Source organism: Aphis gossypii, unplaced genomic scaffold, assembly GCF_020184175.1.
Source record: "Aphis gossypii isolate Hap1 unplaced genomic scaffold, ASM2018417v2 Contig00322, whole genome shotgun sequence".
Taxonomy (NCBI): domain Eukaryota; kingdom Metazoa; phylum Arthropoda; class Insecta; order Hemiptera; family Aphididae; genus Aphis; species Aphis gossypii.
The window spans coordinates 97,434-227,760 of NW_026083065.1; the positions used below are offsets into that span (position 1 = coordinate 97,434).

At 32.1% G+C, this 130,327-nt stretch overlaps 15 protein-coding genes, 1 long non-coding RNA gene and 1 pseudogene across 16 annotated transcripts; 11 read left to right on the forward strand and 6 right to left on the reverse strand.

Moving 5' to 3' along the window:
- Positions 1-3,022: 3,022 nt before the first annotated feature.
- Positions 3,023-3,535, reverse strand: LOC126553746 (TBC1 domain family member 5 homolog A). Its single transcript, XM_050208866.1, has one exon. The coding sequence runs from the start codon at positions 3,533-3,535 to the stop codon at positions 3,023-3,025; it is 513 nt and encodes a 170-aa protein (XP_050064823.1).
- Positions 3,536-5,103: 1,568 nt separating this feature from the next.
- Positions 5,104-7,338, forward strand: LOC126553747 (zinc finger MYM-type protein 1-like). Its single transcript, XM_050208867.1, has 6 exons — positions 5,104-5,112; positions 5,250-5,283; positions 5,401-5,472; positions 5,623-5,694; positions 5,952-7,207; positions 7,333-7,338. Exons 1-6 carry the CDS (start codon positions 5,104-5,106, stop codon positions 7,336-7,338), a joined length of 1,449 nt encoding a protein of 482 aa, XP_050064824.1.
- Positions 7,175-8,206, forward strand: LOC126553766 (zinc finger MYM-type protein 1-like). The gene has a single exon (XM_050208883.1). It carries the CDS (start codon positions 7,355-7,357, stop codon positions 8,204-8,206), a length of 852 nt encoding a protein of 283 aa, XP_050064840.1. The 5' UTR covers positions 7,175-7,354.
- Positions 8,207-11,538: 3,332 nt separating this feature from the next.
- LOC126553748 (52 kDa repressor of the inhibitor of the protein kinase-like) lies at positions 11,539-12,613 on the reverse strand (annotated as a pseudogene).
- Positions 12,614-17,839: 5,226 nt separating this feature from the next.
- Positions 17,840-18,741, reverse strand: LOC126553749 (uncharacterized). The gene is made up of 2 exons (XM_050208868.1): positions 18,429-18,741; positions 17,840-18,366 (listed from the first exon to the last, which is right to left on the reverse strand). The coding sequence occupies exons 1-2, from the start codon at positions 18,667-18,669 to the stop codon at positions 17,840-17,842; spliced, it is 768 nt and encodes a 255-aa protein (XP_050064825.1). The 5' UTR covers positions 18,670-18,741.
- Positions 18,742-32,861: 14,120 nt separating this feature from the next.
- LOC126553750 (uncharacterized) lies at positions 32,862-34,514 on the forward strand. Its single transcript, XM_050208869.1, has 2 exons — positions 32,862-34,393; positions 34,449-34,514. The coding sequence occupies exons 1-2, from the start codon at positions 33,251-33,253 to the stop codon at positions 34,512-34,514; spliced, it is 1,209 nt and encodes a 402-aa protein (XP_050064826.1). The 5' UTR covers positions 32,862-33,250.
- LOC126553740 (uncharacterized) lies at positions 34,467-36,732 on the forward strand. Its single transcript, XM_050208858.1, is given in 8 exon segments — positions 34,467-35,006; positions 35,064-35,174; positions 35,233-35,351; positions 35,353-35,544; positions 35,601-35,910; positions 35,976-36,080; positions 36,156-36,630; positions 36,691-36,732. Coding segments are annotated over 8 exon segments (1,830 nt in total). The 5' UTR covers positions 34,467-34,519; the 3' UTR covers positions 36,722-36,732.
- Positions 36,733-43,039: 6,307 nt separating this feature from the next.
- LOC126553751 (uncharacterized) lies at positions 43,040-44,287 on the forward strand. Its single transcript, XM_050208870.1, has one exon. It carries the CDS (start codon positions 43,040-43,042, stop codon positions 44,285-44,287), a length of 1,248 nt encoding a protein of 415 aa, XP_050064827.1.
- A 230-nt stretch (positions 44,288-44,517) lies between these two features.
- LOC126553767 (uncharacterized) lies at positions 44,518-45,612 on the reverse strand. Its single transcript, XM_050208884.1, has 2 exons — positions 44,835-45,612; positions 44,518-44,772 (listed from the first exon to the last, which is right to left on the reverse strand). The coding sequence occupies exons 1-2, from the start codon at positions 45,531-45,533 to the stop codon at positions 44,713-44,715; spliced, it is 759 nt and encodes a 252-aa protein (XP_050064841.1). The 5' UTR covers positions 45,534-45,612; the 3' UTR covers positions 44,518-44,712.
- A 9,147-nt stretch (positions 45,613-54,759) lies between these two features.
- On the forward strand, positions 54,760-56,046 carry LOC126553768 (uncharacterized). The gene is made up of 3 exons (XM_050208885.1): positions 54,760-54,996; positions 55,085-55,459; positions 55,531-56,046. Exons 1-3 carry the CDS (start codon positions 54,771-54,773, stop codon positions 55,725-55,727), a joined length of 798 nt encoding a protein of 265 aa, XP_050064842.1. The 5' UTR covers positions 54,760-54,770; the 3' UTR covers positions 55,728-56,046.
- Positions 56,047-56,992: 946 nt separating this feature from the next.
- LOC126553770 (uncharacterized) lies at positions 56,993-58,949 on the forward strand. The gene is made up of 3 exons (XM_050208886.1): positions 56,993-57,908; positions 57,967-58,083; positions 58,148-58,949. The coding sequence occupies exons 1-3, from the start codon at positions 57,189-57,191 to the stop codon at positions 58,268-58,270; spliced, it is 960 nt and encodes a 319-aa protein (XP_050064843.1). The 5' UTR covers positions 56,993-57,188; the 3' UTR covers positions 58,271-58,949.
- Positions 58,950-66,632: 7,683 nt separating this feature from the next.
- LOC126553752 (uncharacterized) lies at positions 66,633-67,851 on the reverse strand. The gene is made up of 3 exons (XM_050208871.1): positions 67,809-67,851; positions 67,421-67,702; positions 66,633-67,342 (listed from the first exon to the last, which is right to left on the reverse strand). Exons 2-3 carry the CDS (start codon positions 67,692-67,694, stop codon positions 66,633-66,635), a joined length of 984 nt encoding a protein of 327 aa, XP_050064828.1. The 5' UTR covers positions 67,695-67,702; positions 67,809-67,851.
- Positions 67,852-70,080: 2,229 nt separating this feature from the next.
- Positions 70,081-72,128, forward strand: LOC126553753 (uncharacterized). Its single transcript, XM_050208872.1, is given in 2 exon segments — positions 70,081-71,251; positions 71,254-72,128. Coding segments are annotated over 2 exon segments (1,947 nt in total). The 5' UTR covers positions 70,081-70,179.
- Positions 72,129-72,143: 15 nt separating this feature from the next.
- Positions 72,144-79,731, forward strand: LOC126553763 (uncharacterized). The gene is made up of 5 exons (XM_050208882.1): positions 72,144-72,660; positions 78,138-78,460; positions 78,525-78,657; positions 78,724-79,005; positions 79,065-79,731. The coding sequence occupies exons 1-5, from the start codon at positions 72,156-72,158 to the stop codon at positions 79,691-79,693; spliced, it is 1,872 nt and encodes a 623-aa protein (XP_050064839.1). The 5' UTR covers positions 72,144-72,155; the 3' UTR covers positions 79,694-79,731.
- Positions 79,732-80,933: 1,202 nt separating this feature from the next.
- Positions 80,934-83,049, reverse strand: LOC126553741 (uncharacterized). Its single transcript, XM_050208859.1, has 3 exons — positions 81,957-83,049; positions 81,736-81,835; positions 80,934-81,414 (listed from the first exon to the last, which is right to left on the reverse strand). Exons 1-3 carry the CDS (start codon positions 82,097-82,099, stop codon positions 81,109-81,111), a joined length of 549 nt encoding a protein of 182 aa, XP_050064816.1. The 5' UTR covers positions 82,100-83,049; the 3' UTR covers positions 80,934-81,108.
- Positions 83,050-93,338: 10,289 nt separating this feature from the next.
- LOC126553771 (uncharacterized) lies at positions 93,339-94,442 on the forward strand. Its single transcript, XM_050208887.1, has 2 exons — positions 93,339-93,702; positions 94,153-94,442. Exons 1-2 carry the CDS (start codon positions 93,381-93,383, stop codon positions 94,440-94,442), a joined length of 612 nt encoding a protein of 203 aa, XP_050064844.1. The 5' UTR covers positions 93,339-93,380.
- Positions 94,443-104,789: 10,347 nt separating this feature from the next.
- LOC126553765 (uncharacterized) lies at positions 104,790-105,700 on the forward strand. Its single transcript, XR_007606580.1, has 3 exons — positions 104,790-105,205; positions 105,344-105,525; positions 105,607-105,700. It is a non-coding gene; the product is annotated as an uncharacterized LOC126553765 (long non-coding RNA).
- Positions 105,701-130,327: the final 24,627 nt, after the last annotated feature.

Sequence of the window (130,327 nt, forward strand, 5' to 3'; positions counted from 1 at the left end):
TCTTGTATAGGCCGGTTCCGATATTCTCTTACGTAGTTTCCGCATATTTCACAAAACATAATGTTTCCTCCTTCACTCCAAAACTGTTCCTTGTTATCATGGTCATCTCGTATATCCTGAGACGTGGACAAATATTCGCAGTTCTGGCAAAACTATGAGTACCATATAGTTGACGTGTCGTTTTTTAAATTGTTGTCACTATTGTTTTTTGTAATGGGATTTTGTTGTGATAATTTTAAGTGATCGTAACATTCGTGTAAGAAATTATCTACAATTTTTCCTATGGTATTAAAATCCGGAAAGACCGTATTTATTATTGTGTTATTGAATTGACGCGGGTTATATGTTTCTGTAATTATTCCTGGTGTCCAATGACAATTTTTATTGAATATCCCTATGTTTTAGATTCTGAACGAAGTGAAGAATGTATTGATTTTACAATGGTGTGTGTTTTTTTTTTGTTTTTGTGTCTGTGTACAGCATAACTAGTCGAAATAATGCTCCAATTTCAAACAATGGGGGTGGTTTCCGATGTAAAAGTGAATATCCTTGGTGCATTATAGAGGTAAAAAGTTAACATTTTCCAACAGTTTTCAAAAAAATCGAGAAAAACAAAAAAAAAATGACGGAAAAACGGCAATTTTTACGCAAAACCAGTTTTCGACCAAATCGATTTTTTTTTATGGTAGTAATTCAAAAACTAATTACTGAAAATACTTGAAATTTTCACCAAATGTTAATGTCAGTGGTATCTGTATATAGTTAAATTTTCAAAAAATTTTGACTGTTTTTGAGTTATTTATAGACCACTGAAATTTTCGATTTTTTTGAGAAATTTTTTTTAAAGTGTCAATAAAAATTTTTTGGATGACCAAAAAGTTTTGAAAATTTAATACAAGGTTCCTTCTGAGTTGTTTTTATTGTAGCTAAAAAAAATTAAAAATCGTTAGTCACAATTTTTTTTTATAAGCGTTTTTAGTTCAAATTTTTACGAAATCTGTCGAAAACGCGAAAATTTGCAAGTAATTTTGAAGTTGAAAAATCATAAAATTTTTTTCTTTTATAACTAAGTTTTGAAAATTTGGTACAAGGTTCTCCATAAATTTTTCTTCAAATATCTGTAAAAAAAACTCTACCGGATTCAGACAAAAAATTTTTATGAGTGTTTGAAATTTAAATTTTTACAAAAACCGCGTTAAATAACAGTTTAGCCTCAAACGATTTTTGATATTTGTTATTATTCAAAAAGTATAAGTCGTAGATACTTGAAAATTTTACCAGTTATTAAGATTCGCGTTTTCTTTACGTGATTTAAATTTCAAAATATTTTGACTTTTTTTGAGCTATTTATAGACAACTGAAATTTTCAATTTTTCTGAAAAAATATTTTTGAAGTGTCGATAAAATTTTTTTGGCCAAATCAAAATACTTGAAAATTTAATGCAAAGTTCCTCATAAGTTATTATTATAGTGATTAAAAAATTATAAGAATACATAGGCACAATTTTTTTTTATTAGCATTTGAAGTTCAAATATTGACAAAAATTCATCAAAACTATGAATACTTGCAAATTATTTTGTAGGTATATTTCATAAAATTTTTTGTATAAGTAGCTAAGAGTTGAAAATTTAATACAAGGTTTTTCATAAGTTTAGCTTACAATTATTATAAAAGAACTTAAATGTTGTTGTATTCAGGCCATTAAAACATAAACCACCTTTTTCACCAACCACTAGAAATTATATCCTAGGCTGACAAATCATCTTCGTTCAGAATCGTTTTTCGTATACAATGATAACTATCATTGGATTCAAATTTAACACTCCTATAATATATAATAATGATCCATACGGCACCTAATGTACATCAGAGCGGTACTCACTAGCCCGCTTTTTTTTCTATTTAATTTCCAGTAAATTATAGCATTTGTGTATTCGGAATTTTCATGTATTATATATAGGTTGAAATTAAATTGATCACATATAAACGCTAGATCGTCATCTTTGAGGTAGTAACCCGATTTGCAATTAGGAATTCCGAGCATGTTTAGTATTTCTACCGTCTTTCTATATATGCCATGTTGTTTTAAGCATATACGTAGTGCATGTGCACTGTGCAGTGTGCACCACAGTCACCGTCTGCGGGTAAGTTTTCAGATTTTATAAATGAACCTGCAATTTGTTCGATTTCAGCCTTTAATTTATTGTTGATTATGTTATTGAAGTTTTTCCCTAACGTGAAGTCATTGGTTTGTGGGTCATTGTTCTGTAAGTATTTATTTTGTTTTTTGTCGTAATTCCCTGGTAATAGGCATATTAAAATTTTTATTTGTGAGTCTTGAAAAATAAATTTTATCATGGTAGAAATAATCTTCCAATCTTTTTTATCTTGTCTAGTGCAAATTTTTGGTAGTGCTTAAGTAGTAATATTATTTTCTATGCAAAATTCTCTAGTATTAATTAGTGTGTTAAAAATGTTAGAATACGCTGATAGCTGATTTATCGTAATACTTATTTTTTGTTATGAGGTATAGAATCCATTGTCTTCCGTTTTTCAAGTAAGCAATTTCGGTAGTCTTTTTCTGTTGGGCTATTAAATTTTTCACGTTATTGAATTTATTTCTAAATTGTAATGCGATTCCTTTTGACATGGTAAGGCATTGGCTTATGCAATGACCGATTGCGATATGATTAGGTAATGAAAAAATATGTACTATCTGTTCACTATAATCGCATAGGAAGTTGGTTCTATTATTATTGCTGAGTAGGAATTTTTGAAATTCATTTAGTGGGTTCAAACTACTTATTCTTACGATGTTTTCTATAATTTTTTCGTCTTTGTTGTATACTTCTTTATTTATTAATTTATTTGAATTTAATGATTTGTACCAATTTTCTACATATTGTATATAATTATTTTTTTCAGTTTGCTTATCTTTATTAAATTTTGAGGTGTCGGTATTAGTATTAATATTATTTGTTTCCCGAGTTAGATATTCCGATTTTTCATTTAACTCGGGTACTATTCGTTTTTTGAAAAATGGCAATCATTTGCATAGTGTCCTTTTTTGTTGCATTTGTAACATGTTGATCTCGAGTATTTTTCTCTACTGTTTTCCCTACTGTATTGTTTGGTATTTGAATTATTTCCACGATCTTTGCTTCTATTTTTAGACCTGTCGTATGAGTTTTTCCTCTCTCTTGAATAAGACCTATCCCTTTCTCTACTGTTCTCTCTGTATCCTTTATTATCGTATGTATCTCTGTATTTATTATTGTTATACCTATCAGGGTAAGGACTATTTTCTCTATAATTGTTCCAACCTTTATAATTTGATTTGCCTGAATATGGACTTTTATCTCTGTTGCTAGATCTATCTTCAAAATTTACTATCTTGTCATATTTTTTAAAATTACTCATTTCGGTGCATAATTTATCAATTTTATTCTTATAATAACTGTCTATTTCTTCTAATTTTGTATTTAGACGTTTAATTTCTTGATTACTGTCTCTAGTTTCGGTATTTAATTGCATAACTTGTTTGTTTAATATTGCCGTATATTCGTTAAGTCCTGAGGTTCTTGAATTAATTCTAAATTGCATTAGTTCGTATTTTTTCAAATTTTCTTTTAACTTTTTTAAATTACTGTTGTCGTGAAGCGAAATTGCGTGTAATACCTATAGGTTCTCTTATGCCTTTAAGTATATAAACACAAATATCTTCCTCTTTCATATCTTTGTCTACTTGATTACATAAGTATTCTATTTCTGTAACAAAACTAGAAGTTGACTCTAAATCGTTTTGTTTCCTATTTTCTAATTTGTCCTTTAAAATTATGGAGTATCCTATAGGTTGAAATTCGTTAATAAATTCACTTTTTAAATTTTCCCATGACCAGTTCCGTCCTTTGTTTTCCAAGTTTTGTAGAAATTTATTAGCTGTGTCTTTTAAAAATATTGATAAAAATTTTATTTTTTCATTGTCGTCCCAATTGTTTATTTGTGCTGCTTTTTCATATTGTAAAATAAATGTTTTAATGTCCCCGTGTCCGGAAAAGCTGTCTGGTTTAATTATTATTTTTTCCATTTTGTGTTTTGAATTTTTATTTGCTATATGTAGTTTTTCGGGTTTGTTTTCTATTACAGATTTCGAGTTACTAAAAAAGGTAGTATTTAAATTTGATTCTGTTTTATTTGCACTTTCAATATCTTCGTATATATATGTTCTCTTTTTGTTGTTTCGGTATGATCTAAGTTGATTAAGTTATTATATTTGTTATCAGGGCCTTGTTCTAAATTATTTTGATATAAATTATTACTAGTATTTAAACATTTATCTGCCTGAGTTATTAATTTATTTGCGTTATTTCCTAATATGTTAGATATTTTAGAAGGTCGTTAGCAGTTGTTTTAGGTTTATTATTAGCGCTATTACTTGTTTCCGGACGTGAACAGTGCCGCAACAATAGGGGACGCAAGGTATGCGTTGCATTCCCTAGCCAGGTTTTTATGTTTAAATGGGGGGCCCATCATCAAAAGAAAAAATTAAGTCCTCGATTATTAAAAAAGAAGATGAAAAATTTACAATATTCTATATTTCTATAATAAATTGTTATTATTTTACAATCAAATGCCAAATGATGTTAATATAAATTATAAATAAGTATCCGATAAAATTGAGACCACCGATAAGCTTGTTTACATTTACGATGGTAATTCACATTTGAAAATTAAAAATAGATTTATTTATAACTCTCAACATTGTACACACGCTAACACACGCATGGACATACAATCACATATCAGTATTCAGTAACCAGTATTCAGTATACCTGCTTGTATATGGCAGAACGCACTAAATAGTGAATTCGCTTATATTTATGGTTATAATTATTTTAAAAATATTTTAATTCTTTGCTGAGCGTTGAGCTTTGATTTTATTGTTTTACTATCGTTTTTACTACCTAACTTAAAAATTCTTTGAAAAATGATGAAATCCAAAGTACTTAGTGGTTCAGCTAAAAGGAAAAAAAAAGAAGAGGAAAAGCAAATTATTTTAAAAACTAATAAAAAAATTAAAAGTTTTTTTAAAGTGGATCAACATGAACAAAGTAAGTTTTATTTGAAATATTTCATTTTTGTAGTTAAATTATTTTTGAAAACTTTACAAATTGCTAAGTATACTCGTAACTTGACATATAGTATACCAATACAATTATACAATAAATTACTGTGTGTATTATTGTAGTCAGTAGCTACTAGTAGCATATCTAACTACCTAGGTATTAAAAAAAAATATATTTGATTACCAATATTTAAGTATTGTACAATACTATATTTTATATTATGTTAATTTATAAAAAAATGTGACGAAAATGTTTTTCAAACATTTATTTTAGATGAAAATGCTCATCTAGAACATAATGAGGTCGAATCAGTTATATTGAACACAGAATCAACTGCAATAAATGGTACTTAATAATTAATTTTATTATTATTGTATATATATTTTTTCCTAAATAGTTCAAATTTTTAACTAAACATTATAATATTATTATTTACATAAAAATTTTAATAAATAACAGTAAATAATAAATAATGTTTTCTAAAATGTATTTTAGATGAAAGTGCTCATCTAGAACATAATGAGGTCGAATCAGTTATATTGAACACAGAATCAACTGCAATAAATGGTACTTAATAATTAATTTTATTATTATTGTGTATATATTTTTTCCTAAATAGTTTACATTCTTTAACTAAACAAACATTAACAAACAAAGATTTACTTTTACTCAATTTTAAACATAATAGAAATTTCCTGAGTATTTTATGTAATAACTAAGAAATTCATTATATAACAAACCTAATTATTTTTATTTTACTGACTTATTACTTATATAACTTATTTATTATCTTTTATTTTAATCAGTTGTTTTTTGTTTTTTAGTGGAAAATATTACACTTGATTTGAATTCAGAATACCCTACTGATAGAGGCAAGTTCACTGACAACATAACTGATTTTAACTTAAAAAAACAAATTATTGCATATGGTCCATGTAAGCCAACAAACCAATATTTTTTGAAAAATGTCAGTTTGAAAGAATCAGGTCGTTCTTTTTCAATTGATTATTATCATTTGACTACTAAAACTGGAATGAAAATTCCAAGGCAATGGTTATGTTTTTCAGTTATAATGAATAAGGTATACTGTGAAACTTGTTGGCTCTTTGCTAACAGATTGAACGGAAATTTCAAGTATAATTGGATTCATGGTATATGTGACTGGCAAAATTTGAGTACAAAAATAATGAAACATGAAAAATCCCATCAACACTTAGAAGCTGTTCAAATACGATTACTCTGGGTTAAAAATGAAACAATCGAAAAAAATTTAGAGAAACAAATTTCGATTGAAGCTCAATTTTGGAAAGATGTTTTGACTAGATTAATAAAAATTATTTTATGTCTTACTGCTGGAAACTGTGCATTAAGAGGAAATGAAGGGAAAAAAAATACTGTTTCAGAAGGGAATTTTCTACGCACCGTTAAACTTCTTGCCGAATATGATCCTGTATTGAACAGATTACTTTACACTGAAGAAATGAAAATAAAATATCTTAGTTGGAAAATACAGAATGAGCTCATCGAACTATTGGCGTTTAATGTTAAAAAATTAATCTGTGACGAGATTCGAAATGCTCAATGCTTTACTATAATAATGGACTCTACTCAAGATATCACAAAAGTAGACCAGGTTAGTTTAATTATAAGATATGTTGTAGTTGATTATGATGAAAAATCTTTCAAAATAATGGAATCTTTTTTGGGATTTTATCCATTAATTAATCATGGAGCTGAAGATCATGTTAATTTAATTTATGAAATATTGAACAATTGTAACTTGGACATAAAAAGATGTAGAGGTCAAGGGTATGATGGGGCATCAGTTATGAGTGGTGCATATACTGGTGTCCAAAAAAGGATTTCAGATGTTGTACCAAGTGCTTCCTACATTCATTGCACAGCTCATAACCTCAATTTGGTTATTTCTGATATTGCTAAAAGCTCTCAAAAAGTAGCTTTATTCTTTGATGTTGTACAAGATATATTTCTGTTTTTTAGCAAGAGTGCACCTAGATGGACATCATTGGCTTTTGGCGAAAAGATTGCAGATCAAATAAGAAATAAAGTATTAAAAAAAGTGTGTGCCACTCGATGGGAAGCAAGACACAGCGCTGTGTATTCCCTTAAATTTAATTTTATAAACGTTTTAAAATCTTTAACTAATATATTATTAACAAGTGATAAAACTGATGAAAAAAATAGAGCTAAATCACTGAAAAAAAAAATGGAATCATTTGAATTTGTTATGTTAATGACCATTTGGGAAAATATTTTAAAACCTTTATCGGTTGTATCAAAGGTACTACAATCACCACAAACCAATCTTCACAAGGCATGTGACTTATTGCAAGGAACAATTTTATCAATTGAAAAAATGAGAGGAGATTATGATGAACTCGTTGCATCAGCAACTGGATTATGTCATAAATGGGGTATATCTATTACAAAACCTACAACCCGTAAAATATATTCAAAACAATACTTTGGAGAAATTCAAGGAGATAGACGATTTGATGTGCCCGAAGAAAAATTTCGTGTAGCAATTTTTTATCCTCTCATTGATACAGCTTTATTTCAGTTGCGAGATCGATTTAAAGGACTTCATTCTGTTTCAAGAAATTTTGAATTTTTACTTCCACAAAATATAGTTGCCATGAAAGAGTCAGAAATAGTTAAATCTTGTTATGATTTCATATCATTTTACAATAATGATGTCACAACAGATTTGATAAGACAACTAATTTCATTAAAAGAATTTATTATAAATACAAAAATTCAAACTATTCAAGAATTGACATATTTTGTAATTGAAAATGATCTTTCATCACTGTACAGTGAAATTCTGACTGCTTCTATTATATACTTAAGTCTTCCAGTTACCGTCGCTACAGCCGAAAGGTCATTTTCAAAATTAAAATTATTGAAAAACTATCTTCGGAATTCAATTTCACAAGACAGATTAACTGGCATCAGTATACTTAACATAGAAAAATCAAAAACTAAAGAACTTGATCTTGACAAATTGATAAATGACTTTGCTAACATTAAATCTAGAAAGAAAAACTTTTTAAAATAAAATCACTGTTAAATTTGAATGTAATATTGTTTAATAAATTAATTGCTTTTTATTAATTTCACTACTTGAATGCTAATAACTGATGTATTATTAAAGTTGTGTTTAAGAATATGATAAACTTAATATAACTAACATGAATTGAAAAATTTTAAAAATTGGTAGCTATGTATTTTGTCTTGTATTAGGGGTAGGTATATCAAAGGTTAGTTGCAACACTAACTTTTTTTTATTATACTGTAATACGAGTATAAGGGGTGGGGCATAACATTTTTCGCATTAGGGCCCCACAAAACCTAATTGCGGCACTGGACGTGAATCACTTAAATTGCTTGTATAAGTAATTCCTTAATATCAATTCTATCTGTTATTGAATTTTTTTGAACTTGGTGTTTTTGTGGATCGCTTAAGGTTTCTTCTATGTCGTCTAATTCTAATATCCCCTTATAATATTTAGATAATCTAGCCCTTAGGTTATCTACGGTTCCTACACTTTTTAATTGTTTAGATTTGCATGCTTCAATAAGATTTGGTTTCTTTTGTAAATAGATATCTGTTAATTTTGTAATTTTTTCCCCAAAAGCTATAAGATGTTCGTCATTCATATCATAATAAAATTAGTTTACTTAACTTATACTTAAAACTAACTTTTTAATTTAATTTAAATTTAAATTTTAATTTTTGCGGTCATCTATTATGAAAAAAAAAATCCTGTACAAAAAAAAAAAATCCTAGTCTACAATCCTAATATTAATATCTATGTATATTACAAATCGCTGCTCACCTTGACGTATACGTCGTATTGACTGTAGACGATTCGCAAAATTGTACTCACGTGGCACAAGCGTTGTCTTGTCGGCAAGACAAAAATCGAGCGTGTATTTGTTACCCACACGGTATACAAACACACAAAATCGCGTTCTGGGTTTCTACCGAAACGTACACAATTGTCGTACTTCACTTGTACCAAAAAAAATTAGGTGTGAATCCAGACCACACGTAAAATTTTTGTACTTCTCGTACATATACACTTCGAAAAAATAAACGTGCCAAGGTTGAGGTACCAGGGCAAACGCACAAAAAAAAAAAAATGTCTCCGACCGTGGATAAAAACCCCGTTGGGCGCAACTTTGTGGTATACCCGTATTTCAGTATACACGGTATAACCAACTAAGTACGTCTTACCCTAGTATTCGCTAGTTAATGACACTCTCTAAAATAAATTAGAATGGCACTGTTAACTAGTAAGGTACGATGGTGTGCGCTTGTCGATTTCACACGTACGATCGTCGTACCTACACTCTCGCCGACTCACTCAGCGACAGCGGGATTCCCCCTGCCCGTGTGTACGGCGGTCTTATATACGAAATTTTCTTGTTGCCTTAGCACATTTTGCTTCACCTTCCTTTCCCGTATTTTATTTAAAAATATTCTTTTATACATATTAAGTAATAATTTTGGACGACTGTCTACAATATACGACACTTACGAAGGGTTTTTATCGTGATTAGTATTATATACCATCATACTATTATTTTATTACAACACTATACTTATATTTAAGCACTTTAAAGTTATAATATTTTTCGTAACCACGGATAATTTAATTTATTTATAATTCATTATTATTTACTAATAAGAGTTTATTCATTATAAATAAAGAATTTATTTTATAGAATAATGATATATTATTATTAATTGGTACTTAATTAAAAGATTATAATTCGATTTTTTATTATTATTATTAACTAAACATTATAATATATATGTTATATTGTTTTTACATATAAATAATTTGTACGTATACAATTTTCAGATTAAAATGAATTGTCCAGCGAGGCGTTACTATTTTTACTTATAAATTATAAATTAATAAATTGATTTTGCTTATATTCTTGGTTTTTTTTTTAAATTGTATCAATAAGTCGCCCCCCCCTTGAAAATAGGGCCAGAGACGCCCTTGGGGGAAACGATAGTGACTTAATCGATTTAAATCAAACTTTTCGTACTACTGAATTACCAGAAGAAATCGAAATGGCATCATAATCCAATTATCTAATTATCTATTATTAAATATAATATATTAATATACAGTATTCTAAATCTAAACAACTAATATCAGCTCAGGGTAACAGGAATGATGTAATTAAATAATAGTGTAATATGCCGGATTACTACAGATTCGTGAATAGTGTGAGCACTCAATTGTAGCTCTCGCACAGGTTTATCAATTTTGAGAAATGAAAATTACAAATTTACAGAACATTTTGTTTTTATCACTGAAAATTCTTATAGGTTCATATGATTATACGTACATTATTATTCCCAGCTCGAATTTCCTCAATAGATCTGTTTTCGTTATTTTCATTATTTCCCCCTTCTAATCTTTTTTTATCTTTTAGCTTTCGACATTCGCTAATATCATGATTCGGTTTTTTACAGTACTTGCAAAATTTGCTAGAATATTCTCGTTTTATCTCAGTACTTGTACTTTGACCGCTGTTTGGATTCCTAAAATTAGGTATTTATTTTCGCTCGTCCTACATTCGTTTGCGTAATGACCTAATCGTTCACAACGGTGGCATTTTATCGAACTTTTATCTTTTATACTCTTTTTATCAAATTTATTTTTATTATTTTGGGACTTATTATACCCGTGTGCACTTCTAAAATACTCGGTCGATTTCTCTTCCTCCATTGCGTGTAAAACCGCCTCCTCAAATATTTTAATGTTACGCGCTTTTAATATTATACCGATGGATTGCGATATGCCTGTTATGAATACGCTTAGTGCGTGCGTTAGTAATTCCTCCCAGGTATTGATTTCTTTATATCGGACCACCTCAAAAGCGTTACCCTTTAATTGAGCTATTATCGGAAATATTTTTAAAAATGAATTCGCATTTAGTTTCAAAAGACGCTAAATCTGATTCTGATCATCCCGAGAAAGAAGGTACTAACTTGAGTGCCCCCTCAAAATCTAACGTTTCTGTGTTTACCACTTTGATTTTTAGTGTTTCTGGGTTATAAGCTACAACTTGCCAATTTGTATTTATACTTTTAGACCTACAAAATATTATTCAAATGACTTACATAAATTGCATGTTTTTGAAAACTGTTTTGCTCTTGGAAATGATATAGAAATTCCGCCCTTCCTGAACTGCCCTGGGCAGTGGCGTATTTTCAATATTTTTGTGGCGGGGAGGTCTTAATATTAAGTGTAAGTTTATAACATTATAATAAAATACATACGAGTTTTAAGTTAATAATTATATTATTTATATTATATTATATTTCACTATTATTATGAATTTATAAATATCAATTAATAGTTTTTATAATAAAAAAGGTAGACGTCTTTTTTTTTCGCCAGTTCTTCAATAAGTTCTTCAGGTTTTATTGAGTAATTTTTATTTATTGATAGCACAGCTAAACCGTTCAATCTTCCCTATAAACAAAAAAATAAACAAAGTATTTTATTTATTGTAAATTAAAAGAAGTTTTAAGTTTATAATAATAGTTTACCTCTGACATGGAATTCCTTAGATATGTTTTTATTCGTTTTAAGTTTGAAAATGATCTTTCATTTGTTGCAGAGGATACAGGAAGCGTGACTAAAATTTGGAGAAGTTTAAATATATTCGGATAAATTGACCGGTCACACATAGTCATAGCCTCTAAAGCATTATTAAAATTTTCCGTTGTTTGCATGAGTTTTCTCTGCCATAATTTGTACTCTGCTTCAATAATTTCATTTTGAGTCCCATAATTCTGTAAATCTTCAATGTATTTATTTGAAAGAATTATAATATCTTCAATGGAACCATTTTCCCTAAACAGAGAATCGAAACTTGATAAAATCGATCGATGAACAGTGAACCTTTCTTCTAACTCTGTAATAAATTTGTCAAGATAAGGAATTAAAATTGATGCTCGATAATATTGTTCCGGAGTATTTAATGGTATATTGCTTCTATTAGTTTGTTTTTTTGTTAATCTCGGAATTTTAATTTAAATATCGAATTTTTTGGCTACTACTTTTACTTCTTCAAATATTTTTTTAAAAACATCATCGGCGTGTGTTCGAAGTTCTTGTAATTCTTTTTTTGTATCATTTGCTAAATGTACAGCCAATTTAAGATCGATATTTGATTTTTGTAGGAACTTTGAAAGTGGTAAACCTATACTAAAACCTTTGTTCAATACGAATAATGATATCACAAACTCTATATCTAAAATAGAACTTCTAAGACGCCTTGCTTTATTCGAAGTATCATTATCGTCCCATTCTGAAATTGTATCCAATGCTTCAATGACATACTCATAAAGTTCCATAAAATCGTTTATTGCGTAAAATCGTTCTATCCATCTAGTTTCGCAATTTCTTTTCAATGATTTTTTAGTGGACATTTCTGATAAATTTTCAATATGAAATCGAAGAATTGATTTTCTTTTCGGAAAAATAAAGAAATCGCGAACTTTCCCCAAAGTTGCTAAACAATCTCTTATTTGTGTCGCGCTACATGATTTAGATACTACCAGGTTTAACACATGTGCTGAACAGTGTACATAAATTGCTAATGGGTGTATGTCTTTAATATGTGCTTGAACGCCATTTAATTTACCCGACATAGAGGCTAACCCATCATACCCCTGACCACGTAAATATGTCGTATCTATGCCAAATTGTTGCAGATTATCAATTATTAATTTTGCCAATCCCTCCCTTTCCTGTCATGTCAACAGCAGGAACGAATTGCAAAAAATCTTCATGAAGTTCAAGGGTGTTTAATTCGACATATCTGACACACAAAGATACCTGTTCTATACTCGACACATCGGCCGTTTCGTCAGCGAGAACAGAAAAACATTTTGCTTCGTTTACTCTTGAAATTATTTTATTTAATAATACTTTGTTACAGGAATCGATTATTTCGTTATTATTATTATTATTATTATTTATTATTTTTATTATTTTTTGACTAGCAGAACTTGTACACTTAATGGTACCAGAACTTTCAAGATATGATCTCATATCTCTATCACCTTGGGCCCTATATCGAAGAATTGACCTAAAATTACTGTCATTACTTTGTTTGTCATCTGAGAATGTTTTGAAAATGTTTCCAGTCACGATGACCTCTTAGTGCCATATTTTGCCGACCACACAAAATAATTGCCTCAATATCAAGAATGATATTTTTACGATTTTCTATTATTTATTTTTTCCTTCCAATATCTGCGGAACTTAAAAATAATTTAAAGCAAGTTTCCTCTCTAATCACTGAGATTAAGGCAGAAAACTCAAAAAAAAAAAAAGATGAATTGGAAGATCTTAAGGGAAAATGGTTATTCTTGATATTACTACTTCCTCGATTCAGTCGCATGAAGTTGTTTCACAAGTTATGCATGAGCAATTTGAACGTGAGCATTGCTCGACAAACCTGATTGCGTATGGCATTGTAGAATCTTCTTCTTCGTCAATCCCCGAGAGTGTTACTCATGACAAGTCAAAATTTAAAGAAATTCTCGGATCTTTAGGGGCTTCAATAACATCTTCTTCCAAGTTTATTACTTGGTAAAAATCGTACTGATTCTGCTCGCCCTCTAAAAATAATCTTCGACACTAAAGAGTTGGCCTTGTGCCTGTTCAGCGAATATATAAAGGCTAAACGTTCTGGCACGCTTTTCCCTCAAAGATTTAAATTAACAAAAGACAAAACCGCCTTGGAACGGAGACTTTTGCGCTCTTGTCATGAGAGCTTTGATAGCAAGACAAAAACGGTGAGGTTGGACTGAGAATTCTATTTCACAACGGGCTTCCAAAGGTTGGCTTCAACGCTTCAAAAAACTTAGATATCCAACATCAGTCAGCATCCAAGTAAAACCAAAAACTCCTGTCTACCAAGGCCCACTAACTGGTTTCTATCAAAACTGCCGCAGGATCAGGTCTAAACTTACTAACTTTAAATGTAATGTGTCTGCTATTAATTATGGTTTTATTGTTCTTACCAAAACTAGGTTAAATGGTTGTATTTCTGATTGTGAATTAGGCTTTGTTAATTTTATTATTTATAGATGTGACAGAAGTAACTTTACTAATACTTCTCTAAAGGGTGGTGGTATTCTCATTGGCGTACGTAAAGACTTAACTTCATATCCAATTTCTATTTTAGAATCAAATGTTGAACAACTTTTTGTGCGTATCTCTACTGGTTCATTGAAAATTATTGTTAGTGGAGTTTATATTCCTCCTTCTTCTTCTCCATTCATCTACGAGTCACACATTAAATCCGTTGAATCAATTATCCGTCAATTCCCGAATCATATTTATATTTTTTTGTGGTGACTACAACTTGCCGGTGATCATTTGGGAAAATGAAGTGAATGGGTTAGTTTACTCTTATTCAACGCCAGTAAGTGCTCACTGTATTCCAGAAACTTTTGCATCTCACTCTTTTTTCCAGAGTAATAATATTATTAACAAAACCAGTTCTCTCCTAAATTTAGTTTTTAGTAACATATTTTCTTTGGTAGTTGAGAAGTCTGATGAACCGATTGTACCTATTGATTTGTATCACCCAGCATTATATCTCTTTGTTCCTTTTAACACACCTATAACCTACTGTGAACGTGATCACTCATTTTTTAACTTTCGTAAAGCTAACTACACTAATATCAGATCTTTTATTGCATCATTTGATTGGCTTCTACAATTATACCTCTCGGTCTTGACTCCGTGGTACACGCCTTTTACGATGCATTGCATAAATCAGTCATTCAATTTGTACCTAATTGCCACTTTAAAACCTCCTCTTTCCCACAATGGTATACAAATGGTCTAAGAAAAACTTTATCACTCAAGAAATTAGCACATAAAAAGTTTACATTACTAACATAAGCAGTGGCGGTTCTGGCATAAAATTTTTGAGGAGGCAACAATTTTGCACCCTTCTAAACATTTATTTTATTTAAAAACAGTAGGTAGGTATTCTTTCTTTAAAAACCTGTTAGAGGACTGTTTCCTTTTTATTATTTCTCATACTTAAAATTATTTACTGGTATATAATGTATAATAATATACAATATACTATATATCTTTAATTTGAATAAAACTTAGACACATACACCTATAAAGAGTTCTTCTAGTTTTGAGTTACTACTTTAGTAGTTCTAGTATACAATTATCAATTATTATTGATAATAAGTAATAACTTATTTAGTGATAACGTACAATAATCAGTGATAGGGATTAACTCTTATATCATAAACAATCTAGTTGTACAGTGTACACATGCTTAATACCTAAACTCTATTTGTTCCCAAAGAATGATTAGTAATTAGCCGCCGAGGCGCAGTGACGTTTTCAAACGGAGGCAACGGTAATGTGCAGTCTCCACAGAGAATCACGCATGCGCTACTTGCATATTTTATACGCGTCTGTGTGTGTAAATTAGTGTACACATGTAACGTATCGATAACGTCAGCGGCGGTTGCCTCCTGAGAAAGTGGGAGGCCGCCGCACGCCGTCGACTTGCCGGGATGTATGGAGGGGCAGCCGTAGTATATTGTACATAGTAATTTACAGTATATTATTATTTATTAGTATATTCTATAAACAATATTAATAATATAGGTATTCCCTTGTCGCGCACGGTCACTGGGCAGTCTTTTATATATAGGCACCACGGTCTTATTTAAAGACTGTGACTGGGCACGGACTCTCCATAGTTCCTTCAATACATAATTTAAATATATATTTTATTCATTTCCCTTTTATAATAGTGTATATATTTGAAAATATAAGAAAAGAATGTTTTATAATTTAAATAATATTAACCATATATTTCTCTTATTCTTGCCTCCCCAGGAAAACCGCCACTGAACATAAGTAACGTTATCAACAGAAAGTTCAGAATATAGTAAATTGACTGAGTCTAGGTTTATTTAAAGTATTTTTAACATATTATTTAATAGTTTGATACTATAATAATATATCAATAATATTGTTGGTATTCAATGTAGCATGTTCCGTTTCGTTTCATTTAGTTATATGTTATCGTTTTCATGTGTACCTACGTAACGGTGCGTTCCAAAGTTGCAGCCTTCGTCGGCTGACGCTTATCAGGCGTTAGTGTGCGACCGGCCAGCTGTGGAATCATTATCAATGTTTTCTTATTATTCGGTTATGTTCAAAACTTTAAGTTTTTCATTTAGTCATGCTTTCAGTGTCACAAAGTTTCTAGTTTTTCCATTGTTTATTTTTTAGTGTGGTGACACTGAAATACCGTTCTTTTGAGTTTTTTCGTTTTCTCTCGTCCGTTACATGTAAATTCATTCACTTCACTTTTGTCCGCTGTCCACTGTCCAGCCAGCCTTACCATACTGTTTTTTTGTTCCTGCTGCAGCTGTCAAACCACGTTTTTCTTGTGCTTGTGATTTCTTCTGTCTGATAAATATCGTTCGCGCTCTTATTGCCAATCATTTAATTGTTTTTCCCCTAGTTTAGGGCGGTCATTGACTACCAGCAGAAGACTGTGTTTTTCGTGGTTTGTTGAGTTGTGTGTCCGCTGTAGCAGTGTGTATTGTGATTGTTCTTCATGTTAAGGTTAGCGGCGTTCTTGAGTGTGTGCGGGATCAATCCTGTACTTTTTATTGTATTTAAATTGATTATTATACGGATCCCGGCACCTCAAGAAGTCATAACCACAAGGGTATGTGGTGCACCAGCTATTATTAAATTGTCATCTGACCGACGGGTCACTTATTATTATTATTATTTGATATATTATTTTTGTATAATTTAATATTGTTCAACTTGACTGATGTTAACTACTCTGTGATATAATATATTGTTAACTATAAATTTATAAATTTATTGGACCAAGTGGTCAAGTAATATATTATACAATTTCTAAGTCACTTTAATTACAACAATTGCCTTTTTATTATTATTGTTCATGGGACGGTAGTGCTATAAGTTGCCTATCCTCCCGGCCGCTAAGGCCCATTAGTTTGTTATTATTAAAGCCGAAGACGAGCCAACAAATATTATATTATATTATATTATATATTAGAAACGAAACTTAATGTATAATAGTCTCGCTATCGGTTGTCGGTGTGCTGTTTCTTATCGGTGTTACTTATGCACAGAAAGGAGTTTCTAGTGAGACTCTTCAATTATTATTATTATATTATATATATGGCTGAAATAAAACTGTTATCAATCATTGCTATTAGTAATAATTAACGACTATTTTCATTATAAATAATTATTTGTTTGTGTTAATAACAATTTTATTAATATTTTAGGCCATTAATAAAAAATGGATCTTAAAAAATTAATTGTATGCTCAGCCGTGGAGACGGTAACGAAAGAAATTACGAAACGCACATTCGTATGTATAATAATTTAAAAATTTATAAATAATATATTATTTATAATGATAATTTATTTATTATTAGGATAAAATTTTGGAAATATTAGATGAGAAGCTGTCGCCGCCGCCGTCGCCGCCGCCGTCGCCGCCGCTGTCGCCGCCGCCGTCGCCGCCGCAAACTTGTGAGGAAGAACTTATTGAATTTTTCAAAATTTTTAACACTTAGATAGTTTTTCAAAAGAAATTTGGCATTTGCTTAAATCATTAGAATTCGCTTTCGCGCATCAACGCATCCGTCCAAAAACGGATATTCGACCGGTATTTGATTCAACGAAGTTGTTACCACGTGCAATCCTTTTACTGTAGTAGATAAGTCCAACATTTTCCAAGCCAATCCGTATGATATAAATGAATGACATTTTTTGAATACCATAGTATAGCCTGCTGTAATGTGATTGGGTCTAGGTAATACAGCATTTTCAGGACTGGGATTTCCCGTATCGCTGTCAGAAGCAGTGGCGCTAGCAGTACCAGGTAAAACCATATTGGATTTCTTGCTAAAGGAAGCACCCGCTGGGGAATCAGCAGCCCTCTTGGACGACGATGTAGGAGTTTCCATATTATTACCGCTAGTTGAAAAATTATTATCGAAGTTATCGACGTGCTGGTGATCAGTACGCAATTGTCCGTTTGAGTCAGTGTTATTTGTTGATTTTGTTGTGGTATCAGGTGGTTCTTCATTACCCTTGGACTCTGCTCCTTGTGCGGCGTTGTCCTTTTGTTCTACGAAAAAATGTGTTAGATTATATTGGATAAATGTATAATGGAGTATAACGCATGCTTACCCGGTTCTACACGACCGCACTGTGGATATATTGCACTATTACTGCCGGTTATGGCTTCGTGTGTACGTTCTGCAATGGTTTTGAGTCCGAGGCCAACAATGGTGGCAACGTTACCATAGTATTTATCGGTAGTGTTCATTGCTGCCAATATTGATTTTTTATCCGCCTCCCATACCTGATCTTTTGTCGGGTTGGTCATATTGTTATAATCGACATCGTGTTGGAACGTGACTTTATCCATTTCTGTCCTAGGCAACGAACATCCGATAAACTTATTGTTCGCGTCATATAACTTATTACCCGGTCCTGTATATGAACTCACGACGACGACATACGCGGGTCCCCTCCTCTCTGCACCATTACATTTGCCGCAGTGTACAGCGGCCGCCCCTTTGGGGCTATTCGGCCGAGGCTTAGTACGTAAATGCGGCAAATGTAATGGTGCAGAGAGGAGGGGACCCGCGTATGTCGTCGTCGTCGTCGTCGAAATTATAGAATAATTTGAGCAAGCACCCAGTTCTTTTCCTCGCGCGATGACGTCATAATTGGGCAGCCATGGAAGGTGATAATAAAATAATAAACATGTGATGCGAACAATCAGTCTGTGGTTCGCAATGGCATCGGCCGGTTTAACTATGTGCACTGGTCTGTTGGGCCAGGCACCCGTGGTTGGAAGCAAAAATGCAGAAACCTATGAAAAAATTCATAATCAAGAGGCAGCATGTGATAATGGTGGTATCACGTGGTTTGGAAGTTCATATACAGGACCGGGTAATAAGTTATATGACGCGAACAATAAGTTTATCGGATGTTCGTTGCCTAGGACAGAAATGGATAAAGTCACGTTCCAACACGATGTCGATTATAACAATATGACCAACCCGACAAAAGATCAGGTATGGGAGGCGGATAAAAAATCAATATTGGCAGCAATGAACACTACCGATAAATACTATGGTAACGTTGCCACCATTGTTGGCCTCGGACTCAAAACCATTGCAGAACGTACACACGAAGCCATAACCGGCAGTAATAGTGCAATATATCCACAGTGCGGTCGTGTAGAACCGGGTAAGCATGCGTTATACTCCATTATACATTTATCCAATATAATCTAACACATTTTTTCGTAGAACAAAAGGACAACGCCGCACAAGGAGCAGAGTCCAAGGGTAATGAAGAACCACCTGATACCACAACAAAATCAACAAATAACACTGACTCAAACGGACAATTGCGTACTGATCACCAGCACGTCGATAACTTCGATAATAATTTTTCAACTAGCGGTAATAATATGGAAACTCCTACATCGTCGTCCAAGAGGGCTGCTGATTCCCCAGCGGGTGCTTCCTTTAGCAAGAAATCCAATATGGTTTTACCTGGTACTGCTAGCGCCACTGCTTCTGACAGCGATACGGGAAATCCCAGTCCTGAAAATGCTGTATTACCTAGACCCAATCACATTACAGCAGGCTATACTATGGTATTCAAAAAATGTCATTCATTTATATCATACGGATTGGCTTGGAAAATGTTGGACTTATCTACTACAGTAAAAGGATTGCACGTGGTAACAACTTCGTTGAATCAAATACCGGTCGAATATCCGTTTTTGGACGGATGCGTTGATGCGCGAAAGCGAATTCTAATGATTTAAGCAAATGCCAAATTTCTTTTGAAAAACTATCTAAGTGTTATGATCAATAAACTAATAACCGTAATTATTAATTTATCGTTTTTGATAATAACACTCTGCTAATTTTTCAAAAGAAATTTGCCATTTGCTTATATCGTTAGAATTTGCTTTCGCGCATTCAACAAATTTTTTAAGCTCTTTAATTTTTTCCAAAACTACCCCATTTTTTAGAAATTAATTTGAAAACATTTGAAAACAAGTTTTCAGAATTTGAAAACTTTTATTTTAGCAACAAATTTTTTTTTTGATTTGGGGGGGCGAAAATCACGCAGCCCCCCATGTTGTCCAATCAACTCCAAACCTACGTCATTTTTTTGAAAATAATTTGAAAACATTTGAAAACAAGTTTTCAGAATTTGAAAACTTTTATTTTAGCAACAAATTTTTTTTTTGATTTGGGGGGGCGAAAATCACGCAGCCCCCCCATGTTGTCCAATCAACTCCAAACCTACGTCATTTTTTTGAAAATAATTCGAAAACATTTGAAAACAAGTTTTCAGAATTTGAAAACTTTTATTTTAGCTATAAAAATTTTTTTTATTTGAGGGGGGGAATTCACGCAGCCCCCAGCGTCTATGAAGTTAACCCTCTCACCCATCTTAATATGGTCCGTATGGCACATTTAAAAAATATATCGCACACCCCCCTCCTCCCAAACAGAATTAATCATTTTTTTTTAGTCATTTTTATTATTTTTTTTTGATTGCTTTTATAATTTATTAGATATTTTTATTAAGTATTTTTTTATTATTATTTATATAATGAAACATCAACTACTATAAATTCTATTTACTAATTATCTTCATTAGTTTATTTTACTTTACCAATTTCGCCGTAAGAACCTTTTTTAGATAAAATAAATAAATACATAGCTTAATATCTGAAAAGATACTGTTTAATATGAATGAAAATAAAAAATTAAAAAAATACTTTTTAAGTCTTACTTCCTAAATAATACTTACGTAATACTCATTAAATACAATATAAAATAATTAAAGAAAATTGAAAACAGATTCTATAAAATGTGAATTAAAAATAAAACATATTGATATATTATTACTGCTTTGTGTACAAAACTAAATGTGGCTTGATTTTAGTATAATATTATATCAAAAATATTATAATCATTTATATACATAATACAACACAATAAACATCTTGCATTATAATCCTTAAATAGAACATTAATCAAAACTAAAAACCTTATTATTGTATTTTTCTTGGGTTTTTCTAATTTGTACATCACGGCGTCTCGCGTCGTCTATATTATTATAATATGATATTATCGATTGGTTTTATGACAATGCGATTATTGGCTGCGCTCTAAAATACTATGCTTAAAAATAATTTATTTACTATTATTAAATTAAAACCAAAGTGATTTTGTTCTCATTTGTAATCTAATGCAGTTACATGCTCACGTAGTTCTGGGTTTAATTTATATTGTCTTCGTGTTTTAAATTTTTGATAGCTCGTGTGAAGTAGTTTTTTTTAATCACATCGTGCCATCGACGCATCGTAGTTAAAATGGTAAGTTAAGCATTTTTTTGAACTATTATAAATTTATAATTATATCATTAAAATTAATTTATTATAAGATTCAAATGATCTCTTCAAATCAATTTTATATTATTATTAGTTGAGTTATATTTATTGGAATGCCAAATTCACCAAAGTCTATTAATGGTCCTCATTTTTCAACACAATTATTAATAGTTTTAAAAGGATTAATGAATGTATTGTCGTATTGATTCTATAATAATGTGTTTTTTTTTTGTGTCAATGTACACCAAAACTCAGTGTCGGTCTGACTTATAAATGGGCCCCCGGCATAGTAATTTACAATTAACAATTTTAGAAAAAACAAATAAAGGTTTTTACAATTATAATATTTATACACATATAACACAAAGGTAATTATCACAAATTAAATTTTCCGTGTACATTTGATACAAAACTAAAATTTTCTATTTTTCTGTTATTTTTTTTTTTTTTTTTGAAATATCGATAAAAAAAAATTGTATGCTAAAAAAACCTGAAAATTTACTATTAAGTTTCTTATAAGTTGTTCTCATTACAGTTTAAAAAATCAAAAAATATTTCTCACAATATTTTTTAAATTCAAATTTTTAATATGTCATAATTGAAAATAGTGAAGATTTGCAAGTAATTTTGTAGGTATAATTCATACAAATTTTTGTATAAGTGGTTTAAAATTGAAAATTTTATACAAGGTTTTTCATAACTTTAGCTTACAATAATTATAAAAGAACTTAAATTTTGTTGTATTCAGGCCATTAAAACATAAATCACCTTAGTTAGTCTAGACTAGTTAGTATAGATTTAGTTAGTCTCATAGTGATTTAAAAATGATAAGAATACACAAGTAAAATTTTTCTTATTAGCGTTTGAAATTGAAATAACATTTACAAAATTATAAATATTTGCAAATAATTTTGTAGTTAAAAATGTATTAAAATTGTGGATGAGTATCAAAGAATTTAAAATTTAATATAAGATTTTTCATAAGTTTGGCTTACAATAGATAATTATAAAAGATTTTGAGCGTTGGCCAATTAAAATAATGTTATCTGAAGTTACGAAATCCAAAGTTCACGTGTAAAATAATGATTTTCTATCAAATACTTTTAGATTTTTATTTAAGTTAAAAATTACTGGTCGTTGAAGCTTGTAACATACACCAATTGTTTTAAATGCCATTTTCTGTGCATGATTTAATTTTTGTGTATTCGAGCCATTAAAATTTATACCAATTTTTCACCACCCATTGGAAAATTATCCTAGACTGACAAATCATCTCCACTCAATACCTAGTACAACATAGTGTTACTTGACCACCATTTTATTCTTATTATTTTATATTAGTAACATTATGATAAATTAAGCTTTTTTTCAACATTTATCAACAACATTTAAATAAAATGACAAATTAATGTCATTAATAAAAATACTAAAATAGTTAATAATAAAAAAAAAATGGTCAAGTGAGTAATGCTCTACTGTATAGTAGATCACTATAATTGATGTATTAAATATGAATCCAATGATAGGTATCATTGTATATTTATATACGAAAAACGATTCTGAACGGAGAAGATTAGTCAGCCTAGGATATTATAATTTCCAATGGTTGGTGTAAAAGGTGGTTTATGTTTTAATGGCCTGAATACACCAAAATGTAAATTCCTTTATAATTATTTTAAGCCAAACGTATGGAAAATATTATATTAAATTTTCAACTCCTAGCTATTTATTTAAATTTTTTTATGAATTATACATACAAAATAATATTTCAAGTATTCATGATTTAGACAATTTTTTATCAGTATTTGAACTTCAAATGCTATTAAAAAAAAAAATGAGTCTATGTATTCTTATAATTTTTGAATCACTATCAGAATAACTTATAAGGAACCTTGTATTAAATGTTCAAATATTTTAGCCAAAATTTTTTTATCGATATTTATAAAAAACGACGAATATTTTAAATGTCTATAAAAAGAATTTAAAAAACGGAAATATTTTGAAAATTAAATCATGTACCTAAAGGAAATGCCAATCTAAATAACTGATGAAATTTGCAAGTATCTACAACTTATACTTTTTGAATTATAAAAAATATTTAATTTCTTTTGAAGACAAATTCTTATCATTACGCGCTTTTGTAAACATTTAAAATTCAAATGCACATACAATTTTTTCTATTACCTATGATATTTCGAGTTTTCTCTATAGCTATTTGAAGTAAAATTCTTAGCGTTGAATTTTTCAGCCTTAGATTTAAACACAAACAATTTTACGATTTTTCAACTACCAATAAAAATGGTACAAAATTACATGCTAATTTTCGTGATTTTGGCATATTTCGTTAAAAATTGAACTATAAACGCTTATAAAATTTAACTATTACAAGAAAAACTCATAAAGAACCATGTATAAATTTTCAAGTTTTTTTGGACATCCAAAATTTTTTTATCGAAACTTCAAATAAATTCAGCTAGAAAAAATTCAAAATTTTTTTTAAATTTAACTGTTTACAGATAACACTAATATAAACATTTGGTGAAAATTTCAAATATTTATAGTGATTAGTTTTTGAGTTACAACCATATAAAAAAAATTGATTTGGTCGAAAACTGCTTTTGTGTAAAAATTTCCGTTTTCCGTTACTTTTTTTTATTTTTCTTGATTTTTTTGAAAACTGATTGAAAATATTTACTTTTGACCTGTATAATGCACCAAGGATATTCACTTTGGCATCGGAAACCAATCCTGAAGTTTGAAATTGAAGCATTATTTCGACATGTTATGCTGTACACAGACACAAAAAAAAAAAAAACAACAACACATCATTGTAAAATTAATACATTCATCACTTCGTTCACAATCTAAAATTGATTTTAAAATATAATTATAATCTAATTTATATTAGTGTGTACTCAATAACATGTGCATGAAAATTATTCGTTGGATAATTTGTATATATAGGTAAAGAATAGAGGAAGAAAACCGTGTATAGATGCAGAATTATTGTTTAACCTTCTAGTTGAAAGAAAAAATGAAGTATTTGAAAGTGAAAAATTGGTTTCTGTATCTAATCCTTTGTGGTCTGATTTAGCTAAGAAACTCAACTATAAAATTAATCCAAATAGCATATATTTAATGCTATACAATAATAGGCACAGTTGGCAAACTAAATTGAAAGATATTGTTGGTATTAAACAGTGTTCTGAAGAATACGATGGTAAGTTAAACGAAAATGATTATTCATCGTCTTCGTCCACCTCTTCATTTTCATTCCCAAAGTCTGAACGAGAACTTTTTGAATTTGATCTCTCTTACGACGCTTATAGAAGCATTTTACCAACAGTTGTTGATTATAAACGAAAAAGTAGTTCAAGGCAGTATAATATACTTAAACCTAATGCTTGGATTGATGTTTTCAATGATACATTTATAACAAAGTTTAAATTACCATGTAATTTTATATATAAGCGTGCAAAGGTTTGTATTAACCCAAGTCAATGTGAAAAATATATTAGATTCGAAGGCAAATGTAAAGAAGAGAGTTGCAATGCTCTATTAACTGGTTGGTGCAAAGATAAGCCAAATGAGGGCGAACCATTAAGAATATCGATTCTGACAAAAAATACAATAGGACAAGAAAATAAACATACCGGGAAAAGGCCATTAAAAGGAGAAAAGCGTAAGGCTATTGGTATCGAGCTTTCGAAGGATCTGGCATGCAATTGGAGACGAAAACATGTAGAAAATTTAGAATTTGGACGACTCTCCCCGCCAAACTTATACCGTAATGAAGTACTACGTAAGACCAAACAAGAACACCGTGATCGAGAATTAGGAATTACCAAGAAAAATGCTATTGAGTCCCTAGTCGAGTTCAAGCATAATTCTTCATACTCAGGCTCAATTCATACGATTGGTATGGATCCATTTGTAGTTCATTACTGGAGTGGTCACCAAATTACAATCTATAAAGATGTAAGTAAACAATACTGCAAATTATCCATTGATGCAACAGGCGGTCTCGTTAAAAAAATAAAACGTACATCATTAAATTTGACTTCGGCTTATATATTTTTATATGAAGTTGTTGTGTCTACCAATTTTGGTCATATATCAGTGACAAATATGCTTTCTGAAAGACAGGACACTTTAACAATTTTAAATTGGCTTGCCCAATGGAAAAATTGTATAGTTTACGGTCCAAATGAAATAGTATGTGACTATTCAATGGCACTTCTTGGAGCATTGACTAGAGCATTTTGTGATGGGTGGAGTCTTCGAAAATACACAAATAAATGTTTTCTCTTATTAAATGATAAAACAAGAGAAGTTCCAAAATGTTACATCCGATTAGATGTGGCACATATGATCAAAATTTTCTGTCGATTTAAATGTTTGCTAATAAAAAAAGATAAAAGTCTGAAGGAATTCTATGTTCGAGGAATGCGTCTTCTGTTGACATCAGATACATTGACTCAATTTGAAGAAATACTCCAAGATTTGTTTAATGTTATGATGTGCGAAACTGATGGATGGATAGACGATAACAATACATTAAAGACCCCTTCAGAAATAAGTAAAGATAAACTATTAGTGCTCATGAGGGCTCAAAAAAGGGACTGTGTTACTACTGATGAAGATACTATGAAGTGTATTAATAATTCATTTAATGATAACGCTGATGAAGTGTTTGAAACGAAAGACGATGATGATATTTATACCTCACCAAATTCAAGTATTGGACCAATAGATGCGTTTTTAAATAATATTAAAGAAAAAAAGTCAACACAATTCTTCTATTATAGGTAAGGCATACCTATATTAATATAAATATAAGTTTAATATAGTATTATAAGTTTTAAATAGTTTCTATTAAAAGGTTTTAATGTTAATAAACAACAATATTTTGTTAAAAGAATATTGCATTTATATAAAATTATCTTTAGTATTTTACTTAATTTTCTTACAGGTAATCGAAAGTCGGCTTATTATATACCAGATCTAATAGATGATGTTTTCCGCGTTTGTAAAGATTTTCCGTTATGGACCAGTGTGATGCAATCAATTTTCAAATCACCTTCCAAAATTGCCTCTTCAGCAGTCGTCGAATGTAGTTTTAATGAATTAAAAAACCAAATTTTACGATTCGATATAAAACCCATGGCAGTAGATAAGTTTGTAATTAGTCATCTTAAAAACATTGAAAGTAATGCTAAACTATTTCATAGCGCTCAACAAAGAAATATTTCTTCACAACAATACGTCAAAAATTCCCATGACGTCGATAAATCTAAATTAAGTGATCGATCAGATTATAGTTCATCCGACACTGACGATTTATTAAAAAGTAATGATGAATCTGAAGAAAATGTTGAAACCGACAATTCTTTCAATAATTACGAGAACTGGAAAGGTAAAGGAAATGATGATCTGATAATTCCACATAAAAATAAAAAACCTAGATTAACAAAATACATGGATCCAGTTCCTGAAATAGATCGAATTTTGTTAAACCGTAAAACGCGGTCTTCCAAGAATAACTTATTAAAAAATGGCAACATTCAAACACCACTTACTATTTCCAAAAAACGTTTTCTGCTTCAAAATACATGTCCATTTGATTCGATAACTGTGTTAATTGCAATCGCATACAATGAGAACGAAAAGTATAAGAATTACTTGAACAATAGTACCAATGATTTATTGAAGTTCTGTAAAAAACTTGCTACGGAACCTGTTTCAAGGAATACTTATATAAGCCGTTTATCACTTCTTCGTAAGATTTTTCAAGAAGATACTGGAATAACAGATATTTCACTGATTGATGCTAGATGCAATGTTAACTTTATTGCCACTAGCTTTTTGAAAGAATCGCCATCAGCTGAAGAACATCGCCAATGCACAAATAAAAAATGTACAAATTCAAAAAATATATCTAGCCCAACAATAATATTACATACGAAACAACATGACTTAACACTTTTAGAGGATAGTTTAAAGTTGTATGTTGTTGGAAAATCAACAAATTGCATGGACACGAAGTGTAAGGGCATATTAGAAGTATCCAGAACACTACAAGACCATATATTCATAGAAACAGACGTATTTACCGAAACAAAAAACTATATTCTGACGGATATTCCATTACACCTCAATATAAATAATGAAAGGTATGAAATAAATTACTAACTATATCATTCAAAAAATTTAAATATTTAATCTAATTTTGGATATTTCTATCTGTTTTAGTTTCTTATTAAGTGGAGCAATAGGCTATGCATACGATCATTACGTCACATATGTGCTACGTTTAAATGGATGGGAAGTTCATAATGATATGGAGAAAAGAATTAAGAGAGTTCCCGAAACGACTAAAATCAAGCCACATTTAGTTTTGTACACAAAGCAGTAATAATATATCAATATGTTTTATTTTTAATTCACATTTTATAGAATCTGTTTTCAATTTTCTTTAATTATTTTATATTGTATTTAATGAGTATTACGTAAGTATTATTTAGGAAGTAAGACTTAAAAAGTATTTTTTTAATTTTTTATTTTCATTCATATTAAACAGTATCTTTTCAGATATTAAGCTATGTATTTATTTATTTTATCTAAAAAAGGTTCTTACGGCGAAATTGGTAAAGTAAAATAAACTAATGAAGATAATTAGTAAATAGAATTTATAGTAGTTGATGTTTCATTATATAAATAATAATAAAAAAATACTTAATAAAAATATCTAATAAATTATAAAAGCAATCAAAAAAAAATAATAAAAATGACTAAAAAAAAATGATTAATTCTGTTTGGGAGGAGGGGGGTGTGCGATATATTTTTTAAATGTGCCATACGGACCATATTAAGATGGGTGAGAGGGTTAACTTCATAGACGCTGGGGGCTGCGTGAATTCCCCCCCCTCAAATAAAAAAAATTTTTATAGCTAAAATAAAAGTTTTCAAATTCTGAAAACTTGTTTTCAAATGTTTTCGAATTATTTTCAAAAAAATGACGTAGGTTTGGAGTTGATTGGACAACATGGGGGGGCTGCGTGATTTTCGCCCCCCCAAATCAAAAAAAAAATTTGTTGCTAAAATAAAAGTTTTCAAATTCTGAAAACTTGTTTTCAAATGTTTTCAAATTAATTTCTAAAAAATGGGGTAGTTTTGGAAAAAATTAGAGAATGTGGGGGGGCCAACTTCACGGACGTTTTAAATCGTGCTCTCGGTGCTAGCGCTTCTAGTGGACTATTTAAAAAAAACATGTACGATAATTAATATAATATAATAACTTAGATCATATACTATAAATAGTATAATATGATCTAAGTATAATAATTAATATTATTATGATAAATTATCCACATAATAATATAATATTTTTATACCTAATTTATTAAATATTAAATAACTAATTAATTAAAATAGTAAATAATAAATATTTTTATTCAATAAACAAACATAATTGTTATTACCTAACAAATTCTACAAAGTATTTAAAATATTATAACTAAAAATCAAAACAGTATTATATTTGTACCTAAAATATGGAGAAATTATATTTATTTTTATGGTTTAATTATGTGTTAAGAGGACGCTACACATGTATAAATTCGTCCGTAAAAACCGTTTCGCGCGGGAAAGAACCGAGAAGGCTACAGTCATAACTAGAAGACGAAATTTTGACCACATAATAAGGAGAACATTGACTGTGCAACGTTGTTTTTAATTTTTCGATATCACAAATACAAAAAAAGTTCTTATTGTATCAAAATTCATTATTTTTCCGTTTTTCAAACTAGAATAACTTTGTTTTAAGTTCTGATATCGAAAAAATAAAAACAACGTTGCACTGTCAATGTTCTCCTTATTAAGTGGTCAAAATTTCGTTTCTTAGTTATCATTGTAGCCTTCTCGGTTCTTTCCCTCGCGAAACAGTTTTTACGTAAAGCTTTCAATTTTATTGAATATTTATTGCTGTCATGTGCTGCTACCTGCTGGGCGTTATGGCAGCGGTCGCAATTTCCCCCACTACGTTAAAAAGTAAATTTCAATCGCGACTGTCTGGCACGGTCGTGTATCGGACGTCGCCACGTCGGTAACAATATTATAATATTATCGGCGACAGACGCTACCGCAAATAGTTCGTGCCGATTATGGTAAATAGTAAATATAATAATATATATATATATAGGTTTTTTTTACATAGATTATGCCGATTATAGTTAACAGTAAATATAATAATATATACATATATAATATACAATGTATGTATGTATGTCATTATACATATAATAGTAAATAGCAATATGAATATTGTTGGCCTTGACGTTATACAAATAACAATAAATAAAAATATTATATACATATAGGTAAATATAATAATATATTATTATATGTAATGTTATAGTAAATAGTAATATGAATTGTTGACGTTATAGAAATAACTATAAATAAAATTATTATAATCAGAAAATCGGCTGGTTTTTATTTTATTTTTTTTCTACGCTCTACTGTACAGTAGGTATTAGTGGACCTCTAAGATAGAGTAAATCACTATAGGTAATAGACAAGAGTACCACACACGTATTTTCCGTTCACATGTTCTGGTAGAAATGTAGAATACTGAATAGCTCTCACTTGGGTTACAGTAGTCGTACAATTTTCAAATTTTGCCAGCATAAGGATGATAATAATATTCGTTCTTTTACGTTGGCTTTTTTCGATAGCTATAATACACTAATTTTAAATGCAATGATTCTATGATATGTATCATTATACAGGTACGAAAAACGATTCTGAACGGAGATGACTAGAATATATTTTTTACTGGGTGGTGAAAAAGGCGGTTTATGTTTTAATGACCTGATACCTGAATATTCCAAAATGAAATCATATACAGAAAAATAATTATGTCAATTTAAACAATTGGTGTGTTTTTTTTCATTTTACGCGCGAATTTTTGTTTTCGAAAAATTTAAACTTTAGATCAATTTTTTTAATTGCAGGCAGTAGGTGTAAAATGAGAGTTCTGGAACCTAACCACCCCTCTAACCACCCGCCGCCGATTTTGTCTAAGCATCCCTCTAACCACCCGCCGCCGATTTTGTCTAACCACCCGCCGCCGTAGCTGAGCCGCCGCCGTCCCCACCACCGCGCCGCCTACGACCCCGCCACCGCCGTCCCCGCCCCCGCCCCCCCGCCGCCGCCGTCCCCGCCTCCGCCACATCCATCGCCATGGTTATCATATTATTGTACACGTACTATATTACCGTACTATATTACCGTACACATATTAATGTATATTCAACAGTTATCATGCGCAGAACTTTTTTATCATATTATTGTACTCACATCATGTAAATGCTTGGCTAGTAAGTTTTCATATGGCCGTGTAATTTTTCTTTAAATGTATCAGTTTTGATGATACATGTCAATGGGGTAGAATAGTAGCGGGGGAATATATGTTTGGTTACGTTTGTACATATCCCGGTTCGATTCTATCCCAGAATATTATATTTTTTATGCAAAATATTTGTAAGTGAAAATAAAAAGTATAAATTCCAAAATAAATATAAATTCTGTGAACAATTATAGTCAGACGCTATCTATCCCTGTTGTTATCACATATTATTACCATTTGAAAAATTATAGTATAACAAGCATGTAGAGTATTGTCTGCATTACAAACAATAGTATTATTCTATAAGATGTATTTAGAATATTGTAGTTATACTAAATATATTTGTATAATCAAACAAAATGTAGATGAAACCTGCAATACCTCAATGACCACCATAGATCGTCACCGCGTATTCTCCCACATTTAAATTAAAAAGTTCGTGTCTGAATACACAGCTCACTAAAAAAGAAATCCCTAACAAACAATAGTATAGGTAAGTATCCGTCTGTCTAGACTCTATTTAATTCATATAATATACCCTGGGTCATTTAAGTCAAATGTATCCTAAGATTTCGAAAACCAGAGTTTTCGAAATTAGTTGTATTTTTATCGATCAACAAGCAACATCACATTTCTACATTTTCTTTAGATTTTTTTTCTTTTAAATATGGATCTCATGACACGTAAGTACCTTTATAGTTTTTTTTTTTTTATATTTAGCTAAGTTATATAAATCATATATAAAATGTGTTACAAATTAAATAATACGTCGTTGGGTTTTACGATACTATTTGATCGAAAAACACTAATGTATTCTATTGTTATCGAAAATGTCCTGTCCCAACCGGTCTATTCTCGACACGTGCCGGTCAGTTTCAGGAATTTTATCGATGCTCTGTTCAATACAATGATACCCAAAATAGTTAAAAATCTATAGTGATATACCTAATTCCCAAATAATATTTTACCTAACCCTGGCTTAATTTATCTTCACCACCGCAAATGCTAAGACACTTGCTCCGTTATCCGTCGATGTACGTTCAGTCTGTTCTAGACAACCATTTCGTACGTACTATCTCCGCGTTTTCACACAACAATTTTTCCAAGTGCCTAATCACTTTATTTAAACATGTTTAAATGCGATAAGTGTCCATCGGTTTTTAACGCGAAGCGTAATTTGTTAACTCATAAAAAAACTCATCTCGGAATTCGATTCCAATGCACTATTTGCCTTACGATATTTAAAAACAAGTCACATCTTAATAGACATCAAAAAACACATACCGGTATACGTTTTCCGTGCACTATTTGCCCAACGACATTTAAATACAAGTCACATCTTAATAGACACCATAAAAATGTTCATGGTACGTATTTATATAATATTATTTTTCATCATTCATGATATTAATTTATAATAATAATTTTTTCAAGGTATCATTAACGTACCTGCTCATCGTCAACCCGCCGCACGTGAAGATATACAGATAGCACCGCAAATAACTGTTCCAGATATACCAGCTGGTGGTTCAAACATGTTATCTGATGACGATATTTGTATGCTTGCAATGGACGCATATGAAATGCTAGACGCTAATACAGGTATTTATATTTTATCACTCGCGACATTTTCGACAACACATTTTTAGATATTAATTAGGTTTATTATTTTTTAAAGATTCTTACACTACAACCGATAACGGAAAACGTACTTCTTCCGCAAACACTACGTCTGCTATCAGAGCTAAAAAAGCACGTTTACTTCTTGTACAGTCTCCCGGCTTTATCGAAATTTCGTCTTCTGCAAATAGAAAAGTTGTATGGTATTACGCAAAAAATATCGAAAACATTCAAAACTATATTGAATTTTTTAATTCGATTAAATCAGAATTAGTCGAGTTACTTAAATCACAAGCGTCTAAACATCCAATCAAGTTTAATTTAAAGCTGGAAGCTACATACAATATTCCAAATGTTGATAATACATCAGAGAACCGTTCATTTAAGACCTCAGCTAGACCGATTTTTGCCGAAACTGGTGTACGGGAAATTGTTGAAGAAGGCATTATAAAATTAATGGCTGAACAAGACGAATATTCTAGCAAGGGAAGTGGTTATACGCTACAGTGTATTGACTGAATATTATTAGGTGTTTATCAATATACGCCTATGAGCGCATCGTCTTATATTCCGTTACCGGACTTCATTGAAAAGAAAAAAGCTGTAATCAACCCGCAAAACTCAGACCAACAGTGCTTCAAGTGGGCAATTTTAGCAAAACACGTTACGGGATCGAATAAACAACGTATAGAAAATTATACAACGCACGAAGAAAAATATAATTTTTCCGGTCTCACGTTCCCAACAAAATTACATCAGGTTAACATTTTCGAAAAAAATAATCCTAATGTAACTGTCAATGTTTACGGACTCGAAAAACATTTCCAACCACCGCAAAAATTTCCGAAATATGAAGTGTTTCCATTGAAGGTGGTAGATGAAGAAAAAACAGATCATTTCGACTTGTTACTAATAACCGATGATGATGAAAATTCTCATTTTACCTACATCTCTAATTTTTCCCGACTGGTGCGATCACAGAAAACCCGACATAATGGACGTGCTGTATTTTGTAAACGGTGCTTTACATCGTTTGAACCTCTAAATATTAATAAATATGAATTAAATGAACGCATACGATTTGAAGAACACAAGTTAATATGCGGAACACACAAACCAATTTTACCTCGAATGCCTGCTCCCGGATCGATGTTAGAATTCGACGCATGGAAAAAAACTCAACGACATCCGATAGTTATATATGCTGATTTTGAAGCACTACTAAGAAAATCCGATGAAAAATGTGGAAATAATACAAAAGCTATTCAAAAACACGAGGCCATGAGTTATGCTTTTATGGTTAAAGCAAATAACGACGTTCCCGCAGAACTGCTTGAACAATTTAATATTCCAACTCCACCTATAATTTTTCGTGGCGATGAAGATAATCAGAATGTGGGTGAACATTTTGTGAAGAGTATCGTTGAAATAGCTGAAAACATTGAAAAATTACTACAAACCAACATACCCATAACCTTTACTGCAGAACAACAACAAGCACATAATTTATGTAAGACATGTAATTTATGTAAAAACGGTTTCTCTGTGGGAAACCATAAAGTTGCTGATCACTGTCACTTATCGGGTAAATTTCGACAAACATTGTGTAATACCTGCAACCTCAAGCTTCAAACACCAAATTTTGTACCATGTTTTTTTCACAATTTATCGAATTATGATGCACATTTTATTGTAACCGAACTCGGTCTCGATGTGAAAAAAATTTCTGTTATACCAAACAGTGAAGAAAAATTCATTTCATTTTCAAAACACGTTTCCAACAACTTTTCAATACGGTTCATCGACACATTAAGATTTATGGCTTCAAGTTTATCAACACTCTCGGAAAATTTATTAACACCAGGGTTCGAAAAGTTTAGAGAAACAGCTAAACATTTTAATATCGCAGACTTGCCACTCGTTACTCGTAAAGGTGTTTACCCTTATGAGTATACGGATGGTTGGAACAAGCTGGAGCAAACCAATTTACCAGAGAAAGCAGATTTCTACAGTACACTGACAGAATCAAATATACAAGAAGAAGATTATGAACATGCAAAAACTGTTTGGAGTCACTTTGGATGCAAGACTTTGGGTGAATACAGTGATCTATATCTGAAAATTGATGTTTTATTGTTGGCTGACGTGTTTGAGAACTTCAGAGACCTATGTTTAACCACATACTGTTTGGACCCATCTTTTTACTATACAGCACCAGGATTCTCCTTTGATTGTATGTTAAAATATACCAGAGTCAAATTAGAGTTACTCTCAGAGTATGATATGCTGCTGATGATTGAAAAGGGTAATTATAATAATTATATATAAAAATTTACATTTATAATATATAAATTTTTTATAGGAATTCGAGGCGGTTTGACACAAGCAAGTATGAGGTATGCTAAAGCTAATAATGAAAAGACCCCAGATTATGATCCAACAAAGTCCAAATCATGGTTAATTTATCAAGATTGTAAGTAAACATATACATATATTTTAATTATTTTTTAATATTAATTTTTTTTTTTTAGGTAATAATCTGTACGGTTGGGCAATGTCGCAACACATGCCCTATGGTGGTTTTAAGTGGGTTGAACCTAAGCTAGAAGGGCTGAATGATTTGAACGATACATCACCCATCGGACGGATATAAGGAAGTTGACATTACTTATCCAAAAGAACTCCATGATAAACACAACGACTTACCTTTCCTTCCTCAAAACGGTATCCCAGCTGGTTCAAAAGTTAAAAAACTTATGGCAACACTTCAGTCGAAAAAAAACTATATTATTCATTACCGAAACCTCCAACAAGCTATAGCCAATGGACTCATAGTTGAAAAAGTAAATGTATAAATGTTTTTATTTTACATTTATAATATAATTATTTTTTATTATAGGTTCATAGAGTAGTTCAGTTTAATCAATCACCATGGCTGGCTCCATACATAGCACTAAACACAGAGATGCGAAAAAAAGCAGCAAATGACTTTGAGAAAGACTTTTTCAAACTTTTAAATAATGCGGTTTTTGGGAAAACCATGGAGTCTATGCGGAAAAGAATAAAAATGGAACTGGTGTCTAGTGATCGTCGTTTACAAAAACTGATAAATCAGTCAACATTCAAACACTGTACTACATACAATGAAACTCTAAATGCAGTTGCATTAGAAAACAAAATCATTGATTTTTGTAAACCTATTTATATAGGTAGGTAAATATAAACATTTTAATTTTTTTTTATTGTCATATTAATATTTTAAATTTTTTATCAGGTTTTGCAGTGCTGGAAATTTCCAAGTATTTAATGTATGACTATCACTATAACGTAATGCAGAAACATTATGATGATAAAATTGAGCTCATGTATACAGATACAGGTAAATTATTATTATTATTAATTTATTATTTTAGTTTCATTGGTATACTTTTATTAATTTAATTTATTATTTTAGATTCATTGGTGTACTATATTCAAACTGATGATTTTTACAATGATCTGTTGAACAATCCAAACTTGATGAATCGAATGGACACTGCAAATCTACCCCGTGACCACCCGTGTTACATTGCTGAGAGAAAGAAGATTCCTGGGCTATTTTCTGATGAAACCGATGGACGTATTATGAGAGAGTTTTGTGCTCTCCGTGCAAAGTCCTACGCTTACATTTTAGAAGATAAGGAGAAAATCAAAGCAAAAGGAATCCGTGGACATGTTGTTAGAAACCATATGACCTTTCAAGATCATAAACGGTGTTTGTTTGGTGATACCAGTTTGGAAGTAACAACGTCAAACGTCTCTATCCGTTCATTCAAGCACAAATTAAAGACCATCAAATCCGATAAATTAACTTACAACAGTTTTGATGATAAAAGGGTTATACTTGAAGACAAAGTACACACCCTAGCTCATGGACACTATTCTATAGAGTGAGTATATAAATATATATATTTTAATTATTTTTTAATTAATAATTTTGAATTTTATAGGGAGGAACTCGAAGCAGAACTAGATAGTTAGTTTTTTGTAAAGATTATTTCTGTATGTATAATTTTTTATACTTGTTTAATTTTTGTAAATATTTTTTCTATGTCATATTTTTGTACTTGTATATTTTACTTTAAACCATTTTCTTTGATAGTTAGTAGTATATATTTGTAAAGATTATTTCTGTATGTATAATTTTTCCTATGTCATATTTTTGTACTTGTATATTTTACTTTAAACCATTTTCTTTGATAGTTAGTATGGTATAGAAATAAAACTCAATTTTGAAATAAAAAAATATGTTGTTTATTTGAAATAAAAAAACATGATTACAATTTTTATGAATTATTTACAAACCATTTTCTTAAAGCAAACACTTTATAAAATGTACAATATTTAGGATTTAAGTCCTTATGAAAGATACAACAAGGTAAATTTTCTTCATCACATATTTGATCCAGTCGAGGACAACCCAAGTCTTCAATGTTGATGACTGCAACGTGTGGTATATACTCTATAAGTAGTTGTTTTTTCTGTTCGCCTTTGGTGTAAATACAGTCAAACTTTAACGAATTCAATATTCTGCCAAGTTCTTCATACTCAATATCACCATAATCTATAGATAGCTGATGAAAATTTTGTAGCCACTTGTTAGTTTTTCGACGTTTATTATCTTGGTTAGATTTTGAATTTTTAAAAATCCAGTGTTGAGTAGCCCATGTTTCTGTGTCTACAATAGACATCTCTTTAATCATATATTTGTTATTCGCTCCAAGAATGCATTGAATGTCAATGATGCCTGTAGACATTATGGCTTGTCTTTAAAATAAGTTTCAATAGTATTGAGTTGACTATGTATAGCAGGTAATGTTTTTTTCAAATCGTTTACAGCTTCTAGAATAGTTTGTAATGTAACTTCAGCTTTTATCATATGCTCTGTTATATCTAAACACGTTAATTCCAACTTTTCTGTTTGTTCTTCTTGTAATTGAATAGATGTATGATTTTCTTCAATTAAATGTTCAATTTTATTTTATTTATCCGAATATGATTTAATCGATTGCTCAAGATTTGAATTAATTTTTTTTTATTTCACCAGACTGAGAACTACCGAACACGTTCATAGTAGAAACTCAACTAAAGTTATTTTCTAGTGTCACTTATATTTATCCAACTATTATGTGTATTGTCAAACCCCAGCCACTTTACAAATATCTGCGTCCCCTTCCTACGAATAATTTTTTCGATTAAATATTCGTTTGGGTAATTTGTTTTACATATTTCCTCAGAGTAAAAACAGCCAGCAATTGGTTTTCCTGTATAATCTTGTAATTGATATGTAATAGGTATGGTTTGATTAATTTTGATAATTTTGAATATTTCCGCTGACCAACTTGGTAAATAACCTTTTGTAAATACACTTTTATATGTACTTATACGAACGTAATCACCAATTTTTAAACTATTTTTTCTATTAATAATTTTGCGTGTTTTTATTTCAACTGATGTTGGATCTAAATCAGCTTGTGTCGGAGTCATCCTTATTGTTCTATGTTTTGTATTATTATACTCATAAATCAATGAAGGTAAAATAGAAATCCAATTGTATGAACCTCGTGCAGTAAACTCTCTAAACATTTTTTCTTTTAATGTGCGGTTGAAACGTTCTACAATACATGCTTTCATGGTGCTATACGTTGAATATTTGTGTATGTTATACTTTTTCATCAATTTATCGAATGTTGTATTATAAAATTATTTTCCGTTATCAAGCTGTAGTAGTTTTGGTGAACGTTTGAGTAGTATTTTCGACATTGCATTTGAAACTTCTTTAGCAGTTTTTGATTTTAATGCTATCGCCCATGCAAATTTCGTAAAACAGTCTATGACGCATAGAATATATTTGTAACCTTTATTTTTTTTCGAATATGGTATCATTTCAACCAAATCAGCTTGCCATAGATCATTTTTTCCGTATACATTAACTATACGTCTTAAGTAATTTTTTCTAGCAGGTTTGTGTAGTTCAAATGCGATATCTCGCTTAGACATTTGGTATACGTTTTATGTAACCAGCTTCGTGTAATTCTTCGAAAATTGATAGTATTTCGTTGGAAACACCAGTATTGCCAGCAGCTTTTGATGCTAATAGTAGTTTTAAACGGGAAACCAATTCATTCGGATCGTTCCAATATTGAAGTGTATGTTTCTGTAATTGTACAGATAGCCCACTACCAGATGGAAATAATGTTGTGATTATATCTCTGTATTTATTACCGCCTTTTTTAATTTGTTTGCTGTTTGACGTTAAATGAGCTGATGTTTGAATTAATATAGATTTATATGTTTTTAAATCGTTTTCGGTATATAATTTCGGGGCTTTTGAAAATATTAAACTACAGAGACCCTGTGTTAACGGGTATGTAGTATCATCAACAATTATCGTATTTCCGACAAGTTTGATTTCTTTTTTACCTAAACGTACCGTTTTATTAGGTTGTAATTTAGGACCATACGTCTTGTCTATGCTGTATGAATCTAACAATTCATCTATTTGATAAAAATGTAAATCTTCAGTGTTGTCTTTAGTTTTATCCAAAGTAGATTTTTGTATTTCGTTTAACGGATCGATAATCGGTTTAAATGTTTCTGTTACTATCGATTGAATATCGGCTTTTCCTTGTTTTAATGCAGTATATTTTCGTTTAATATTTTCTTTTGCTTTTATCAATTCTTCGAGTACTTCACCACTGGCGTCCATGATCGTGAATGAGATGTTTTTTAAAAAACGCAAGTTTATATAATAACAAACGTATCGAAGCCGTGACGATAACGCCCATTATCGCGTTCACACTCTTTGTTTATTACGATAAAGTTGAACCTCCCCTTACGCCAACACGATGTACAGAAATCTTTAAATTCTGTATACGACATGTCACCAGAGCAATGCTCCATGTAAACATGTTTTAAATTAGTTTCATCTTGTTTAAATAAAACGATAAGGTTAGCGTTATCACGCAAAAGTTGTTTTGGTACTCTTGAATAACTCTGAGCTAGATAGCACACATCTATAAGGTTATGCCTTCCCCTTGCAAAGATTGATCTACATACTCCTTGCCCCTCTGTCAAAATATCGTCTAGAATATACACAGAGTTTGGTAGGGCTTTTTCAGGTTCAATAACTTGTTCGTTTTCGTAGAACGTAAATAATTGTACTCCTTCGATATCTGATAAGATATTACTCAACATTTTATATTTCGGTTGATCCAGAGTTTTCGAATATATGTAAACGTTGTGAAATCTTATTCCATTTATATTAGTTAATAATGCAAACATTAAATTCGTTTTTCCACAACCGGACGGACCCACAATAAGCGCACGTATCGTATTGGGTAGAAGCGGACCGTGTCTATAGTTTTGAAACGAAGTAGGTGGATCTACGTTCTCAACTGTAAGCTCGGTTTCTTGTTTAATGAATTTCATTTTGATATAAATATCTATGTTGTGATGAGAATGTCATCAGTACACAATGTCACTCGCCCGAAGAAGCAACAAGAATAAAGGTGGCGGGCTTATTAACACGCTTATAAACAAATTACCGGTCGAACTTCACGTACCTGGTAAGTTTATTAAATCCGATATTATCATAATAATAATAATAATAATATTTTAATTTTTTTTTGTAGGTTATCAATACTGTGGACCTGGTACAAAATTGAAAAAACGTTTAGTTCGTGGTGATAAAGGTATAAACCCGTTAGACGCTGCGTGTAGAGACCACAATATCGCATACGAACGTAGTAACTCTATCGCCGATCGTAACGAAGCTGATCATATATTAGAACAGCGAGCCTGGGAAAGGTTCAAATCGAAAGATTCTGGTTTAAAAGAAAAAGCTGTAGCTTGGGGTGTGACTACCGCCATGAAGGCAAAACGTAAAGTTGGTGGTGGTTGTGGGTTTAAAGCAGCGGTTAAAGCAACTAAAAACGTTTTAAAGAAAAATGTCGGTGAAAAAAATTTAATGAAATTAACAAAAAAGTGTGTAGCCGTCGCACGAAAAACATTTAAATCTACAAAGACAAAAGTTCCGAGAATAGTAAACATTCCGAAAAAAGGCGGTGTATTACCACTTATTCCGATTTTCGCCGGCTTATCAGCTCTAGACAGAGCCCAACTTAGGGGGGGGGGCTAGGGGGGCTGCAGCCCCGGGCCCCGATATTATTTGGGGCCCCAGGCCCCTGTTAATATTTAATTATTAACACGGAAAAAAATATGTAGTTCATGTTACTAGAATTGTAATAATTTTAACTATATTTTATAGTTATATATAGGACAGCTATTATATTAGTTAATAATACTAAAAGTGGCATTTAGATAATAATTAATTTTGGGGCCCCATTAGAAAATTTGACCCGGGCCCCAAAATTCCTAAGTTGGGCTCTGGCTCTAGGCGCTCTGACTGGTGGAGTTGCCAACGTTGTTAAGGTGGCTAATGAATTTAAGAGGAACGTTCCATCACATTTGGGAAATGGTTTATACCTAACGCCATATAAAGGCAACTCGTACAAAATAGGCGATGGTCTATATATCACACCATATAAAAATGGTGGTGGGAGAGTAAAGACGAAAAAAAACTAATATCTACGTTACCCAAGAGAGCGTTGTACGATTTCGAACTTATAAAAATCGCACGTTTGTTGAAAATACCACATTTCATCGGCGTGTTTACTAGAGATAAGTTGCCTGTTCGTCCTAAACGATTTGAATCGGCGATTGTTAACTTGGACACTGAAAACGGTACAGGTACGCATTGGGTAGCGTATAAAAAAATCGGAAAAAAAGTAAAATATTACGACAGCTTTGGAAATTTAGCACCTCCCATAGGCGGAGATTGGGGGGTGCTTGGGGGTGCTTAGCCCCCCCCCCCCCAAAATATCGAAAGCCCCCCCAAAATTATCAAACATTTTTCATAGTATATAATATTAAAAAAGGTACTTATTTTACAACGATTGACAAAATCTTGGAACTTTACAAAATAATATTTTTTTCCCGAAATGTTGTCAAAATAAATGTCAATATAATAATTATTATACCATAAAAATACTAAAATTTGAAGAAAGTCAACTTTTTATTGATCATTATCAAGTAAATCTTCAGTTTTTATTTATAGTATAGTATTATATTATAAATTAATAATTTTTAAAGTGCATAATATTATATAGTTAGTAATTCATATTTAGTAGTTTTTTAATTTAGTAATTTAGTAGTTGATGCGTACTGAAGAGTGAAGGTATGATAGATAATAGAGTGGGGGTGTGGGGGCGAATCCCCCACGTCTTACTTTGCAAAGCAACATTTAAGCCCCCCCTCAAATTTGATCAAATCTCCGCCTATGGCACCTCCGCTAGAAGTACAGAAATATTTTCAAGGATGCGATATTAATTACAATTATAACACAGAGCAGAGATTTAATACATCAAACTGTGGACACTTGTGTATACAATTTTTATCATGTACACGATAACGTTAAACGGAAACTCGAGTGAACTGTCATGCGATATTTTTCCGCCCATAGAGGTAGAAAATACAGCACAAATATGTCTTTTGAGCTTGCTAACAAATAATTCAATTCCAAACATAGAACCTGGTTGCAATACCATAGGTTTTCGGAATATGATTGGACAAGTTGAAAACGTAATTATACCTACTGGAACGTATGAGTTGGGAGATTTAGAGTTTGTTATAAACAAGTTGAATTCCGACTATATAACTTTTTTCGAATTAAAATCAGATGGTAACACGTTAAAGTGTATGATATCCTGTAGCCATGAGATTGACTTTTCAATCGAAAACAGTATAGCAACATTATTAGGATTTAGAAATGTTGTATATACTACTGGTACTACACACGAATCTGAAAATACAGTCAACATAATGAAAATAAACTGTATAAAAATAGAGTGCAACTTAATAACAGACTCATTTTGTGACGGATCGCCGAGCCAGATTATACATGAATTTTATCCGACTGTTGCTGTGGGCTATAAAATTGTTGAAGTGCCTAGACATTTAGTTTTTTATGGTCTTAATACTACTTCTATAAGTAAAGTTGAAATCATACTAAAAGATCATAAAGATCAATTGATAAATTTACGTGGTGAACCAATTACGATTCGATTACAAATAACACACGGATAAGATGGGGCTCAAGTTTAATATAAATACTACTGCAATAAAAAAACCCGTCATTAAAGTGACTGCAGTTAAGAAGTCAACACCTATATCTAAACCGAAAAACAACGAGTTCAAGCTCACGAAAAATAACTTGGATTTTCTTCGTTCACTACAATAATGGATGACACATATTTAGATGTAACGGCCGGTTATGTCGACGATTGTAAAATAACTCAAATGCAATATCATTCGTTCACACCGTATTCAAACACGTCTTTTTCATACAATGATGAAATTAGAATAAATATTCAAAATATGGAATCTTACACTCTACCGTGTGAAAGTTATATTTACATTGAAGGAAAGCTAAGAAAACCTTTAGATTCTGAAGGAGACGTACGTTTTTCGAATAATGGTTTGGCATTTTTATTCTCCGAAATGCGATATGAAATAAATGGAATAGAAATACAAAAATTGAAATCACCCGGAGTGTCGTCTTGCCTGAAAGCATACTGTTCATATACACCAAGTGACTTGAATACGTTAGACAATTGTGCTTGGGACTCGGGCTTGGACGGCGAAGATAATAAAAATTTTATGAGCAACGATGTATTTACCGGTTGTATACCTCTAAAACATTTATTCGGATTTTGCGAAGATTATAAAAAAATATTACTAAATTGCAATCAACAACTGATTTTAAATCGCTCGTCTACCGATTTAGACGCATTACGTATGACGCAAACCGGAACCCCCGAAAACGTTGAAAAAAATAAAAAAATTACGATTGAATTGATTAAAGTGATATGGAAGATGCCTATAATCAGAGTTAATGATAAAGAAAAATTAAAACTGTTGAAAGTGATAGATTCACGTAAAACGTTATCATGTGCGTTCAGAACCTGGGATCTATGTGAATATCCTGTACTACCTAGAAATACTTCACATTCATGGACGATAAAGTCTAGCAGCTTGCTTGAAAAACCTAGATTTATTTTGTTTGGATTACAAACAGATAGAAAAAAAAATATAGAAAACGACGCTGGGCGCTTTGACCACTGCCAACTAAAAAATCTTAAGGTACACTTAAATTCTGAAGTGTTTCCATATGAAGACTTTCGTGCTGATTTTAAAAATAATACCATCAGCTTACTGTATAAAGCCTATACAGACTTTCAAAAATCGTATTACGAGAGAGATTATTCTGAACCATTGTTATCAAAAAATGTTTTTCAAACATATGTTCCAATCGTCGTTGTCGATTTATCGCATCAGAATGATAACGTAAAAGCATCGACCATAGACCTACGAGTAGAATTTGAAACGGATACGGTTATTCCTGAGAAAACTGCAGCTTATTGTTTAATTTTACATGATCAGATTATAACTTATAACCCGTTTAGCGGTGATGTTAGAAAACTGTAATTTTTATACATAAATATGTATATTATTTCTACTTGTAATTATTTTTTTTTTTATACCTTGTAAATATATTATTTTTACTTTGTAAATATTTTTATTACCTTATTATTAATAAATAAAAAGAAAACTTTTTTTTAAAAAATAACTGAGTTGTTTTTATTTTACACAAATACTATACAAATTTTATACAAAAATATTTTTACACAAAAGTACATTAAACAGTGTGCCGTCTTTTGGGTAGTGAGTTGGTAGTATTGTATTGCGGTCCGTATGGTCCATCGTTTTCGTCTGTATAAGTATTGTATTGCGGTCCGTATGGTCCGTCGTTTTCGTCTGTACAGCTTGTCTGTGATGGATGGGAGATATCAGAAAGAATTTCCTAAAACATGAAATATTAAAATATTTGTTTTTTTATAAAGTAGGTTTTGTTATATTACCTCATTAAATATAGTGTAAAATGATGGCGGTGAAAAAGGTTTCTCGTATCCCTATAAAATATAATATATTAATATTGGTATGAGAAAAATAAAAAAAATATTTTTTTTCTTACCTCATCTTTTTCTAATTCGTCCAACCATCTTTGTGCGATATGTTCAGCTGCATGTAATTGAAGCTGACTTGTGAAATTGTAGTCATTTACATGTGTTGCAATGCAAATGTTGTTAATGCTTTTCACGCGAATTGTCATATCTTCAAGCGTTCTAGTTTCAACCTTGGTATTTGTTTTTAAGTATGATGCGATTTTATTAATTTGCTGTATTACGAGCGGTTTAACGATTTTGGTTTTTCTCTCGATGATCTCGAAAATTGACCACTCTAAATCTTGTAACTTTAATAAGTCGTTACGATTTAACAGTATGCGACATCCGTCTTGAATTTTAGACTCTATAATGAGCATATTCTCTCCTTGGTACACCATACTAGATATTGTAATTGAATCGGAATCCAAAAATAAATTACGCTTATACTTTTGTGGTTGTTCAAGTATAAATGATAAAATGTTTCCCATAAGTCGGAAAATACGTTTGAGAAAATCGGCGGAAATATTTACAAAACGTGATGGTGTTATAATGTGAATCACGGTGTTGAATTCATCTGTCGGATCGAGTCCGATGTTTAAAAACTTGTGAGATGAAAAATCAAGGAAAAAATTACTGCAATCGATTAGGTTAGCCGGTGGTGACGGAGGTACATATGTAAAAACATTCTTCTTGTAAACAGCACGCATGTTTTCAATCGAACCAGCCATATTCAAAAATTAAATCACAAAACAACGCACTTAATCGAACGAAGAGTGGAGATAGACTGATTTCATTTCAGATTTTGAAACCCTCACATGTATATTTTATGGTAGGGATTTCTTCTACAGATTTAAAGTATGCATGTTAGAACATGTTAGATTATTGAATAATACTATTGTTTGTAATGCAGACAAGACTCTACATGTTTGTTATACTATAATTTTTCAAATGGTAATAATATGTGATAACAACAGGGATAGATAGCGTTATCTGTTGAATATATGATAAAATAGTTCTGCCATTGATTATAGAATAAACAGATAAGCCATGCTGTACAAAAAATAGGGGACAATTCTGCGCTGGCGACCACTATGTAGCGCTCTAGTCATCGCGCTGTCGTCGGTAGAGGTACCACCTCGCCGTAGGTGATATGTATAACTGGGGGAGCGCGGAGTAAGCCAGGCCCATGGTTATTTATAAATTGTATTTTTAGTTATTCTTAGTATTCTTATAATTTTATATTGGTTTATCATATTAATATAATCAACACGACAACACCACTAAGCACTAATAAGTAATCACTAATCACTACGTTTGACAGAGTCAATGCGTCTACACGTCGATTTATTCTCGTTTTGTCGTATTTCTCAATTTCTTCATTGAGTTAATATTTTATGAAACCATGCCTGGAAACAAATGTCAATATTTTAATTGTTTAAAAACGACAACAAAATTTCCTGGCCTACGAATGTTTAGATTCCCCAAAGATGCAAGAAATGAAATTTGGGTGATTAACTCTGGTAAGTAAATACACTTAAATTTAATTAAAATAATTGGGATAATTGAAAACAAACTTTATAATATAAATGTATAATCTACAGATATTTTAAATAGGTAACCTAGATAACTAACTATCAATATTATAATAACATATTATTATTATTATTATATATTATTATTATTTATGGCCTGAATACACCAAAATTTAAGTTCTTTTATAATTATTGTAAGCTAAACTTATGAAAAACCTTGTATTAAATTTTCGACTTTTAGCTACTTATGCAAAATTTTTTATGAATTATACCTAACATTTCAAATTATTATACTCAACATTAGATTAAAAGTCTGTTTATGTAAAACAACTTGATAAATCTAAAAAAAAAGCTTTGTCTATGCAGTAGTTTTACATCACACTTCATTTTATAATTATGTAAAAAATATTAAAATCATGTGTAATATCATTGAGTATAGATACTATACTATACTATACTATACTATCTATACTCAATGGTAATATTGTCTCTAAACAATTTAAATATAGGTAGTTAAAGTTAGGTAATTCAATACCATCCGGATTCCATAATACATTTTTGAAAATTATATTTAGGCCCCAAATTAAGGTTTTCACACCTACTACATGATGTCTAGTTGCGGCACTGACTACACATAGTAAATTATAAAATATACATTATACAAATTATAAATTTGTAACCTTCATGTTATAAATTATTATTGGTTTAAAAACAACACAAGTTTATTGAATTTATTTCTTTTACTAGTGCAATTTATAGCCATAAAATGATTTTTTGCAAATGCACGCAATCTTATTTTTAAGTATATGCTAACAACTAATTTAATTAGTTCTAATTTATGTGGGCTTGTCAACATATTTTCATCTTCACAATCTAATTCACCAAATATTTGAGAATTCTGAGAAAAATAGTTTTTAACTAATATTAAGATTTAGTATTTATTATAAGTGATTAAACATTCGAGTCCAATTTTTTTTGGAACCAACCATAAACAAAATTAAATTATTGAGAGTTATTCCAGTTTTTATTAATACAGTTTTCTTTGTCTATAAATAAAGGAAATCGTTGTTTGTTAGAACTTGATGTAGACAAGTTATACAATAAGTATCTGTGTCAGGAACACTTCAGTTCAAATGATTTCATGCAAGGGAATAAAAAATCATTGAAACCGACAGCTATTCCATACAGATATAATGTTACATCTGAAGAAGAACCGTCTACGTCGGCTGGTACTGGTCAATTGCAATTTTTAACTCCTACTAAAACCTATTATAAACCTAGAGTTGCAGATACTGCAGTAGGATTAGTATTTCCTAGCCCTACTTCTAGTACTTCTTCAATTATGTCTACACCGAAAAAAAGAAAGATATCAAATTTAATTCAAATGCCTAGTCCAAATTTAAAAAAAAAATTAGATAATGACTCGCCCAGAAAAATTAAACTAAAACAAAAAATTGAAACAAAATCAAAATTAATACACAATAAAAATACCCATATCTTAAAATTAAAAAAATCTATTTCTAAGTATAAAACTTGTCATAATTTGAATAATCTAATATCTGCTTTTAAATTTCCATCATGTAACTCGAGAGCTATGGTCACAATGCAATTAAAAAATAAACGTCGTACATGGACAAATAATGAAAAAAAACTATCTTTAAATTTATTTTATAAATCACCTACTGCGTATAACTTTTTAAGATTGCAAAAAGTAAATTTGCCCGCTCCTTCAACCATTAGACGCTGGATTGGCCAAACAAAATTTTTACCTGGTATCAATAATATATTTTTTAGTCATGTCGAAAAGAAGTTTCAGCACAAATCTTACAATGAAAAAGCATGTACAGTTTGTTTTGACGAGATGTACATAAAAGAATTCTTAGAGTATTCAAAAGATTATGATTTCATTGAAGGGTTTCAAGACTTAGGGACTTATGGTATGATAAATAAGAGTGCTAACTGCGTTTTGGTATTTATGGCTCGTGGTATATATACTCAATGGAAATTTCCTATCGCGTATTATCTTGCACATTCCGGCGTAAACAAAAATATTCTAAAAGAATTAATAATTGATATTGTAAAAAAATTATTTGATGTTGGCTTGTGCCCAAAACTTATAGTGTGCGATCAAAGCACATCCAATCAAAGTGCATTAAAACTATTAAATATTTCTGAAGAAAATCCATTTTATTTTGTAAATGGCCATAAAATATTTACATTATATGATGTTCCGCATTTATTAAAAAGTGTACGTAACAATTTTATTGAGGCTTGTTTTCAAAAAGATAACAAAATCTTTTCATTTAATGATATTAAAGAAACTTATAAAATAGACAAATCAAATAAAAAAAGTAAAGCACTAATTAAGATTACAGATTCACACATTCACCCAACTTCTTTCCAAAAAATGCGAGTTAAGCTAGCCATCCAAGTCTTCAGTCATTCTATGTCTTCAGCTATCCGCACTTGTGCAGAAACTGAACAACTTCTCAGTAAAACTGCAATTGATACTGCCGATTTCATCGAATTTATGAATAATTTATTTGATTGCTTAAACAGTAGGTCACTTTTCAGTCATAATCAATATAACGCAGCATTAAATCATTCAGGAACGGTTAAAACATTCTTATTAGAAGCTTCAAAATACTTTTTAAACTTGACAAAAATTAAAAAAGGAAAAATTTCCCAACCACCGTGTTTTAGAGGATTTACACAAACTATAAACGCAATTTTACAATTTTTTGAGGAGGAAAAAAGTAATAATATAGCATTTTTAATAACAAATCGGCTTAACCAGGATGTTCTAGAAAACTTATTCAGTATTTTTCGGCAAAAAGGGGGGTATAATAAAAATCCGACAGCGCGAACCATAAGAACTTCCATTAGAAGTAATTGTATTTTTTCTATATGTACTTCGACAGGAACTAATTGTGAAACACCCCAAGAAACCGATGACCATGACACTATACAATTTGACGAAGTAACTCCATTATGTACCAACACTGATATTATACTAGATACGTCTTCTGATACTGAATCAAATATTTCCTTTAATACTGAAGAGTTGTGCCCTGTAGACGAGATTATAACAAATAAAATTACATTGGAAGACTGTTCGGTTACTTATTTTGCTGGGTATCTTGCTTACAAGTGTGATAAAAAATTTAATTGCCCCCAATGTAAAAATAATTTATTTACCGATAAAAATTTAAATGAAAAAAGACAACTTCTTTTAATAAACAAAAATTATTCATCTTTTGACCAAGATGGGGGACTTAAGGCACCATCATTTTCATTAAATAAAATAATAAATCGTGCTTTAGAAATGTTTGAAAACAATTTTGTAAAAATACAACATAAAAAAAAAATTAAATTCAAATTGACACTTAAAATAAAAAACGATATTTTAATTAAAAAGTGGTTAGATGATCTTGAATCTTGTAAAGAACATAAATTGTATATTATAGACACATTATTGATTTGTAAAATATTTAAAAAAACTCAAAGTTACTCAACTACGTCTCAGTTAGCTAAAATTTCCAAACTAAAAATATTAAATCATATTTGAAATTCTCTATAGACCAAGATTCCTTCATAATATATTATATTCTTTCTTTCCTTTTTTTCTATTTATATTATGTTCTTTCATATTAACATTGATGTATTCGTATATACATTGTATATTAATATATTATACAATAAAATATTAATTGCGTACAATATTTTTGTTGTTTTTTTTTTTAAGTACGACATCCTTAATTATATTACTAAGTATACATAAACAATTAAGTTTATTTTGTTTATTTTATATGGAATTTTAAAATTTAAGTTACATACACAATGTTTATTATACCCGAGATTATACCTTTGTTATACAATGTTGAAGTGGCTGTATATTATAATGTATAAATTATTTTATATTGTTATATAGGATATTTTATACGGGAATTTCGTTCAGCGGAAATTTCGATGATAAGTCGATCAGCCAATTTATATAATATACCTATATTGGCCACAAGAAATTACATATTATAATAAATTACATATTACTACACATATATATACTGCCGCCACGACGCTACGCGCAAGTATTAATAGACCGGATTCCCGCAAATCCGTTACGTCACGATCGATCATTGTAGATAACAACAAAAATATTAAAATGTAATTTTCAAGGAAAAGAATTAGTTCATTTGTACAACGCTATCTCTCGGAAACTTTTAATATCATAATTTTTATCCCCGTTTTTCCCTATGCCATGGCTTATCTGTTTATTCTATAATCAATGGTTCTGCGCATGATAACTGTTGAATATACATTAATATGTGTACGGTAATATAGTACGGTAATATAGTACGGTAATATGATAACCATGGCGATGGATGTGGTGGTGGCGGGGACGGCGGCGGCGGGGGGCGGGGACGGCGGTGGCGGGGTCGTAGGCGGCGCGGTGGTGGGGACGGCGGCGGCTCAGCTACGGCGGCGGGTGGTTAGACAAAATCGGCGGCGGGTGGTTAGAGGGGTGGTTAGGTTCCAGAACTCTCATTTTACACCTACTGCAGGCCAACACTCAACTTCTTTTACAACTATTGTAAAACAAACTTATAAAAAATCTTGTATTAAATTTTCAACTATTAGCTTCTTATACAAAATTGTTTATACATTTTTAATTACAAAATAATTTTCAAATATTCATGGTTTTGCCGAATTTTGCCAGTATTTGAACTTCAAACGCTAATAAAAAAAAAACTGTGCCTGTGTATTCTTATAATTATTGAAACAATATAAGAATAACTCACGAGAAACTTTGTATTAAATTTTCAAGTATTTTGATTCAATCAAAAAAATGTTATCGATATTTATAAAATAAAAAATTAACAAAAACTAATAATTCAAATATTTATAAATAGTCATAAAATAAGCGAAATATTTTGAAAATTTAATCATAATATAAAGAAGACAAGCTAAATAACTGGTGAAATTTTGAAGTATCTACGATTTATACTTTTTAAATCATAACAAATATTGAAAAACGATTTAAACGATATTGTTTTTCAAACGCTCATAACATTTTTTCCTATAATGACGCATCGAGTTTTCTATATAGGTATTTGAAGGAACAATTATAGAAAACTTGGTGTTGATTTTTTAACCTCAGATATAAATGCAAAAATATTTATAAATTTTCAACAACAAAATGATATGTAAATTTTCACGATTCTGATATATATAGTAAAAATTTAAACTTTAAACGCTTATAAACAAAAATTTTGACTAACGATTTTAAATTATATTTTTTTAACTACAACAAGAACGACGTATAAGAAATCTTGTATTACATTTTTAAAAATTTTTTATCAGCGTTTCAAAAAAAAAAAAAACCTACTTATAAAAAAAATCAAAAATTTCAATTGTCTAATAAACAGCTCAAAAAAAAGAATATTTTGGAAATTTAATCGTGTATAGATAACGCTAATATAAACATTTAGTGAAAATGTCAAGTATTTACAGTGATTAGTTTTCGAATTACAACTATATAAAAAAATCAACTATTATTTTTGAAAACTGCGTAAAAATTTTCTTTTTTTCTTTACTTTTTTTTTTGTTTTTTTCCGATTATTTTGAACACTGTTTGAAAATTCTTACTTTTTACCTTTAAAATGTACCAAGAATTTGACTTGGCCATCGGAAACCATCTCTGAAGTTTAAAATTAAAACATTATTTCGACAAGTTATGCTGTACGCACAGAAAAAAAACGCACATACGTCGAAATGCTGACTCTAAGGTATATGAACATTCTTATTTATCAAAATGTATTTTAATTCTATTTAATTTATAATTAATAAATAATATCTACACAAATTTGTATTTATTTATAAATAAATAAAAATTAATAAAATCTCATTCTCTTGTTCAGTCGTACTAGTCGTAGATGTAAATTATATAAATTATAAATCTTTGACGAAGCGCAAAACGATGAGCATGACCTGGTAGTTAATAATACACAGCTGCTAGTGTAGAGGGTCTTGGAACAAATTACCTATGTATTCTTATAATTATTGAAAAACTAAAATACTAACTCATCAGCAACTTTGTAGTATAAAATATAATATAATATGCTATATATTTTGAAAATTCAATTCTGTAAAGAAAATGCTTATCTAAATAACTGGTGAAATTTTCAAGTATCTACGACTTATACTTTTTGAATTATAACAAATATTAAAAAACGTTTCAGGATTTGAAATTATTGGTCTGACCCATAGATTAGTATGATTACTCTATGGTCTGACCGAGTAGCTTTTAACTACACAAGGTGATAGGTGAAATACATATATAATATACCAAGGTGGATATATCCACCTTGATAATATACAAAAAAATAAAACATGTACCTGCAACCGCACTGGAAAAAGCACATAGAGGACAGTGGTATTATGGTTTTAATATAAATAATATTATACACTTATCACTAATCAAAGCATTATACCAGAACCAATATTAAAATTTGCGTCTGTCTGTTTTAATTTTTGAGATTCTTGTGCTCTTCTTGTAATTCTATAATATACAACATTTAAATATTGTGATTTCTTTTGTGACTGAGTGTTATTTAATAAAATGTCGCCAAAAAAGTTTCGGACCAAAAAAAGGGCAGCTGGAAAAAAAGGCTTACGTAAATTATTAAATAACTTAAAAAACAAAAAACCGTAAGTAATTTTTAATATTTTCTAATTGAACTTTATCAGTTATCTGAAACATTATTATTATAAATATTAGTTTTATAAAATATTAAAATATATGCAATTTATTATATCTCAATAGTAATGTCGAAGAACCGATGGCAAATAATTTAGCTGACACACCATTGACAACGGAGCAATCATTGTCTCAATTAGAGTAAGTGCATTCAATTTTTATTCTAACTAGGGTGATCAGAATTTGAAAGTAAGATTTTAAAAAGTCAAAAAATCCTAAAATAATTCAAATTACTTTTAATTTTAACACATCGTCGTAAGAAGTTTAATATATTAATCATGTGTATTAACTGTAACACAATACGTCTGAGCACCATAATTATAATCAATATTATTGTAATGCACATAAATAATTAGTATAGGAATTGAATATTATATTGTTTAATAGTTTTAATGAAGAAATAATGAACGTATCGACGGTATCGTGTAGTACCTACTACTGTTCAAAATGAGGAATCTGATATTTTTGTTTCTACTAGTTATGAGTAAGTTTTATAGTATGATTAAAATATTTAGTTAATAAAAATAAAGATTCCAAATACTCTCCGAAGCTGTATATAAAACACGTGTTGTTAAAATATTTTTTCAGTATTTCAAAATTCGTTGGTAGAAGAATTGTTGACATCAATTTTATATTTCGCCAGATTTTTCAGTGTAGGCATAAAGGTGGATTTGATTGTACCTTTATGGATATGCAATGCATTTCTGAACGAAATCTTGGATTTTATTCTGAATGGGATTTTGAGTGCAAAATGTGTTTTACAAAATTTAAATTATGTTCTGAGCTTCAATCAGAGTCAGAGTACATTGCCATTAATAAAGCAGCTGTAAGTGGATCTATTGCAGTTGGTATACTGGTTATTCACAACTGGCAGAGTTTGCGGCATCTATTGACGTCCCTTGTATGACCAATTCTACGTATATAAAAACTGAAGCTAAGTTAACTGAATACATACAAGAAACATCATGGGATGAAATACGTTTAGCTGGTTTGTTTGTAGTACAAAATTAACTTTCATTAAATTAAAATTGTCTTATAAAACTTTACAATATATTAATTAAGGAGAGGAGGAAAAGAAAATAGCAATAATAGAAGGTAATATTGATAGTGATGGTATTCCAATGGTGACAGTTGTAGCTGACGGAGCTTGGTGTAAAAGAAGCTATAAAACTAAATATGATGCTCTTTCTGGTGTTGTAAGAAATTAATAACATATCTTTCATTTTAAGATTAGGCATTAGATTTAACTTAATAAAATTTTTACTTATAATTTCAAACTAGGCAACAATAATAGGTTACAATACCAAAAAAATTCTTTTTATTGGAATTAGAAATAGATACTGTGTCGTGTGTGAGCGTGCCAAAAATAAAAACACAATAGCATCCGAACACAGATGTTTTTTGAACTGGAAAGGTTCAGCAACTGGGATGGAGGCAGATGCTATTGCTGATGGCTTTTCAAAAAGTATTGAATTGCATGGGATTAAATTTAACAAACTTATTGGTATTTATTATTTAATCTATATATTATTTATGTTTAGTTAAGAAAAAAATTTTTTAATATTTTTATATTTACATGCTCTTTAAAAATACAATAGTAATAAATATGTATTTTTAAAACATAATATATTATAGGTGACGGTGACAGTTCAGTTTCTTCTCGTTTGAAACAAATAATGCCTTACGGTCCTAAATTTTTTGTAGAAAAAATAGAATGTAGAAACCATCTTTTGAGAAATTTAGGACAGAAATTATCTGGTCTAGTAAAAAATATAAAGTACCCAATCCATATCAGAACATTTTTGAATAACCAAGTAAAATTAAACAAATTTAGATCAGCTATAACTATGGCAGTACAATATAGAAAATCTTTAGGGGATTCCAATAACGAACAAGTTAAAGGTTAATCAATTAATATTTCATTATTATATTTTAATTTAGTACTTATTTCGAATGTTATACTTATAATTAAATAATTAATCTAATTTAGGCTTACGTGAAGATTTTTCAAATGGGCCTTATCACATACTTGGTCAACATACAAAATGTGCTAGTTATTTTTGCAAGGGTTCAAAAATAGGACAAATTAACCTTGTACCAGAAGCTGAAAAGTGTGGGTTGCTTCGTGAAATTAATCAAATATATTCAAGAATCATTGATAATGCACCAAGTTTATTGTTAGATGTTGATAATAATATCTGTGAGCAATTCAACAGTGTAATAAATAAACATTTGGCTGGAAAGCGAATCAATTTTTCCCAGAAAAATTCCTATAACAATCGCGTTGAGGCTGCCGTTGTATCTTTTAATACTTCTGGGAAGTATATAAGAAATGTTCATAAAAAAATTACAAATAAAAGTCCAGGTACATAAAAAATAAAAATATTGTTTGATTTAAATTTCATATAAAATTAAATATGGTTTTGGTCTGTTCAGGTTGTGTTTGTAAAAAATATTTAGGTTTTAAACAGAGAAGGCTACTTAACAACCGTAGAAGAAAATTACAATTTTCCACCATTAAGGTAAACAAAACAAAAATATCTACAGGTCCTGACGAAAACTATGGTCTAGCAGAGCCATTGGAAAATATCATGATAAATGAAGAACTAGAAAAAAAAAATCTGATTTTATAAGTTCATTATTAATGTCAATTGAAGCTCGGAAAAAATTAGAATTTAATACCAGAGATCAGTCTAATTCAACTTTATGGCATGTTGAACGTCGAAATCGCGTGACAGCATCAAATTTCGGTAGAATATGTAGAATGAGAAAAAATACATCATGCAAGGCTACTGTCTATGATATTCTTTATCAAAATACTACGTGTAAGGCTATGGAACATGGCAAACTAATGGAACCGTTAGCCAAAATTAGTTTTGAAAACTTAACCAACCATAAAATAGAAAACTGTGGTTTATTTGTAGATGAAGATATTCCTTATCTTGCAGCTACACCAGGTAAATATGAAATTATAATATAATTACTATGCAGTGACTTATACATAACTAGTTTAGCATATAGATTGGTATTATCTAATGTATTATATTTGTTTATTTTTCAGATGGTTTAATAGGTGATTCAGCAATTATAGAAATCAAATGCCCATACTCTGTAAAAGATTATTCTAATATACGAGACGCGATTTCAGATAAGAAGGTTATAAAATAAATTTAAAATTTTTTAAAAATTAAATATTCCTATATATGATTCTAGATACTATTTTTGTACTTGGAAAATGATGAAATAAAATTAAAAGTTCAAAGTTTATACTTCTATCAAGTTCAAGGTCAACTTAAAATTACAAAGAGGGATCTATGTTATTTCGTTATTCATACTGATTCTTGGACTCAAATTTTAAAAATTAAATTTGATTTGTCATTTTGGAAAACTAAAATGGAAGAACAATTGAAATTGTAATTAAAAAGAATATAATTTTTACCTATAATATTAACTGTTCAACATATTTAATACATTAATCAATTTGAATAGATATGTATTTTTTTTTTTTTAATTTTAGATTTTATATGGAATGTATGCTGCCCGAAATTGTGGACCCACTTTATCCAAAAAGGATGTTAAAGTCAGATATCAGAGAACCACACAGAATAATACAAGCTAATGCTGAGCAAAAAAAAAAATAATTAAAATATAGAACTATATAAAAAAAACAATTATAAGTAGTATGGTTTAGTCGGTTCTGTGACCCCCGTAAATCCGGTAAATCCGACTACCCCGCCCTCCCTATCGTGCGCGTGCCATGCCTATCACGGCCATGTCCCTCCATGTCGTGCTCGGCCTTACTCCTCCATGCCGTGCCCGGCCTTTCCCCTCCCCTCCATTCCAATACCTGCCCGGCCATGCCCCCTCCCATCCATTCCTATCCACTACATGCCCCCCCCCCCCGAAAATTATAAGTACTCGATACAATGTAAACAAAACTATTATCATCGCAATAGTTTAGGGCATAAATAAAGCAGAGTGGTGTGCGCAATATTGTCAGTAGTAATACATTCACTCTAGCAACGAGTCATTGTTCTCTGTACTTAAAATCATTTTTTTCACGTTTAAAAATAAATTTACAAGTGTTTCTAAACATGGCTGGCTCAATCACGGATAATGCAGCTATACACAAGAAAACCTTTACATATGTCCCACCAACTCCGCCTTCGGAGCTTATCGATTCTACTAACTATACGTTGAACTTCGTGAAACGTAAGTTTATACATATTGGGATCGATCCGACTGATATGTTCAGAGTGGCGGTGCATATAATAACACCATCACGTTATGTTAAAATTTCAACTGAGTTTCTAAAAAGAATATTTTCACTGATGGGTAATATCCTATCATTTATTTTGGAGCAGCCGGCGAAATATAAAAGAACCATTTTTCTCGAGACAGAGAATTTCAAGTTATTTAGCATGATGTATAGCGGTGAAAACTCCTTAGTAATAGAGTCCAAGATACACGACGGATGTCGAATTCTTTTAAATCGTACAGAACTCATACGACTTCACTACCTAGAATGGTGCATTTTCGAAACAATCGTACGAAAATCAACTATAATGCATCCAATCGTCTTAAAACAATTCAATATATTTACGAATTATATTGATGGTGAACTTTCCAAAGTGGAATCATTGCCGAGAACGAGTGAAGAAATGACTACGTTTATTAAAAATGTACGTGACGATCATATTATTGCAAGCAGTCCTAAACATGATGTTAATTTCATTAGTCAGCTCAAAATGTATGCATTAGCGCAATTAACTGAACACTGCATGCAACAATGGAATGGAGAAATGTCTCCAAAGGTATAACCAAATTTATTTATTCTATGTACATAAAGATTTAATCATTTATTTATTTTAGCCGTTTGATGGAAATTTAACAATCATTTCGCCGACCTCGCCAACTTCTGATTTACCTCCGAGCATCACGAAAGTCTACACATTTGACATGCATAAAGAAAAAGAAAATAATGCAAAGGTAATTTATAAAATAATAATATGGATACATAATTTATATATGAAAATATATTTTTTTTTTTCAGCCGTACGATTCATTTGACGGCATGCTGTCACTCGATGAAAATGATGGCCCCGATTTTTTCAACGTGCAAACCGTATCCGATGCAAACCACGCAACGTATGCAATGTTCCCAAGACCATTATGAGGAGTGTGGAAAATAACAAACTCTTTTTAATAATTAATTATACGATTAATAATTTATGCGAAATAAAAAGACATGATATTTATATAAAAAGTATTTTTTATTTTTAATAATAAGTTATACAATAAATATTTACATTGTTCTTACTTCACCATTAAATGGATTATAAGTTATAATCTGGTCATGTAATATTAAACAATACGCTGAGGTGGAGGCTGGAAACGCTTCTTCGGTCTCAATCTCAATCCTGAGGTCGACAGTCGAGGTTTTTACATCATCGTTCTGTCGGCTCATATCCACAACTATAATTGGTGATAGTTTTTTGAAATCCGATCGAGTCAATAGAGGTGTAACATTATCACGACCGTAGTAAGATTTCTGAAACTCGGCGTATGCGCGGTATAATGTAGCCATCTTGTTCTTAGTAAAGTCACTTTGGAAATCTTCGTAAGGGAATACCTCGGAATTCAAATAAACCTTCAAGTTTTTGATTTTACAATGATCGAAATATGACATTGCTTTACTCATACTGTTTTTCCTATCAGTCTGAAATCCGATTATAGCATATCGTGGTTTTTCTAATTTATTAGATGTTTTTACTTTCCACGAGTGCGATGTGTTTTGAGGGAGAAATGGGTATTCGCACAACTCCCACGATCTAAACGCACATTTTAAAGCTTTCTGACGGTTACTACTTACTACTTTCAACAGCTGTATTTTTTCTCTGTCGCTGACCTTGACTATGGGCATTCTCCACAATATTTTCGTGATATTTATCTTAACGTCTTTTAGCTTAGGTGCGTCTAGGACAACGTCATTATTTTTATATGCTTAACCGCATTTATATCTATTGAAGCTCTATTTAATATCAATTGTTGATTGCAGTTTATTAAAATACGTTTATAGTCCTCGCAAAAACCAAACAAATCCTTAAGATTAATACACCCGTTGAACATACCGCTCTCAATAAAATCTTTATTAAAATTTTTTATATCATCGTCCCAGGCAGCGTTATAGCGTGACACTATGTCCGATTTATTATACGAACAGTATCCTTTCAATGTTGTAGTTATACCTGGGTTAGCAAGTTTCTGAATTTGAATCCCGTTCAGTTCATATTTCATTTCGGAAAAAAGAAATGCTAGTCCATTGTTTATAAATCGAATTTCATCTGTTATTTCAGCAGGTTTGGTTATTGTCCCCTCGATATAGATATAACTTTCACATGGTAGAGTATACGACTCTGTGTTATGCAAGGCAATACGCACTTCGTCATTATTAGAGAGGGCAGATGTTGAATAAGGGAGAAAAGAATGATAATCAATTTGAGTTATCCTACAATCGTCGACATACCCAGCCGACACGTCTAAATACATATCATCCATATTAAACAGCGTTTAGTGATTGTAGAAATGCTAAGTTTTCAGCTGTTAGGTCACCTTTAGAGTATTTAAAATTTCGTTTCTTCTTCTTCTTTAGACTTGTTGCCTTGATAATGTCGTCGACTCGACTAGCAGGTTTTTCGTATACTCGAGTATTTATATTATAAAACTGTAAACCCATTTTATCATAAGTCCTTGATTAATAATCGTATTGATACTGGTTCTCCACGTAGATCGATTAACTCGTTGTCCTGATTTTTTAAAGTTATCTCCGCATGCGTGATAGATGAACAATTGATTGAATAAAAAACCAAATGCGTCGGATTCTCTATTACTTTATAGCCTGGGGGGACATTCGGATAAAACTCATGTATTGTATGACACTGCTTTCCGTTATTGAATGAGCCCGCAACCAGGTTTGATTCGATATATATACAGTTTGTTTTTGTAATATTTACCAACTTATCCGATTGATGCTTAACATTAGCATTATATATATGTTTTTCAAAACCTAACAGCTCACCTATATTATTAGGCATGGATAAATCTATAGATACATTGCATAGCATTTCACATTTTAACGAGTTATTATTCCCCTTTAACTCAAACGATATCTGGGTATCAGTTAGCATATGCTTTATTACCGCCTCGATTTCGCTCAACTCATAAGAACCCGTAGGTAATGAGTAGATGAGATTTGTTGTTTTCTCACTCTTTCCTTCGTAATATATGAAACCAATTTGATTACACTTATCGTTTATATTAGGGATAGAATTATTAGTCTGAAAGCCCAACAGACAAATCTTAGCATTTTTACTGACTTCTATCGGTGGGAAAAAGTCACAAGATAATTCACTAGAGTTACCGTTTAACGTTATAGTGTACATGATAAAAACTTTAGACATAGATGACCGCAGTTTGTTGTATTGTATTTCTGATGTCTATCGTAATTATATTCAATATTACAATCACTAAAATATTTCTGTAATTCTAGCGGTGGAGGTAAATTTCCAAAGCTATCGTAATATTTAACTTGTTTGCCGATTTTTTTATACGCTACCCAATGAGTTCCACCACCATTCTCATCATCCAGATTAACTATAGCTGATTCTTTATGTTTATAATGTAAAGGCAACTTGTCTCTGGAAAATACTCCAATGAAATGAGGTATTTTCAACAAGTCAATATATTTTATAATCTCATAATCATACAAAGCTCTGTCGGGTAACGTATCAATTAGTTTTTTGCGACTTTCATGGATTTCCTCACCACTGACCCACCTTTATACGGTGCAAGGTATAAGCCTTTACCTTTTACGATTTTATAAGAACTCCCCTTGTATGGCGTGAGGTATAAACCCTTACATAATTTGAATAGGGATGTTTTTATCGGATTTTAAATCATTCACTACTTTTACTATACTACCAATACCACCAGTTAGCGCACCTAATGCAGATAAACCGGCAAATATAGGTATTAATGGTAAAACACCACCCTTTTTAGGAATCGGTATAATTCTAGGCGTTTTAGTTTTCTTTGTTTTCGATTTTTTAGCCGCTGTCAGGCACGTTCTAATTAATTTAGTTATATTCTTTTCCGTCGTTTTATTTTTGATAGCGTTTTTAGCAGCTGCAACCATTTGTTTAAATCCACAACCGGCCCCCATCTTGCGCTTGACTTTCATAGCTGTAGTAACTAACCAGGATGCAGCTTTCTCCTTAATTCCACTGTTTTTAGATTTAAACACTTCCCAAGCTTGATTTTCCAATATTTCATCGGCCTTATGTCTATCAGCTATTGAATTACTTCTATCATACGCGATATCATGAGCTCTAGCCAACTCGTCTAGACTGTTTACGCCTCGATCACCACGCGCCAGCCTTTCTTTTAATTTCGTACCCGGACCGGCGAATCTAAATGCAAACCCAAAATTTAGTTAGGATTTAATAATGTAATGTAGCGACTTACCTATAACCGGGTAAATGTAATTCCACCGGTAAATGGTTTATTACTGAGTTAACAAGGCCTGAACCCCTATTGGTGTTTCGTTTACGAACGTGAGACATCGTGTGACGCTATCGTAGACAGTACATCCGTATTTATACCGATATAAAATGCGTTTTATCGAGCAAGAGAAAAAACTTCGAATATATAACATCGATACCCCTGATACAGTACAGTATAGGCATGGCGAGTTATTTCCAAACACGATACGCTCGCTAGTATTGGGGAGTTCGGGTTGCAGTAAGACGAATTTGATATATTTTCTACTCGTCGATGAAAACGGGCTTCGATTTGAAAACGTTTACATATACTCTAAAACGCTGGAACAACCGAAATATAAATTACTAAAGCGTATAATTGATGGTATTGATGGAATTAACATTTTCACGTTTTTCGAGAATGATAAAGTCATTACACCTGAAAAAGTATTACCAAACTCTATATTTATCATGGATGATGTCATCGGAGAACAGCAGGGCGTTATAAGGGAATATTTTTCCAGGGGTAGACATAATAAAGTAGATATATTCTATCTAGCTCAGAGTTATTCAAAAGTACCCAAACAACTGATACGTGATAACGCTAATTTAATAGTATTGTTCAAACAAGACGAAACTAATTTAAAACATGTTTATAATGAACACTGTTCTGGTGATATGTCATATATTCAATTCAAACAATTTTGCACCGTGTGCTGGAATCGTGATAGGTTTGCATTTGTAGTCATTTGTAAAGATAGCGAACGCGATAGCGGGCGTTACCGATTTGGGTTTGATACGCACGTGGTTATATAAGACGATGTTTATAGTGAATAAATATCATTTAAAACGCAATCATGAAGGTGGAAAGTAATATATTAGAGGAGTTGGTACGGGCTAAGGAAAGTATAAAACGTAAATATACTACGTTAAAAACTGGTGAAGCTAATGTTCAACAGTTAATGACGCAAACATTTAAACCCATTATAGATCCTTTAACTAAAATTTCGAATACACGTGATTTATACAATAATCAAACTAGGAAAGAAGATGTTAGAATAGATTCTGAAATAATTAATACTAATGAGAGTAATAATTATGATAATTATCAACTGGAGATTGAAAATTGGTTTCAATCAAAAGATATAGATAAAACATTTGGTCCGAAAAAAATTGTAAACAACGATATCACCTTGGGCGATAAAGAAGTGAAATTCGCTCGAAACGTAATAATCATTGATGAGACTACTTATCCAACAACCTCGGGTCTTATTCAATTATTATTTCTGAAAAATCCACTTGTTTATACTGATAACGATTTGAAGATATATAAATCGATATTAATTCAAACGTCAGCGCATTTAACTTCAGGTGGTTTAAAAATTAGAAATACTACTTGTAAAAAATATAAAAATATTATAAGTAAATTATTCCCCACTTCTGGTGGTGGTGGTGGTGGTGGTGGTGGTGGCTTGTCCATGAAATTACAGAAAAATAACTTAGTTTACTGGGATAACCCGAACGAGTTAGTTGATAGACTTCGATTACTTCTAGCGTCGAAATCAGCTGGTAATACAGGTGTTTCCAATGAAATAATATCTATTTTTGAGGAATTACGTGAGGTAGGGTTAATTAAACGAATTCCTAATGTCTAAACGTGAAATCGCCATTGAACTCCACAAACCGTCACGGAAAAATTTCACGAGGCGTAGAGTTAACATATATGGAAAAAATGATTTGTGGCAAGCCGACTTGGTTGAAATGATACCATATTCGAGAAAAAATAATGGTTATAAGTATATTTTATGCGTAATTGATTGTTTTACTAAACTCGCATGGGCTCTACCTCTGAGGACGAAATCCGGTAAAGAAGTCACTAGTGCTATGTCTAAAATATTACGCAACCGATCACCAAAACTCTTGCAATTGGATAACGGGAAAGAATTTTATAACAAGACATTCGACGAGTTGATGGGTAAATATAACATACACAAATATTCTACATACAGTATCACGAAAGCATGTATTGTCGAGCGCTTCAATCGTACGTTAAAAGAAAAAATGTTTAGAGAGTTTACTGCGCGGGGCTCTCACGAATGGATTTCTATTTTACCGAGATTGCTGTTAGAGTATAATAATTCGAGGCACAGAACTATCGGAATGACGCCACTGCAAGCAGATGCCAACCCGCTTACAGTGGAAATAAGACAGCGTGAAATTAATAATGTAAAAATTAAATTCAAAGTAGGCGATAACGTGCGGATTAGCACTCAAAAAGGGGTGTTTACAAAAGGTTATTTACCAAACTGGTCTACGGAAATATTTGAAATTATTAAAATAAATAAAACATTGCCCGTTACTTATCAGTTGCAAGATTATACGGGCAAACCGATCGCCGGGTGTTTTTATTCCGAGGAAATACATAAAACTAATCACCGAAATGAATATTTAATCGAGAAAATTATACGTAGAAAGGGCAATCAAGTGTTTGTCAAGTGGTTGGGATTTGACGCGTCACATAATAGTTGGATAAAAGCCGGTGACCTTAAACTGTGAAAAATCATTTCAGTAGTTTAATACATTTCATATGGATAAGATGTTTATTGATGATGGATATTTTCAATAACTCGGTAGATGCACGCAGAAAAAATACCGTTTCCCACCTACAATCGAGTAACAAAACAATTGTATATGATGTAAAGCTACTGAAAACGGAAATAGTTAACCTGAAAAACAATATTTCAACTCTTCAAGAACGGATAAAATCATCGGAAGATAGTATACGGCAAAATAATAAGTCTCTATTGGACTCTGAAAGTCGTGTAATAACGCAAAAATAAAGAAATTAATAATATGAATATTAGTATTAGTAAAAATATTAATATGTGATTAATATTTTTATTTTTAAAAGTTATGTTTTGATTTAAGCGAAGTAGTTTAAATAAATTGTATCGGCAATCACAAGGGACACAAGCCTTGGATGATTGCCTCAAATATATTTATAAGTTATTAGAAATTTATCGATTATTTTAGCCTATGTTTTATCACTCTAAATTTGCGGAATCACCTTCCTCCTGATGGTCGGAGGGTTCTCGAGGTCGAGCTTCGAGAACGATCAAGTAAACTCTATAATATTATTATTGTTTAAATATGGATGCGCATGCACCTTACCTTGTCCGCAGCTGTCTATGGTTGCAGTCGACGTAACAAGGATAGAATTTATTAAATATTTTAGCACTCAAGAAAGAAATAACTAAACACTTTGACGAATTTCGTTATAGAAAAAAGAAACAGTAAAGTTGTCGTAGGCAATGTCCTTTGAGTGGTTGCGAGTAAGTCTGCTGTGCTCCTGCACTTGTCTGTCTGGGTGGTGCTCATGCACTTATATGTTTTGGATGTGCTCATGCACTTCTCGCTATGGAGGGTGCTCATGCACTGGTGAGAGGAGACGATTTTGGTCAGGCCCGCCAGAGTCATCGGCGGCCCGATCAAAGGTGTCGGTGTCCCCAAAGAAAATTGTCTTTTTCCCTGGTGAAAGCGACCCTGACCGGACCATCCCCCGTCTCCGGCGGCACATGAAAGAAGTTGCATGTGTTGCGCTGTACCGTTATAATCCCGTACAGTGTCCTGTACGCGACTAGATAATAGGAATCGTTCCAATCACCAGTGACATGATTTATTGGGGTTATTTTAGATTTTATTACATGCGTACGACAACTCGACCGTTATATATTTTATTAAATGAAAATAACGAATTTACAAAATTTATGATATGTAAATTTGAGCATATCATTACAGTCGTATTTCACAGCTATTCGATAATTATTCAGAGACCGCTACGTCGATCGGTATTACCAAGGGAGACGTTATTCGTGTTATCGATACAATTAGTCATATAACTCAGGAATTGGAGGAAAATTCTCTTTCGGAACACGGCTTGTTTATTGCACAGCTACACACACGTTTGAAGATTGTCGAGGAAAGTTATATTAAAAAAAAAAAGTTAATTACACTTAAACGAATCGGATCCGAGTTGTACTAGCGCTACTAACACTAAAATATACATATTATCGCGATATGTATAACACACACATATCTACGTATATACTTATATAAATACGTGATATCGGGAAACAATTTCAGTTGACCTTTATACACAATTGTGTTTGCTAGTCCTCACACTAACAATGTCATCGTCGGCTATTGTGGACATTCAGTGCGTTCTCGGTGCCGGCAATAAATACATGATAAAAGAAATGTCTGTAGTCGACACGGCGGAAACCTGGGCGAGCCAACACTGGATTTTTAAAAATTCAAACTCTAAACAGGACGACAAGAGCCGGAAAACTAATAAATGGCTCGAACGTAATTATCATCAACTATCCACGGGAGATGGTGATGTCGAGTACGAAGAAGTGGGCAGAATATTGAATTCACTGAAATTCGACTGCATTTACGTGAAGGGCGAGCAGAAAAAACAACTTCTCACGGAATATATACCACACGTCGCCGTAGTCAACATCGAAGACTTGGGTTGTCCTAGATTGGATCAAATATGTGATGGTGATGTGACTCTACCCCACTGTATTTTTCATATGGAGTTTAATCCTAAACAATGTACATTCTACAAAGTTTATGCCATACGTAAATGGTTCAGACATAACTCTTAAAAATATGTATTTTAATTCTACGTATGGTGCACGATGACTTTCGGCACGGCCGCAGCACAGCCAGTCACGGCATGGCCATTCACGGCACGGCCATTCACTGCACGGCCACTCACGGCACGGCCATTCACGGACACTCACGGTACGGTCTGGCATTGATATACTGTGCCGACTCAACATGGGATTCAGTTTAATATTAATGTATATAATTACTAGCGTGTACAATTATAAATTTATATTTTATTTAAATAAACATAATTATAATACAACAATGGGTGTATTTTTATTTTCATTATTATTCACATTGGTATAATATAATATACAAAATATAATATCACGCGCGTAGCGTGTAATGGCCGTACGCGCGCGTACGAATCCGACCGTCAGCAACAACACGTTTGTCGTCGAAACGATTAAGGGTCATTTTCATGGTCTTAATCGTTTTGACGCGGTGCTCGAACGATCGGATCGATACGTTTTCCCTATACGGTGTGTACGGTGCGTACGTGGGAAGTGGTATCGGAGTGAATTTCACGCCGGCAATGGCGGCGGTGCTAGCTGCCGCGGCATTCCCGTGTATCGTGTCGACGACCGATCGGGCCATCAGACGCGCACGCCGTCTCATCTCCACGTCCTTCCACTCATGGTCGTCGCCGAAGTCACCGTCGTCGAAATCGTCGTCGTCCGTGCCTAGCTCCTCGCTTTCGTCACCGTCACCAGCGTCGTCGTCGTCCTCGAACAGACAGCGCTTGTGGTCCTCGAACGTCATGTGATTTCGGACCACATGCTCTCGAATCCCCTTGGCCACAAGTTTTTCGTCCCCCTCGATTTTGTACGCGTAAGATTTCGCGCGGAGTGCGATGAATTCGTACATAGTACGCCCAGCCGTTTCGTCCTTGAACAATCCCGGTATTTTCTTACGCGTACCGACGTAGCAGGGGTGGGTGACGGGGAGATTCGAGGTGTCCATACGTTCGAGGAGTGCGGGGTTGTCCACCAGGTCCTTGTAGAAATCCTCCGTATGGATTCGATAGATCAGGGAGTCTATAAATAGGCATTACATACGTTATATATTATATGGGGTGTAAATAATATTATTTATTATTTTTTGTAAATAGGTACCTGTATCCATGTACAACAGTCTAATCGAATCGTTATAGTGCCGCCGCATCACATTGTAATGGTAATCATACATTAACTCCTTGCTTATTTCCAGGACGGCGAACCCTACGTATATAGGCTTGAAGAAACGTATGTCACTCATTTGCAAGGATACGGCGGCCAGATTCTCAGTGTATGTGGTAACGTGTTTGAAGGTGGGCTTGTTTATGAGTTTACGCATTCGTCGGGGACAGGACACCAATTCTATGGAAATACGGTTTCGAACGCATTCCATAGTTTTCCCTGAAAATTCATATAATAATATTATAGTATACAATGATAGTGTGTATGTATGTGTGAGTGTAATAACGACAGACTAATATTATATCGTTGAGATATACGTATTTACCGAACACAGCGTTGTTCAACAGTTTAAAGAAATCACGTTCAAATGCGTTGCCAGCCTTCTTTCTCATCTCCGTATTCAGATCGATAAGTAGTATGAAATAGCCGATTCTGGATCCCCCCCGCTTCACCACCCCCCGCCCATAAACGCGGCAGGTTGCGGCAGGCTGCGGCAGGCTGTGCGGCAGGCTGTGCGGCAGGTTCTACGTCACGACCACTACCCCCCGCGCGTATCGTGGCCCTATACCCCGCCCCGCCCCTATCCCCACCCCGCCCCACCACTATCCCCGCCCCACCCCGCGCGTATCGTGACCCTGTCCTCACCCCGCCCCGCGCGTATCACGACCCTATCCCCACCCCACCCCGCGCGTATCATGACCCTATCCCCACCACGCCCCGCTACCCGGCAATCCCCGCGGCCCAGGTCGCGGCACACCCCCCGCCCCAGCGTGCCGCCGCCGCCGCGTATCGTGGCCCTATACCCTACCCCGCCCCGCTACCGCGGCAAGCCGCGCCACCCCGTTACGTCATACATACTATATACATACTATATACATACATACATACATACATACTATATACATACTATATACATACATACATACTATATACATACATACATACTATATACATACATACATACATACCTATATATATATATATATATATATATATATACCTAGCGTATTTCCACGTGCATGAGGATACTGCGGCGCCCTACATCATTGACCTTCAAACATAGCCATATAACAGTGGTTCCCACCCTTTTTGGATTCGTCACACACTATTATACGTATATGCATTCATATCTATTACATTTACCAGGATACCGGGTTAAACACTATAATGTGCTTTATTATATATATATAAAATTTGTCATTTATTCAACCAACATACATAATATTATATAAGTTAATCATACAGTATTATAATGAACATTTGGTATATAATATAATATGTTATCCGACGACATCATACGATTCTGTTTTACATTGGCGTTTATGAATCGCATTTTTAGCATTCTCAATAAATTGTGCGCCCTTATATAACAATACATAAACGCATTCGGGATTGTGCATGGCGTGTTGTTGCCAAACTTCGTCATTTTTCTCCCATTCTGATAGTAATAGACCGCAGTAGTAGCATTGAACCAAGTCTCCCGTCCCACTGTAAGTGAATCCGCATTCGGCGAGCGAATACTTATCTTGATATGAGCGAAGAGGATGCGAATCGAATGTTTTCAACCTTGATAGAAAAGTTGAATACTCGGGATATTCTGGGACTGAGTTCTCCTGTACCGTCCACACTAGTGTCTGACAATCGACGTTACATTTTAATAAATTCATGTTTGTAATAGAGCGTTTAAAATAATTGTGTATTTTAAAACGTAAATAATACAGTGTAACGACGGTTAACATGTAGAAAGACACTCCTGTCTCGTACGATGCCTTGAGAGTAACTGCAGCTGCTGCTGCTGCTGCTGCTGGCTGTGCAGTTCGTAGGCATTGCAAAGAGATAATAAATACAAATTAAAATAACAAAATAGTATTATCTACATCGTTATCAACTCCACAGTTGTGTTATCGTTGTGTGTTATCGTCAAACGCGGTAATGTTATGTAACACACATGTCCTTACTGTGATTTAAAATTAAGCACCCCCCATTACCACCACCACCACCACCACCAGCACTACCCCCGCTATTCGCCCCTAGTGGTCAAATATTCCTAAGACATTTACATATAATACTTAGGAATATCGAGCGGGACTTGACGCTGTCGTACATGATTTCTAGTCAGTGAGTTACCAGTGTCCGTCAACGACGTGTATACTTGTATTTTTTTTTAAACTGTAGACGTGTTTAATTTTTCCAAAATGTTTAACTGTGCGATATGTGGAAAAGTGTACGTTTATAAGCGTGATCTGAACAGACACGCTAAAATCCACGACGGATCAAAGAATACGTGTGGGATTTGCCGCAAGACATTCACTCGGAGGAACGCACTCAGTATTCATGTACAAAATTCCCATAGTAAGTACATTGAATATTTGCTTTAACTCGGGGTTATTAATTAAATTATTTTAAAAATAGAAATTGCAAAAAATACACCAGAATTCGAGAACGCCGTTCAAATAACTGGTGCAATTGGTAAATAATGTTTTTCCCCTATTAATTATAATAATATCGACAATATTTTAATATCTTAATTGTCCGTATTAGTTCGTGATACAGTAATAAACTGGGCACCCCCTGCAGCGACACCACCGCCACCGCCATCACCACATGCTGACCCAGTTTCCCTATCTCCAGAGCCTTTCTCAAATAGTCATACAACGGTAACATCTTCCCCGCTTCAGCCCTCATCATACGAGCGGATGCCGGCCATCACGTGCCGACCTACCGTACACCCGCCTCTCGTCACAGACACTTCCGACCCCACCTCCGCTGCCGTCAATGCCGTGCACAATAGATCGGGTCCAGCGCCATCGCCTCCGCCCGTACAGCAATGCGTAAACCATGTCGAAAATAGTCGAAAAAATATTAAGCGGAAAAAAGGTCGCATGAATACGGTTAATACGTCGGGCTTTATCGAAATCGAGTCATCGCTAAATCGGACGGTGGTATGGTATTTCAGGAAAAATGTAGAAAACATCCCCAGTTACCGTGCTTTCCTCCATGCGATAGAGGGCGAATTGGTGGAAAAATTACGCGAATGCGTACGCGATCACCCGATAAAATATAATCTTAAACTAGAGGCCACCTACCTCGTGCCTAACGTGGATAATACCGCACAAAATCGTGCGTTTAAAACGTCGGCCAGGGAATTGTTTGTGCATAGTAATATCGACGGTTTAGTAGATCGAGATTTTACGACGCTACTCGCCGAAGAAGACGCGTATCAAGGTAAAGGCAGCGGCTTCGCTTTATCGAGCATCGACGGTTTACTTTTAGGAGTGTACGAATACACACCTATGGGGGGCTCCTCCTTTCTACCACTGCCTGCGAGTATCGCGAAACGAAAGGCTGTGATAAATCCGGAAAATATCGATGAGAATTGTTTCAAATGGGCGGTGCTTGCGAAACACGTTCGGGGCAATAACCGCGGGCGCGTAAACGCAAAATATTTTAACGAAGAACACCGCTATGATTTTTCAGCACTGTCCGCCCCCACCCCCGTCTCGCAGATTAAATTATTTGAGAGGTCAAATCCCGGTACTTCCGTAAACGTTTACGGCGTACGAAATTGTAGAAATAAAAATAAAAATAAAAATTCGACATCGCAGTCGGCCGTGTATCCCTTGCGTGTTGTAGACTCTGAGAGCGAAAACCATTTTGACTTGTTGTTGCTAAACGGTGGCAAGGAAGGTAAAAAAAATCATTACGCGTTAATAACAAATTTTTCTAGGCTCGTTAGTCGGCAAAAAAATAATCGTGAGCATCGTTATACACATGTAAAAAATGCTTTACCACTTTCGACGACCAGCCTCTAAAATACAAACTACACGGTGAGCAGGCGCTGGCTAGGCATCGTTTGACATGTGGCACGCACAAACCCGTATTGCCTCTGTTGCCTAAAGAGGGGGACACGCTCGAGTTCAACTCGTGGCGGAAAACAGAGCGTCTACCGTTTGTGGTGTATGCAGACTTCGAGGCGTTACTTTTGAAGTCGTCACAAAAATATGGGACTAATACCGAGGTGATGCACAAACACCATCCTATGAGCTACGGGTACCTAGTTGTTGCGGCGGAGGGGGTACCGGTAGAGTTATTTGAACAGTTTGGCATTCCGAGAGCCCCGGTCATTTTCCGTGGGTCGGTAACCGAAGACGATGTGGCCAAGAGATTTGTCCGCGACGTTCTCAATGTGGCTGAGCGAATATGTAATTTGTACAAGACGGTCAATGTACCCATTATTATGAGTGATGTGGATTGTCGCCTGCATGCAGACAAGATGTCGTGTGACTTGTGCAAGGCGAAATTTACCAAACGTAACTGTAAAGTTGCACATCATGACCACCTTTCCGGTCGTTTTTTAAAAACGTTATGCAACACGTGTAACTTGAAATTAAAAACGCCCAAGTTTGTGCCGTGCTTTTTTCATAATCTTTCAAATTACGATGCACACTTTATCGTTGAGAATATGCCTAGTTGTGATAAAGCGATTTCTGTGATAGCGAGTAGTGAAGAAAAGTTTATCACGTTCACTAAATACATAAACAATACGTTCTCCGTCAAGTTTATCGATACGTGCCGATTCATGGCATCGAGTTTGGCAAACTTGGCGGAGAACCTAACGACCGCGAACTTTGAAAAGTTCCGATAAGTCTCAAAAGTATTTAGTGCAGAAGAGATGTCGTTGGCCACACGGAAAGGTGTATATCCCTACGAATACACAGATTCGTGGGATAAATTGTGTGAAACTTCCCTACCACCTAAAATCAATTTTTATAGTGCATTGTCCGAAAGTCACATAAGCGAAGCGGACTACGAGCACGCGACGCGGGTGTGGAATCATTTCGGTTGTTCGACTCTCGGCGCTTATAGTGATCTATATTTGAAAATAGACGTACTCATAAGCGCCGATGTATTCGAAAATTTCAGGGACATTTGCATGTCAACGTATCACCTTGACCCTGCACATTATTTCACGGCTCCGGGATTTAGCTTTGACTGTATGTTGAAATACACGTCGGTAAAACTGGAACTGCTCACGGACTTTGATCAAATATTGTTTCTGGAATCCGGTATGAGAGGAGGTCTAGTTCAGGCGAGTAAACGGTACGCTAAGGCTAACAATCCTAAAACGCCCGAATACAAACCCGATGAGCCTATCACACAGCTCATATACTTAGATGGTGATTATACTTTTTTTTTTTTTTTTTTTTTTTTTTTTTTTTTTTTCCGTTTGAACCGACAGCAGAGGAGGATCTGTGTGAACACTACTACTCCTCTGCTGCCATCGTTTATTAATATTAATAAAAACATTAATACATGCACATTCTTAACATATAACTAATTATGGTTGCTTCACCTTAAAAATAACATTAATACAATAGGTACAATACAATGTAATACAATGCGATACAATAATAAAGTCAGTCAGTTGGAGCGGCTGCCACTGGATTCGCTCTTCGTTCGGCCTCAGCTACCCTTTCATCACGCTCCTTGCAGCTTAAAATGTTGTCAACCATGTCATAAAAGGACTGAGTGGCACGTTGGGAGGCAGCCCGTAGCCGGTCGTTCTCGCTGAACGGGACATCAGAGGGGCCGCACAGCAAATCCTGAACGTCTCCCGGAGTTATATTTCGGTTACCAACAAACATCTTCACTGGCAGCCGAAGCGGATCCCAGTAAGCACAATCAAATATCGTGTGTTCCGCAGTGTCCTCAGGGTGTTGGCAGTACAGACAAGCCGCATCAGGAGCGCGCTTCATCCTGTGTAGGTAATACCTGAAACACCCGTGTCCAGTAAGAGCCTGTGTTACATGAAACGTGAGGTCTTTGGGGCATCTTTTCGTCCATCTCATCAGGTCCGGAAGAATCGTGCGCGTCCAGGCGCCTCCAACACCCCGACTCCATCTGTTCGACCAGGCAGCCAGCAAGATGTCTCGCTCTGCTCTCCGGATTTCATCCTTAGAATCAGCTCTGTCCGGGTCGTCAAGTTTACTTCGGACTCTTTTGCGTTCCAAAGCAAGAAGATCACCCGGAGGAGTTCCCGCCAGAAATAAGGCTGCCTCAGCCGAGACTGTGCGGTAGGCCCTCGTGACTCTGAGAGCCGCAATCCTCTGTGCCCGGATCATAAGGTTTCGACAGATAGCGTACTTGCATGCTCTTTCCGCCCACGTTGGACAGGCGTACAGCAGCCTGCTGTTCACCACAGACATTAGCAGCGTTCTCTTAGCCTGTGAGGGTCCTCCAAGGTTGGGCATGAGCCGTCCTATAGCCAGCGCTGCCTGGGACGCCTTCCCCGAAACAGTAGTGAAGTGTCCACTGAAAGTAAGGTGCGAGTCCAGATGGAGTCCCAGGTATCGCAATTTCCTTAACAAAGGAACTGTGTGACCCCCTACAACGAAAACCGGATCCCGATACGCCCACTTCTTAGTCAGCATGATGGCCTCTGTCTTGTGCCGTGCTAGTTGAAGTCGTCGTGAGCGCCCATCCAGCCATCAATAGCGTCTAATGTGGGGTTGACCACCTCTTCCAAGGTGTCTGAAGTCTCTCCAACTGCGAGTAGGGCTAGATCATCTGCGAAGCCGACAAGCTGAACCCCCTCCGGAACGTCCATCCTGAGAATGTCATCATAGAATACATTCCACAATGTGGGGCCGAGGACCGACCCCTGCGGAACACCCCCTGTGACCGGCCTGTCAATGCTGTTCCCATCGGTTGTTCTAATGGTAATTGTACGATCCTCCATGTATGACCGTAAAATTTTTAGGAGGTATCGGGGGACTCCTCTGCGTCGAAGAGCCTCATCCACGTGCTTCCATGGCGCAGAGTTGAAGGCATTCTGAACGTCGAGTGCCACTAGGACGCATAGTTCCTGATTTCTTGAGGGTCCATGATTGGCCCACTTAGCCAGGTCAAGAACCTTTTTGATGGCGTCCTCGGTGGAGCAACCCCTTCGGAAGCCAAACTGGTTGATACTGAGTCCACCAGCCCTCTCTAAGTGATCGTTAAGCCTGAGTAGGAGGATCCTCTCAAATAATTTCCCAGTGGTGTCTAGCATGCAGAGAGGCCGAAAGCTAGATGGATTAGATACTGGCTTGTCCGGTCCTTTATGAAGAAGTAGGAGTCTGGCCCTTTTCCACCTAACAGGAAAAACTGACTCACTTAAACATCTATTGTACATTTTAACAAATATATCGGGGGACCTATTGGCAATCAGCGAAAGCATCTCATTAGGAATCCCATCCAGCCCGGTCGCTTTACCCCTTGACAGTCGTGAGACTGTTAGCCTGGACTCCTCTGTGGTTATAGGTGGGCACTCATTACCATGATTTAAGTTGTAACCTTCGGCAGTGGTGGTTGGAAAGCTAGGATCTACTTGGCTATCCATCGGCACACATTGCCAATTGATAATTGGCATAGTGGGAAATAGGTGATCAGCAATCTCGTTTTCGCGTCCTATTGCAGCTAAACCTGGTGGCTGTCTGCCCAGCCGCCCCGAAACAATTCTGTATGGCACACCCCAGGGATCGTTATCTACCGATGCGCAAAGAGCAGCCCAGCTAAGCTTCTGTGACTTACGGATGGAAACGCGTAAAGCCTTGCGTGCCTCTCTGAAGGCAATTCTTTCCGCTGTACTGCCATCAGGGCCTTGTCTCTTAACCACTCTGAGATATATGCGCCTATTCCTTATGCATTTGGCTCTAAGGTCGGCAATCTCATGGTTCCACCAATGAACTGCTTTCCATTTGTGGGCTCCGTAGACTCTTCTGGGCATACAAGAATCGCAGGCATTAACCAGATAGTTGTTGAGAACCTCTGCTGCGTCATCCACCGAAGCAGGCTCCTCCAAAACCGGTGGTCCCTCATCCAACTTTCGAGAGAGCGCAGCATAATCGAGCTTACGTGTGGCCCATCCTAGATGTACACCCCGTCCCATGGGTACGTTATCGTTAAGTGTTCGCGAGTAGGGAATGAGGTTGAATGTGATGTAGTTGTGGTCGCTACCGGAATAGTCATCGAGGACCTCCCAGTCCACTACCTCGTAGGGGCCCGGGCCCGAGAAGGTTACATCAATGACCGAAGAAGACGCCCCTCTCTGGAAGGTAGGGTGGCTTCCAACGTTGTTGGCCCAGAGTCCAAGACTTGCGGCAAAGGATTCAAGAGCTTCTCCTTTACTATCATCTACACTAGAGCCCCAGTACGTGGACTTAGCATTAAAGTCACCAGCAACCAGGAGAGTTTCATTCTCTCTTTCCCCCTGTCTTATAGCTTGTTCAAGACCATCCAGGAATCCCTTAAAGGCATTCAGGCGGTCCTCTGCAGAGTCGCCGTTGGGGGTCCAGTAGCAGCTGAATGCTCTAACATTCCCAAATCGGAGCCATGCAAAGCCCGGGCCAGAACCAGTCTCCTCCGCCACAATGCCCGCAATGGTGGTCAGTGCTATTGAGCACCTCCCGTCTGAACTAGAAGCCCAGCTGGGGTGGTTACATGGGGATCTGTTGTGCTCACTGAGGATGAGGAGGCCAATGTCCATGTTCAGCACGGTTCGGGAAAGTAGCTGTTGGGCAGCCCAGTCGGTGTGGAGGTTGATTTGCAAGCAGTGAATCATTGCTTCGAGCGTGATCCATCTCCGCTGGCTTCCCGCCGAGACTGCGCTTGCGAATTGTGCCCAGCAAGTATCTTGAGCGCCTCCTTCCTGGCTTTGCACATACCTGAACCTGGCTTATGTTCAAAACGTTCAATGCCTGCTCTCTCGCATGCAACACATCGGTCCTTTTCCGCCAAACAGTCTTTAAGTTCGTGTCCTGGTTCTCCACAGCGTCTGCAATTCAACGATAAGTCGGGCCCGGAACAATTATCACTCCGATGACCGAATCCGTGACATCTAAAGCACTTTTCGGGTTCAGGACGCCTAGGACGAACGCGGCACATTGTCCATCCAATAGGGACGCGAGTTACAATAGCGGCAGAAGCTCTAGTCATTCTGGCGGTAGCAATTTGCTGGCCGGACATGGTGGACCAAAGGCCAGTGATTTGAACTGCCTGTCGTTCGCAAATTGCAGCTTGGTCATCTTCGGATCCGGGTATTGCCGCCCGCAATGCCGAAAGAACCTCACCCTCGGTCGTCACTGCGTCGAGGTCAACAATCTCAACAACAGTAAACTGGCTAAGCTGTGACACTCCTCCAACCGCATCACCCAGCCTGGTGGCTATGGCCGACGACAATTTCTGGGCTGCTACTACAGATCCCGCACCTTTGGCTAACTCAACCAGCAAGTGCCCATCCCTGGTTTTGCGCATGCCAGTAACCTGAGCTCCCAGCTCAACCAAGTTCACCTCGCTGTTATTCCTTACTGCACGAACGGTGTCAGCGTACGACGAGCCGGCAGCCACCTTGACTAAAACCGCCGGAGGCTTAGCCCTGAACTTCGCCCCAGTCCTCATAGGTATAGGAAGGCCCATTGCTCTTCCACTGTGCGGAGCTGCAGTTGCTTTCCTGCCAACAACTTCCCTCCACCCTTCGCCATCCGTCTCCATCGCCGAATCAGCTCCAGTATCGGCATGATTTTCCACTGCTGATGGCCCCCGTGCACCTGCCTTGGCTGCGCGACGTCTTGACGACTCCTTCTTCCGGCGCTCCTGCTCACTCTCCCACCAATTAGGAGTCAGAACGGTGTCAGTTCCGACGTCCACCATCTCCGGCCTGCTGAGGCCCTTGTCCACTGAGCCGGTCACTAGTACATCTCTCAATTTCTTAGCTGGGGGGAGAAGTGGTGATCTCAATTTACCCTTTTTTGTTAGCATCGGAGCCACGGTGTCATAGATATCTTCAAGCAACTTCATGAGTCGGTTGGACGCCGATTTATCGCCCCCTGATCTCACTTCGTTCATTGCTGTTTTTAGCGAAGATTTTATGTACGCCAGTCCAGCCTCAATCTGGTTCTCACTGCCCCCCACAGTGGAGGTGAGTGTGGGGATTGTGCACTTTCTTTTAATACCCATCACTGGTGTCGTTTCCCCGTCGGTACACGGTCTAGCGCCCACCGGTCCGGGACTTGGTGGCCCAGCCATCCCGGCACCCGAGACACCAGATTCAATTTCCATGACGTCATCATCGACCTCGAGGTTGCCGTGATTCATGCTCCTGCGGCTCAGAGCTTTCTAACTACGCGTCACCCTGTATAATATACAGTGTGCAGGTAGTCTGAGCGGTTCCGTGTGCTATTTGTTTATATAGCTGTTTCAGCTGCGCGCCGCCCGAAATCGCGATAACGAGCTCGGCGATAGCGGCGACGACCGTTCGCCGGTTGACCTTTGGCCGACCGCGGGCCGATAAGAAAAGTAGTAAATGTTACTCTTACCTTAATCAGTAGTCGTACAAACCTAACTTAAAACTGCCCTTATGGGGAAAGTTCTTATAGGACCGACTCAAAATCGACACCGATCCTCGCGCGCACTTTTCAGGCACCTCTAGGTACAAAAATCACAAAAAACTGTTAACAATTGTCAGCTGGAGGCGCAATAGTATTAGAACAGTGCTATTACGCATGCTACCACTAAGACAGCCACCGCTGAACTGAGATGGTGATTATACTTAAATATAATAGTGTGTGTGTGTGTGTGTGTGTGTATATTAATTTCTGTCTTGTTATATATCTAGCAAATAATTTATACGGATATGCGATGTGTAAGTACATGCCTATCGGCGACTTCGCATGGTACTCGGGCAACCCCGAAGTCGCGCTAGCTCAGCTTGAGTGGATGAGAGAGACGGACGATGTTGGGAGAGTTTACGAGGTAGATATTTCATACCCACAAAGTCTACACGATGCACACAATGATATGCCGTTTTTACCACACGCCAGCATACCAAACGGGTCCTCCGTCCGAAAGTTGATGGTCACATTTCTACGAAAAGAAAACTACGTGGTGCACTATTTAAATTTGAAACAGGCCATGGCACACGGCGTAATCGTCGAAAAGGTGCTTATTATTATTATTATTATTACTTATAACATATTCATATATATATATATATATCGTATAGGTGCATCGAGTGCTGGAATTTCGCCAATCGCCATGGTTAGCCCCGTACATCAATTTAAATACGGAGATGCGTCAACGGGCGAGTAATAAGTTTGAAGAACAGTTTTTCAAAGATCTTAATAACTCTGTGTTTGGTAAATTAAATTATTTCTACGCTGCCAAAATGTAATATTATTATTATTGTTATTTTACGTGTATAGGGAAAACCATGGAGAATATGCGGAAACGATATAAATTGGAGCTTGTATCGCGTGCCGATAGGTTGCGTAAGCTTATTAACAACCCGACGTTCAAGCACTGCACCGTGTATAATGAAGATCTCGCGGCAGTGACGTTACACGGTAAAGAGATCGATTTCTGTAAACCTATCTACATAGGATTTTCGGTACTCGAGGTTAGCAAAGTTCTGATGTACGGATTCCACTACGATGTCATGAAACGACACTACGGCGATAAGATCGAGCTGCTATACACCGATACTGGTGCGTATATAAAATTAATAAAAAAAAATATATATATATATTTTTTTTAAATGTTATAGATTCGCTATTGTACCAAGTAACAACCAACGATTTTTACGACGACTTGGTGGGTGCCCCGAGCTTAATGCGATACATGGACACATCGAATTTACCACCTGATCACAGGTGTTTCACAACGTTGCGTAAAAGGATCCCGGGGCTTTTCAAAGACGAGGCTAATGGACGAACCATTTTTGAATTTGTCGCGCTCCGCGCCAAATCTTACGCTTTCGATGTGGAACACAAAGTCTCCATTCGTGCGAAGGGCGTTATGAGACATGTGATAAAAAACCATCTAACACTGAACGATCATAAACGATGTTTGTTCGGCAATGATACCGATGACGACGACGACGACATCGAACTAGGTGTGCACGCGAGTAAGCTACTAGCCAGAGATTCCGCGTGTCAAGTTGTCGAACGCATACACCGCGACGCATCATCTCTCACACCGTCACCACCGCCATCTGAACAGCGACCTTATGAAGCGTATACGCCGTATAGGGAGAACGTGTCTATCCGGTCTTTTAAACATCAAGTGTATACGGTGAAAACAATGAAGTTATCATTAAATAGAAGGGATGATAAACGTTACGTTCTCCCTGACCGTGTGCACACACTCGCGCACGGACATTATAAAATTGTGTAAATTATTTTTAAAATGTAAATAAATGTCATTATTATAATTGTCACTTTAAATGCAAATAAATTTTATTATAATTCTCACTTTAAATGCAAATAAATATCGTTATTATTATTATTATTTTTATTATTGTTATTATTATTATTATTATTATTATTATTCTACCCTCAGCCTGTTTACTGTTACATTGCATAACGATATACATGTGTCTTCAATACGAGTTTATACCCCCGTATACGTATCCCCACGCATACGTATTGTGATAAGAAATCAAAAAGATTTGATGGAATCATGTATCGCTCGTGTATCACTTGCAGTCAGTCGTTCAAGTGCAGTCTTACGTTCTTAAACGAAAAATATGTCAGAATCATTTTTCAACATTCTTAATCGGAAAAAAACAGATATGTCGGATTCATTCTTCAGTACGCCGAAAAAAAAATTTGACGCTAAGACGACAGGAGCAGAGCGAAGCATGGTAAGTTTTTCAACTAACGTTTTCACGTTTTTATTAAATTTTATTTTATTTACAGTCACCGGATTTATTTCCTGACACCTACAATCCGGCGGGCTATGCGCTACGAGTCGTAGAACATGGGGACCAGGATCAGAGTCATTTATTCGGATTCGAGGCCGGACAGCGCTTTCCGTGGTCGACACCCGCCGCGGACTCACTGAACATTCTGGAACTTTTATCAACTGAATTTCCCCGTGACAACGAGATACTAAGTAAGTCATAATATATATTTTTATTTTTTTTAAATACTACCGTTTTTAACTCCGTATATCATATAATTTAGATGATGCGCAATCTTTTCACTGGAGTCATACGGGCTGGCCAAGTAGTGATGATGATGATGATGTAGCCTGTTACAAAATACTACATTGGAAGAAGGTGTTGTTATCAAGATTCGACCTAGATTCTATGTAGTATTTTATTTATTTTATGTGAGAATAAAATATTCTTAAATATTAAATTTTTTTTTTTTTTTTTTGCCCTATATAACAAATAAGAATATTATTATTTATACTACCAACCTTTATATATATATATATATATATATATATATATATATTATATGCATAATATAAAATAAATTATGCAACACATTCATAAAATATTTCAAAACACCATTTTCCGAAAACCGCTTGGTTTTTTCGTCTAAAAACATTAATATTTCTAAGTGTAAATAAAATATCAGAATATTCTTATTTACTTAGATATTAAAATGTTTTTTTCAAAACCGACTTATTCCAAAACGGATAATTGTATATTATAATACAACTTGTTAAATGTGTATTATATACCAACCTTTGTAAAATACGCTTACATTTGTTTTTTAAAAAATTATAGGATTGAAGATAAATTAATATAAACAAGAATTAAGAAAAAAAAATTTTTTTTTTTTTATTAGTGTTTTAAATTATTCAAAATCAATGTTAAAACGACCGCGGTTTTTCCCTTTGTATATTAGCGATACCGGCGGCACGTTCCCTGCGTTATATGCATTTATTTCTTCGGCGCTCAGCGATATCGACTTGGGTAAAAATACGTTGATGGCCCCATCCGTGTCCGGATCCCTCAATGTGCAGGTGATCGAAGTTCCAAATTTAGTATTGACCTCCTTCATTGTAGTGACCGGATACGGCACATTTAGTCTTAAATCCGCGATCGATGCATTTGTCACATTTGTCTGTTGCTTAAGTGCCGATAAGAATGCCATTTTAAACTGAGAACAGAAAAAAAAAAAAAAATGTTAGAAAAAATTAATTTACTCCGCGACTGCGCATTATATGCGCCTAGGCTCTAATTATTTACTAACAGAATAATAATTACAGGGATGTCAAGAATGTTATTTTAAACTAAGAAGAGAAAAAAATGTTAGAAAAAATTAATTTACTCCGCGACTGCGTATTATAAGAATGTAATTTTAAATTAAGAACAGAAAAAAAATTAATTTACTCCGTGACTGTGTATTATAATATGCGCTAGGCTCTAATTATTTACTAACAGAATAATAATAATAATAATAATAATTAAATAAACTCACTTTATCTGCGGTAGTCTGCTTACGGAAAAAACTTTGGCTCGGAGCGATGCGGCGATGACAATCTTGCTGATGGTAACTGGTAAATGCGATGGTTACAGAACTAAAATATAAATACCACAAATTAATATTGTTTAATAAATAAATAAATAAAAAAATTTAATATTGAGGTAACTACGATCGCGTAATAAGAATTATTAAATAAATAAATAAAATAAACTCACTTTATATATTGTACAACAAGGAGACGGCGTTCAAAATCAAGTGCACTGACTGTTAGCGGAGATGATGTAAGGACGAGATGACTGCTTCGTTCAGGGAAAAAAACACGACTGATCATCGTCCGGTGAGCATTAAGCTCCAGCATTTAAAATAATTTTCTTTATCAGTACACGCGCCTCCCTCTACTATAATGCCCAACATAGGGCAAGACGAATGATATGCTCGCATTATATAATATTATAATATAGTTTGAAGGCTAGAGAAAATAAGACGGACCGCGTCTAAGGGTCGCGTTGTCTCGGACGCGGGCGGCCAATGCGCCGACCGTCATCGGGATAACGCACATCCAGATGACGATTATGAATACAATTATTTGTGGGAAAATACCCTTTTTACGGTAAACCGTTATTCAGAGATCGTAATAATATCGCTTATAGAAAAGAAATTATATTATTCCATGTATTATTTAAAAAGGATAGGTCTCAGAATGTGCGTGTGAACCTAGTCACAGCAGGCACAAGTCGAGTATATTATGTATAGAGTTATGTGTGTGTGTGTGTGTGTGTGCGCGCTCGCGCGTAATAAAAGTCAATATACGCAAACATGATAATGTATAAATATATGTTTATTTTGAAAATATAATATATAAAGCACTTAAATTACATAATATATTATTTTTACATATTATTTTTAAACCATGTTAGCAATACAAAAACTCTATTATATGTACACTGTGTATAATCTAAATCCTTATGATATATACAGCACGGCAATCTTAGTTCGCGATGTATATTTCCGGCTGTACGCGCAGGTTGTAGTTGATTGAGCCTCGGACACTCTAAATCCGTCCCCATCTCGATGATTTTGACTCGCGGAATGAAATCTTGAATGATCACACGTTTTTCCTCACCTTTCACGTAAATGCATTCGAAATTCAGCGATTTTAAAATCCTGCCGATTTCCGAGTACTCTACGTCCCCGCAATCCAATGACAGTTGGTGATAGTTTCGAAAAAGCCACATGTTCACGGCTTTGCTTTTGGCTGAATACGGTGTTTGAGTGTGTTTGAAAATCCAATGCTGGCTAGCCCGGCTGTTTATGTCTACTATAGACATTTCTTTTATCAAATATTTTGAATTAGCGCCTAGTATGCATTGAATATCGAGAATAGCTGTCGCCATCGTTCAAGTCCCCGCGCACGTTTATATAGTATTAGCGTCTAACTGGCTCTCGTGTCCAATGCTAACTGATCGACTGACAATACACTCTTTTTTTATGGTAATTATATCGGCGTTTGCGAGTGACAAGCCGGCTTTCAAATCTGCGATATTTTTATTTATAATCCCTATAGATTCTATAGCGGCAGAAATTTTAATATTATTTTCTAAAAAATATTTTTCGATTTTCGCATCATTTAGTTTGATTAGATTAACATTCAAATCAAGTTCTTCGTTAAATTTTTCACTCATGTCCGCGATTCTCTTATCTACACGGCTAGCCGGCGAGCTACCGAACACGTCCATGGTATCGTGATAACTACATTTATATTTTAAGATCCGACTTATTTATCCAACTATTATGTTCGTCCGTGAAACCAAGCCAACGGACTAAAACACGACGGCCCTTAGTGCGAATAACTTTTTCCACCAGATAATCTTCGGGGAGTTTTGTTTTGCGTAGTTCTTCGGTGTAAAAACCGCCAGCTATCGGTCTTCCCGTATAGTCTTGAAGGATAAATGTACTGGGTGTAGTCTTGTTCACTTTAATAATTGTAAATATTTCCGTAGACCAATTTGGTAAATATCCTTTGGTGAAGACACCCTTGTACACACTAATGCGAACCTTATCTCCCACTTTAAATTTTATTTTCTTCGTTTCCACCATGGGGTACTCTAATTTTACACAGGACGGGTTCGCGTCAGCTTGTATTGGGGTCATCCTGATGGTGCGATGCATCGAATTATTATAGTCATGGATTAACATGGGTAAAATCGATGTCCAAACGCGCGAGCCACTGGCGGTAAAATGTTTAAACATCCGCTCTTTTAACGTGCGATTAAAACACGTACATTTCACCAGCCCCCCCAAGTTACAAAACCGTTGTTTTTTCTTCACCATTAATTAGTGTGGAATTAGTGTGAATTTGTGCGAATATTTTCAGAATTTGTGCGATTAAAAATTTTGGACAAATTCAAAAAAACTTTGGGGGGGCTGGTGAAATGTTCGCTGGCCCCCCCCCCTAAGTGTAATTAATCGACTTTTCTGGATTTTTTTTTTACCAAAAATTAGTGCGCCATTAGTGTGAATTTGTGTGACAAAAATCGAAATTTTTCGAGCTACCCTTAACCCCCAAAATAACGTTTTACAGTTTTGGCCATTTCCCCAGCCCCCCCTCGAGGTCGAAAATCCGGCTTTTCTGGATTTTTTTTTTAACAAAAATTAGTGCGCCATTAGTGTGAATTTGTGTGACAAAAATCGAAATTTTTCGAGCTACCCTTAACCACCAAAATAACGTTTTACCGTTTTGGCCATTTCCCCAGCCCCCCCTCGAGGGCGAAAATTTGACTTTTCTGGATTTTTTTTTTTACCAAAAATTAGTGCGCCATTAGTGTGAATTTGTGTGACAAAAATGGAAATTTTTTGAGCTACCCTTAACCACCAAAATAACGTTTTACCGTTTTGGCCATTTCCCCAGCCCCCCCTCGAGGGCGAAAATTTGACTTTTCTGGATTTTTTTTTTAACAAAAATTAGTGCGCCATTAGTGTGAATTTGTGTGACAAAAATCGAAATTTTTCGAGCTACCCTTAACCACCAAAATAACGTTTTACCGTTTTGGCCATTTCCCCAGCCCCCCCTCGAGGGCGAAAATTTGACTTTTCTGGATTTTTTTTTTACCAAAAATTAGTGCGCCATTAGTGTGAATTTGTGCGACTATTTTCAGAATATGTGCGACACCCGTTATACTCAGAAACATCAATAATTGGTTTTTTGATTTTTTTGCATTTTCCCGGGCCCCCTTAGGAAAAAATAATAAATTTAGAAGAGGAATTACAATTATGTTCTTTTTAGTGAATCATCGTCATCAATATTAATTATAAACTTATTGTATAATTTTAATTTGCCTTCGATTCTTTGATTTATATTTATTTAAATCTCATATTTTAGTATAATTTCATCATTGTTTTTTAAAACTTAATAGGTGGTTAATTATTTAAAATTTTTAATTTATTCATGTACCTACTGTTATTGATGAGACTAATGGTTTTGAATTGAGTAAATAAAATAAAAATAAATTTGGTATGTATAATAATTAATATTATATATTATTATAATTAATGATTTTATAGTGGTTCGTTACGTGATATCAGTTACCTGTTATTTATATTCGTTAATTGTTACTTGTGCCTAATCGTTTTTCCTTACAAAATAGTTAGAGAAAAATATTTTTTGGGAATGACATATCGATTATATATTTTATTGTTATTTGACTTTGTATTCAACTTTCAAAATAAACAAAAATTATTTTGTAAATTTAAATTTAGAGACAATATTTAGACAAATTGATATGTCATTCCCTAAAAAATATTATTCTCTATCTATTTTGTAATAGGTGATTTTACTTGTAATAGGTGAAGATTACTTAAATACATAGAAAAAATGATTCTGCGTAATTGTGTTTTGTCCATGTTGCGCGTGGGCCAGAGAGAAAACAAATAGTGCGGTGACATCCTCTTAAGAGGACCTCGCACCTGCATGTGTTGTCTCCGTCTTACACACGTACAACATACCCAATAATTTTCGTTGTCAAGTTTTCAATAGCGTATGGTCAGTTTTGATATTAGAGTGAATTAACTTATTATCAAACTTTTAGATAACAACATTATCTGTGTTCTCTTGTTGGTTTCTTACGATATTTTAATTTTCAAGTGAGTTTTGAATATGTAAAATATTAGTATTTGAAAATGCTCATAACTCACTTAAAAATTAAAATATCGTAAAAAACCAACGAGAGAACACAGATAATAATGTTACCTAAAAGTTTGATAATAGGTCAATACACTCTAATATCAAAACTGACCATACCCTAGTGAAACTTGCGAACGAAAATGTGCTATGTTGTACGTGTGTAAGACGGAGACAACACATGCGGGTGCGACGTCACTGGTTATGTCATGTTTATCACGATCATGAACTAACAATAGCATTGCCCTGTCAACGTGCGGGTTTAAAATAAACACAATCAATTTTTCCTTATCTAATCAAAAAAAAAAAGATATTTTTATTTTATCGGTTATGTCAATTGTCAATTATCAAATCGTTTTATCAATGCTTTTTTATTTCTAATATTTTTATGATTACGTTTTAAATGTAATGCTGAAAATTGTTGCTGTTCATAATACTTAAGTTTTAATGTATTGGTTAACTTTTGTTTTTTATTGATTTTTATAAAATGGCTGGAAGAAAGCCCGCTGTTCCACCTTCTCAGATTATAGATGCCGTGTTATTGTTTAAAGATAATGTGATTAATCATGAAAATGGAAGTATGTTTTACCATATAATTATTATTTATACTAAATTACCTATATACTATTGTAAAACTTGGAAATATAGACAAAAATGTATAAAATTATGTTTAACACTTACAATGTATACGATTATATTATAATCAAACTATAATACCGTACATAATAAATTATATGATTGAGTTACGGTATATGATACTGCGAAAAACGCTTCACACAACGGACAAAATATGATCCGTGGATGTGAGACTTGAGTCTGTTTTACAGTATCGCTATCGAGTACACTCTATTATACATTTATACATTATACTAAGCCGTGTACAATATACTCGTTTTATATAAATAGCTCTAACACTTTACGGTGTATTGAAAAAGCTAATATAAACATTTGGTGAAAATAGCATGTTAATACCAACAGTTATTATTTTTATAATTACGCCAAAAAACAAAATTGATTTTATTGAAAATGGTGTTGTGCACAAATATTTATTTTTTACTTAATATTTTTTTAGGTACTCCAAAGCTTAGGTACCTTTTTTTTTTTTTTTTTTTTTTTTTTTTCCGTTTGAACCGACAGCCTGTACCTGGGTTACTGAGAAGGGCCTATACTTACCAAATAAGGCAATTACCTATACTTCTTATTTAAAAATAAATAATATTTTCAAAATTACATTATACATCATACAATTTAATGTAATAACTAATAAACCAATTGACTAAAAAATTATAAATACAAATTCCATACATTATATTAAGTCTTATTTTAATTGTGGTGTATATATTATATTTTAATATACACTATATGTCACTATATTATGTACACTATACATGGCCACATGGGTAATACACAATTATAAAATATTTACAAATAATAAACAATATATATGTTCATTTTGGTATAAATGATACTGCAATGTACTATAATAATGATATTTATTTTAATAGTAGTCTACTATTATTATGAGAATCAGCAAAGTTATCTAAGTATTACTTATAGTATCTATATCCAAAAGCTTAACTTCTGACTTTTTTTTAAAAAAAAGGTAACAAATTGGATATAGTTATTTGTAGTATGGCATTTCTTATATATTTCATAATTATTTTCATACAATAAAAAGTTCTTTCACATAGGTACTTCTGAGTGCTGACAAAACTGGTATAGTAGGTAATTTAAATACCTACTATAAAGCTTTTATAAATCATAAAATGCCATTTAATTTTTCATTAGGAATTTACACCTGAAAATATGTTTTGTACCATTATATTTAATTTCCAATTGTTTTATTGATTTTGTAATGATTTTTAATTCTGAATTTAGTATATAAGTATCATTATATGCAAGTTATGGACAATTATCTAATGTGTTCTAAGACTTACCTACAGATTATAAAGAACATTTTCAAGTCTACTAAAGTACAAAATATCCATTATAAGAAATATTAAATATACTTAACTGCAGGAAACAAAAAACTAGTGATGATCAAAACAAGACCAAGACTCTTGCAAGACTCTTGCTATTTTCACAAAATATATAAAAAAAAAAACTAAATACCTGTTATAGCTGTGTGTAGGTTTTTTCCTAAAGGCCAATATATTATAATATAGTATACCGGGTGATTCTTTTATCATTGAACACCCATTATTTCAAAAAGTGTAAGTTTTTTTGAAAAAATTTTTTTACATAGTTTCAAGTCGCTTATAAAAGAACATTTTTATTAAAAAATTAGATTTTTAAATATTTTTTATCCTTATAATTTTTTAAGTTTTTTAATTTTTTGAACGACAACATAGGGCAGGGATGGCAAAACTTTTGAACATTGCGTGCCCAAAATTACCTTTTTTTTTTTTTTTTTTTTAAAGCGTGCCATATGAAAAAAATTATATTTTGTTTATATTATAATTCGATTGTATAATTAATGTATAAACAGGTGTTAATTTTGGTACATAATAATAATAATATTGCTTTTTTAATTATTTTGATATTTTTTGATATGATTTATGTTGTTGAACACTTGATGCCAATTCATTGATATTTGGTTTATAATTTTCGCGTGCCCACAAAATCTTTTCGCGTGCCATCTCGGGCACGCGTGCCATGGATTTGCCATCCCTGACATAGGGTTTTAATTTTATATTCCAAAGCAGAATATTTTCCTAAGTATTTCGATACATGAAAATCGAATTTGGGGTGAGTAGTTTATGAGTTATAGATAGAGTTATAGATAGAGTTAGTAGATTATTTAATATGTAATTTCGTCCAAATTTTTGCTTAAAATATCTATAAAAAAATTTACGAATAGTGTATACAGTATACAGGTGCCAATAATTAATTTGTTAATTTATTTTTCAATAGCACTTGCTGTGGCCACAAATAAGATTTGGAGTGAGATCAGTGAACATTTAAATTATAAAGTATCTTCTAATGCAATTCATACATTTGTACAACTAAAAAGGCACGGGATTTGGGAAAAACTAGGTTTTTCCACGAAAAAGACTTTACCAATATTCCCTGATAAAATAATAGGAGTTAAAAATGATCTTGAAAGTGGTGTGTTATTCAATATACTTATTCGATTAAGTAAAACCAAATTAATTTACATTTATTTATTTTTCTTAGATGAATTTACTGAGTTGAGTAATGATGATGATTGTATCCCCCAAAAAAAATTTGTTTTTACTTTATCAGCTGAAGAGTGGCAACAAATCCAACCTCAAGAAATTAGTTATAAATTGTCTGATAAAAATAACCCTATTCGAAGTTCACGTTCATATGTAGTTTTACCAAAAGGTACTTGGACTCCAGTGCTTGCAGAGCATTTTTGGGTACACACAGAATTACCTTGTTGTATATCCTTCAAAGGAGCAAAAGTTTTTCCTAATGGACAAGTATATGTTAAAGTCGTAGGACGTTGCTCAGTTTGCGAATCATACTTTGAAGGATTTGTATCTCAAAGACCAGCAGAAAATGCCAAGTAATACATTTATTGTTAATTATTATAGCTAATTTCAGTTATTAATATTTTATAAAAAAAAATATCAGGGTTCTTATGTATTGTACATATAAAGGACATTTTCATGAACAGCACAAAGCTAAAAAGAGACGAATAATTGGCCCAGCCAAAGATAGAGCAGTTTCATCTCTTTCTGAAAACGGAATGTCAAGTGAAACATATAGGGAATTAGAAGCTAATCGTGTTATGAAAATAGGTATGTGCCTATTCCAAAATTATTTAAAATATTAATTAATTAACCTACAGAGCTTGCATTTGAAAAAAAAATTGGTTTTACGTGATGTACAATTTAAACGTTATACAATTTTTGCGTTTGTCGTTATTTAAAATTAAAACGTTCTACAACTTTTGCGTTTATCGTTTATCGTTTATAATATATAACGCGGGGAGTGGTACAGATTCCAATCGTTTTTTTGACATATATAACGTTATAATCATAACGTCATTATAATGTTAGCAAGCCCTGAACTTATAATATGTGTTATTAATTATTATTTTTGTTTTAAATATAATTATCAAAATTATAAATTGTTTTAAATTTTCAAAAGGTTTTAGTTTTAATGGTATACATTTTTTTATATGGGTTATGATTAATTATTGGTTGTTATTAAAGATTATGCCGTTCCGAAACCAGTGCTTTTTGGTTCAATTACAATTCATTAGTTCTATATCCCAATAAATGTAATAGGTAATTAATGCACACAATATATATATTTAGGTGCTGAAGAACCTGCAATATTACCATCAGGTAATGCGTTGAGAATCCTCAAACATCGTAGCCTTGAAGCACGGAAAAGACACAAAGATACTTTAACAGCCTTATCAATTATGAGAGATGAGGATGATTTTAAAAATGTCATTCGTAATATTAGCGTATATCCATTTTTTTTAAATTATCATTGTGGTGAACAAATTCATATTTATCGAAGTTACTGTAGTAATATCACTCACCCGCGACTGATAATAGATGCTACAGGCTCTGTAGTTAAAAACTTTTACAAGTTTGGAGTGCAAAAAACTAAACATATTTTTTTATATGAAGCTCTTGCTTACGACAAGGTGAACCAACGTGGGTTTACTGTAACTAATATGTTAAGTGAAAAACATAATAATTCGACCATTTTTATATGGTTGTCTGAATGGTTAAACTGTCATGTTCAACCACCTAAAGAAACAGTGTGTGATATGTCATTAGCGCTACTGTCAGCCATAAGTCATTGTTTCACTCAGTACTCATCATTGAATGATTATATTAACGTTTGTGCTGATTTTGTTTTAAATGAATTACCACTCCGAGAATCTCATTGGCTACCAAGGTATGTATAACATAAATCAATCAAAATGCTATATTTTTGTTAACTATTCTATACGATTATATAATTAGGTATAACGAAATATTATCATCTAAGTGAAAGAGATAGTGGTTACTGGTTATTTTACAATTATTTTAATTTGCTTCTGTGTACAACTTTCTGACCAAAAATATTTATACTATACATAAAGATAATCTCAACATCTTTTCTCAGTTCAAATTGGACCAAGGCTTCACTTTGATGGGGTTGCTTATAAATATTTTAATATTCAATTTTTTTTTTAGATTCTGAGTGGAGCGAGGAAGCTATAGTGGTTTTACAATGGTGTTTATTTTTTCACCGTAGCAACGAATAAAAAATTATAATATTATAATATTAATTCTACTTAGAGACTATAAAAAATAATAAAAATTTAAAAAATCCATACTGATAAACCGTCTCCGTTCAGAATCATTTTTCGAATACGATGATTTCTAATTTTTTTTTAAAGTTGAAATCATAATTCATAGCACACAACTTTTTAAACTTTTCTTTTGTTCATTAATATATTTTTAATTATTTTATAAATTATTACATCGCAGTTGTTTTATCATCATTATTATTATTAGTAGTAGTAGTAGTATTGGAAGTAATAGTTGTAGCAGTATTAATAGTTCTTTTACATCTTGTCCAAAAAATTATTTTAGTTGTATTTGTATTTGTATATATGACTTTGTTATAAACGGTGTTTGGCTTAGCGTTTATTAAATCTCATTTGAATATTTTTTTAATAATCGTCATATTATCTAGATAATAAAAAAAATTTTAAATTATAACTATATAATTTTTTCCTGAAATTATATTATTATCCATCTATTATCTCATCTAGATTATAGATGATTGTATTGCAAAGTAAATATTATATTATCCAATATCTACATAACTATTTACTATTTAGTTACCTTTGCCTTAAACTGGTTATAATTATTGTTATTAATATGTTTAGTAATTGATTATTTTTTTAAGGTGTTTTATCAGAGTAGACGTAGCACATTTCATCAAGTTAATAACTAAATGGGTGCCACTGAAATCAGTATCCAAACGTGTCAGGGAAGTCATTCTTCGAGTAATTGGACTTATGGTTAAATGTCAAAATATTTCGGATATAAAAAAAATTTTGATTTCTCTATTTGTTGTAATTACAAATGAAACTGATGGTTCTGACATAAACACTGGATTAGCTACACCGTGTGAATTACATAAAAGAGAATTGATCAACTTTACATCGACAGGTTGTTTAAACATATATTTTACACAAAAAAAATTATAATATTAAATATTAAATTATGCACTGGTATGTTTTAAGGTACTATAAATGAAGACGAAGAAATAATGTTCAATGATGGCCAGGAATCCATATTGGAAGAAAATGACAATCCGGAGGAGGGTCTACTAGGATACAACCCATTCCAAACCTGGGCTGAGAACATTTATGAAAACAGCACGCATTATATAAAAGAAGGAACAGGGATTAATGCCATGTATTTACCGACATTGGTTCCATATATAACAAAATGTATGAAACTATTACCTCTATGGTCAGGTATCATGGTTCCAATATATGGATATGGTGATGAAACTGCTAGTTCTGCCGCAGTTGAGTCGAGTTTCAAAAAACTTAAAACTGTGACATTCAAACAAGAAAATTTACCGATTACAATTGAAGACTTTTTACCACGTCATATTTATTCACTACGAGGAGCATCCCTAATTCACTCAACTAAAACTTCAATACCATCAAACAACAATGACGAAATTAATAGACAATCAAAAATAACTTCTCAATCAGACTCAGACAACAAAAGACTTATTGAAACCCATAAAATGTTGAAGAAGTTGAACACACAAACATGGTTTCTGAACAGGAAAATGATTTTTTGATAATTCCTGAACAATCAAATTGTCCACTTTGCTCCGAAGGTAGCGATACAGGAGCACATAAATGTTTTTACTGTGGAATACCAGTTCATCCTATTTCCGCATGCTCAACTTATGTACCTGGTAATGATGACATGCGAGTTTGCATTATTTGTTCATTGGTGGAAACTAATGTAAATGAGGAGAATAATGCACGTGAAACTTGGTGTAGGATAAATAAGAAACAACGTAAAACTAAATCATACCTCCAACCTAATCCACATTTAAGACATTTGAATTTAAATAACTCCAAACAGATCAAATCGCTACCGATTCTAAAAAATGGTTCACGTTCAGAAGAACTTAAAAGCTGTAAATCTACAGTTACAAAAGGAAAAATCATACTGACGAACACGTGTGCATTTGATTCATTGGCTTCTCTAGTTATGGTACCTATATTTTATATAATATATTTAGTTTTGAATCGTTGTAAAATTGTATATATTATATTTTACAGGTATCGTATTGTGATAGCAAACCATATGCTGAAAAAATTGATTCTGTTGGACAAAGTCAATTTCTAAATTTTATTTTAAAAATTATCAAAAATGGTATTACATCTTCAACATATACAGAACGAGCTGATATTATAATAAAAAAGTTGAATCCAGAATTAAAATTGATGGAATATAACACTACGTTGGCTATTTGTGACTCTACTATGGGTAATGTTATACATTCAATGTTGACAGAATTTCCAACAATAAAAGAGGCTATACGATGTACATCAAACTGTCAAACAAAATTTAATACACTAGTGTATTTAACATATCAAACGGAAAATGGCCATGTACAGAATTTGCAACAATATATTGATAATCGCCAACACATTAAAAAATCAAAATGTACACAAGACGTGTCTGGAAACATTTGTGATGGGGTGAAAGAAATAATATCTGAATTCTCAGATATGCATTTGTTTATTGATGTTCTTCATTGGGAAGGTAATCTTTTTAGTTTTTTATATATTATATTAAAGTAGATAGAAACATATAAGGAGTTTCAAGTTTGATGATGAAGTAGAGAATAAACTTTATGAACAAAAATCATAACGATTTGCGCATAGTTTCCAGATAATGATTGTACCATAGTGAAACGAAATCAGTTTTGAGTACTAACCTTATACTCACACTCAATATTTTTTATCTCCTCTAAATACATTTTAATTTAATTATATTTTGTCTAGTTAAACTGTTTATAATTTTAACTCAACAACGTTATTTATAAACATACCTATAATATAAAAAAAAAGTATACAATGGTATGTTATGTATATAGATAAATAATATTAATAATTAAAAGAACAAAGAGAAAAAGATACTGTAAAATAAAAACAAGTTAATTGCATTTATACCAACGTCAAACACGAATTATATTTCATAATATTGTTTCAGGAGAAAATGTGATTTCTAAAGACCGCAGCTCTGAAGCAGCAGCTCAGGTGAAAGAAAAGTTATGTGATATTCCACAAATTTTACAGCATAACTCAAAAACATATGAGCTTAGAGGAGTACTTAGCTTCAAAGCCGGCAAAACTAAATTGAGAAATTCAATTGGGCATTACTGTGCCTTCGCAAAACGAGGGACAAGCAACTGGGAACAATTCGATGACATGAAAATAAAAACAATTCCTGTCAAAGATACAAAAGTTGTAAATTGCGAATTTCTTGTATACTCAATATAATACAAATTAAATGTTAAATGTTAAATTTTTAATTTTTTCATGCATTTCATTTCAAAATAATACTGAAACAACAAATTTTAAAAGTCCAACAGTGTCAAACAAATCGAGGTGATCATGTATAACATAAATTATGTCTTAACAAACTGCTAGTGTGGACTTGACAGCGCTAAAGATAAAATTAGCCCTCCAGTAAAAATGAAGTCCGATTAATTTTTAAAGGTTGTCCAATAATGTCCAACATTAACCAAAATATTTGTAATATGGTATACAAATCAGTGTCCACTAAAGTAGCGCTGCCAGGTTCACAAGAGTCATTCATCTGTATTGCATAAAGTATAGACATTGGTCTCATTCATATAATGCATATCGTCAAGTCCAAAAAAGTTTGGAATATCAACCTAACACCGAATTATGATGGTATAGAAAAGCGTTACTTTAACTGTATTCCATGGAACCCCGGGGTTCTGCGGAGATCACTTCAGGGTTCCGCGAAACTCTTATTAAAATTAAAATTTAGACATCTTGTTTGTCTTTTTTTAATATTATACACATTATTATTATATGAAATGACTATAATTTTTATTGCAAATAATCCTTACATAAAATGACTATTGAAACAAAGTAGGGGTTCTAATTGCGAGCTGTAATAACTTATTGTTGAAATATAAATAAAAAAATCTAAAACGCAGAAAAAAAAGAGGGATGCAACGATAAAAGTAGACATAGAAAAGGGTTCCATTTTTGTCACACAAATACACAAGTTCCCACTAATGGCGCACTAATTTTTGGTAAAAAAAAAATCCAGAAAAGCCGGATTTTCGCCCTCGAGGGGGGCTGGGGAAATGGCCAAAACGGTAAAACGTTATTTTGGGGGTTAAGGGTAGCTCGAAAAATTTCGATTTTTGTCACACAAATTCACACTAATGGCGCACTAATTTTTGGTAAAAAAAAAATCTAGAAAAGTCGATTAATTACACTTAGGGGGGGGGGGGGGCAGCGAACATTTCACCAGCCCCCCCAAAGTTTTTTTGAATTTGTCCGAAATTTTTAATCGCACAAATTCTGAAAATATTCGCACAAATTCACACTAATTCCACACTAATTAATGGTGAAGAAAAAACAACGGTTTTGTAACTTGGGGAGGCTGGTGAAATGTACGTCTTGAATGCTTGATATTATTAATAACTTCACGATTAGCAACTATCGTTGTGTACGTGAGATGCCAATGTGATATACATTATACACGTCTTTTTTTAATCGGCATAGTGCTATATTGGGTTATTATTATTAACATCTATTTTTAATATTGATAGTCGTATGTAACAATGAATTGGTTATCAGTGGGCGATGACGCCGCGCAGTAATGAAACTGTTAATACCATAGAATAGTATGTTTATAAATACTATAGTGTTCTATGGTACATATTTACTGTGAAAAATAATACAATTTAAGATAGTGATTTACATTTAAATCGTGAAAAATATTAATGATTGACGTCAGTTTGTAAAGTACAAAATAAAAATTTGCCGCTCTGGACAATGGGACCCATAGCCCCTACCTAAATACGCCCCTGTATACATCACACTATTTTAGTCTAATTATCTTAAAAACTATTAAGTCTATAAAAATATAGTTAAGAATATTAATTATAGGGAATATTGTATTTTAAAAAAGTTCTTAATACATTATCAAAAAAAAAAAATTATTTTATGACTTAGAATAAAAAAATTTAAAAAAAATGCATGTTTTCTTGAAATATTGATATATATCAATTTTTGATGCTTTTGTGGCACAGGTTAATTATTTCCAATCATTACCAAACTTTACAAAACTCATTTTTATCACTATTCAAATGAATTTAGTGGGTGTAATTTGAAAAAATCAGATATTGAAATATAAGGACCACCCTAATCTATATAGAGCAAGTTGGTCAGATAGGCTTATTATAATTTTGTATTCTTGTTTTATTTGTTTTTATATTTTATGTTAGTCTACTCTGGCATGTCGCGACAATTATGTCATCCCGTCGCCCGTTATTATTTTATATGACTATTATAATATGGTTATTTTAAAATCGTATTATACGTAGTACAGTCCACATTTCGAAAAGCGTTCATTTTATTATATAGTTTTTTAGCAACCCAACAATGGATTTAATGTTTATCAACATTGTCTTGTATGTTACTATTATGTTCTTTATACATACTAACCGCATGACTATATATACTGTATTGTCACAAGTAATAATGCATAACCAAAGTCGCCAAATTTTAAAAGTGGGTTTATCGTAAACTTTGGTCAAAATTATCGTATTTCAATAAGATTATCGTACCATAACAAAAAAAAAAAAATCTTCCGATAGATTCCGATAAATTCTTCCAGTTAGCGTTATCAGGCACCAACCGAACATTGTAAGGACGGTCTTTAAGAAATGAAAAAAATAACAAATTTTATGTTTGAATAAATTGTATCATTTTGAATATTGTTTGGTAAATACTAACCAAATTATAATAAATCTATTGTATACCTTTATACAAATATTATGAGAAAATCATAATATTTACCATAATATTAAAATAAGTAAAATTATATTCTTAATTGCAACATTATAAATTAAAATTGATCTGTTACAAAATATATATCTAGGTATATATTTATAGAACATAAAATATAGTATGTATAAAGGTATTTTTTCATCATTATCTTAAATGTTAAAAAACTGATGAATTAAAAATTTAAAAATAAATTTATTTTTACAGTGTTTTTGAACTAGATACACCACATACACTGTACACATAAATACAAAAAATAACATTTATTAAAAGATATAATTATTATATACTTTTATTTCACAAAATAACATGTAGGTAATATGTAAAGATAATAATCGCAAACTATTAACTAAAACTATATTTAATTGAAGTGTTGGAACATTAGACACTTGCACATGATAGTGTAAAAAATATCCTTCAATAAAATTCAAAAATTCTAATGGGTATGTAGTAAATTTATTGTTTTTACCTTAACTGAGACAAAATATGTTTTTGTCATACGTCAAAAAATAACGGAAGATAATAAGAAATAACAAACGACGACATAACTTCATACAAATTCGTGCACAAACGAGTTTTGAAAACAGAGTGCAAAAATTCCAAATTGGCAGACCGTAGAAATGGAACCCCGAGTTTGATTTAGGGATAATCTCCACAGTTTTTGTGCACTAACGACCGGACTTCGTGCACTATCGTGCACTAACGATGCACAAACAGAATTTAAAAACTCCAAATCGGGGGGCTGCCGTTTCTACGCCCCCCCCCCCCACACGACTTTATTTTTACGATATCTCCAGAAATAATTGTGCACTAACGACCGGACCTCGTGCACTATCGTGCACTAACGATTTGCATACACAAAATTTAAAAATTCCAAATCGGAGGGCTACCGTTTCTACGCCCCCCCACCCGACTTTATTTTTATGATATCTCCAAAAATAATTGTGCACTAACGACCGGACCTCGTGCACTATCGTGCACTAACGATGCACAAACGATCTGCACAAACAAAATTTAAAAATTCCAAATCGGGGGGCTGCCGTTTCTACGGCCCCCCGAATTTGATTTAGGGATAATCTCCACAATTTTTGTGCACTAATGACTGGACTTCGTGCACTATCGTGCACTAACAATTGACAAACGATCTGCACAAACAAAATTTAAAAATTCAAAATTGGTGGGGATGTAGAAATGGACCCAAGACCAAAGAATACATGTACAGTTTCTCTGGGACCCTGCAGCGTCAAACAGAGAACAACACGCAGTGTCATGACGCCGCGTATATATTATGATAAACGCCTATATTTTGTCCGGAATCCGGATTAGTATGTATAGTTGACGTTAGACGCAGTCAAAACGCAGCAGAGAAACCATACAATATTATGTATTATAATATTTGTGTTCAAAATGAGTACATTACTTAAAAATTGTTATGATTTTATAGCAGATGTTAGTGTTGAGTGTGATCTAATGTTGGTCAAACGGGGAAGGGGAGATTATGACTTTTTTTTTAAAAAAAAATATGTAGGTATGATCTTATAACCATAAATTAAATTTTCAGCTAATAGCTATAGTTGACTGGCTTAAAAAATATATGTCGTGCTAAATAAAACCACTGGTAACATCATGACGAAATATATTATATAATATATATTATAATAATACTCGTACACTTATAATATAATATATAATATATTAATATAATTGTATTTAGTAAATACATATATGTATATATGTAAATATGTATATTATATTTAATATATAATATATTTAGTTATGGGTAATATTAAGTAATGCCCAGTGTTGAAGTCTAATAAATAAATAGACGTATTTGTTAGCTCTGCGTCTACAGTGAGAATATTTTGATGATTTGTGAACATTTTATAATTTTTTTTTTAAATTATTATACCCACTTTTATAATGTGATCGGTAGTGCATTTTAAGGAGGACAATTCCGTGGAAGTGGTACCCAGTAAGTGGGTTACAAAATATAAATGTGCTTGGCCAAACGGAAACACTAAAAAATGGGCGGTCTGCTTTGGACGAATTACCTTTTTACCCGCATAATAAAAGTAATGTGTTTGGGCGAATTTCTTATGATGTGTTTGAGCGAGACAACTATAATAATTTTTATCTTGATCTTTACATGCTGGTTAAACACTAGGCGATTGGGAAAATAATATTATGTTTAGTTATATCTGAAAATAAAATGATTTTACGAACGCGACCAGACACCATTGAACGCGTGTCTTGTTTATGTGTGTGAATACACCTATACTGTGTAATAAAATGTAAAGATAACAATTATCATTTGTCATATAAAATCTATAGGGAATTTTAAATCAATCTAAATATGGCACACAAGCACAGTGTACAGTCTTATCATATTTTCAAATATCAGTTTGCTTGAACATTGAAAACGTACAACTCGTATTATAGTGGTAGTGAGTTTATGTCAAATATGGATCTTAAAATTAATTATATTTTTAATACAAAACGAAATAAACGATGCATTTCAATTGAAAATTATACTTTTAGTGAATCTTACCACTTGAAAAACGGATCTTTTCGTTTTCGGTGTACTAACAGAAAATGTACTCAGAGTGTTTTAGTGAATTCTACTATCGATAAAATACTATCTTTTTCATATAATAACTTACATAATCACGAATCAACAACTGATCATAATTTAGCTATTCAGTGTGTTAGAACTGCCGTCAAAAGGAAAGCTGAAGAGGACTTACATGCAAGACCAAATAAGATTATTCGTAAGGAAATTCAAGACACTAATTCTGTTTTTAAGGAGGTAATAATTTCGACTTGGCTATGATGATCACTAATCGTCACTTCATTTGCATTTTCAGATTTATTTTGCCAAATAACATCAAAGTGGATCAAAATTATTATAATTAAAAATAATTATCACTAACACCTACACATTACGCATTAAGAGATTTACAATGGAATTATAACAATATAAAAAGCAAAATAAGCAAATAATATTCACATATTCATGATATATACATATTCATATACAAGATAAATATATATCGATGGTAGAAAGGCCAAGTAACGTAACCCACTATAATTATAATACTAATATATTTTATAACATTCATATGTTTTACGTCATTATTAAAGTATTTAATTAATGCATTTTTTTTTTCGGAAAGCATTATTTTTGATAATGCAACAAGGTACTGATAAAACGATTGTAGAAAACAATGCGTAACGTTCCGTCGATCGAAAATGTAATCATTTTTGTAACTATGACTTCTCGATTTAATAAGAAAATTAATATTTAGTAGCAGATAACAATACTATTATCTTAAGAGGCCGTTCTGGTAAAACTGAAACGTATACAACGGCCGAGAGAACGCGCTGTTAGGTGTTTTCGGGATCCGCAAGCACGCGACGTTTTAACCACGCCCACTACTAGTAGTCGGCGCTCGGCGGCCGACCGATGATTTTGTTTGTTCGGGAGCAGGGTAGTGCAACTCCATTGGAGCGTTTTGTACCGTATAGTTTCATCGTACAACCACCGTTAGCGCTACATGTCTTGGCGGCGATCCGGCGGTCGAGCACCGGTCGCCGACTGACAACGGTCTTTTCGCTTTCGTCTCCCTTGTGGCGGCCAAACGATTAACGAATTAAAATTTCTTAATTACTTAGGTACTCTTAATCAGTTTAACTGTGTTTATTGTTTAATATTAATATTTAATTATATTAATATTGTTATATTGTTTTTTAAACTGTTAAACATAATAAGTACTCACTAATCGTTTAAAATTATGCCTATCAAAAATACTTCAAAGTGTGTAATAAATGGCTGTCAATCCAGAGGTAAGTATTTTATATTTTCATAAAACGTTTTTACAGTAGATAATTATTCTTCAGAAAATGACTTCTTAAGAGGATACTACACGATCAATAATATTGTAAAATAATTGATATTGCGCAATATTATTGACGGTCTAGTAAAGATATTGAAGGATTCTACAATATATTGAAGAAATTCAAACTGGATTGGAAATTTATTGACACAATATTATTGATAGTGTAGGAGCTGCTTTAGAGTACCTATTTATTATTACAGAAGACTGGGTATTTCCATTTTCATTTATTTTATAATATGAAAAAGATAAGTTATCTTTGAAATGATTTGATGCTATATCTAAATTAATATCATACCTGTAGACATTTTGTAGGCATTGTCCAATTAAATTTATAATTTTATTTTTATTGATACAATATTACATTATTACACATTTCTTAATAAGTATTACCCAAAATAATCTAACTTCTATAATATCTATAAATATGTATTATTTATGTAAATAGGTGTCTGTCATCGTTTTCCAAATCCAAAAACCAACATGACCAGACTACTTGAATGGATGAAAATTGTCGGACTGGAAAACCACAATTGTTATGATGTGTATGCCAAAAAAGTGATTTGTGCTGTACACTTTACTGCTAATTGTTCAAGCCCCGGAACCAAAAGGCTGAATGCCAACTCATATCCTTCGCTTAACTTGCCATGTAAGTAAATATTAAATTAATTAATAATTTATAAAATATATGTATGGTTCTTTTAATAGTCCATCGTAGTCATAATAGTACACCTGCTAAATGTACTTCAAATGTTGTTTCTGACAATACACCAGTTTTTAGTGATGGTAGAGACAATTTTATATTATGCTTTTTTATATTTGTAAATATGTGACATAATTTTTTCTTTAGTGGTCATTAAAAACGACAGTGAACATGATGTAATGGATACATCTAACATATCTGGTTTTCATGTTTTAGAAACATCATTAATCGATGAAACCATAATTGGTTAATTATAATTCTTGTATGCCTAGTAATAGTCTTCTTTAGTATCAAGTTTTGGTGCTTTAAAGTATTTGCGTATTATTTTTGAAATACAAAAATCTAGCTGAGTGCTTATTTTAATAATCTATAGATAGAACTGCTGATATTGTTGAACAGAAATCACCAAAAGCTTTGCATGCACCAAAAAAGCTGAATAAATGCCCTGGTAATTGGATTCTATTGCTTTTAAGTTATAAGCATTACTGTGAATTTAATGATTTTGTTAGTTAATTGGTATAATACTTTATTAATATTGATGATAAAAATATTATTATGCTTACTGCTTTCGACCGAGCACAAAAGAGTTAATGTATGACATTATTTAAAAACATGCTAAAATGTTTTGACTTAAATTGACATGCCTGCTTATAATGCTTTTTTAAATACTTCATACATCATGTATGTTGTAATAAATTTTATTGTTCAATACTAAAACAATTGTTATTTTTACTCCAGGTTTGCTTGAAAGTATTGGTGTAAAAAAATGTAGTTTGTTAACTCCAAAGTGCAGGAAACTTTATTCAGCTGCTAAAACTGTTTTTAAAAAATATCACCGTTCAAAAAGTTCAAAAAATCTTTTCAAATCGCGTCTGAAAGCTGCTAAAAAGTTTGCTGACACTTATTTGCATCAAAAATTATCTGACAAACTCACTGCAGCAGCTTCACTTTTTACAAAACTTCAGCTACGTGAAACAAAAAAGAACAATAAAGGTCAGCGATTTACTCTGGATGAAAAAGTGCTGAGCCTTTCGCTGTACAAGAGGAGTCCCAAATGTTATAGGTTGTTGTCTCAGTTGTTTGTCTTGCCTAGTAAACGAACCTTAAATAATGTATTGAGTTGTGTGACAATGGGCCCCGGTATTTGTCCTTTAATGATGGATGTCCTCAAAGACAATGTTAAAAAACTAAAACCAAGTGAACGGTTAGCATTTATTATTTATAAGTGATCTTCTTTCTTTAATACAATTTTTAACATTTTAGATACTGTACGATTTTATTTGATGAAGTGTGTCTGTCGAGTGGTTTATCATACAATTCTGTCACCGACCAAGTACATGGTTTTGTTAATACTGGGAAATTCAGAAGCCAAAATGTTGCTGATCATGCTCTTATTTTCATGATTCGTGGCATACGGAAAAAATATAAACAGCCCATTGCCTATTCATTTTGTCAGGGAGCAACCAAACAAGACGAATTAGTTCGTCAGCTGAAAGAAGTAAATAGTTTTTATTTATGATAGATGTTCCTTGATTAAATGATTTAATTGTTTAACAGGTTATTCGTAATGTTCATGATACCGGGTTGCGGGTTTTAGCCACTGTTAGTGACCAAGGTACGGCAAATGTAGCTGCCATCAACATACTCAAACGAGACACAAGAGCATATCAACTTAAAAACAATATGACATGTACCGATGAATTTTTTGAAGTTGAAGTTGATAATGTCCATAGATTAAAACTTGTACATATTTTTGACGTGCCACATTTACTAAAGTGTATTAGAAACAATCTAGTCACCAAAGATTTAATTTTTTGTATTGATGGAGTAGAAAAACAAGCAAAATGGTCACATATACTGGAGTTATACAATGAAGACTGCAAGATACCAGACTGCAAAATGTTGCCTAGGCTCTCAGACAATCATGTTATTCCAGAGAAAATATTCAAGATGAAAGAGAAGTGCGCAGCACAAGTCTTCTCTCAGAGAGTTTCATCTACAATGAATTTTTTATCTTGTAAGTTTTTTTTTAATACACAAACATAAAAAAATGAATTAATTATGTTTTGTTTTTACAGCTCGAAATATTATTAGCCCAGATGCTGTAGATACTGCCTTTGTCTGTCAGTTTTTTGATAATCTCTTCGATTCCTTGAATGGCAGCTTTGACAAGATTGTAGACGGCAAAAAATATCGAACAGCAGTAAAAAAAAAACTCGCCACACCATGAGCTATGGGATCAAAGTCTGAAAATCCTTAGTACAATGCGCTTCATTGATAAAAATAGGAAAACAATGTCTGTTCCAACAATTAAAAATTGGATTTCAACAATAAAAAGTTTGTTTCCTCAAAAAAAAATTCTGTTCACTAACTAAATTACCTATATAAACATTTGTATAACGATAATTATTATATTTTAACAGGTTTTCAAACGCTATACAGGGTGTTCCAAATTTCATGTGACATCAGATTTCAGTATGATATATTTAAATTAGGGGAAAATGACCTATTTGAAAACTTTTTTAAATCTTATAATCTAAATTAATTTGATAATAAATTTTTTTTTTTAATTGTGAAGGGGAGGTTTGAGGGTTAACTTTTAAAATTCAAATGGGAACCTATATTTTTGAAATATAATTCGTGCACAGTTTAATTTTTAATGAATTTTGACGGGTCATTTACATTAATGTGTTAATAATTAAAGGAGGTATCGACATCTCAATATTGGTGTTAATTTATAAAATGTTAACATAGGTACAGTGAATAATACTAATTACTAAAAGTGCTACTGTTGTACAACCTTAATAATCTAGGTAGTGGGTAACGGAATTATCAATTTATTAAAGAATACAGTAGTCAGTACAAAATGTTTATCCATATTATTGCTTGATATTAAACCAATTAAAAATCATTTTTATTCATGAGTCTTAATTAATTTTTTCGAATTTTTAATTGATGAGTTTAGATAATAATATGTATAATCATTGATTATAAATAGACCATAGATAATAAAAGAATTATTTATGAAATAGACTATTTATATTTAATAATAATAAGTAATATAATCTACGGTCTTCGAAGATAAGGTTGGACGTCTAGTACTGTCTTATCAGTGTTGTGCGCTTGCTGTGGCTGATTAATTAGTTATTCATGAAAGCTGCAGCCTGCAGCATGTTATAATATTTATTAAGGTTTTTCATTGGATTTGAAAAGTACAGTGTTGCCACTTCAGAAGGTATAACAAGTTATATCATTATTAGTTTTTTTTTATCAATATTTTATTTTTATTTATTTAAATTGCCAAACTGTTTCTAAGTAAACCTATCAAAATACGCCGTGGTGTTGTGGACAAAGTTTGGTGAGATTCCATTTTGGATCTCATGGCGGTTAACATATTAATCCGAATTGCCATTTGCCGTTAACGATGAGTGACCACAGCAGAAAAACGTGTGTGTACTACTTGTACAGTAAGCTGTACTTGTTATTGGAAATTTTAAATTATCCATTAGTTTTCCAGTCTCTTAATAGTTACTATCTTCAAACAGTTCTAACAATCTTTTTATTGTGAGAATATCATCCGGGATGTTTGATTTCTGGCAGGAAATCTTTGTTTAGTAAGTAGTTACAAATTTAAATAGACAATAGTTATAATTATAGTTATTAACTATTCTATAATTTACTTATAAATTAAATTGTATTATTATTATAAATTTGCATTCATATATCTAATTCTATTAATCATTTAATAACAGTGACTGTATGTTTACTAAACTATGAAGTAAACGTTTTCAAACCTGGCGATCGCCAGCTAACCATACTACCTCGGTTCTGTTCAGACTTAGGTTGACTGTCAACTGTTGACAGTTTTGTCTCAGTCACATGAGCATTCATTTCTATTTTAGAATTATTAGAATCTGAAAAATTATTTAGATGTGTAAGTGTTTATATTTTATAATATTATAAGATTATTGTTTTAATTTTGAAAAATCATTAATTAATTTTTCAATATCTTCAGGCATGGAAGTAGGCCAGCATGATGGAATGTCATATGCCTTCATCGGTATCGATCGTTTCCTGTCGCTTGTACAACATCGAGCCTGTTATGATAAATTGCTCATTTAATATATGCTTATCCAAATATTTTCCAATTAAATTACCACGCCTCCTTTGGACCAATACGCAAATCTGGATTTTGCTCTCTTTATGATGGTTTCATCCTCATATGTTTCGGGGCTTATTAATTTGACCAAGTTTTTGAAATCAGAATGTTGTGGACACCACCATTCCGTGCACTATAGATAAATATTATGTAAGTATACTTTTTAAATAACTTATTACTAATTAGGTGCATGTTTAATACAACTAGCTTTGAGATTTTAAATATTTATTAAATATGAACAATTTACTTGATTTACTAACTCCAAACATTCAATATTAAATGTTTTTTGTGTTTCTATTTTTCGTGATGTTGATGGTTGAGATGACTTGACTTCAGGATTAACTTTTTTTGTTGTTATAGGTGGTTGAACTTTAAGATACCCAACTAAATTATTTTCCAACTTTGCCAACTTGTTGTCCAACAGCTTCTCAATTTGACTTAGAGTCATTGTCTTTTCAACATCCTTTTTCTGTATTTTTTGTTTTATTAATAAGTATTAGTTTTAGTTATTAGTATTAGTAGATTATTAGATGTTAAATTTATCTTACCAATTTCATAACTTTTTGTTTTAATTGTTCATTTTCATTAAGCATGATATCATGCTTATGTTGTATTGAATGACTTTTCTTCTTCAAATCATCCTATAGTAATTAAATATTTAATTTCAAAAGTTTTTTTAACAATTATAATGTTAGTTTTTTTTCAATGTTGTTAGATATACATATATGTATAAAGAAACCAAGTTTTGATAAACTGTAGAAACATTTCATGTATAGGTTCATAAATATGACAGCAGCAGTTGAGATAAAACACAGTTAAACGTATTTACTGCTGTTGCTTCAATGTATGTTAGTCTTATGAGGAAACAACATTTGCATATGTTGTTTTCTCTATTTTACAAGTACGTAACAGAATATAATATATGCTCAGCAGATTACGTTAAGCTCCATTAGTTAAAAATTAGTGTTTACCTATTATGAAACTTAATGGTAAGAACATTATCTGTGATTTGTATATGTTTGTATTTTTTTACGATTATTCAGTTTTTATGTGAGTTATTAGCTTTTGTTAGCTGTAAAATTAAACTATTGTAAAAAAAACAATATACAAACACAGATAATTTTCTTACCATTGAATTTCATAAAAGTTTCATTCGCTCTAATTTTTAAACTAACGTGTTCTGCTGAGGGTAAATTTGCTGTTAAGCACTTGTAAGATGGATACATCACATGCGGGTATTGAATCCTCTTAAGTAAAAATTATAAAAAGCTGAATTATTTACCAATTTTAAAACACAGTTGCCAATTTCCTCCTTAAGTTTTTCGCTTAATTCAGTTACTTCACTTAAGTCTGAGTGCAAAATATCATTTTTAATTTTAAAATTATGTGCTTCCTATGAATAAAACATTTTAAAGTTTAAAAAATAATAATAGGCATTAATTAGCTAATTTTAAGTAGCAGAGTAGGAAATTAGGAATACTTTACCTGTTTTTTAGCTTCCAAAGAATCAAATAATAATGAATATCCGTGCTTATAAAACTCCAACTCTGATATACCATCATTGGAATTCATATTTTGATATTCTTCATAAGTTTTTGGAAATTTGTCCATTTTAATTTAAAATAAAAATGAAAAATAAAAATGACAATATCAGAAGTATATTTTAAATTAAAATGTTCGTTTATTGTAGTGTAGACTTTATATACTAAACCATTAAATATACATATATTAAATTCATAAGATAATATTGTAAAATAGATCATTTTTCTTATATTTAGGGAAAACCTAAACTTTAAACCTTATCTAATCACATATATTTTATTTTCTCTGTACAATAATACAATGATGTTTAATTGTGTATTTATATTGTGTTAAATGAAATATACATGTACCTACCTATACATTATTAATATACTATTCTTATTGTATATTAATATACATATATATTTTTTATTGACTTTCTTGTTTATTATTGTACACAACTTTTCAAAATAAAGTTGTGTGCCATAATAAAAATTGTAAAAGCTTATATTATGTTTCAATCATTTAAATTTAATTTAGATATTATAATGAAGAAATCATAGGAATAAAGGTGTATCACTACATATTATATCCAGCCAATATACAATAAATTCTAAGCAATCACAACCGCAACAATATTTTCTGATGATTATAGAAGTTGGTATGAAGACCTTTGTTTATGATTAATGAAATAAAATGTAGGTACTTATTAAATTATTTATTGTGTTAGATCTATAGGCTAAACATTATTATTGAAGCGTCTTACTAAAAGATCAAATATTTTTTTGTATATTATTGCATAAGGTGTTCAAATTGATGCCCAGCTTCTTGTATACAGTTTTCGAAACGTTCCATCAACTTCCTTTCAGTAACATGTTTTAATGTTTCTTTGGACAAACTTAAACATGCAGATCTTATTTTTTCTTTCATGTCATTGATGTCTACAGATTCAGTTTCATACACTTTATCTTTAAGGTAACCCCATAAGAAAAAGTCTGGACATGTTAAATCTGGAGACCTTGGAGGCCAGGGAATCGGTCCAACTGTTCCAATCCATTTTTCACCAAATGTATCATTTAAGAATGATTTTACAATATTAGTATTATGAGCTGGGCAACCATCTTGTTGGAAGTACATATCATCCCGTATGTCAAGAGGCACATCTTCCATTAATATGGGTAAAATATTTTTTAAAAAGTTTAAATATTTTTCCCCATTTAATATACCTGAATAAAAAAATTAATGTTTAATATTTTTTTACAGATTCAGCTGTTTAATATTTTATCTAAAAAATTTATACCTTCAAAAAAATATGGGCCTAATAAAGTTTCACCTACAATTCCACACCATACATTTGTACTCCACATAACTTGAAAATTACTTTCCCTCGTCCAACAAGGATTTTTGTCACTCCAATAACGAGAATTTTGACGGTTCAATATGCCATTATTTTGGAACTTACATTCATCTGTCCATAATACTTTCTTTATAAATGAAGGATCATCTTCCATTTTAATCTGTTTGAATTAATTATCGATGTAATAATGTACAAAAAGATAACTAAATGTTATGAATGTTCTAAATAAAAATGTAATGAAATTTTTTTTTTTTGATTATAATATGGTTACTAACCTTAAACCAAGCAATGAAATTCATACGTTTATCATAATCAGTTACACGGAGATGTTGAACTATATGTATTTTATAAGGAAACATATTTTGCCTTTTTAAAACTCTATGTATCGACGTTTTAGGTATACCAAGATCTTTAGATGCGTTGGTTAAAGAATTGTTTGGAAACGCTATAAAATATGTAACAATATTTTCTTCTGCAGGAATATTAGTAACATTTCTTGTGTGAAACTTGTGTTTTCCATCTGGAAAATGTCCAGTTTTCCTTAAACTGTCTACCAAACGTGAGAAAATCATCCGAGAAGGTTGATTTCTGGTAGGAAATTTTTCCTTGTATAGCTCCAGTGATTTCCGACAGTTATTATTACACTCCCGGTATATAAAAATCATGTCAACTTTTTCATTGGCGGTAAATAATGACATGGTAGAATTTAATTAAATTAAATACAAACTTTTGAAATTAAGTTATATAAAATAATAAATATAAAAATAAATAAAAAGTATATATTTCATTTAAATTAATATCAATACATCATTTTATTATTATTGTGTTATTGTACAGAGAATAAAGATTATATATGATTACATAAAGTTTAAGTTTTCCCTAAACATAAGTAAAAATGATCTATTTAACTACATTATCTTATGCATCCAATAGTGGTTCCCAACCTTTTTGATACTACAGACCACTTAGAATTAATGTCACAGAACATCAATTTTAGACCTATTTTTGTCATAATCAACCAGTTATCTGCAGATCATAGGTTGGTTACCTCTCGCCTAATACAATGGCTTAGTATCTTAGGTCTACAATGTATGTACATTCTAATTTAAAGTATACATCTCATATTACTATTAAATTATATGACATAGTACAACAGAATTGGACGTCTTATAAGCACAGATTTTCATTATTATTCCATTCATTGGAAGCTGAGGAGGTAAAGTATTCCTACTCTGCTACTTAAAATTAGCTAATTAATGATAAAATTTAACTCTAGTGAAAATCTTAAGAACATTGGAAATTCTATGTTGAAATTGGTATACAATTCAGATTTTATAAATTTTTACTTAATTCTAACACACATCGCAGCTGTAGCAGCAGCAGTAAATATATTGTACAAGTTGTATCACAACTGCTGTTTCTGCATCATGTATACCTTAATACACTTAAAATGAAATATTTCTACAGTTTATCAAAACTTGGTTTCTTTCATATCTAACATAATTAACATAACAAAAAAAAAAATAACATTGTACCTAATTATTAAAACTACTGTAATGAGAATGATCATTTAAAACAAAAATGTGTGGAATTGGTAAAGTAAATTAAACATTTAATAGTCTAATACAAATAACTAAAACTAAGATACTTAAAGTTGTACTAAAAACTAAAATACTTTAACTAATACATATTAATAAAACACATCAGAGCTTTTGGACAAATAAATTGGCTATATTGAATAACAATATTATAGGATTGTTTCAACCCGATTCTTCCTCTAAAGTGATTCCCGAAGTGAAGTGTACAAATCGTTACAAGGTCTCAACCGTTTCAAGAACTTCTGCAACCAGCAATGGAAAAAACATTTAATGTTGATTGTATGGAGTTAGCGAAACAGGTAAATAGTTCGAATTTAATAAATATCAACACCACAAACCCATTTGTACTAAACATGTTAAAAAAAAAAAAAAACCTAAATAAGTACTCAATAATAATTAATTTTTAAAAAGTATACTTACACTTAAATAATATTTAACTATAGTGTCCACGGAATGTTGGTGTTCAATCTCCGAAATATTCAGATTTTAAATCTGGTAAAATTGATCAAACCCACAGATATATACTATTAACTAGATGCCTGACTCCATATACCACTGCGTATCGGTGTTTGAAGCCAAATAGGTTGGGCAATGTTTACAATCTGTTATCAATATTATTATTATGATAACATAATAACAAATTTAAAATATAATATTATTATAATAAATTAAAATGTTTGCGATTGCGATTGCGGCCTTCAAGCAAATTTCAAAACTAATATTCGGCCCTTTTAAAAAGTCTATGAAGGAGCTTTTTTATGCATATTTATAATGGTTTGCATATATTTTTTATTTTATTACATAAAAGTAAATAGTTGGTTTTGTTACTGCATGACGCCATGACGAACGTTTACGCTAAGAAGTGGTCAATTAGTTTTGTGGTACCTAAATGACAAATAAATAAATAAATAGACAATATTATTGTTTTTAATTTAAAAAAGTTAATTTCAATTGCTTATTTAGTGATACATATTGAACTGTTGAATTTATTTATATAATATAATATATTGATATGTACATACAAAATAACACATCTCATCTTATGACATTATTTTTACAAATAAATACTTAATGATTAGAAAATAAAACTAATTTATTAAGCTTATGCCTTTTACTAATAGTATTTATAGATGCAGTATATTGTTTACCAAACGATTTAAGTCTAACATTCAAGTATCTATTTATTAAAACTGTAATCAAAACCATTTTGTGAGGTCTTTCCAAAATACTTGAATTGCAATCCATTTCTTTAAAAATAGTATGATCAAGACTTAATTTATTGCTACATAGATATATAATTTTTCTTTTTAAATTAGATTTATTTAAATCTGTTAAATTATCTGTTAATGTCAATAGACATTTTTCTGTCTCAATTATAATTTTAAAAGTGCTTTCAGATCCTGAGACTAAACCACCGTTATTTCTCAAATTTACAAACTTTGCATAATTAGATGAATAGTAATTATGATCTGATGTTTGTTTTAAGAGGCTCAATTTACAAGAATTGCAATCTAATTGTTTTACAACTTTTGTTATTATGTAACCTAATATATAGTACAAAATATTTTCTTTTGCTGCTTGTAAAGAAGGATTTAAATTATTAATCAACTGTAACCTTTGAAGTATTTCAGGATCATTTTCATCGGACTCATTATTAAATTGATCATTTTGCGAATTTTTATTCCATTTGAAATCAAAAATGTTACACATAGCATCATCATCAAACGTATTGCAATTTCCGTTATTTTTTAATTTCAAAGCATTTTTTATTAAAATTTGTTTTACAGCCGTTTTTAACTGCATGACATTAGGATTGTTATTTGATCCACCCCTCTGTCTAATTTGACAAAATAAGAGCTCCAAATGATCTTGAGAAAATTTGTATGTGAGAAGGTAGTCAAAGTTCAAAGATTCATCAGCAAATATTGACCTGGCAATGCTGAAAAGAGACTTTACAGCAATAGCAAAGCCATGGATAAATGTTTTTTTACCAGTTGTGTGTAAAAGTTGGTCATCATATTTTAAACTATTTAAGTACTTGATCAATGGTATAATCTTATTTTCAAGGAAAACAATATTTTGTTTGGTAATTGGAGACTTGAAATTTTTGGCATATATATTCTTAGAGTTTAAAAAGTCAAATAGCTGATCAATTGCACGACAGTATTCTTCAGTCGCATCTATATTTTCAAATGAAGAAACTTTTTGTTGTTTCAAAAACTGTAATGCATCAGCAGTAGATGAAGATAGAGTCTGTGCAGCATAGGAGACTTTCATCTTATTATTATGATAGTTTATATGGGAATCTGAGAGTTTATTTGCAAATTTTAATTTTATATCCTGCTGTAAATTATGTAAATTTGATATATGGCTCCAACGTATATAACCAAGATCTGATTTTAGAACTTTTGAATTACCTAGAATATTGCGAGCAAGTTTCAGATTGTGGCAAGCGTCTGGTATGAAGTATACTTTTTCTTCAGTGGTAGGATGTGGAAACCAACATTTTATTTCACTGTAGTTATCTCCTAGTTTACAACCTAATATTTTCATTGTGGAAATGTTTGTATATGCACCATCACATGTTATGCCCCAAACTTTTAACCCCGATTGATGAGAAAGCTTTAAAATTGATTTTACAATTTCCGCTTGAGCTGTTGCAGTAATTTTATTTTGGAGAACATAACCTATTGGTAATTTCCATCTACCATTCAAGCTTATAAGCATAAAGAATAAGGCTTCAGTCGCTTCAGTATTTATTCCTTCTAATTGAAGTTCATTACCAAAATCACAATAACCAATGTACTTATTATCCTTCTCACTCCATATAACCTGCTTTCTAATTGACATAGCATCAAAGCATAAGTTGCAATGTTTGTCTTGTGGATTTAGATTTTGTAAAGCTTGCATGACCTCACTAAAGATACCAGGTTCACCATTTACAGAAGAAGTCCAATTCATTATAGATTTACTATTTGGCAGTATGAAAATGGACCTATAACGTTATTACAATATAGTTATATAGTTACCTGTCTATTAATAAAAAAAATACTTAAAATGTCATTAAAAAAAGAACTCATTTCATATAAATATAAAAACATTGTAATTTATTTATAATTATTAATTAATAAAATAAACAATTATTATATTACAATAGAATTATATATTATACATTTATTTTATTTATTTATTTAACTTTAAACACTAATTATAGCATTGATTATAATATGGTGTGATTCATTTAATGTAAGAGTGACATTTATAAAGTGTCTTATACAGTTACCCCATGCCATTAGAAAATTAAGGGGGAAGGTCACTCCTATGAAAAAAACACTATGGAGAAATCACTTTGGATATACTTCATTTCATTCGATTGTTTTCAAATAAAGTTTTTTTTGGAATTCCCTATATGTAAAGTATAGGAGTGACCTCTTCCTTCCCCCTTAAGTGCCCAAAAATAATTATGACATTGTCTATCTGTATATTATAACATTATTATAACCAATGCTTGAATTTATTAAGCTGCATTCCCACAACTGATGTACTTGGCCAATATTTGGTGCTGGTGGTTACTTGTCATGCCGTCGGATCGGCATACTTGTACAATATTACGGACAATATTACTCGGATTACTTGTCAAGTACGCGTGAACACCGTAATTGTGCACTGGTCAAATGTACAATTATTGTCGTATTTGGCAAGTACACCAGTCGTGGGAATGTGGCTTTACACATACAAATTAAAAAAAAAAAACATTATTTAAAAATTAATAAAATTAAGTTAAGATCCAGACAAGATAATCTTACAAAATTGAAATAAGAATAAAAATTAGGATACAAAATTTAAGTGTATAATTTTTAAATGCAAAATGTGCCATTTTGCAATATTTTTTTTTTAAATTACAAAAAAGAATCTGTTAATTTTTTGCTATTACCTGGCATTCTCATAGGCTTTGGGTGAATAATAGTGAAGAGTCAAAGCAAATTCTTTGATCTCTTTGCTGTATCTATAGCCTGTAGGTTTCCTACCTTTATTTTTGGAAACATTTTGGAATAATTCCAAAGTTGTACTATCCAATTTTTCCAGTAGAAGCTCTTCTGACTCATTTGCTAGTAATTTTTTGTCTTTTAAAATTTTTAGTAGGTCTTTCATATTTTGGGTAGATTTATTTTGTCTTCGTACTTACTGTTGTAATTGTTTAACTTTAGTTTTTAACCTTCTTATCATTGGTGAAAATATAGCACGTTTTGATGGACTACTGAATAATGGACGACAACACTGTTTTTTTAATGGTGTAAGCTGGGGTTCTGGTAATTTACTTAAATCCAATACATAGTCTTTTTCAGAATCTGATGTTGATTCAGTTAGAAATTGACTTTGACTACTATGAACAGCTTCTAAACAAAATTTAAATGTGTATATCTTAATTTATATATTTTGAATTTTTTTAAAAAATTACCAATTTTTCAAGAAATAATATTCAGGTATTAAGATAATTACCTTTTTTTTCCAGACACTGCACCTTGGCTTTTTCTATTATAGAAGTGTAGTCTGGAAAAATTGAAGGTACTGCATTTTCTTTCAATTTGAGCAATTTGCTTCCAACATTGTTAACGAAATCATCTTTAGTAAAATGATCGGAGCAAACTTTGCTATATTGTGTGGGAATAAACCCTTTTCGGCCAACTGCCTGGATCCATTGCTGGGCTCGTGACGGATTTTTTAGAGGAAACCTAGTTATAAATAATATTAAATATAATATAAATATTTTATCAATACATATCTATACTAATGAAACATATTAGATACATACTGGAAAAAGTGGATTTTTCGACCTCCGGGTTTCGAACGGTTTGTGCACAAATGTACACTACACGAGCACACCATAATAATATTTTAAAAAACTTATAAATTTAATAATTTAGAAAAAAATATACCTACTACCAAACACTTTAAATGAGTACTTTTAAACTATTTGCTCCTACGAGAAGTATAAATTATAATTTTGTCTGTTATCACTAACATTGATAACATCGGCTTGTAAACAATGCCCAATCTGCATTATGACTGTTGGCTTCGAGTATGGGAACCAAGTCGGGCATCTAGTTAATAGTATATATCTGTGATCAAACCTACATTCCGAGATGTGCTATATCCATGTCTGTGGATATAGAAAACTTAACAGCCAATTTTTCAAAATTACAAAATTAAGAGTTAACAATGATAATCTTATATTATAAAATATAAATACTTACTGGATACTATATTATGTATACGTTGTTCTTCAGATAATAAAGTCTAAATCTAATGCATGTTGAATCACATTTTTATATGTATATGAGAAGATATATCTCTACATCGTGATGAGAACCAACAACCAACGTTTTAAACGTTTCTAAGGTTGGAATTCGTAAGCGCTTGATACGATTGGGCATTAACCGTGGTATAAGCCATAATAAATAATTTATTATATTACGTGATAAGTCCGCGATTAATAATATAATAATAAGGATAAAAAATGATTACTGTTTAGGTTTCATGTGGTTGTATGTTGATAAAATGATAACACATTTTTTTTAACATTTAGTTATTGACTTCTGAGTCCTGACACCTGAGTTTCTGACTTCATAATTTTTATGACATTTACAATTTAAAATTTAATCTAAATTTAAATAATTATTAGGTACATATCTAATTGTTTCAATCAAGTTGATATTTTTGAATCATCATTATGTGAATTTTTGTCAACGTGTTGTTATCGTCTGGAAATTTTTGCGTTAGTTTTAAACTGTCATCAGAAATTCAGAACATGTAATTTTGATAATTTGGTACATTTATCTATAAACACTTAAAAGGTACTTTATAATTATTTAATATTTTATTTAAAACGGTTATAGGATGTGATCAATAAAGCAAAATGTTTAATTAGTCTCAGTCATTGTACACCATTTGTACCTGTCTAAGATTTCAAATTTCAAATTAGCTTTTTCATCATAGTTCAATATGCATTATTCAGTTATTTAATTTTTACTTAACCTATTGATTTAAATTTAAACTTTTATTGCATATGATCTATTTTCTTGAATCAGTTTAAGACAAAAGTTTATTGAAATATAATATGTATGGTAGGTAACTAATAAGTTAGAATAAAGCAAAATATTTAATTAGTCTCAGTCATTGTACATTTGTATCAGTCTAAGATTTCTAATTTCAAATAGCTTTTTCATTATACTTCAATAAAATGCATTATTCAATTATTTAATTTTTACTTGGCCTATTGATTTAAATTTAAACTGTTATAGGATATAATCTATTTTCTTCAATTAGTTTTATACAAAGTTTATTAAAATGTATGGTAACTAATAAGAATAAAGCAAAATGTTAAGTTAGTCCAAATGTCATTGTACCTACATTTGTACCAGTCTAAGATTTCAATTTTAAAATTACCTTTTTCATCATAGTTCAATATGTATTATTCAGTTATTTAATTTTTACTTTGCCTATTGATTTAAATTTAATCTGTTATTGCATTATAATATATTTTCTTCATTGAGTTTAAGATAAAAGTTTATTAAAATGTATGGTAATTAATTAGAATAAAGCAAAATATTTAGTTGGTCCAAATGTCATTGTACATTTGTACCTGTCTAAGACTTCAAAATAAATGTGACATAAGTTTTTTTATTACCTAAATTATATTTTTTTATTGATATTTTAAAATTTGATAATTGATTTTTATTTTCAGCAAATTTCAGCACCTAAATATTGAAATTTGCTATTATATTTGACATTATTTTACCTTATTCCTGATTCACGGGCAATCGCTCCATAGAATTCAACAATTTATTTAATAAATATTTTCATTTATGATTTTTTGTTAGTTTGTGTCAATATAATTATAAAATGTATAACTTTTAAAAGTCTATATTTTATAAAATCATTCATACAAAAACTATCACTTTGATCTTATGAATGTCTCATTTTTTTCTACTAATTTGTTTAAACACTGTTCGCATAATGTAATGTTGCATTAATATTTGGCTTGGTGTGGTCGGTGCTTCCGATTAATCACGCAATGTGATTCAGAGTAAGCTCCGGCCGCTTCCACTAGTTCCCGGATGGGTGACCACCCGGGAATTGTAGTGGTAAAAAACCTTGCCACACATACATGAGTCCAACCACAACCGTACCGTCCTTCACAGTAAAAACAAACCTATAATTACAGCTTATGGCCATAGTTGTCGTGCTTTAAAGATCAAAAAAAAAAAAAATAGTTGTTCAATTGAATTTAACCAAAAATCTGTAAGTTAAAATGATCAATCATATATAATATGAGGACGGAGTGATACTTAATTCTGCCAAATAGGCGTTGGAACTAGGCCTTTGTGCCTACTCCCGGACATACAATTAAAAAAAAATGTTTAATATACATTTATACCTAAGTAATAACTAATATTATTACTTGTTGCAAATAAATTTAAGTATTGCGAGTGTTATAAACAATTAGTACATACCTATATCTATCTAAATTTAAAAGACTTGTAGTTATATTTTATAATGTTGTTCATACAGAAGCAACTTTTTTTAAACTAATTTGAGCATATGAATAATTAAATATAATTTTAAATAATATATTTAAACATTAGTCACATTTAATACTATAATAAATATAGCAAAAAATAATTTAGTTTACCATACATATCTTAATAGGTCACTTATTTTATCTTCAATGTACTAAATGACAACAATAATTTGTCTTAATATCAAAATTATAGATACATATTTCAAATATCTTCATATTAGTGGAAATTAAATTACAAGTTTTAAAATTGATAGTCTTTGAAAAATAAATAATTTAGGTACTTTTAATTTTAGTTTACCATACATAATATTTTGATGACTCGCTTATTTTAATGCACCTACTAAAATTTACTAAATGATAATAATTTGTCATTATGCCTATTAGTTATTATTGATTCTTAATATCAAAATTATACAAATTTCAAATATCTTCACATTTATGACAATTAACTTATAAAAATGGATAGTCTTTCTAAAACAATGAATTTGCTTTTAAATTTAGTTAACCATACATAATATCTTGATAGTTCACTTATTTTAATATACTCAGAGATATTTTTTACTGATGCAATTGGACATATTTAAAAACTTACTAATAATGTTTGATGTCATGATTAGGACTTTGATGTTGTTATAATAAAAATAAAAATCTTTAACTATAATATTTATAATAATATAAAACTTTACATTTTGTATGTATGTATGCAACTGCATACCTATGTATTTTGCATATTTTATGTATTTTACTTATTGAAAGATGACCTATGTATAAACCTATCGGTTTTCTTTTTTTATCCGATGACATAGATATTGAAGTAATAAGTATAATCATGAACTACTACATATGTAGTAGTTCGTGGGTATAATTATTTAAAAAAAAGAAAATAAATAATACAAAATAAATAATAAATAAATTTTTAAATAAATTCAGTCGAAATTGTATTGTTTTAGTGTACATATTATGTATGTATTTGATCATTTTATTATTTGTCTGTTTTTAAAGCTTTTAAGTTCCTTAGTCTAGCCATAACCGTCTTTAATATATTTTAATTAATTTAACAACATCTAAGCCCTAGTTATTATAATTTAATATTGGATTGATCATATCTTAATGTTATGAAAAGGCAATGTTCTTTCAAAATCTATTTGATTTTTATGCATAATTTAGCATTACGCTGAACGCGAAGTTTTAATCATACACGGTTTTGAAACCGATGTTGTCGTTTTGTAGTGTTTAGAAATGTTATATCTAATATTAACTTGATTCAGACAAACTTTGAAAGTAGTGTAGTGATCTCTCACTATCGTTTATAAATGAGTGCTTGACATCTGCAGTTGGATCAAGTTGTCGAGAAAAGATTACGGGTTTTAAAAGTGAGACAAAGACACAATGTTAATACAAGAGTTTATTAAAATTAAAGTTATAATTTGTTACAATGAAACAAGTGTATAAGAATTTGAGGACAGCACGTTAAGTAGCTGCCCGAGAAAAAGTTAATCTAAAATTTGGACATAGACTAGCTCTATGCGAATGTGAAACTAATTCTAAATTTTAAGACGGACAGAGACCTGTATTTATATGGTTCTCTGTACCCCCTGGTTGTACATGATAGAGACTAGGAAATGGACAAAAAGGTGTTTATAGAATGTTGTCACTGTAGCTACAAAAGTGGTTTTGCGCCCAAGACACTTAACCCTGGATTGGACTTGTTGTTGTGCTATTATACCAAGGCGTGCGCATCTATGATTTATGTGCATGGCTTGTTTGTCAAAAGGGCAAGAAAAGTTGTTTGTGGCTGTATTTTCCCATACGCTTTTCTTGGGAAATTGCCATCAAATTTAATTACGTATTGCTACGAGTATGATAATAAAATATTTAAATGTGCAGAACCTCGTAGTATATGTAAATGAGTTAAAATAGAAAAAATAGTGAGACGACTCCGTCGGCTTACTACATTCCTCCCCTCGAAGCTGGAAGTCCCCGACTTTCTTACTTAAAACCGTAAGGTTGTAAATTTGCATAGTGGGGCTCCGGGCTATTTCTTGCTGTAAGTGGAAATTCAATTATGTCTTCGTTTTGATTTGTTGTTGCTGGTGGATTAAGCTCTTGGCTTTCCTCTTGAGTATGTTCTGAAAATTGGGTTTTGCATTTTTCCGTTAATTTCGTCTTTATGCTGTGTATTATCATCAGTGTCATAATTATAGCGACAAAACTTATGGTTATATATAATGCATAGTTAAACATTTGTTGTATGTCTTGAATTTCCTTGATTTCTATGTTGATTTTGTTTTGACTGTCCAATTGATTTTTTGAGTTAGACACTAAGTGTAAGTCGTCCATGTTATTTGTTTTTACATGATAGTCTTTCATTAAACCGTTAGTCTCTGTTCGTGGTGAATATTGGTTACGATCTATTATTGATTTTGGATTAAAATCTGCGTATTCAGATCTGTAATCAATTTTTCCTGGTAATAATATGTCTCTTGTGGTGAAACCTTTGCAAGTTTCGTTTAAGTGTATTACTCCTACTCTCTTCGATTGTATGGCTTGTTGATTCCTTGTCTTCATCACAGGTAACGAATAACACGTCATAGTTGGTTACGTATATCCATTCATTTTTGAATCTTTTTTTATGAAAGATAGTTGTACCGATTTGAACATGCATTACTTCACAATTGGTTGGAACTTTTGGTGGATCCTGTAATAGTAATACTTCGCATGTGGGTCTAATGTTACGAGGATGTAAAGGATTAACTTCAGGACATAATAGGAAGTCTCTAGCGTGTTTACAATGAGTATAGTAAAATTCATCATAGGTTGCATAATGTTCTTTAGACTTACTTATAGCTAGATACTTATTAATAGGTTTTATATAAACGCAATCGTTGCCAGTACATACTGGTACAGGTATTAAATTATATAAAATAAAATCATTTTGATAAATTAAAGGTAAAGAAATTATAAAAACTAGGTTGTCGTTAGCATAATAAATAGCAATATCTGAGAGTTTCACCAGTTCATAAATGTTAGTTATGACTAAGTCAGTGGGTAAATCAGTTCCCCCTGGTAATGATACTTTAATATCTTTAACGTGTTCTAATAACTCCTGTGGAGTTATTAAACTTGGGTGAATAACTCCTATCTTTGCTTGATGTATTATTTCTAGTAACGTATTTGTTTCCAATATATGTTTTGTAATTAATAGATTAACTTGTATAAAATGTTTTGTTAAGTAGTTTTTAACCTGTTGTTCATCTGTAATATTTTGTTAATTCGTTTATTTCTAATGACATATTAACATATTTGTTTGTTCCTATATCATGGTTTAGTTGAACCACTTTAATTTGTTCTTTTTTAATCAATTTAGATTGTGAGGTATTTTGTGCTACTCCTATGTTAAAGTTAAACTTTTTTATGCATTCTAAGTTACATATTCCATAAATTAACCTAGCTGCTTTTGCTGCGAATTTAAGAAGAGCATTACGTTTACTAATTACGTGTCCTATAGAATCTAAAACTTGTGTCTTTTGATGTTGTAAATTGTTAATTATGTCATCGGCTACAGTAAGTAGACCGTTACAGTTAAAGTTATTTGTTACTGGGTTATGCATATGTGTAACACATAATACTTTTGTTCTTTCAATTATAATATTTATGTAGTCAAATTGTTCGTTATATTTAGTGAGACTAATATATGCAGTAAGGTCCCATTGAGAAGTTATAAGTTTCAACGGTCCGCGATTTTCGTAGTAGATACCGGAATGTTGAGTTAAATGTTCGTCTGTGAATCTTAATGTTCCCGACGTGAACGGTATCATTAACATTATTAGTCTGAAAGTTGTTTATGAAATTAATAAAACTGATTATTCATTTACTATATCGTTAAAGTAAATTGTTATGAACTACCTAATATCAGTTATTACTAAAAGAAAGTTGTATTTATATATAATATATATATATACCAAAAAGTAAAAATATTAAATAAAATTGTATTTTACTAAAATAAAACCCAAAAATAAAAAATAATAAAAAAAATAATAAAAAATAATATACCCATTTCCATAAAAAAAAAGTGCCAATATAAGCTGAGTTGGCTTAATAAAATAATGAATAAGTATATATATATATAAAAGAAAATTAACCAATGATAGCGTCATCTATCTGGACACTATATCTAAGTCGTAGATATCTAAACAGGCATCCAGACCAAATTACATCGGTTACGGGGTTATGTGCTTCTATGCACCCATGATCCCCTCCACAAGTTAGACCGTGTGCTTCTGTTAGACACAGCGCACGACCGTTTTTTGCTATATCCCCGATATAATGTGAAACTATAATTGTTTTTTCCGTACAGTAGTTGTAAGTAAAATTTCCCGTTGGAGTCAACGTCCCATCCCCTCATTGAAAGAGCGATGTGCGGTGCCCCTAAAGCGTCCAGTATTTTGATGTCTGTACTACCCTCCCATAGTACGATCACATCGTAATTTTTTATTAAGTTAAGTATTTGTTTTTTAGTTAAGTTAGTTTCAGTTGAGTGGTCCGAGTCATATATCTGGGCAAGTACTGGGTACAATGTTTTGGTTTGTCCTTAAAATTCTTACTAAATGGTGAACCATGTCTTTCCATTCTTTTGGTGTAACCACTCTATTTTCTTTTAGTAGCAAGGCGCGCCCTTCCAGTTTCGTAACTAGACCTGGCGAGTGTCGACCCATTAATGCTCCTGATATAAGAATTAAGTTGTCGCGCCCTAGATTCGTAAACTCGAAATCCATGACTGCGTATTGAATCCTATAATTCATTATCCACACAAAAAAAATACTTATGTCAAAAAAAAAAAAACAAAACACAAAAAAAATAATAATAAAAATAAAATGAAGTAGAAATAGAAAATTAAATGAAAATAATAGACAGAAAGAAACAGATTGAGAGGTTTAGAACAAGACTAGATTACAGAAACGTAAGTATAACATAGTCAAATATGTCTGTTGCGTCTTCGGCATTGTCTATATAAGTTTTCAAGTAATGACAAAAAGGTTTTGTAAGTGGACGTTGGCTTTTTGTCATGTCGTGTGTAAAATGGTTTAGTGTTCTAGTTATGTTTAATGAAAAAGTTTGAAGTAAATTTTTGTTCGCTAGATTGATATGTTTTAATAAACAATTTGGTATTTCGTCGTGAACTAAAACATCAGCGTTGTGCTGTTCGCGTCCTATTACGGCGCTAAGTTCCTTTAGGAAAATATGTTGTTTAATTCTAAAACAGAAAAAATAAAAGAAAAAAAAATTGTAGCGGATAGAAAAGTAGAGAAAAAAAAACTGAAAACTAAAGATTGTTAATATAGATTAGACTTTTGACTTGAACTTGTTCATCGTCGTAATATGTTTAACATTATTTTAGTACGATTAGTAACTTACTTTTTGTTTATTTTATCGTTACTCGCTTTACTTTTTGTATGCTTTTCTCTTTCATTATACTATTATCTTGCCCCTTGCCAATTAAAGCTTAATACGTTTTTCTTATTATGTTCTCTAATAAGTACTTGTCACCTACGTGAAGTTCAATTTCGTTTAGAGATTTGTCATAGTAAGTTTTGTTTGTTTTTTTCTTTTTTCTAATAAATTGTCCCTAGCTATTTTATGAGCTTCCTGCATCATACGTTTAAGATCGAATACATAGTTATCGTAATTGTATTGTGGTTCTGGGTCTTTATTAAAAGCTGATGGAATATTTGGCTTAGTACCGAACACGAGTTCGTAAGGCGTAAAATTAGTTGAAGTATGAACAGTTGTATTATAGCAAAAAGTTGCGTAACATAATAATTTATCCCAGTTGCTATCTTTATCGACAAAACTTCGTAGATACGTTTTTAACGTTTTATGACTACGTTCGAGAAAACCGTTTGTTTGTGGATGCCAAACAGTTGTCTGTACCTTTTTTATGTCTAGTAATTTACACATGCCCTTAAAAACATCGGATAGAAAGTTGGTTCCACAATCGGTTAGAATCAACTTTGGAATACCATATGTGCATACGTAACATTCGACAAATGCTTGTGCTACAGTAGGTGCGTCCGTGGACGATAATGCTATGGCTAACGCGTAACGAGATAACTCATCTTGTAGTGTTAGTATATACATATTTCCTAATAAAGTTTTTGGTAATGGTCCTACTATATCTAGGCAAATGCGTTCGAACGGTTTTACTACTGTGCTGGTAATTAACATCGGTTGTTTTGTTTTATTATGGGATTTATTTTTCTGACATAGCTCACAATTTTTAATATATCGTTTTACGTCTTTTTTGATATTACGCCAGTTATGGTTTATTTGGAGTCGCTTTACGGTACGCGATACTCCTGAGTGACCCCCTAGCGGCGAATCATGATGCTCGTAAATTATTTGTTGTTTTTCTTCTTCTGTATACTGTCTACCACTATATATTTTAATTACAATGTTTGTACCTTTAAAGATATTTCTGAACATCGTTCTGATTCGTGCGTAATTTGTTAAAGAGGACTGACCGTCTAATTTAATGGTTGAAAAGGCGGTTATGTCGTTGTTAATACAATACGTTTTAATGTCTACTATCGCTTGGTACACGCCCTCTGGTTCAAGAGGCGTGTTATGTGTTTTTAGCATATTATAGAAAATCATCAGAGGCAACGTATCGGAAATTACACAAAACCGGTTTTCGTCCGTAAATTGTATTTTATTAGGATTGACATTCTTTACGATACCTCTTACATCGGAATGGGTTATTTTTTTGTCCCCCGGTATCGGTATAATTGTGGTTTCACTTTCAATGGCCTTGCTAATGCTGTCGTTAACCTCTACAATTTTTGAATTAAAAATCGGTTTGTCTTCCGCGGTTCGAAATTCTACGAATGTTTTATTATCTACTGTTTTATCGGTTTGTATTACTCGGATACGCGATAAACAGTCCGCGTTTGAATGTTCCGGTCCTGCCCTGTATTTTATAGTATAGTCGTAATCAGCCAACTGTAATCGCCAGCGCATTAATTGAGACGATGCGTCTTTAATACCAAACAGGTATGTTAAAGGTCGATGGTCGGTGATTATGGTAAAATGTCGGCCATAGAGATATGGTCTAAAATATTTCACGGCCCATACGATGGCTAACAATTCTTTTTGAATAACGCTATAGTTATTTTCGGCTTTGTTTAGTGTTCTACTCGCGTAAGCTATAGGTTGGTCATTAGGTACGTCCCCTTGAGAAAGTACGGCTCCTATGGCATATTGTGAAGCGTCAGTACACAAGTTAAATTTCCCTGCTTCCCAATCTGGATAGACTAGCAGTGGCGGGTTCATTAAAGCCTTTTTAAGTTCTTGGAAACTATGTTCGCAATTGTCAGTCCATGTAAATGGTACGTCTTTTTTAAGTAAGTAAGTTAGTGGTTTTGCTATTTTCGCAAAATTTTCGACGAAACGTCTATAGTAATTTAGTAGTCCTAGAAAAGATTTTATATCTTTCGAGTTTTTAAGCTTGGGATACTCTTTAATGCATTTTAATTTGTTAGGATCTGGTGACACCCCGTTTTCGTTAATTACATGTCCCAAATAGATAACTTCTTTCCGTAAGAAAGAACACTTTTGAGGTTGTAATTTTAATCTATGCACGCGCAGTCGATTGAAACCTGTTCGAGTTTGTTTTGGTGGTCGTTTAGACTGGACCCATGTACTACGATATCGTCAAGATACGCTGTACACATTTCCTCTAGACCCATAAGAACGGATTTCATCGCGCGAGTAAAAGTAGCGGGTGCTGAACTTAGTCCAAATGGCATACGTAAATATTCGTAGTGACCCGATTTAGTGGAAAAAGCAGTTTTATGCACATCAGATGGTTCGATATTAATTTGGAGATATCCGGAAGCTAAATCTAGAGTACTAAAATATTTAGACGACCCCAGAGATTCGAGAATTTCGAGCAAGTTCGGCAATCCGTATGCTTCGTTCTCGGTGACTTCGTTAAGTTTTCGGAAATCTACACAAATTCGTAACTTGGGTTTCCCTGCCGAATCTAAATTCTTTTTCTTTACTACTACTAATGGAAAGTTAAATGGTGATTTAGAATCGCGTATATATATTACTTTTCATTTCCGTAACTTGTTTTTCGATTTCTTCTTGGTACGCCCAAGGTAAACGATACGGACGTATGTTAATGGGTTTTATGCATCGCGGCGTGTTTATTGTATGTGTCACTACCTCTGTGGCACTTAAATAATCGCCGGGCAAGTAAAACAGGTCCGCGTAATTACAACAGAGTTCTAAAATATTATCGCGCTCCTCTTTGTTTAAATCGTCCGTGTTAAGTTCGCTTTTTAGTTTCGTTATGCGATCCGTTTGGTCGTTATCTGCAAAGGATGCTTTAAGTACGGTTTCATGATACGGTTCCCATTCAATATGTCGTGTGGTTAGCTCGTCAATAATAAAAGGTTCCTCCGAAATATTTATTATATTGCTTATTATCAGGGCTTATTCTAAAGCGCAGTTGGGCTTATTTTGCGTATTTGGAAAAGCTAGATGCGCACTTGATAATCATTTTTTGCGTAATTGATTATAAATCAATGAAAATACTAAACTATGTTTATTATTAGAAGTCGTATGTAAGATCCAACTTTTTGGAGTTTGGGTTTTCTAAGAATACGTAATACCATTGATTATAAATACTTACATCTAAATACTTGTATTTGTAATCAATGGTAATACCGAATACCGAAAATATTTCGTATGATATTTATAATTATTATAGATTTATATTTTATATAATGCCGGCAGAACACATTCGCCGAAGTGAGGCGAGGCGACGTTCGGCTGTTCTCGCGATGTACTTGAGTATTCGTTATCGTGTATAAATTTTGTTTTTGTCGTTTATTTTTACATTTTGTGAAAAAACGATCACTGAACAACGGCAACCAGCAGCGATACGCGACGCATTTTCAGTAAAACGTAAGTATATACAAATCAATAAAATTTCAAACATACAATATAAAAAAAAATATTTATATGCTAAAAATAAAAAGGTAAATTATCATCAATTCCCGTATGTTATTGCAATTTTTTTTTATGTATAGAATATTTTAATCTGTAAATTGCTATGTCCTTATAAGCTAGAGAAATATTTTCAAAATAATAAATCCAATTAAACCAAACTATGAGCATCTAATTGTAGATAGGAGGTACTTACTCGTAAGTCGTAAATCGTAATAGGTAATAACCAATCAGTAGGGACGGATTGGCAAATTTTTTCGGTCCGGGAAATTTTTTTAGACCGGCCCTCTATAACATAATATCTACATTATACAAAAAACAAATATTACTGATATTTTTTTAAGGTTATACTATAGGTGGTTAAACTCCTCCCCACCATATATAATTAAAAAATTACAATTTTATTAACCGACTTTTATATTTATTAAAATAAATTTGCACATAACTATTATAGCAAAACAATTTAGTAAGAGAGTTCTTTATTAAGTAATGTACTTTTTTTTTTTAACTTATCAATGATTTCTTCTGTGTCAATATAATTTAAAAATTTTTTCTCTACCGCCATTAGCATAAAATCTTCTAAATATGAATCGGATAATGTGCTTCTCAATCTGGTTTTAATACATTTAAGTATAGAGAATGATCTCTCACAAGCAACCTATAACAAAAAAAAAGTAATCTTATAATATTTATATAGTTACACCTTTAAGAAAAAATTATCTTACTTGTGTCGTTGGTTAAGTTAGCAAAAATTTGTAAGTTAAAGTCAATGTGCTATAAGCATTACTATAAAGATTATATTTCATAAGCAGTGAATAATTTTTACAGGTCAATAATGTTGTGCAGTTATTGTGTTTCTTTAAATTGTATTCATCATTATCATCATTATCATCATTATCTTCATCATCAATGTGATTTATGGTATAGGACTCCGGAATGTTTTTTTTTAATGAATCCCAATTATTAGAAAAGTGTATTAATTCTGACCTTAATTTATCAGTAGTAATTTCTGGATAAAATTTTATTAATTTTGAGACAAGAACATCAAATGCTTCATCTGGAAGACCATTTTTAATGTCATTGAAGTTGCTTGGAAATAAACAAGATAAATCTGCATATATTTTTGAATTTGACAAAATCGTTTTTCCATACTATTTATTACACCATCCATGACAACATTATATACTTCAACAACAAATTTCTTATAAGGATCAATTATTGAGCATCTTCTGCTCTATCATCAAATTGCTTTTTTTTTTCTTGTCCTTAATGTGGGTAATTCACTTTCAATAATAAAGTCAGTGTAACTATTTTCTTCTTGGTTTTTTTCATCTAATTTAATATTTACAGTGTTAATAAAATTACCAACACAATTTTTTAGGCCAGCTTCATCTCTCTTTAATAATTTCAATTCTTTTACTGTGTTTTCAACCATAACATATGCTTTTTGAATATCCATACCTGATGTCTGCAAATATTTTGAGAGCGGAGTTGTAATTTAAAATATTCTCATGTACATAAATGCTGTCAATAATGTTGAGTACTTTAATAATGATTCCTTAAAATGTGTGGCTTTAGATCTTACATCTGGAGTAAACTTAACAGAATCCTCAGTAGCATGCAGTGAAATTAAGACTTCAACATATAAAGCGTTCTGTGAATTATTTGGTGTTCCAAATATTCTTCGAAGAGATAAGTCTTTGGACCACCATCTAGTGTCACCTATAGTTTGTAGCCTTTTTTTTTTTATTATCTTGATTGTTAATCATCCAAACATTCATCCGTTTATGAGACTCCTTAAAAACAGGCAAACTGTTCATTAAACTAAACATAGTTGCTGCAGATATTGGTGTTTTTGTAACGTCTGATATAACCAAGTTTAAAATATGGCTATAACACCATACATGCATTTGACCAGGTGAAGCTTTACCTAACCATGTCGAAAACCCATTGTATTGGCCTTGCATGGAGGCCGCTCCATCTGTAGAGTTGGCGATACAGTTTTCTATGTTTAAATTATTACTGCATAGAACTTTCTTCAAGAGTTCAAAAATACTTTTTCCAGAACTGTCTATACAATTAACTATAGCAATTAATCGTTCCTGAATACCACTTTTATTGACATACCTTAATACGACTGAACATTGATCCTTGACAGAAATATCTTGAGTGGTATCTAGTTCAACAGCGAACATTCCTGCTTCTTGTACTTCTCGTGCAATACAAGTCTTAATTTCTTGACCTATACACTCAATAACCATATTAATTGTTGTTTTTGATATTAGTGTTAACAGTCCACCACGATTTTTATTTCCAGATTTATGAGATGCTTTACTTTTTTTAATAACTAAATCTAAGTGCTCATTTAGAACAACATCAAATTTTTTTAATAAAAGAATGATTTCTAAAAAATTTCCATGATCTAAAGAAAGGTCTTCAAGAGAATAAGCTGCTTCGAATTTATTACCACGATAACTTAGCCCTCGCTTACCTATAAGCTTAACAACATCAATCACCCGTTCAACAATTAGTCTATTTTTTTTATCATTTCCTTTCTTTTATTCATCTGGTTAGAAAAAAGTAAAAAATCTATATTTTTTTATTATGGTTCAAAAAATATGCTTCAGTGTTTTTGTTATGAATTTGACTATTTTCATGTCCATTAATGCGTTGATGAACATGCGTCTATGTTGACATTCCTGACATAAAAGTATTATTTTCATTACTAAAAGCCAAACATACAGTACAAAAAAGTGCTTCCCAATTATATGAAAGCCAGAAACGTTGTGTTTTATCTTCTTTAAAAAAAAATTTTTTGAAACAAATGGTTTTTTTATGTCTGGTTGATGAGGGTGGAACTCAAAAAAGCTATCCAAAACAAGGGAACCAGGTTTTTTAAACATTGATAAATCCATTTCCTTTTCACTTAATTTATCCTATAATTTTAACATAAGTATTAATATTTAAATATATAAAATAAATATAAATATAAAGTAGTTTTAAAATACAATGCATTAACATGATTGAAAATAACTAATGTTTTTATTTATGTCATTATTATTATTATTTTGTTAATTTATTATTCCTACTTATAATAAAAGCATAAAAACATGAAAGATATATTATGTAAAAAAAACATAAAATACTCACAAGCAAAAGTTAGATTATTTAATATTATTACATTTCACACCATAAGTCCATAACCATCCTCATATGGATAAAATAGGATAATAGGTGCAATAATAATTTATAAAAATAAGACTCACTGATATTACTCATTTAATTTAAATATTATGGAATTGTTAGTTGACAAATATTATGTTGCAATAGATATTAAACACAGACATTAATATACATTAACTATACAATCACTGATAATAGTTAACAATAAAAATTGGCATGATAAACATTAAAATATTTCTTTAAAGATTACTAACATGAAATTAAATAATTTGTTATTACATATATTAGAGGTTTTTATACTAGCATAAATTGTGTTACACAATG

What these genes read in the sequence shown, in the direction of transcription:
- LOC126553750 (XM_050208869.1), top strand. Translation starts at nt 33,251, where the DNA reads ATGAGCGCATCGTCTTATATTCCGTTACCGGACTTCATTGAAAAGAAA. An exon ending in ATTATGATGCACATTTTATT is followed by an intron (nt 34,394 to 34,448) that starts GTAACCGAACTC and finishes CAAACAGTGAAG; the next exon opens with AAAAATTCATTTCATTTTCA.
- LOC126553763 (XM_050208882.1), top strand. Translation starts at nt 72,156, where the DNA reads ATGTCGTTGGCCACACGGAAAGGTGTATATCCCTACGAATACACAGAT. An exon ending in ACAGCTCATATACTTAGATG is followed by an intron (nt 72,661 to 78,137) that starts GTGATTATACTT and finishes TTATATATCTAG; the next exon opens with CAAATAATTTATACGGATAT. An exon ending in ACGGCGTAATCGTCGAAAAG is followed by an intron (nt 78,461 to 78,524) that starts GTGCTTATTATT and finishes TATATCGTATAG; the next exon opens with GTGCATCGAGTGCTGGAATT.
- LOC126553752 (XM_050208871.1), bottom strand. Translation starts at nt 67,694, where the DNA reads ATGGAATGCGTTCGAAACCGTATTTCCATAGAATTGGTGTCCTGTCCC. An exon ending in ACTGTTGTACATGGATACAG is followed by an intron (nt 67,343 to 67,420) that starts GTACCTATTTAC and finishes GCCTATTTATAG; the next exon opens with ACTCCCTGATCTATCGAATC.
- LOC126553751 (XM_050208870.1), top strand. Translation starts at nt 43,040, where the DNA reads ATGGATGACACATATTTAGATGTAACGGCCGGTTATGTCGACGATTGT.
- LOC126553770 (XM_050208886.1), top strand. Translation starts at nt 57,189, where the DNA reads ATGGCTGGCTCAATCACGGATAATGCAGCTATACACAAGAAAACCTTT. An exon ending in ATGGAGAAATGTCTCCAAAG is followed by an intron (nt 57,909 to 57,966) that starts GTATAACCAAAT and finishes TATTTATTTTAG; the next exon opens with CCGTTTGATGGAAATTTAAC. An exon ending in AAAAAGAAAATAATGCAAAG is followed by an intron (nt 58,084 to 58,147) that starts GTAATTTATAAA and finishes TTTTTTTTTCAG; the next exon opens with CCGTACGATTCATTTGACGG.
- LOC126553768 (XM_050208885.1), top strand. Translation starts at nt 54,771, where the DNA reads ATGCCTTACGGTCCTAAATTTTTTGTAGAAAAAATAGAATGTAGAAAC. An exon ending in CAATAACGAACAAGTTAAAG is followed by an intron (nt 54,997 to 55,084) that starts GTTAATCAATTA and finishes AATCTAATTTAG; the next exon opens with GCTTACGTGAAGATTTTTCA. An exon ending in AATTACAAATAAAAGTCCAG is followed by an intron (nt 55,460 to 55,530) that starts GTACATAAAAAA and finishes TGGTCTGTTCAG; the next exon opens with GTTGTGTTTGTAAAAAATAT.
- LOC126553767 (XM_050208884.1), bottom strand. Translation starts at nt 45,533, where the DNA reads ATGGCTGGTTCGATTGAAAACATGCGTGCTGTTTACAAGAAGAATGTT. An exon ending in ACGAATTAGAAAAAGATGAG is followed by an intron (nt 44,773 to 44,834) that starts GTAAGAAAAAAA and finishes TATATTTTATAG; the next exon opens with GGATACGAGAAACCTTTTTC.
- LOC126553749 (XM_050208868.1), bottom strand. Translation starts at nt 18,669, where the DNA reads ATGGATAAAGTCACGTTCCAACACGATGTCGATTATAACAATATGACC. An exon ending in GTGCGGTCGTGTAGAACCGG is followed by an intron (nt 18,367 to 18,428) that starts GTAAGCATGCGT and finishes ATTTTTTCGTAG; the next exon opens with AACAAAAGGACAACGCCGCA.
- LOC126553747 (XM_050208867.1), top strand. An exon ending in AGAATCAACTGCAATAAATG is followed by an intron (nt 5,473 to 5,622) that starts GTACTTAATAAT and finishes AATGTATTTTAG; the next exon opens with ATGAAAGTGCTCATCTAGAA. An exon ending in AGAATCAACTGCAATAAATG is followed by an intron (nt 5,695 to 5,951) that starts GTACTTAATAAT and finishes TTTGTTTTTTAG; the next exon opens with TGGAAAATATTACACTTGAT.
- LOC126553766 (XM_050208883.1), top strand. Translation starts at nt 7,355, where the DNA reads ATGGAATCATTTGAATTTGTTATGTTAATGACCATTTGGGAAAATATT.
- LOC126553746 (XM_050208866.1), bottom strand. Translation starts at nt 3,535, where the DNA reads ATGCAATTAAATACCGAAACTAGAGACAGTAATCAAGAAATTAAACGT.
- LOC126553771 (XM_050208887.1), top strand. Translation starts at nt 93,381, where the DNA reads ATGGAATATAACACTACGTTGGCTATTTGTGACTCTACTATGGGTAAT. An exon ending in TGATGTTCTTCATTGGGAAG is followed by an intron (nt 93,703 to 94,152) that starts GTAATCTTTTTA and finishes ATATTGTTTCAG; the next exon opens with GAGAAAATGTGATTTCTAAA.
- LOC126553741 (XM_050208859.1), bottom strand. Translation starts at nt 82,099, where the DNA reads ATGCTGGAGCTTAATGCTCACCGGACGATGATCAGTCGTGTTTTTTTC. An exon ending in CTTGTTGTACAATATATAAA is followed by an intron (nt 81,836 to 81,956) that starts GTGAGTTTATTT and finishes TTTATATTTTAG; the next exon opens with TTCTGTAACCATCGCATTTA. An exon ending in AGCAGACTACCGCAGATAAA is followed by an intron (nt 81,415 to 81,735) that starts GTGAGTTTATTT and finishes TTCTGTTCTCAG; the next exon opens with TTTAAAATGGCATTCTTATC.